At 35.3% G+C, this 125603-nt stretch overlaps 4 protein-coding genes across 6 annotated transcripts; 2 read left to right on the forward strand and 2 right to left on the reverse strand.

The window, feature by feature from the left end:
• Nucleotides 1-2978: 2978 nt before the first annotated feature.
• LOC137405916 (eukaryotic translation initiation factor 4E type 2-like) lies at nt 2979-20306 on the forward strand. Its single transcript, XM_068092382.1, has 7 exons — nt 2979-3106; nt 3486-3573; nt 6101-6229; nt 7474-7578; nt 18363-18515; nt 19404-19540; nt 19984-20306. The coding sequence occupies exons 1-7, from the start codon at nt 3084-3086 to the stop codon at nt 20024-20026; spliced, it is 678 nt and encodes a 225-aa protein (XP_067948483.1). The 5' UTR covers nt 2979-3083; the 3' UTR covers nt 20027-20306.
• Nucleotides 20307-20493: 187 nt separating this feature from the next.
• Nucleotides 20494-33544, reverse strand: LOC137406802 (maternal embryonic leucine zipper kinase-like). The gene is made up of 10 exons (XM_068093414.1): nt 33495-33544; nt 32593-32712; nt 31661-31816; nt 30256-30419; nt 29468-29651; nt 28558-28709; nt 27089-27247; nt 25087-25215; nt 21522-21762; nt 20494-20732 (listed from the first exon to the last, which is right to left on the reverse strand). The coding sequence occupies exons 1-10, from the start codon at nt 33542-33544 to the stop codon at nt 20588-20590; spliced, it is 1500 nt and encodes a 499-aa protein (XP_067949515.1). The 3' UTR covers nt 20494-20587.
• A 356-nt stretch (nt 33545-33900) lies between these two features.
• Nucleotides 33901-40141, reverse strand: LOC137406456 (DNA repair protein XRCC2-like). Its single transcript, XM_068093043.1, has 3 exons — nt 40069-40141; nt 34969-35212; nt 33901-34752 (listed from the first exon to the last, which is right to left on the reverse strand). Exons 2-3 carry the CDS (start codon nt 35197-35199, stop codon nt 34288-34290), a joined length of 696 nt encoding a protein of 231 aa, XP_067949144.1. The 5' UTR covers nt 35200-35212; nt 40069-40141; the 3' UTR covers nt 33901-34287.
• A 202-nt stretch (nt 40142-40343) lies between these two features.
• On the forward strand, nt 40344-70741 carry LOC137405990 (zinc finger protein 708-like). Of its 3 annotated transcripts, none has more exons than XM_068092486.1 (16): nt 40344-40456; nt 43238-43377; nt 47065-47193; nt 48968-49128; nt 50351-50484; nt 53410-53638; nt 55928-56059; nt 56951-57183; nt 61618-61781; nt 62401-62533; nt 63305-63509; nt 65190-65373; nt 65865-66002; nt 67986-68109; nt 69096-69331; nt 70088-70741. In XM_068092486.1, the coding sequence occupies exons 2-16, from the start codon at nt 43250-43252 to the stop codon at nt 70251-70253; spliced, it is 2496 nt and encodes an 831-aa protein (XP_067948587.1). In that variant the 5' UTR covers nt 40344-40456; nt 43238-43249; the 3' UTR covers nt 70254-70741. The 3 variants fall into 3 exon arrangements, with proteins under 3 accessions (XP_067948587.1, XP_067948584.1, XP_067948585.1); XM_068092483.1 differs by having other exon boundaries at nt 40344-40420; XM_068092484.1 differs by lacking the exon at nt 40344-40456 and adding an exon at nt 40635-40708.
• The last annotated feature ends 54862 nt before the right edge of the window (nt 70742-125603 follow it).

Genomic DNA, 125603 nt, shown 5'->3' on the forward strand with positions numbered 1-125603 from the left:
ACTCAAAAGCTTTTTGCCTTTTTTCGTTAAAACTTTGAAAGCATCACCATAGAAATAATCAATAATAGTCTCAGGAAGATAATAGTTGCTTGATTAATGCAGTCTTGCTACTTCGAAGTACATATATAAAAAACGGTTTGAATACACGATGGTAGATAAAATTTGAAAGCAACACTATAGAAATAATTAATAACTGTCTCAGGCTAATACTAGTTCCTTGTTTAACACGGTCTTCCTACTTCGAAGTAGCCTACATATAGAGAACGGTTTAAATTTATGATGGTAGATGAACCTTAAAGCAACACTGTAGAAATAATTACTAACTGTCTCAGACTAATAGTAGTTCCTTGTTTAACACGGTTTTGATACTTCGATGTACATATATGAAAAACGGTTTGCAAGTTTGAGGCCAAGGGTTACGTTTAGCGAGCAAAACTTTTGCATTGCGTTTGTGCTAAAAGCAGCGCGTAAAAGTTTTGCCCTGCCAAAAAATAGTTTTGTACGCTAATATCAACTAGTTCAGCAGTGCAGAAGAAGAGTTGAGGTCAGAAGACATTGTAGAAGGCATTGCACAACTGGAAGATGTTCATTTTGTCGAAAGGAACAATCAGAACGCAGCTATCCGAGCAAATGACGGAAAATTTTTTGTTCTAAAAATGTTAATTTTTGTTTCTGCATGTAATATAAGTATGGTTCTTTTATGTCACTTGTTCATGAATATTTATATTTGTATCATTTGCTAGATTATTATTATATAACTTATAAATTTGCGAATTTATAGCACATTATTTGATAGCATCGTTGCAATAATATGGTCTTAGAATTGATCGACGCTCGTAACCCCTCATCTATGGCACATAAAAAGCTAGTTTTGGCTGTAAATTGTAGCAAACATATCAATGATGCGAATGAGCTTTTATGCAACATTAGTAAATATTAGTATAAAATAAAAAATATGTCTTCAAATTTATAATGAATAAAAAATTGAAAGTTCCAACAAATTGCAAAAAAGACGCAAGCTATAATATCATCCCAGATCAATTGCAAGCAATAGATCTCAACTGGTAAAGATATTTCTCGGTTTCTCAATGTATATTTATTAAGAGATCTTTGACAACTTGGCGGTAAGTTAGCAGATTTATGGCATTCAAAATTTAGTATCACCCCATCAGAAAAAGAGAGCAAAATTTAGGCGACATTCGCTTCGCCCATAAGAGGGCTAAATTTATCTTCCGAAAATTCTGATGAGTCATTTGAAAAATACTCCGCCAGCCTCTATTTGAATGCCGCCTCTAATTGACCGCCACTCAAAAGGATGGGTTGAAAAATAGAGCGCCATGGCGTTCAATTGGAGGTTTTACGATATATCCTTCAACTATTCGTTAGTTCAATTTTGGCCAGACACATGTACACACCATCCTGCATATCTTTAGTTGTTACAGTTGGCACTACAATATTGTTTAATTGTGTCAGTAACAATCAATTCATCCATTGCGCTTATCATTTGTTCTAGGTTCATCATGTTATAGCAGAAATTTAAATATCCTGTTAATAAATTAGTGGGCATTTAGTGTGTAAATGGAAATATAAACAGATCAATGTAGACATCTTATGAAAGATGCAAAAGTTTAACACGACCAATATATAGATATATGTATATAGATATATGTAATTGTATATACATGTATATGTATACGAGCTGTCCTATCCGGCGTTGGATATTTGGAAAATTTTATTAAGCTCACTAATGGGAGCTATTCGTCTCACGTTACGCAATCACCCTGCGTAGTACGCAAAGCTGTTGGGTATTTGCTCTCATATAGCGACATACATCAATCTCTGTGATCTAATGGGTACGGCAGCAGACTGGTGAATGGAAGGGTCTGAGATCAAATCTTTTTCTGTATGGATTCTTTATTCCAAGATTTTAATAGCTATAGCCGGAATGACAGACAGATCCACAGACGACATACTTTGAGAAATATATACATGTATATATATAAATAAATATATGTACGTATATATTTCTCAATGTATACATATAGACAAGATATGTATACATATATATCTTGCCACAATGCTGTTTCCTAATAACAGGTCTGACTGGTTTGCTGTCTTCAAAAATTGTATGTAGAGTTTTGATTAGAGTGAAATAATATATAGTTATAGATATGGCTATCTATAACTATATACATGTATAGTTATAGGGATAGAGTTTCAAATTGAAGCTGTGTTTGATTTACCTCTAGTCTGTGTATCAACAAGAAAAGCTATCAGGAAAATGCATTTTCACAAGACTCACATGCTTTAAATCTGATTTAGAAACAACTGGCTCATGTCTAATGAATTCGCAATATATTACATTGTCTGATCATAGTTCAATGCTAACCTGACTAAGCTGATTGTGCGTAATAAGATTGAAATGAAATAAATAAATTACATCAACAGTACAAATTATATCAAGTTGGAAAATGCAGCAGTAAATCATGTCTGTTAAAATTGTCAATGGACAGAAAAAGTCCTCAGTGCATTAGCAGTAAAACATAATAACTTAATTATATGACATATAAGGTTTAATGGAATGTAGGTGATCATATACAAGTTCATTTACATTGTGTTTTATCGGGTTCTGACTCTTGGGAAAGGTAATGTTAAATGTGATGAGGTGATAGGTGTCCGTATTGTCTTACTCTGCGAGCTATGAGAACATCATCTTAAACTATAACCAGCTATAGAACCTATTTCTTGAGCCAGTTTGTGTTGTAAAAATATTGCTTAATCTAAAATTATAGACTTTATTGGAAGGCACTCATTGTTTGCGAACAATTCTGCTTTACCAACCAAATGACTTCATGAACCCATCTTAAACCCATTTTAGTCCTTAGAAACGCACATTTGTTATGGCGCTATAATTGCTCATATCGGTGGGTGATTTTGGTCCACGTGAAATGTTGGAAAATTCATTTGTATCTTTGTAGAAAGAAGTGACAAAATCGGATAACTTTGCGAATCTCAGTCATATTTTAATACACCCAACTATATTTCATCATAGCACCGTCTACACAGAAAGTATTATATACGCAATGGACAGCAATAAATTTAGTGCGTAAGTGATATTCATATCATATTTTGATTTTAATAATTAGTCATTCGGACATAATGGTACACTTTCGATACCTTAAGTATTATATTTCATCGTTGTCGTTTCATTGCTCTGGTTAACATTTCACAAGTCAATATTAAATATGGTTAGTAATTATGTTGTAACATTATGGCTAACAAAATTTGAACATTACATTTTCATTCAGTGCATGAACTCATCAGGCTGCGTGCTCTACCATGAATGTGTATGAAAACCATTTTATGGATTTCTTGTTGTGATCAAAGAACCTTTTTCTCGACAGCATAGGAAAGAAGATATTTGTATCTTATGACCATCGCTGTAGAAATAGCATTATCCTGTTATTTATATATTTGTTGTTTAGACTAAAAGGAGATGACAGTGATGTTAGTGATGAAGAAGAAACCAAAACAGACAAAGACGTAAACAAGCTTCTTCCACTCCCAACACAAGTGAGATAGAACTTTGTCGCCTGTTCTTTATCCACCGCATTTTTTTAAAGATGAGCTTAAATTTGAAGCTTTTTAAAACTGATGTTCACAACTAACCATCGTTAAGTGTCCTTGTGATTGGGTTGCTTAGCAATGTTATTTTCACTGGGAATGTGTGTATCTCTACTGAATAGAGTGAGATTCTATCCATTATGCACCTCGTTCCAACTCATAATTTGGAAGCTAAAATTGTAGCTCTTTTGGCTAAAAAGGAATGATGCTTTATATATCTCAATGTATTACTCGTCAGGTAATTCTAACTTCTCAGCTATGAATCACTTTGAGTCATAGAATTTCTGTGAATTAACACCAACATGTACATCTCAATCATTTGCAGGAAAACTTTACTGAATGATATCTTTCAAAAAGCATTTAAATAAAACAAATAACTATCACAATCAGTTGTGATAGTTATTTGCTGCGTAGTAAATTATAACATTTAAAACCAGTTATAGCTTGTGTTGGTTCATGACTTCGCTACAATGTTCTAGCAACAAATACGACTATTTATAATTTGAAACTATCGTATAAGGCTCCTTAATTTATTTGTATTCTTCTTAGTTTACTCTGTGGTTCAAAAGGTTAACATGAATACATTTATTAATTATATTGCATCATTTAGATGAATGTTGTATGTATAATAAGGTAAAAAGAAAACATAACAATGAAGTCATATATAAGAAACCAAACCAACGATATAGTGATCAATAAAAATCAATTTTAGTGTAACCACTTTTAAATTAAAAACAGACAAATTGGGTGTAACTTTGGTGATATAAGATGCTGATATTCTATAGGTATAGATGGTAATATAAGATACAGACAGTGCGTAGGTAGAGATGGTGATATATATATATATATATATATTAAGTATATTAAGAACTGAAAACTTTTAAAACTGTTTACTATTTAAAGTTTCATGGTTGTTACTATTCATCAGGTAAAACTAAAATGATCTGAAGCTCATATGACTGTATGCAAAAACACAACGAGTAGCTTAACGATAAAAGCCAGCTATATATAAACCATAACTGTCACGAAAAACTTTTATCGTATTTACTAGGTAAATCAGACACGCTGATTCCGATTTTGTACTCAAAATAAAGATTAGTCCACTAACCTTCAAAGTCATTTAGGTTTTTTTTAAAGCGTTTCAATATCCGTTTCGAAAACAACACAATTGGGATTACAAGCTTCGCCCATAAATATGTGACGAAACCTAGCTTTTTCAGAAACGGAAGTTAGGAATGTTTAGTCCGATTTAGAATAATAGAGATGGGTGTCTTAAAACCCATTATTATCTAAATCCAGCCTGTAAAATAGTTTCAGTTTTTTATGAAAAGGATATAAACTATTTAAAATTGCTCGCAGCTTGTTACATGACATTTAAATGGGCTGGACGCCGAGAAAAATGAGCTCAAAAAGCGCGGTTTTATCACGAGCTAGCGTTGTTATCGCGCTTTTTAAATATGCAATGCTAAATAGCTTATCTACCTTTCAGAAAAGACTGATATTATTTTTAAGGCTGAATTTAGATATTAATGGATTTTAAAACACCCATCTCCATTATTCTAAATCGGTCTAAACATACCTACGTAACTTCTGTTCCTAAAAAGCTAGGTTACGTCATGTATTTATGGGCGGAGCTTGTTATGCCGATCGTGTTGTTTTCAAGACCGATATTAAAACGCTATAAAAAATCCTTCATTACTCTGAAAGTTAGTGGCCTAATCTTTATTTTGATTACAAAATCGGAATCAGCGTGTCTGATTTACCTAGTAAATACGATAAAAGTTGTTCGTGGCAGTTATGGTTAATACAACATATATATATACATGGCAAACTTTTGACTAAAAATGAGCTTTGAACGAATTAAAACTTTTTGTGTTTTCTTATTTTTTGGTTTTATCTAGTTCATGCATTTTATCTTCAATGATTCTGGTCAGGGTCTCTAATTTCACCAGTTTCAGACTTTCTTTTCTTCACATCACCCACTTCTTCCTCATGACTGCTAGATGACTTGGGAAATTTTCAAAGAAGTGGATTTGAATACAGGGGATTATTTTGAATGTAACCATTTTCAAAACTTCTTTAGCAACTGCAATTATGTTGCTGCAACAACCTTCTGCCATATTTGGTGTGGTAACGTACTGATGTAAAGTGCAGTGACTGCTCCTATAGTGTAAACCTACAACGTAAATTTCACATAAAGCAAAGAATTTATTTAAAGGTTTTGCTTCGTACTACGTAAAAATGTCAATACAACGTAAAGGGTCAACTTGGTGCAAGTTCTCAAATTTGAGTTTTCTTTCTGTTTTGAAAGGCCAAATGGGTGCGTTTGGAAAGATATTTGCAAAAGATCGGGAAATTTACATGCATTTTACTGTTCGTCTACTGTAAAATCCCTATAACTTAAACCTTCGCCTATTGGATAACTTACGTTGTAGGAACGTCTACTGTGCATCAACTGTTTATTGGTTCTCTTTAGAAAGTGGAATGTCCGGAAGGAGAGCACCGCTTGCAGTACAACTACTCTCTCTGGTTCTCACGCAAGACACCTGGCAAAACCAATCAAAGTTATGACCAGCACCTTAAACACGTCATCACATTTCCTTCAGTAGGTAGTCTCAGCTTTGTGTAAATCTCAGACAGCGGAACATAGACACAAGCATTCACTTTGTTGATACATACGTATATAGGTCACTGATTAGTCTAGTCTATTGGTTTTTGTGAAGTCTTATGCAAACTAGTATCATGGCGGTCGAGTGTGCTGTGATAAATTGTCAGGTGTAATAACTGTATGAACAATTATTCCTAAATCCAAGTGAGTTCATGATGATGTAAGTCTTGAGTTCAAATCCTATATGGAGCAGTATTTTTAGCTTCAAGTATGTGGAAGTGGTTATATGTTCCTGGTGTTTAGGTTCTCATCTAATTGATATTTATTTAGCAAATTGTTGGATTATAAATAGATATAAACTGTATTTATACCTATCAACACTGCTTGAAGTAAATCAGACCCTGAGATAAACACATGAAATAGTAGAATAGCTCATGTGTATTGAAATAAAAAGTTCTTTTTTCTATAATGTAAATTGGCAAGGTGTTGGTGTCTGTTGTAGTCTAGTGGTTTTTTTGGAAGTAGGAAGGTAATGGATGGTCAGGCAGATTGGAGATACGATCTGAATATTGAAACAGCAAATATATAAAAACACATTTAGCTCATCAGTATTAAAGCATTTAGACGCAGGTAGTAACTGTCTATATCAAGTAGTATAACTCTAAAGCATAACTTGAAAACGTTATAATTTTTTTATCAATTTCCGCTACAAAGGGTTACCAACTTGGAGCAACATTGCCACAACATCAAATAAGAGGCTTTCTCACAATTCTTGTGAGAGAATCCCCTTATTTGATGATTGTGTTAGTACACATGATATGCTCAGATTAACGTTTTGGTGAACTCCTTTGCGACTTCGTGTTAAAACCTCTCAACTTAACAAAAGCGGGGTTCTTTTTGGAGAATTACAAATGCGTTGGTTACCAGTAACCTAGTACTTCTGACAAGATAAAAGCCTTGACACAACAATTTGCTTGTTGATGACCTTGACCTTGCCAAATTTGAAGCATATGCTTTTTTTGCCAGTCGTAGTTTTCTCCCAAGTAGATAGACGGTGAACCTGCGAAATAAAAATCTAGTATGACTGTACTTAACCAGCTGTTAAGTAGCAGGTGGTTCTCAGTTTCCAGGCCACTGCTGTGGTTACTGTTGATATCGTAAAACTCATTGAGTCATTTTGTCCAATTACATGTACATGGGTTACAGCACTAGCCATGCTTTAAGGCTTTGTTACTCTACAGGTGGAAAGGTTTTGGGCCTACTACAGTCACCTCGTGAGGCCTAGCGACCTCTCTGGGCACAGCGATTATCATCTATTTAAAGAGAGTATCAGGCCTATGTGGGAGGTATGTCAGCACATTCGCTGTTAATATTGATGTGTAGTAATAAATGCTTTCTTAAATGATGCATTTCACAAATTTATTGCTCATTAAGCGTCGAGTATAAGCCATCAGCTCTGCGCATTTTATGGATTTGTTGTTGTCTCCACTTGCTAAAATTTCAATTGATGAAATACAGTTGACCTGAAAACGGACAAATAGGGGTGGTGGATGGTCTAGTTTAGTTGATTGTCCAGTTTAACCGATGTGCCTAGATATGTATGTAAAATGCAGGAAGAATCATATTATTAAGGTCTATAGGCTGTACACTATTCTATACTGTACATAAATTATTTAAAATATCTAGCCGGTGGAAAAAGAAATTTCCAAGCTGCAGAAACAAAGATAGACAAATCCTTTAATGGCAAATTATTTGCGAAAATTTCTGTTTGTACAGAGTATTACTACCGTCTTGCTTTCATGAATAATAACTAAGTTATTTCTTCAAACTTGTGTGATGGTTTTTTAACATACCTCTTTTTAAATTATACAGAACTTTCATAATTATGAAAGTCGAAAGTATCCAAATGATATGATTGAAAAAGCGTATTTATTTGTTGCGAGAGATTTACATAAATGGCTCCAATTATAGGCAAATGTTAGTAGTATAGTGAGAGCAGATCTCCACATAATAGGCGGAGCTTAGGGAGCAGGAAGTGACATCACATCAGGATCTGTTTGATTGACAGTTGGGGGCGGAGCTAGGCGGTGTTGAGTCATGGTGTGAGTCATGGCGATCTGTGTGATTCGTGGTGCGAGTAATGGTGTGAGTTGGTTGGTGACGTCGCGGTGGTGGTGTCGGTGGCCGAGTGGTGAGTCGGGCCGCGAGACGATTCGCGGTTGTATTTGGGATTATCGGATTTCGTTGGCGTCCGGTAGAGGTCGCTCTTCCGTGCCGTTTCGGGGATTGACGGAGAGCTCGGTGGCGACGGGTTGACGGACGGTGGCGGATGGATTTCGAGATCGTCGGAGCTTGTATGTATTTTCTTTTTTCCGATCCCGAATGAGAATGATGTGTCTGCGAACGAATATTCATTTTGATTGTAAACTTCATAAATTCTGAAATTATCTATCGCCTCTAAGTCTTCATCAGGATTAAAACTTTTCAGAATTGACGGAGCATGCAATCTGAAGGAATTCAGAGAGAAATTAAAACAAAGATTATAAACTCTGTATATCAAGACAGTAATGAGTTAAGGAAATGATATTATGATTAAATTTTATATAGTTTATTTGATGATATATCATAGGGATTTAAACTTACTATCAATGGATATGTTATTGAATAAAAGTTTTGTATATAAAAATGCTAAAACATAATATAAAAAAGACTATTGAATTTCATTCAATCCCAATTTTCTTCTTCTTCTTTCATTGTCGAATGAGAATGAACTGTCTACAATCAAAACATACATTATTTTTAGTGAGATATAGTAAAAGTAAGACATACAATCAGATTAGATCATTCATTCAAACTAAAAATCAAATATAATGTAATACTTACTGAAGAAGAAGAAGATCCATCCTTTTTCTGAATGGAATCTTCCTGTTGAGATACGGGAGCCTGCAATTGCAATGATTACAGTCAGTATGGTTTACTATATCCTTGCTGAGATAGTAGACTCTACATTCACAATGGACTCCAACTTAAATTGTAAATTTCAATTGCATTAGTCATCGAATCATAGAATGATATGCAAGATGTAATGCAGACAGAATAGGATATGCAATCAGCTAGAGTAGGACATACAGACAATAAGAAAAACAAATATGTTACATCACATAGTCAGACTAGGACACACAGACAGAGGAGGATATTCAGTTAAAATAATCTGTTTTAATCTGAGTAGGGATATAACATACACTTTGCTAAGATATTGGAGTTTGCAATTGCAATGAATACAATCAGCCTAGAACACATAGTTACTACTCAGAAGAGAAGATTCATTGTATCATTCCTACATAACATCTAGATTGAATTTGTAGTACTTACTGTAAACCGTAATCTTTCGTTGAGATCTTGATAGAACTTTTCACGTAAGAGAAATCGACAAGCTTTTCGCTTCCGAACGCTTATTTCCATTCCATGAGAGCAGTAACCCCATCGCTTCACACATTTATCTACACAATGTAATCGTTCTTGAAATTTCCTTTTTCTGTTGTCTCTGGTACTCATTGTGAAATTATGAACTGAATTGAAAAGGCATATTCGCTCGAAGGTTTTATAACAAGTAGAAGTGTTGTCGCGGTTCAATAATTTTGTGATCTAATGATATATATAAACAGTTTTCGCGAAATTCACTTTCGCGAAATTCAATTTCGCGAAAGTTGACTATATAATATATATGTGTAATTTCGCGAAATCCAATTTCGCGAAATCCATTTTCGCGAAATTCACTTTCGCGAAATTCAATTTCGCGAAAGTTGACTATATAATATATATGTGTAATTTCGCGAAATCCATATTCGCGAAATTCACTTTCGCGAAAGTCGACTATATAATATATATAATGTGTAATTTCGCGAAATTCAATTTCGCGAAAATCTGTTTACTATTTTCGCTTCATTAATTCCTTTGGACACACCCACCATTCTTCAATTCACTATATAAGCGTTGCATAATCTGATGGAATATTCTGCCTCATTAACCATCTCTTGATACCTACTTATATTTGAGAATTTGGGTCGATCGAGTGTTGATACCATAAGGCTTGTATGCTTCAGCTAGAATTCTGTTAGCCGGCTACTCGCGATTAAGTTCGTTGAGTGTCGCTGTTTTCAGGGGCTGTTGTGTGGACAAGCGCCTTGGCATTCGACTTGATTGTTTTCCTAGGTTTACCTATGGAATTCTCCTGTTTGGTTTGGCTTAACCATTCCATAACAGTTTCTCGACCAGTAATTAGATGAAGATGATGAACTAGTAAAGGGGCATACATGGATTAATATGTGGATTATTTTGAGGATAGCTCCAACTCAGTGTGAGTATATCAATATATAAAACTTATATCAAAAAGTAAATAATATTCGGTTGTATTTGTTACCAACTTTATTTCGATATAAAGTATATATGTATATTCAATTGTAAAATATAGAAAAAAATTTTTATGTCAGATCTTCTAGTAATTTAACAATTTGGGAAGTTCCTTGAATATGTACATTGTCAACACCTTCATTTTCTTCGTTATTAAGACTTTTACTAATTTTTTTTTTTTCATTCCAATCATATCTATCTAGTATAGTTTTTCGAACTACATGATCTCGTGTATCTGTTTCAGAAATTTTTAGCATAACTGTTAGAAAATCTTCTATTGAACATCCTCTGCTCCAAAATATTGCAAAGAGAAGACAGTAATCTCCACATGTTGTTGAAAGAATTGTTTCCAATGAAACAACCTTGTTGCCAATGACGTGCAACTAAATTTTTGGTTCAACAATTCCATTTCTAATTATTTTTTCAAAAACGGTAAAACCAGACCGTTATCGTCATGACAATAAGAAACACACCGAGTTTGTTCAACGCAAAGAAAAGCGTCAGGAATTTTGTGAGAGTAAGAGTTGCTAAACAATTTTACACCTATCTTGTGGAGAATTTTGTTCTGAATAAGATACATTTAAAAGTAAAACGATATATGTTTTCATTTTTTGAGATATTGCTTAAATACTAACGGTATATCGGATTTTTTAGAAAATCCGTTTGAATTAACTTGGGCAGAATAATCGTTTGGTCAACAATTAACGTGGTAGCGAAAGAGTTAATATACAAGTGAGCAGTGATTATAAATGTATATATAATAATAAAATGTGAGTAAGATAAAAGCTACTGAAGATACAATAAACAAAGCTAGGATTGTGCTAGTCCATGTTGATATACAAGGGAGCAGTGATTATAAATATATATATATATATAATAAATCGTGAGTAAGATAAAAGCTACTGAAGATACAATAATCAAAGCAAGATTGTACTAGTCTATGTTGATGTACAAGTGGGCAATGATTATAAATGTATATATAATAATAAAATGAGAGTAAGATAAAAGCTACTGAAGATACAATAAACAAAGCTAGGACTGTGCTAGTCCATGTTAATATACAAGTGAGCAGTGATTATAAATATATATATAATAATAAAATGAGAGTAAGTAATGTGAGTATATATAATAATACATTTTATTATTATATATATTTATAATCACTGCTCACTTGTATATTAACATGGACTAGCACAGTCCTAGCTTTGTTTATTGTATCTTCAGTAGCTTTTATCTTACTCACATTTTATTATTATATATACATTTATAATCATTGCTCACTTGTACACCAACATAGACTAGTACAATCCTAGTTTTTGTTTATTGTATCTTCAGTAGCTTTTATCTTACTCACATTTTATTATTATATATATTTATAATCACTGCTCCCTTGTATATCATCATGGACTAGTACAATCCTAGCTTTGATTGTATCTTCAGTAGCTTTTATCTTACTCACATTTTATTATTATATATACATTTATAATCATTGCTCACTTGTATATCAGCATGGCCTAGCACAATCCTAGTTTTGCTTATTGTATCTTTAGTAGATTTTATCTTACTCACATTTTATTATTATATATACATTTATAATCACTGCTCACTTGTATATTAACATGGCCTAGCACAATCCTAACTTTGTTTATTGTATCTTCAGTAGCTTTTATCTTACTCACATTTTATTATATATACATTTATAATCATTGCTCACTTGTACATCAACAGGGTCTAGCACAATCCTAGCTTTGTTTATTGTATCTTCAGTATCTTTTATCTTACTCACGTTTTATTATTATATATTCATTTATATTCGCTGCTCACTTGTATATTAACATAGACTAGCACAATCCTAGCTCTGTTTATTGTATCTTCAGTAACTTTTATCTTACTCACATTTTATTATTATATATACATTTATAATCACTGCTCACTTGTATATTAACACGGACTAGCACAATCCTAGCTTTGTTTATTCTATCTTGAGTAGCTTTTATCTTACTCACATTTTATTATTATATATACATTTATAATCACTGCTCACTTGTATATTAACACGGACTAGCACAATCCTAGCTTTGTTTATTCTATCTTGAGTAGCTTTTATCTTACTCACATTTTATTATTATATATACATTTATAATCACTGCTCACTTGTACATTAACATGGACTAGCACAACCCTAGCTTTTATCTTACTCACATTTTATTATTATATATACATTTATAATCATTGCTCACTTGTATATCAACATGGCCTAGCACAATCCTAGTTTTGCTTGTTGTATCTTTAGTAGTTTTTATCTTACTCACATTTTAATATTATATATACATTTATAATCACTGCTCACTTGTATATCAACATGGACTAGCACAATCCTAGCTTTGTTTATTGTATCTTCAGTAGCTTTTATCTCACTCACATTTTATTATTATATATTCATTTATATTCGCTGCTCACTTGTATATTAACATAGACTAGCTCAATCCTAGCTCTGTTTATTGTATCTTCAGTAACTTTTATCTTACTCACATTTTATTATTATATATACATTTATAATCATTGCTCACTTGTACATCAACATGGTCTAGCACAATCCTAGCTTTGTTTATTGTATCTTCAGTAGCTTTTATCTTACTCACGTTTTATTATTATATATTCATTTATATTCGCTGCTCACTTGTATATTAACATAGACTAGCTCAATCCTAGCTCTGTTTATTGTATCTTCAGTAACTTTTATCTTACTCACATTTTATTATTATATATACATTTATAATCATTGCTCACTTGTATATCAGCATGGCCTAGCACAATCCTAGTTTTGCTTATTGTATCTTTAGTAGATTTTATCTTACTCACATTTTATTATTATATATACATTTATAATCACTGCTCACTTGTATATTAACATGGCCTAGCACAATCCTAACTTTGTTTATTGTATCTTCAGTAGCTTTTATCTTACTCACATTTTATTATATATACATTTATAATCATTGCTCACTTGTACATCAACAGGGTCTAGCACAATCCTAGCTTTGTTTATTGTATCTTCAGTATCTTTTATCTTACTCACGTTTTATTATTATATATTCATTTATATTCGCTGCTCACTTGTATATTAACATAGACTAGCACAATCCTAGCTCTGTTTATTGTATCTTCAGTAACTTTTATCTTACTCACATTTTATTATTATATATACATTTATAATCACTGCTCACTTGTATATTAACACGGACTAGCACAATCCTAGCTTTGTTTATTCTATCTTGAGTAGCTTTTATCTTACTCACATTTTATTATTATATATACATTTATAATCACTGCTCACTTGTACATTAACATGGACTAGCACAACCCTAGCTTTTATCTTACTCACATTTTATTATTATATATACATTTATAATCATTGCTCACTTGTATATCAACATGGCCTAGCACAATCCTAGTTTTGCTTGTTGTATCTTTAGTAGTTTTTATCTTACTCACATTTTAATATTATATATACATTTATAATCACTGCTCACTTGTATATCAACATGGACTAGCACAATCCTAGCTTTGTTTATTGTATCTTCAGTAGCTTTTATCTCACTCACATTTTATTATATATACATTTATAATCATTGCTCACTTGTATATTAACACGGACTAGCACAATCCTAGCTTTGTTTATTCTATCTTGAGTAGCTTTTATCTTACTCACATTTTATTATTATATATACATTTATAATCACTGTTCACTTGTACATTAACATGGACTAGCACAACCCTAGCTTTTATCTTACTCACATTTTATTAATATATATACATTTATAATCATTGCTCACTTGTATATCAACATGGCCTAGCACAATCCTAGTTTTGCAATTATTATAAAGTGCTGTAAGAGATCATCAAGAGTGTTAATAAAGTACTGAGAATAAGTATATGTACAATTATTATAAAGTGCTGTAAGAGATCATCAGGTGTGGTAAAAAAGTACAGAGAATAAGTATGTGTACAATTATTATAAAGTGTAGTAAAAGACCATCAAGAGTGTTAATAAAATACAGAGAATAAGTATGTGTACAATTATTATAAAGTGTAGTAAGAGATCATCAAGAGTGTTAATAAAGTACAGAGAATAAGTATGTGTACAATTATTCTAAAGTGCTGTAAAAGATCATCAGGAGTGTTAATAAAGTACTGAGAATAAGTATGTGTACAATTATTATAAAGTGCTGTAAGAGAACATCAGGAGTATTAATAAAGTACAGAGAATAAGTATATGTACAATTATTATAAAGTGCTGTAAGAGATCATCAAGAGTGTTAATAAAGTACAGAGAATAAGTATATGTACAATTATTATAAAGTGCTGTCAGAGATCATCAGGATTGTTAATAAAGTACAGAGAATAAGTATATGTACAATTATTATAAAGTGTAGTAAGAGATCATCAGGAGTGTTATTAAAGTACAGATAATAAGTATATGTACAATTATTATAAAGTTCTGTAAGAGTTCATCAAGAGTGTTAATAAAGTACAGAGAATAAGTATATGTACAATTATTATAAAGTGCTGTAAGAGATCATCAAGAGTGTTAATAAAGTACTGAGAATAAGTATATGTACAATTATTATAAAGTGCTGTAAGAGATCATCAGGTGTGGTAAAAAAGTACAGATAATAAGTATGTGTACAATTATTATAAAGTGTAGTAAAAGACTATCAAGAGTGTTAATAAAATACAGAGAATAAGTATGTGTACAATTATTATAAAGTGTAGTAAGAGATCATCAAGAGTGTTAATAAAGTACAGAGAATAAGTATGTGTACAATTATTCTAAAGTGCTGTAAAAGATCATCAGGAGTGTTAATAAAGTACTGAGAATAAGTATGTGTACAATTATTATAAAGTGTTGTAAGAGAACATCAGGAGTATTAATAAAGTACAGAGAATAAGTATATGTACAATTATTATAAAGTGCTGTAAGAGATCATCAAGAGTGTTAATAAAGTACAGAGAATAAGTATATGTACAATTATTATAAAGTGCTGTCAGAGATCATCAGGATTGTTAATAAAGTACAGAGAATAAGTATATGTACAATTATTATAAAGTGTAGTAAGAGATCATCAGGAGTGTTATTAAAGTACAGATAATAAGTATATGTACAATTATTATAAAGTTCTGTAAGAGTTCATCAAGAGTGTTAATAAAGTACAGATATTAAGTATATGTACAATTATTATAAAGTGTATTAAGAGATCATCAAGAGTGTTAATAAAGTACAGAGAATAAGTATATGTACAATTATTATAAAGTGCTGTAAGAGATCATCAGGAGTGTTAATAAAGTACAGAGAATAAGTATATGTACAATTATTATAAAGTACTGTAAGAGATCATCAAGAGTGTTAATAAAGTACTGAGAATAAGTATATGTACAATTATTATAAAGTGCTGTAAGAGATCATCAGGAGTGTTAATAAAGTACTGAGAATAAGTATATGTACAATTATTATAAAGTGTAGTAAGAGATCATCAGGAGTGTTATTAAAGTACAGATAATAAGTATATGTACATCTAATCTGATTGTATGTCTTACTTTTACTATATCTTACTTTTACTATATCTCACTAAAAATAATGTATGTTTTGATTGTAGACAGTTCATTCTCATTCGACAATGAAAGAAGAAGAAGAAAATTGGGATTGAATGAAATTCAATAGTCTTTTTTATATTATGTTTTAGCATTTTTATATACAAAACTTTTATTCAATAACATATCCATTGATAGTAAGTTTAAATCCTTATGATATATCATCAAATAAACTATATAAAATTTAATCATAATATCATTTCCTTAACTCATTACTGTCTTGATATACAGAGTTTATAATCTTTGTTTAATTTCTCTCTGAATTCCTTCAGATTGCATGCTCCGTCAATTCTGAAAAGTTTTAATCCTGATGAAGACTTAGAGTTCATGTAAATCTCACTTCGATCCAATATCATGAGAGCTGGTGTCAACCATTGAAATGATGAGGGAATGTTATACTTTTGAGGTTCGATGATCGAACATAATACCACACGCTCTCCCTTACGTTCAACGAAGAATTGCAACGCAATCTCACAATTGTCATTTTCTTCAGACTTATTTGCTTGTATTACTTCTAACGAAGCTGGAATATCCAAAACTTTTAGATCAATCCATTTCCATGGTTCTTGCATTTCCTCGGTTTTAAAAACTGTTGCAATAGGTGACGTAATTTTCTCATCTCCTTTCATATAATTTTCCTTGGATTCGAATAACCGCTTTACTACCGAACTTTTTCTTGATGATCTTCGTAATGACGTAGTTCTGTTCAATCTAGACTTGGTTGGTCTTCTATACTCTCTTTGTTTCATATTCAATTGGGAAGTTCTTTCAGAAATAATGTCGATATTCATACTATTGGAAGTTGACTCCTCAGAAGCTCCAGTAACAATCAACACTAACTAATAATACTTCATCAATTTATACATTATCTTTAAAAAAGTAGTGGAACCATAACAGCGATGGATAATTTCAGAATTTATGAAGTTTACAATCAAAATGAATATTCGTTCGCAGACACATCATTCTCATTCGGGATCGGAAAAAAGAAAATACATACAAGCTCCGACGATCTCGAAATCCATCCGCCACCGTCCGTCAACCCGTCGCCACCGAGCTCTCCGTCAATCCCCGAAACGGCACGGAAGAGCGACCTCTACCGGACGCCAACGAAATCCGATAATCCCAAATACAACCGCGAATCGTCTCGCGGCCCGACTCACCACTCGGCCACCGACACCACCACCGCGACGTCACCAACCAACTCACACCATTACTCGCACCACGAATCACACAGATCGCCATGACTCACACCATGACTCAACACCGCCTAGCTCCGCCCCCAACTGTCAATCAAACAGATCCTGATGTGATGTCACTTCCTGCTCCCTAAGCTCCGCCTATTATGTGTAGATCTGCTCTCACTATACTACTAATGTTTCTTACATTTAACAATTTTCTGAACTTTTACTGAAAATCATTAAAAACTGATTACCGATTGCTTGAATGTAGCTGCACTTTGATTGCAATTGGTATGTCTAAACTTTTCCATCTTATCTGATATCCAGTCTAACAGGGTCCTTTTTAACAAGGGTCGACTGTATACACTTATAGAAAAACAAAATTTTGGAACGGTATGTGTTAAACCAAATAATTTCACTGCATAGAAAACATTCAGCGAGTGCCTTTCTTATACATTTATAATTACACAAATTGTGAGTTCTCCTTGGATCATTTCGTTATATATTAATTGGGTTCCTTCCTTGTTCCATGATTTAAAATTTCCACCAAAAGAGTTTTAGTACCTTGAAAATTTCGTATGCAGAGTCTTTCTTAAGCTGAGGTTTCACTGTATTAGACATTTTGAAAAGATTACTTGTACATCAAACAAATCTGGCTGGCAATTGATTGTTAGCAGGGCAAACGCTGTTATGGATAGCAGTTTTATTGTTCGCCTGTTCAATTGAAGTGACTTTAAAACGGTAAATTTGCTTATAATAAATAATTTGTACACACTTGCCTCTCTGGTTTGTGCCAGAGAGGCAAGTGTGTACAAAACCAGTCAAGTTTGTACAACATATACATGTCTTTTTTCTATTCGTTCGCGTAATTCTGTGCCGTAACTCTGCAGGATGATGCAAATAAGGAAGGAGGAAAATGGATTGTACGATTAAAAAAAGGGCTTGCGTCACGATGTTGGGAAAACCTGATAGTTGCAATGCTAGGTGAGCAGTTTATGGTCGGTGATGAGATCTGTGGAGCCGTAATCTCTCTCCGGTACCAGGTAAGTTATCTCCCCATGCGCCATCTCTTTTCTTTACTCATAGAACTGTATAAAATAGTATGATTGGAATTATTGTTGCAATTAGCATTGCAAGAATCTGATAATTGCATTGTCAGATTATAGCATTGTTCAGAGTCTGTAGCACTGGATCTTAGCCGTTATCATACGTAAATGAGAAACAAGCGCGCAAGCTATAACCGTGTAGATGCCATGATCACTCTCGATGCCACCACTTGTAAGCTTGTTACTTTATGGTGACAACACAATAAAATATCTATAGCTGCAGCTAACCCCAACAAAGCCTCTTAAAATGTCAGCTGCTCGCATGAAATGGCCGTTATTACAGAGTATGCTTACGGATGAGCCTATCTGGTGTAAGCTAGTGAGCGTGCTGTGTGAGAACGAAGTTCGTCTATAGCGGTCTTACAATGAGCCGCCATCTGAGTTGCTTCAGGCGTTGGCCTACCATTAGTGTAGTAGCTCTATGTGAAAAATGGATAAATGGTTTGCATCACCGCTCTTTAGTTTATAAGGAAGTTTTCTCGATGATTACGTCTCATCATTCCTAAAGACTAATTTGTTGCTAGTTGAAACAGATAGAACAAATACCTGGACTATGTTATTACAATAAAACACAAGCTAAAGGCCCACAATGTCTAATATCAATTATCAGAATAGTTCTATGATTCTTCTTATGATAGTTCTATGCACTTCATAAGACTATAAGACTTCATAAGACTACTTCATTCGACTATGTGGCTTAGACAGGGCTCTGTTAGTTAGCATAACTTCGAGGTATCTTGTGAGAACGCTACACGTGAATGATCTATGTATAAAATATTAGTTGTAGAAGCTTTTCAGCTGGTGCTACTTTGTTATATACTTTAGGAAGATATCTTATCACTGTGGAATCGCACAGCATGTGACAACGTCGTAACATCACGTATCAGAGATACACTTAAAAGGGTGCTAAACTTACCTTTAAATACTGTTATGGAGTACAAGACACATAATGACAGCCTAAGGTTGGTATTCGCATCTACTTATGGTTGTCCCCCACGCCTGTGGTCCTCACTATAGCACTTTGTTTTCCATTCTCCCTTTTTCACAACTTTTCACTGCCCCAATGCTTCATATAACATACATGATGCCAGACGTAAAATTAGCGGACATTGGTATCCAATCTTACACTTTAAGGTAAAAAGTTGCCCAATTTGGCAATAGTTTATAGAATTTTTAAAATATCAACTTAGTTGGTTCGGTGTAAAAAACTTAACACTCATCGATCCCATCGCATTCTTTAAATCAAATAACGTACAATTCTTATTACTGGCTTCGTCTCCCATTAGGTGTTTTTCTGAAATTTTGAGATTTAATTTTCCATTTATATTATTTTTTATATATATTATGTATTATTTAATAGAAGTTATCAAATGCTGAGAGAATATTCTTGGTTTGTTTATTGTAGAGATAAATCCAGCTATCGCAACACAGATGTATTTATCCGGTAACATCTTCTCCTGGATGATGAAATACTGAGCTGCATCGTTAGCTTTTATATGTTTTATATGTAACTTGTAGACACATGATCGTGGTGCGCTCGCTTTAGATTTATAAGCTGGTAGCACTGAATGAGATTGTATTTTTCACCCAACTTTCGGTGTCCTAGTCCTTCTGCTAAATTTAAATGCCGAAACAATGATACATCTCTCTTGTATTTGATGAATGAATGCTTATCGAAAATCAATGAGTTCATGTAGTTATTGGGAACAAGATCTCCAAAAAATGTAATATGTGGATGTTTTACATTTTCATTAGCTCAAGTTTACGGTTGCGCAATGCAGACATTTGGGTGTCAGACATTGGCATGCAGAGAAGCATATAAATATTTCTTACAAACTCTGCTAGGTCCTGCACCACCAGTGATGGTGCTCAAATTTAAGGTCGATGTTGTGATATGTATAGACTTACATATATATGTGCTTATGGACAAAGTTCAAAATTACATCATAGTTACAAAGATACAGTCGAAAATGGTTTATTGCTAACACAGGATGGTGAGCAAGGCCTGGCTATAGTTCCATGCATCCTCTGCTTTCCAGCTCTTCTCTACATAGCTTAGCCTTGTACGTGTGTCTTAGCAAGTAAGATCCTGTTATTGGGGCATTAAACACCTGGTTGTACCACTCCGAGTACTCCACCCTTACTGTAGAAAATCTAAAATTCATTAACAAGATTAGGCAACTTCTCATGATAACACAGGTGACCAACAAAAACTACAGTTTGAAAGACTAACTTTTTTCATGGAGCTTATACTACGCTTGCCTCCCAAGAGGAAGCGCAGTGTAAACGGTTCTTTCATGCCACCCTTTGAAGGCATGAAAAAACCGCTTGACTTGACATCTCATAGTGACAGTTGAACTACTGACCTGTTGTTTAGTAGTACAGAGTGCCAACCACTAACAGCACCTCTGCTTCTCTGTTAGATTATACAATATTTTATAATAATAGACTATAATATTATATATAATCAGATGTAACGGTTATTTTATGGTAAAGTATAAGATAATAAATTATATATTAAATCCTACCCGCCACACCAATGCTAAATGATATGCGCGAAACACATTGCTGATGATCTATATACTCACTGTATATTATACCAGACAAGGCCAACTTCACCCACTAAATCTTAACAATAATAGAATTAGAGGGGTCCTGATGAATGCAGTAAAAATATTTTTATTTCATGGAGACCATGTTTTTTTACACTTTGTAGTAGCTGAGAGCTACAGACACTACCAGATTACTAAAATGTTCTTTAATTTGACCCTTTCAATTTTGGCAGACACCCATTTTATGTGACATGTTGAGCAGGTAATTGTACCTATTCTTATCATAAACTGGCAGGATTTCATGATATTTCTGCTGTGCAAACTTGCAAACTGAAAGGATTCCAAAGGTTAGCAAATCTCTTATATTCTGCTTGGAAGGTGTCTCCCTTACCTGTACTGTGGTAAAAACTCCAGCATTCCTGCCGTGAGTTCTAGCACACTGCTTGACAGCAATTGCCTCAAGTGGTTTTGGTAGAAAAATGCGTCTTTGTAAGAAGAGGCGCGGCTGTGGCTGGCATCTGTGAGCTCTCCAGTGAGCATGGAATAGAGACAGGCTCCAAGAGACCAAATATCAGCCCTTTTGTGAAGAATTATTTCGCCATGAGGATTAAGAGTTTCTGGAGCCTGAAATCCTGCAATAAATGTATCATAACTTTATGGTTAGATGGCTGCATCCTGCCAGATAGAATTATCAAACCGGTTCAAGCCAGGTAGTGCACATGATGTGCACGGTTGGTCATTTAGGCAGACTAGTTGTCTCGATCAATTGTGGGATTTAGCTCCCCTTGGACATACATCCTACCATGTACAAGTTTAAGGCATATTTTCCTCAGATTTATATTATACATGCAGGGTGTCAGGGTGACCTAGTGGTAGCATCTTTGACAAATATAGCATAGTATTATGTAGTATGTTATAATATTACCAAAAAAGTAGTATGCAAAAAATATTACTATTTTTGTTACCTATGTGCTATACCTACATGTAGGTAAAAGAAAATGCCTAAAATGTTTCGCTACTTACAACCAACTTGACAAGATCTGCTGTGACAACAATATGGTAACCTAGTAGCGCTTGCTAGATGTTTTGCAGATTTTGTTTTGCTGTTAATTTTCCTAAGAATAAAAGAGTTTTTCGATGATTAGTAGAAAGGCAGGACGTTGCACCTGATTGCATCTGACTTCAGTCAGAGCCAAATCAGGGTGGTTAAAGACCACTCATATGTTGATTTTTCTGTTGAGTTATGAAAGCATATCTTAGCATGCAGTGGCAGAAAGCTAAGCTATGGCTTGTACACCAGCTTGCCGAGGCTCATACCTCAACATACGAGCTTGATGCGCACTGGAACTGAGTTTGTATGTCAATTTACTCGTGTCTTAAGGCACTATTTCCTATATAAAATAACTAAATACAAATTACGTAATTCATTACCAAACTATGAAAAACCACACAAACAGGATATTACGGCAGAAAAACATGTTTTTGATTATTGTAACTCCGTACATACACTAACAAAGTGGCAAATACCTATTTAGTCATTAAAATCTGCAATAAAATGTAACATTATTTTGTACACTGCTGTAAGTTTATATCTTTGAGACAAATGTAACGGCGGTCTGACAAAGACTTGACAGCAACGCGTTCGGTACACTGAACTTTTGTGACACTACATAACCGAAACTTTGAATTTAAGTTAAATTAAATTACTAAACACGCATTTAAAACTAAGTTCTAATCTTTTAGTGAACTTACTTAAATTTGATCGTCTTAATTTTTATTAGCTGTTTCCGGTTTGGCGCTTCACCATTTTTGCCATTCACCATAACTTTTAGCCAGCCTTTTAAAAACTTTTTTCAAACTGATTCGAGGAGAAAGACCCAGCGATGCTGTTATTGGAAGCGACCTCTCACATACTGACTCATATGCCCGTATTTCAGAGATTTCTTGTATCTCAAGGAAGAAACATATTCAAAACACTGCTCGTATCTCGATTTTCCATATATTGGGACACTTGTATGTCGAGGTTTGACTGTATATATGTAAATTTCAATGTTTGTCTGTTGTTTGTTGTTATGTCTATCCATGTGTCCAGTTATAACGATTAAAATTTTTGAACGAATAATTGTTTCACACTGGATTTGAACTCGCGACATTTAAATCTCAAGTCCACAAACAAGCGCGCGCAACCACTACATTAAGCCGTTCTTATCATACTCAACACTCTTACCATATCTATCCCTATCGCAATTGCACACATTAAATATGCATGTTTTATCATTAGTTAATATTACATTTTTAAGTTTTTACTTTTTAGAAATAGAAAAAATTAAAATGTTAAAAATTTCTTTTTTTAACTTGTAATTTTCAAATGTGCCATTTCAATTTCACATTTCATGACGCCATCACTTTCAGGTGATTTCTAAGGCATTCGCTAAAACAGTAAAACCTAAAAACTTTTCACATTTGGTCAGACAAAGTACCCTCGCATGCTTCACTGCTACATGTTTGTACCAGTATCAAGATATATCCGTATCATCCATCAACACTTTGAATACAACGAGTTTCTGCCGCAACAGTAATCTTTTATACACACACTCCTATGTATTCGTCGTTACTAGTAATTCAACATGTTCATGATTTATATTTCGTTTTCTCAGTTTGTATTAATTGTATCAGCATCAAATCATTTTTCATTGTAACAGACTTTATGTAGCCATTACTTGCTAACTATTTCACACCTAAACACCTTTACAGCTGTTTTATTTTTTCTCTCAATTTATTTGAACTGCACATGTACAAAACACTTTTCTCATATGATATAACGTTTAAAAGTTCGAGTGGTAAATGTTGTTAAATAGAAATAAAGTTTCTGTGTAGACTTTTTTTACTCGGGCATTCAGCTAGAACATGTATACGAGCAGCCATTGTTCATGAACTTCAACGTCCATCCTATTTACTCGAGCAAAAATATTTTACTGCCAAAGGTGCCATTGTTTTTGAGCCAATTTTATTTCGTAACGAGAATTAAATGTCTTTTACTGAGACTGCCCTAAAACATGTTGTTGATTAGACGACTTCATGTCGTGGATTGAAGAGACCATGTGAGCATTAACTAGTGAATATTATTTGTGCACAATGTGCTAGCTTCTTAAAAGTGCTGTTGTTTGTACCTAACAACCATAAATTATAAATCCCACTTTGTTTGCATGTGTGTGTCTGTGTATGTCTGTTTGTATGTCTGCCTGCATAAACACTATGCATTTCCACATTATTTGCTTAATTTCATCCAAACTTCACATGCATATGCTCCATGCCTTCTACAAGGACGCTAAATTGTTCGATTTCAAAACCCTATTTAGTCTTTGAAGACCAGACTCTTAATTAAGGATGTGGTTGCGTCAAAAAGGTCGATTTAATGAAATTAAGACCAATAAAAGGCTAAAACATCAGCTACAATTTGATGTCATTTGGTCTGTGTAGACTAACCCTGTCCAGAGATATATGGGTTTGAATGAGGCAATCTTTTAAAAAGCTCAGATTCCAGCGGGTGCTTCATTTGTGACGTAACGAGTGATGCATCTGAAAAAAGTCCACGAGTGATAAATATAAGGTCGCTTCATTAGCCAATCATCAGCACAAAATTCTTATATAGGTCGTAATAAATGTTATCACTCGTAAAACGCGTTGTCTGTGATCTCAAATTTAGGGATTTTACTCTATTATTAGATCGCATGGATATCAATATTTACTATATTAATTAACACCGTTACTTTAATGAATTACTCGATCGACACGTTTTATTGACGAACAACAGAATTGTAAAAATTACTGTAAAGTTACTCCGAAGGTGACACCCACCTGCAGGCTATCTGACTAAAAGTAAAAGAAATGCCATGCATTACCAGGTTTGCCGCTAGTCAGCTGTCAAAATCGAGGATGAGAATAAAACAGCTTACCAGGCACACCGATAGAAGGATCATATCTGCTCTCATGGAACGGACAGGTCTGACTCAAGTCTATCAGCTTCACCTCATTTGACTCACTTAACAGGAAGTGCTGAAGAGCTATATTTCTCACAGCGTAACCTGAAAGATAATTTAACGCATCGCAGATGTGCATATTGTCATTATGGTTTTTGCTCTTGTCCCCCTTGGGTCTATCATGTTCAAGGCTGCCAAGTATTTGAAGGCGCCCGGCTTTTTAGTACCTCTGTTAAGGCAGTAGCTCATAAACTGTGTTCGATCAATACGGTACTCAGGGATTAGATGAGGCTTTTTCAAAAGTTCGAGGGAAGGTAGCATGTTTCATTTTAATTATTTACCGGTATACTATAAATATTTTCAAGTACAAAAAGGTTCGACAAGTGTGCATAGACAATTGCAGGGTTCAAGGCATTCGATAAGGTTAGGAGCTCCTGTTCTAATGCGATTGAACATTCTGAGCTATACATATTACGTGTATTTGTGTTATGTAACTGTAACAGTTTATCAGTCTCTGAATTTCAATGTCAATTTTTGTTAAATAGTTTAAAAGGATATCTTATTGTTTGGTAACAATGATATGTTATCTAAGCTCGTTGCTAGTTTGAGTAAAGTGAACATCTCTGATGGCTTTTACAGTTTTATTATATTTTTTATGAGAGAAGCGACTCTAGGGACAATAGATACCCATGTCAGATAGTTCATGCTGTTATTATGGCTCATCTTAAAGTATCAGTTTGAAATCCTTAAAACAAAACTAGAGACTTACATGTACGTAGCTAGAAAATTGATGGAAAAGTAAAATTACAAGTATTGTATTTGAGGATTTGAAAGGAGCCGCACTGCAACATGTTCATACTGTGCTGCTGCAGGGCTGTAAAGATCTGGTCATCTCTCAGTCCTCACAATAAATGCCAACTAGTGGAGTGTTACACGCCAGGGAACTTTAATGGTTATTGATTGTTTTAACAGTTCAGTTTAACAGTTGTTTTAACTTTCTATAGCAAGTTGCCATAATTCAATGTTTTAGCCTGGAGATCTTAAGCAGCGATAGTTTCTCTCCTCGCTAACTGAGCCACTAACTGGCCGAGTGTGCGAGAATCCGTCTACGAGAACAGCATCGCTCGGTCTTTCTTGTCAAATCAGTTCAAAATATTTAATAAAGGCCGGCAAAAATTGAAGGTGAACACGAGCCAAAAGAGCCAAGCCGGAAAAAAAATAAAAATATGAAGTCAGAATTAATGTTAGTGTAACGAAAGATTAAAACTTATTTTTAAATAGTATTTAAAAATATGTGTGGACTAAAATACACATATTATGTATTTTAGTCCACACATACACACATAGTTCAACTTAGCCCTAATTAAGTTGAATTATGTGTGTATAGTTCAACCTAAATACTACACTTAAATAACATAACTTAGCGAGTAATTTTCAAATTAAATTTAAATTTAAAGTTTTATGTTATTTAAGTGTCCTATTCAAGTTATGGCTCATGTGGTGGTGGTAGATAGACAATGGTGGTTAATACCTAGGTTAGCCACTACTGTTTATCTCCAAGGTAAGAACTTCTTACAATACATAATAATGGTAGAGTTTATTATTGGCCGTAACCACTATATAAGTATTTGTTACTTTATTAGTGTAGGTGATGAATGAAAACAAGTAAAAACGCATTTTCCATTGTGATATCCTGTTTTATGTGTTCTTCTCAGAGGGTGGGATGAGAACAGATTAATTTGTATTTTTATAGGATAATTGATTTGAGATGTTAGAGAATTGACATATGAGCTTGGTCCGAAACGCATCAAGGTTGTATGTTAAAGTACGACTGTAATATGCAGCAGACCGAAACAAACTAAAAGCTCGATCACATTGATCAGAAAAATTTCTCAATTTTTCAAATAGTTGCAAAACATTGACTACAAGCTGTATCAACTGAATTATGCAAAATGGAAGTATTTACTGTTTGTCTTACCTTGTGTGTGAATGTACTTCACCGCCGCAAACATTTGATGGAAGAACCGTGAAGCTACTGCTTCTGTCATCAACATTGTTTTGTCAAGAATCCCAGACAGGCGGCCATTTGGGCAGAACTCGAGCAGGATAGCATTCTTAGAGGATTTAGTCTCAAACTCTTGAAACAAGCAAAACTAGAGACTTACATTTCTATGAACTTGCAATAAATCTAACAGCAAAAAGTAGAACAATTGTATTTGAGAGCCTTAAAAATATCTAGTATGATCTCTCTAGGAAACCACCCCGCAATCTGCTGCTTCTGCCCTGCTGTGTGACTCATCGCTGTATGTTACCAAGTTTTAATATGTAACCATTCTTATGTCTGGCCAACAGTATTTATTTTTAAGGGATAAACAAATCCATGTTATTATCAATTTTATCTGGGTACCATGCCACAACTTATAAGCGATGTCAATAAAAATCAGTAGAATTAAATAAACTTGAATCAAACGCGCAACATGTCAAGTGCAAAACACACCATCATGAAAGCAAGAACATTCCTATATCTTCATAAATGCATACAGTCGCATTATATATAACATTTTCAAACCTAACCAAAAACTAAAACTGTTCGATTTTCATTTGGCTTTCTAATGGCTAAGTTGAGAATCGAGCTTCAAATCAGCAATTAAGATAGACCTAGTAGCTTGACAATCGAGTAGCTTGACAGACTTTAGTTCTGTGACAAGTCAATCTATGGTGCGTGTGTTTTATTTCATCACATAGTAGAAATATAACATTAAGTCAAAATAAAGATATAGTAATAATATTGATTAGGTTGAACAAAAAATGAAGCTTAGTTCCTATTGTTAAGGCGTGATGAGGCCCACGTGCGCAGTAGCACTGCAGCTAGTCGAGGCGCTGGGCCTACAGGAATTGGCAAACCTAAATGGCAGGTCTAGGTTTAACAAATGGCTTTCCATCTTAACTCTAAAACTGGTAAAAGCAGAAGTTTTGCGTAAGTCTATTGGAGACAGTTCCATTGTGATGGTACTCCGTATGCAATTGTTTTTCGACCTGAAGCAGTATAAAATAATGGTAAAGAGAGATTGGTTTCTAAAAATCTGGTGTTATAGTGTGAATCCTTCGTGGTTTAGTCATCACTTGAATAAAATTTTGAATGAGCTATCAAGAGAATTTTATACTGATAAAGTTTGTCAACGGATAACACAGAGAGTATGGTAAGTCATAGATTGATGGTAGTATGATTCATAACTAGCTCCAGTCTATCTACATACTCAAGGTTACTAGACTGTCGAGTAGTTTATAGCGGGCAGCTGCTTGAAGGCAGCAAATTTTCACACAATTTCATGCAAGAACATCTGACTATAACTAAAAAAACAACTCGCTCCTTTAGAAGTTTAACGCTATTTCAATGTGACATCATCTGCTGGCAACCAGGTAGGCAGCAAGCGGCGAGATACTCACGTCCTAAGATGCTGATGATATTCGGGTGGTTCATCTGTGTGAGGTATTTGATTTCATCTGAGTTATGCTTAGCCTCAAAGCATGGACTGATTGTTCGCAGTTCTCTCTTACAGCAATGGTTTCCGATATTGGTAAGTTTCACAGCAACATATCTGCAACAGGAACATCTTATCAAGAAACACTAGAAATTTATTAGTTTATTTGAAAAACTCACACATTCACCTTTTTCACCATTGCTATGCACAAAAATCAGTCAAAAAAGTGACTACTGGGATTAGACTAAAGAATTGTTATGTCAAAAGGCCATTGATTGGCTAACATAAAATCAACTAGGCCAATCAGTGAAAAGGATACATAAGATCAACTTTAGAGTACTTGATATGTTGAGACAAATATTGCTCGATTTGCATCACGTGTAAAAAAATGGAGACAACCTATCATGTTTTTTTACGTTATCAAGCCGTTTGCACATGCGCTCGTTCACGAAAAAGCCGCCATATTTTGTAAAAAACGATCGTTATTCTTTTATTTAATAGTACTTTTTGGTGTTGTTTTGATACTATGATAAAAAATTGCAAACAAAAACATCGTTTTCAAAAATTCATTGCAAAGGCTTCGTGTTTTTAACAATAAAATTGTCTATAAAGATGGCCGACAACGATAAAATGACGTCACGACGCAGATTTATAGTTGAGATTCAACTGAATATTAACGGCCCAAGTATGTACTAAGCTACACGCTACCTCAGCTTTTTAAAAAGCGGTTTGTTAAGCACTCAGGTAATCAGAAGTCAAGGTTTACAAGTATATTTATGACCCGTGTAAATAGGTGCTTGCTACATGAATTTTCCAAAAACATGTTTGTTAACCGCTCAGGAAACTGGTTATAAAATTCATTCTTGAATACATACTGATGTGACGCCTCTCTGTAGCCCACAAATATGTTGGAATAAAGGCCCTTGTAGAGATGCTCAATGCAACGGATACCTTGGACGGCCAGGTCCTTAGTTGATACATCTAAACAATTTCTTCCAGTAGATACTATGGTCTTGTTAGCCTGTGGTATAGACGGATATCTGTGGGCCAGAGGATCACCTGTAGTAAAATGTACTACCATTAACAAACCAGGCGATGATTCTAAAGAGGTTGATATTGTTCATGCTGTTTATAGAGAAAGTAGCTCACAATAAAGTGCTACACTGAAATGACAAATAACTCTGACATATGGTGTAGGACAACTCCTGTGTGTTTTGCCAAGCAGCCTTTCATATCCATCCTTAACCATTAAGTTGAGGCTAGCGCAGCACTGGTCGTAGGTTCTACAGAAAACCTAAGTTAGGTTTCAAGAAGGTGAGTGAGCACTGCAGCACGCAGACGGTTATTAAGTATACCCCTTCGCTTCGACAAAACTGTAATTCACTCACCAAAAGCAATGTAAACAATGAATATACTACTAGCTGGCAGCAAACACAATTACTCCACAATTACAACTAGCTCCATGAGTTTATTCGTACATGGCAACATCTTTGTATTATGCTCTAAGATGTAATTGTACCCTTTGTCAATCATTGCAAAATATTGATGAATTTTACCAGAGAAAATCGAGCAACCATATATTGCTGGATTGTTTATTTAATATTGAAAACTCATTAAAAATGAGTTTTCAATATTTTTAAATTCGTTGACTTCACCTACATACCTAAGGGGCATTTTACTCTGCAGACTATAGCCTTAGCATCCTCATTAAATGGGTCTCTGATTATAGCTGTGCATTCATGATTCTTACGAACATTCAAAGGCTTTATTCGGCCGCATAAGGGGGCTTCACAACCCAGAAGTACAAATCCAGTTGCGCTATCTCCACTGCAACATAAACGTCAGCATAACCTCACAATATCAATATACAATATTTTAAGGCCTTGACACGATAAGTTATCAAATCATATCAAGTAGAGACAACTTCTCACCGTTAATGCCCAAGGTGATACAACTGGTTTAGTGTAACAAAATAGTATAGCGTGGGTTTATTTTGAGAGTTGTCTGCACTATCTTGTCTTTGCTAACCTTGGATCCTTCCAGCAAAGGTAAGACACTAATACTACCTATGATCTCTACACTAAATGACTAACAATATTTCTTCCAAGTGAGTAAAGATGCTTGGAATGAAATTAACTCTAAAAATTCTCTGAATAATCCAATCCCTAAAACCGTTGCCATTCTTAAACTTTTGGCAAAATATTCTGGTGTGTTATATGTAATATACCTTTGCATGCAACATACCAACAATAGTCTTCGATACTATATTAGGAGTCATATCTTCTGTCCAAAATCAAGGTTGGACTCCGGGTAGAAAGATTGCAATATGTGGGATTCGAACCCACAATATCAAGCTGGGCTGCACGATGCAGTCAAATGCATATGAATGAATCAATATGAACTTTATTTATGATCAGTGCTAGAAGCCATTGAGGTCATAAAAATTATGATAAAATGATAAAGGTGATTGCTGTCAGCGAAAGAACAAAATAGTGATTTGCTCATCAGAGCTGGGTGCAGCGAGTATCAATTTTATCACTCAATTTTTATCAGTGATGCTTGGAGGACTAGCAAGTAGGAATATGCCAGCTTAAACAATGTTAAACGATATGACAGCTTAAACGATGTTAAACGATATGACAGCTTATTCGATGTTAAACGAAATGACAGCCTAAACGATGGTAAACGATATGACAGCTTAAACGATGTTAAACGATATGACAGCTTAATCGATGTTAAACGATATGACAGCTTAAATGATGTTAAACGATATGATAGCTTAAACGATGTTAAACGATATGACAGCTTAAACGATGTTAAACGATATGACAGCTTAATCGATATGACAGCTTAAATGATGTTAAACGATATGACAGCTTAATCGATGTTCATCGAAATGACAGCTTAAACGATATACTTATTATCTGTGCTTCATTGGCACAGCTACCGATCTCCAACAGCACACTGGACTGCCAGGGCACTAGTATATAATAATAACTACTAATAACTTCCCTTATTAGTCCTGAGAAGAGCTTCTGCAGTACTGAAGTACTGAGGTACAAACCCACCGGTCAGAGGATGAATGAGCCTGCATGTTTGAGTCTGTCACCCCATTTCCTCCAGCTGATTTACCAATTTTTGTTGCAGGAATATTTGTGTCACTCGTTGAGCGGGAACTTCGATTTGGCATAGCGATTCGCCTTTTACGCTCTGAGCTGCTGTCGCTGCAAGCATAACAACGCTTTGATTAAGGCTGATAGGAAATACAGAGTTTGTTAGTTAGTGAAAAGGTACAACTGGATTTATTGGCCCGTTTTTGGAGAGTGCCTTTAGCTGTTGACTGAGAAAGAAACGTTTGAAGTTTGGTTTCCATCGTTGACAATTACCATCATTACCAGCATGACCCAGCAATAGCAGTTGACTACTTGAAATGTTCCTAAACTGCAAAAATACAACAAACAAAATCTCTATCTAAACATGTTCTTCATCAAGAGCTGCATTCAGACTCTTTTAGCATCATATCAATTTATGAGCTTGTTAAACAAATGACCTTAAGAAACAAATGACCTTGAGAAACAAATAACCTTGAGAAACAAATAACCTTGAGAAACAAATGACATTGACAAACAAGTGACCTTGAGAAACAAATGACCTTGAGAAACTAATTCTTTTCACAATGTCGTCTATAAGACGACCTTGTGAAACAAATGACCTTGAGAGACAAATTACCTTGAAAAATGAATGACTGCCACAAAAGATGACCTTGATGAGCTGCCTAAACAACTCCAAATTAAACACAATTTGATTTATAAAATGCCTACGAAGTAATTGATATCAGTGTTACCATTATCAATGTAGAATAATTTCATATACAAGTAAAAATCAGATGATAGTTTTTTAGTATCTTTTGAGCCAATCAAATGTCGATCTCTTATCCTACAAACTAAGAAAAAACTTGTGTGAAAACTGAGGGCTGTAGAGACTAGCAATCTGGACTTACAGGCTTTGGGAGAGAGAATTTCCACTGGTAGACTTGACAGCGTTGGCTGGCGTCTCGGCAGGAACAGGTGATACAGATGAGTTATTGTAAGGCATTCCCAACTTTCTATCCCGTGCTACTCTACCAACAGGAATAAACAATGGTTATAATTATCAAAGCGCACACAGCCAGTGTCTAGCTTACTACCTGCAGAGAGAAAAGTACTTTCTGGAGGCCTTTTTTATGATCTCATCATGTTGTGTTGCTGTTTTCAACACTCTAATTGAAGAATACGTTGCTAAAAGTTCTAAATTGAATTTTTTAAAACATGAATTATAAATAAAATGTAAAGCACATTTTAAACATGATCAAGTTAATTTTTGAAATAGTTTTTCCTGAAAAATGTGTGTCATTTATGGCCATGTTTAATGGAGCTTGCATTTTATAATTCAATCTTTCATAAGGTGTGATTTATGCAACTTTGTCAACAACTAATGGCGTTCATACATATGTATGTATTGTTATAGGCAATGCTTTTGCGATCAATTGATTTGAATCTAGCAATTTACAGAAAAAGCTTTAAACCTCAGGCACTTGAAAAGTTTAAGTATGCCATATTTACAAACAACATGTATAATGCAAACTAGTATAAAGATGATATTGAGCATCTACTTAGAAACTCGACAATCAAATGAAATAGTGACCAAGCCTTTTGGCAACAACTATGGAGAAGTTATCTGCTTTAATTCATCTAATTAATAATCTCTTTGGGATAGAGTTCACCTACTATGGTTCAGCTATAAAACTTACTACATGAGAGACTTACAAAAGACCAGATGATGTCCAATACTCTCAGCCTCGACAAACCAACTAAGAAATCCATAAAAATAAAGAATTTAAAGTATTTTTTTAATAAAAATTACCTGGATTCCTGTCCACTCAAATGAGATGTAAGGCAATCATCTGTGTCCATAGAGTCATAAAGAAGACAGAGCATAAGCCAGCCGGCTTAAAATGATAGAGTATCAGCTTCAGTCAGCGTATTCACAGAATATGAACTATTTTATATAAAAAAGGAAATGAAAACAAGGAAACCAAAAACCGATGATGTCATGTGCCAAACAGTGGTTTCTGTAAATGTATTTTCAAGCGCAGAGTTACTCCTTTTAAGGCACTGTGATAGCAGTAATGACCAATCACCTAAAAGTTAGCACTGCAAAATCCACCATTCAATCATTTAACACAGGAAATGCCAAGCAAGACTACGTATATCCACCAATGGCATGCATTGTCAAATACATTCAAAAGAATTTTATTTTGTTTCACCGCTTGAATATATTGATCAATCTACTCATAAATATTCCTTCATAAAAATATCAGATAGTACTGGGTTTATTATATCCAGAAATGAAATGTGAAAAAATGCTTAAGCAATTAAAATGCTTCCAAATAGATTTGAGTAGCTTCTGCAATGATCGCTTCTATAAGATGAAACACGCATCCTTTAAACGCAATAGATAAGATGAAAACTGACTCAAGCATTTCGTGTATCACTATAGCATATTATTAATCGTATACTAGATGAAGGCTATGCGCAGGAATTATAAATTTTTTACACAGCCATCCAAAGTGATTGCAGTCATTCTAGGTTGTATGCATATTCATTTAGTTTTTATCTTTTCAATCGTGAATTATTAAATAATAGTTCAAGCTGTTCTACAAAATATATTTCTTTTCACTCAGAGTTTTTAGGCCTTGTTTCACACAGAGGGTAAACTGATCCGAACAGTCAGAAGTCCTTCCTACGCTCCAGACAATATCTGGAGCATGGGGAAACTTAATAAAAGGCATATCCAGGAGTAGACAACAGACAAAGATGACTGTAACATTGGTCGCTGCCGGAAGTCGGTAAAGGGTCATGTAGAGATGATCTATTTCTGCTCGGTCTAGAGTGTACAATGATGGACAATCGCAAACTATGAGAGATACTTTCTCTTGCAGGATTATTTCCGGTAGACTAGATAAAACACAGATTAACTCCAAAGATGTTGAACTTCGAATGACCTTGAGATTCGATGGAGATTTGGAGATGACATTATCACACTTGGAATTAGGTATCTTGAGGTTTTTCAGCCTCCTTTCAAGAGCTTCCAATAAGCTCAATGAGTTGAGATGATAATCCTACAATGAGAGTATTTAAAGCAAGTCATACGTTGACTTTTGGATAATACTAAAAGATCTTTAGAGATATGTAATTAATGCTGCATAGGGAGATCTAGACAGATTGTTATTTCTTCTACTCAAACGTTGCCATGGTGTTGTATAGTTGTAAGCGCAGCGACCTAGCCAGTCTGTACGATATTAATTGAATACAGCTTAACAATCCGTGACACTTACCAAGTCGAGATAAAGAGCACCTTGGTCTAGTCCCCCATACAACTTTGGGAGTATAATGTGAGACAGTATTCGGGTAATCACGGAAGATTTGCTCTGAGAGCATGGAGTTGAGACAAGAATGAAATCTGTGCTTGAGAATTTACCAAATTCTTCCATATTATATTCATATGATGGTTGTAATCGCAGTAGAAATTCCAGCCCAGACTCTTCTGTGATGTCTGTGACAGCCATTACAGCAATTGGGCTGAAAAAAAATTGGAAGTCCACATCGGGCTACGAAACATTTATTTTATGGATGGTTTTGGAAGCAATGTGAAAATTTTCTCTTGAACTATTGGTAAAATTATGATTTCATTTCAACAAAGATGTACAAACTTGGTCAGGCTTGTATCTAGAACTAAATAAACAGATAAAATGAGTGACCCAAAAACAACTTGGTAACCCCCAACACAATGAAACTTGGAAATTTTACTACGTAAAATTTTTGTCAATTTATTTATGCAACTTGAACAATACCAATTTGTAATAAGTTTTTGGTTAGTTGTATACCAGCTCAGTTTAAAATCTTACAAATAATGAAGTTATCATGAAAAAATTCCTGTCATGTAAATGCCTCTGGCTTGTTCTGTAGGTGTACTATGATTTAAAACTATGCTTTGGGGTGGCACACTATAGCTCAAAACACTTCACTTGCAATATATTCTATCAAAAGCATTAAACACCTCAGTAGGCAATTCTTAGTACAAAATCAGGGACTGCAATGCAATCGAAAGATAACTCGTTAAGTGCCTGAACACAGATAGTTGAATAAAGACATTAATAGCATGGGTTTTAAACTTTCAATATTATTCTTGCTTCAATATTATGGGAATAAGGATAAGATCTACGAAAAAAATAATCCACAATAAAATTAAATAATCTGTTTTGTTCTAATGAAGTGTAATGTCCATAATCCTAATTCCCTAGCCTACACCCAGTAAGAATAACATCTGATGTGCTTAGCCTAGACAACAAGCGTTTACCCCCAAATCTTCATGCAACTTTTAGACAGATTTTTACTGATGCCTGTCAAAATGCACAGATAAGATTCCAACAGTTCCAGTTGCATAAGCTGTTGTATTAGTTATGTTCATGTCTTAACATTTTTCATTATCTTTTCATGCCGAAAGATTGTCTTTTCAAACTATAGATTGTAATATTTCACCTGCGTCATATACATGTATCTTTGAATAATTTTTAATGAGTGCAGTATCTTGATTGAATGAAGGCTCCTGACTACACGCGAGATAATCTGGTAGCGTTATAAAGTAACTCCCAACCTCACAAACATTAAACAATATATTAAACATTAGCTTGCCTTTAACTGTACAATGAAATATTGATTCCAACGCGCAGACTTCAATTCTTACATCACACACAATTGCTTCATGTTTTTTCTTGTGATTTATCATTAAAAATACACTTTGTGCAATAAGTTTTAAAAATGGTTTCACTTCCTTTAGATTTTGTGACCATAACCGAATGTTCACCAGCTTCAACTAGCATTTAAATAATTAATATATTCTATAACGGTGGCTGCAAAAAACAAGTTCTACTGTAAAACACAACTATAAACCATAAATTGCTACTTTTTGATAAAGTTTCAGTGCAAAAAAATAGAGAAATCACAAATAAGTGACACAGTCTCCCATTAGCCTTACTTGGTTTAGCAAATAGCTAGTTTATAGGAAGTAGAGTGATGCCAAAAAATTTTATTTCATATACAATGGCCAAAATATGAAAGGGTCTTGTCCAGTATCAGTTCAAAATTTTATGCAAAAACTCCGAGGTAAAAATGACAGTGAAACTTTCCAACTGAGGAAAGTTTGAAAGTTTCCAAGTCGGAAACTTCCAACCGTACCGAATTGAAAGTTGGAAGCTGATATCCAGTACACATTAAACATTTAGAATAAAATGGCTTTTTATTCTAAATATCTAGTGGATCTCGATATGCTATTTATGTACAGTAGAAGCCCAGAGAGAGTATTCATGCCGGTCAGTTTTAACAAAAGGTAGGTAGTTGTGGCCAAAACGAGAGGAGAATGAAGGAGGGTTTACTTTTTGTCAATATGCAAATCTCAGCACAACAATATCTTTTTAACTAAGGGTCCCAAACCATGCAGCCATACTCAAGACCAGGTCTAACCAGAGAAGTATAAGCAATCTCTCTTGTGTTTTGGTTTGCCGCTCTGGGAACCCTAATAAACATACCAACTGATTTCTATTCTCTGAATTTAATTTTACAAAGATGTTTAATAAATTTCGGATCATTTTGACCCTTTACAAGGACCTTCTATAAGGATTAGAACTCACACATTGAATACATTGATCACGGAACTTGAACAAATTATTAGTATCAGTCAACCGAGGTGACTTGCCAGCAGAGAGACGGTAGTACTTTTGAGAAGTAAAATTCATCTGCCAAACTTTGGCCCTAGATTTAAGAAAGTATAAATCTTGTTGCAGTATGGTGGCTTTATCTTGTGTAGCATATATATACTAGAGAATCAGCAATAGTCTATGCTAATAATCAATGATATCCGGTAAGTCATTCATAAAAATTGAAAACAACAACGTACTAAGAACTGTCCTTTGCGGAACTCTTGAGGTGACAGACACAACATCCGAAGACATGCCACCAATCTCAACTACCTCTACCATAAAGGATGCTATCTAATGGCCTTTGAAAAATATAGTAAGTACTATTAATTCTGTTACCATATTTCCTTCAAAGTTCTTTGTCATTTCATCCATTGTGCAAATGACCCGTGTTTTACAAGATCTTTTAGCATTAAAATTATTTTGAGCATATGTATGTTATATTTATCAAGATGTGTGCTTATGTGAAAATACAAAATGTGCTCTAACAACTTACAAGAAACGCTAGTCAAAGACACAGGTCTATAGCTAACGGAATAATGCTTAGAACTCTTTTTACATATTAGTACAACCTCTCATTAGCATGTTTTGATGCTAATGAAAATTTTTCAACTTCTGAAAAATTTTGGCAATGGTCAAGCAAGGTCTGAAAATGTTTTGAGAGTGATCCTATTAATGTTGTCTGAACCTCCTGCCTTACTTATTTTCATGCCGTTCACAAGTTTCTGTATTCCAATTTCTGTAAACGCTACAAAGTTGGTGTCTGAAAAATGTGGTGTTGCCATTTCACTCAGAGTATCACCTGTATCTAGGATTGAAATTGGTAGATTTGAAATTTATTAAGCATGTTAGCTTTTTCAATAGATATTTTCACAACCATGTCTCCCTGTTTCAACTCGGGAACAATACTTCCACCATTGAAACATTTTTCTCGCAAGTATTTGAAAAATGGGTTTTGTTACCCTCTACAATGGCATAAACAACTTGTTGGAAAGATATTGTGATTTTCTTCTTTGCATTTTTTTCTTCTGGTTTTCAGACCAGTCTGGCTCATTTTAATCTATATGTTGCAGTGCTTTTTCAACAGCTTTTTGGTCTATCTATCCATCCATGCTGGTGACAAGGCCTGCTTTGTCACCCTAAAAGGCACGCAGTCAGAAACTAGATCACTGGTTGGCGACTGAAAAAAGATTAAAGAAGTTCAACATCCTCACTTTCAGTCATTCCTTTGCCAATATTTTCGTTTAGTGCAGACACTATAGTATAAGCTTTTGTAAGGTTAGCTTTTTTTACAAGCGCATTGCTGTTAATTTTCTTGCGGCCTCATTTACATATAGGTCTGTCTCTATATCTAGGATGAAGTGATCACTTAACAGTGGTATATGAATATAGATAGAGTTTATGCAATGCATATTAGTATGTATCATGTCAATGTTTAATGCGAGAACATATTCTTTGTAAATGGAAGCCATGGATTCATTGAGTTTTTAAGTTTTTGTTGTGAGTGGTTATGGAAGAAACTATGTTATGCATAAATAATCAAAATTCACACACAATACCAGTGTTGAATTTTCTTCATGATCTTATTCTATTTTGACTAAGTTTAATTTGTGCACTTTTGCTTAGCTTGTGTGAACTAATATTACTACAATGGTGGGTTTTTAGGCTACTATAAGTAATACTGATATTTACCAGTAAAATATATACACCTTTATTTTATAAGTCCAACAATTAAAATGCACAACTAAGAAATTTCTAAAACAATAAGATTTATGACGAAAGGTTAAAATTGCCAAAAAATTTACAACCTTACTCATACGATCATCTACATAATTTGCTCAGTCTGGTATAGCTGTGAGTCTAGACAGTCAAATGAGAGTCATGACAGTTCATAGATAAAAAGGCTCCGCTGATGATGGAGAAAGAGGCTGCACAAGTAGGAAAAAGGCTTTGCAGACGCAAGAGAGTTTTACAGGTAGAGAAAAAGAGCCTCACAGAGCTCTCTTTCTTGAGCCACGCTCAAGAAAGAGAGCTCTGCAGTCGCAAGGGATCTAGAGGTCTCAGCAGACGCTCGGAAAAGTGACTGAATCATTGGAGCTGTTATCATGTATAGATGTTTAGCATGTGGGAAGGCTAATCGGTGAGGACTAGGTTCAGTGTTAAAGTTCAATGCTTTATGTCAAATGTGTGGAGATATCTGTTTGCGTAAATCTCCAGCTAATGTACGTGATCTAAACATGTAGGAGATGCTCGTGACTAACTCCTAGTATTCAGGTTGTGCCTGACAGAGGATGGTCTATATGTATACGTGTAATCATTTGATTCACTTCTAATGTCTCTTTAGTGGTTCTCTGGCAAGGCAATCAACTTATTTTCTGTGATGGATTTATTCCACCCTAGAGTTTCTAATTTGTTTGTTGTTTTTCCAATTACTTGATCTTTTGAACCTTCGAGTGTCATATGCGTCTGTTAGTGCTATTGATGGTGCATCTGGTAGTCTGGCTTCACTTCCTGTTTGTATCTTGTTTTGGTGACATGCCCATACAACATATTTACGTTGTATTAGTCTTTGTAAAAGAAGTAGATCAGTGCCCTATTAAATAAACTAGTATTAACGGTATATCATTACAAAACATTTCTTATTTATAATTTCTGAGTAGCGAGAAAGAGTCTTTAGGCTACCTTATCTAGAACGTTTGTCAAACATTAGATTCACATCGAGAATGCAGTACGAAAATGACGAGCGATGTTTAACAGATCGCGCTAGTGTAATGCTTAGTCTGTGTATTTTTCATTAAGCTCTATGGTCTACGCAGCGGTATTAAAAACATGAAATAAATGCTTGCTCAGAGGCTACTAGCTTATCGACACACCGGAGATGTAGTGCGGCAACAACGATGTTTAGTAGATTCACTATTACTGATGCATATCTTCAGAGCATCCATTTTGCTAAAATTCGAATTTATTGCGTAAATTTTACGAGATTTCATCGCAAAATCTCACATTAGAACCAAACCATCAAAGGCCATAAAGAGTAAGAAAGCAACGTTTATTTTTAATATTTGTTGAGGTAACTTTTTCTAGCGCAAAGCCTTATATCTATGTCATTTTTGCTTCAGTTTTCGAAGGCAGTTCGTAATTCTTTTCGAATGATCGAACATAGGAAATATATATGGGATATAAATTCATTACCAAATCTGAACCTGAGCGACTGGCTCGTTTCACTTTGCTGTTTGTATCGCAAACGTGTTGCTAAAAGGCCAATAAATGTATTTAAAATCTAACATACAATGCTCTTTAATTGCAACACAAGCAGGACGAGGTAGGTTGGTCGAACGCTCAAGAGAATAATTCACTAACAGTGATAAGGTCGAAACCCATACATTGAAAACTTCATTCCTTTAATAAAGAAAATAATACTGCCATTGGGTTTGCATTTTTATAAAGTATAAAGTGTAAAATGCAAACCAGGTAATTTCTATATATGCTTTGTAGTGGGGGTTGCCGATGCCTTTTAGACAATATCTTTGATTTAGCGTTGACAAACATATATATAAAGCTAAAATGTTAATTTTATTTAATCGTTATTAAGTGGTCATGCCTCGTTCACCTTTCAATTAATCATTTTATCATCAAATACACATAATGTTCTCAAAGGGCGTCCTGGAAGCTAGAAAATTTCTCAAATATCTATTATTAGAGTGACTTAAAATTCTTACATGTTCAATTGCTATGTTAGTGGTCCATCTTAGTTGCAGTACAATGAGCACATCTTTATTACCTCTAATTTGGAATATTATCAAATAGCGCAATTCCATCTTGCAAGCTCAGTGAAATGACATGAATTCGTGAGTTCCTTTAGAGTATCATAGCTACATAAAGCAGCATTCAGTTTGCCGCAGTTAAGAGTTATCTAGGCTACTGCATTTTCAAATTAGGATTACCTGCGTATTCTTATAACACAAATTATAAATTATGCTGGCTATTTATCGTCAAAAATAACCTTTCGAAAAATCTGCAACCACTATTACTTCGCATTAAAAACTATCAAAAAAAACCTTCAGTGTTTGGCTAACCAAATATCAAACAGCAATATGTATGCATATATACATGTATAGAACTTGACCGTGTTAGGTATGACTAAAACTTGCTATTACTTCCTCAAGGATGTAGCTGCCATGACAAATTTTATTCATACCAAACATGTCTGGTTTTAACATACTCGACTCCTAAAGTTTAAAGTTCTCTTAACCCAATTACTTTGAAACGATACATATATTATAACATAAAATATAAAGAGTACTTAACTGTTAGTCAGTCGTTACAATTTAGTTTCAAAAGGATAGATCTGCTCTCATATAATATTTGAAATATGATTCATGAAGTTTTAGGGTGTAGATAAATTTCTGCAATTACCGGTAGTACATTAATTTTACACGAATAGATATTTTATTGTTTTAGTAAAAATATTGTGGTTGTTAACAATTGTATATATCTTGTATATACAAGTTTCAACAATTGTATATGGGTGTGTCCATAAATAATAATTTGACATTTAGAGTTAGTTGATGCCAACTACACATGCACATTTGCTCCCATTATAAAATTCTTTGAATTAATTGATGCAGTATTTTTTTCGCTTTCAGATAATATAAAGTTTACTGCTTTCAAAATAGTAGTTCTTGAAGTGCAACATGCTTAAGTGATGGGACATCATAAAATGTCCCATCATTTACGCAAGTTGCACTTCATAGCTCAACCTACAAACAGTTCCCCTGATCCGCGATCACATTAACAATTTTTTGTCAACTGTGAAAGCACTTAGAATAGGACAATTTCTTTTAAACTTTAAAGTAAATATCATTTTGAAGCTCCAAACTGGTAGACCACAGTGGGAAAAACATAAATCAAATAGAGCAAGTAGTTTATTTTTTACACGCTTTCAAAGAAATCCTGTTTTAGAGATAAATGAAAAAATAGAATGGTTGCAGTACACCGAGTCTGATAGAGTGTGTATATTTGTAAAGCTGTTGTTGCTAATAAGAAGTCTAGACTTCTCAGCAACAACAGCTTTACACTAAAACATTTAGGCTTTCTAGCTTGGTCCATTTTTTATCCTTCATAACCAAGAGTTTTAATCCGTGTTGTTACAAACTAATGTTTTTCCAGCAGGCAATTTTCATCTCTACGTTATGAGCGGCTTCAGTATTTTAGCTATATCTCAATATTAGTTTATTACATGTATTTCGAGCAATAATAGACTAATTGATTTGAAACTGTAGAATTATACTGAAAACTTACAAACAAAACGACCAAAATTACATAATTTTTGTTAACCAAAAGTATGGAAAAACAAATCAAAATTGCAGTTCACTCCGGTGTAACATCAGGTGGGAAATCAAGTGGGAAGCCTGGTACTGGATTATCTCAAGTCCAGACTTGAAAGTGTTAACCAAGAAGAAAAGGTTTCTTCTTAAAATTATGCAATAGCGATAAATTCTTGTTACGCGACATTCGTTTTATAAACTCGCTTTATTGTATATATTTAACTGTTTCTTTATTTTAAGTATTTCATATTTGGTAGTTTCACCCAGTTTGCATCAGCAGTCACCTGGAAGTCTTGTCACATTTGTTTCACGCTTCGTGGCACTGTATTTTGGTTGAACTTGGAATATTTTTCAATCTATCAATTCGCGTTACGCTTTCTTTGCAGTTGACAACTTTCAGGAATGTCAACATTTTGACTGCATACATCCAAAAACATGCTTACCAGCTTTACATCAATATATTTTTAAACATTGACCACTTTCAGTTGAATGCTTCACTTGTTTTCTTGTTGTAACTGCTCTAGTCGAGCTGGAGAATGGATGAACCAGAAGAGATACACGTCGCAATTGAAGTTCCGTCTTCTCTTGAGGACAGGTCGGCCAGTTTAACAACTTCGCAGGAGGTTGCAACTGCCCAAGATAATGATGAACAAGTTGCAGCGACGTAAGAAACTAGCTTTCTACTTTTTTGGCACAGTGACATATTCTAACTATCAAATTATACACAGGGTTTTATTGAAGGAAAGTGATGCTCACAATTTATGTGAGCTGCCTAGATTATTTCCATGGTTTCATATCTTTGCCCTCGGGAATTGAGTTGGAAAACAGCACTCTTTCAGAGTGGTTCCGAAGAAGAGCACTCAGGATTGGTGCCAATTGTATGTGGCAAAATGTTTCGTACTAAGGTAGCCAGAAAGCACACTAGCTTACTCACGCTTTTGTAGGTCTTCATTGGTTCTGTCTGGGTATTTTTATACAGAGTCAAACCTTGAACCAACAAGTTAATCAGTTACTTAATTTTATAATATACATTCATCCTTCGACTTACTCGTGCCGCAACATACGAAAAATTTGAGATACGAGCCAGCTTTTAAGCAAGTTCTAGCACTAACATACGAGCCACTTTTGAGATATGAGCACGCGAGTCAGTGGCTATGTATGTTATAGGTGTCTTATGAGAACAGCATCACTCTGTATTTTTTAACTGCTCAGGTTATACTTTTGCAACATGTTTTTTGTGCGCGTTTTTCAGTGCAGAATTTTGTGTATTAAAAGTACTGTACGTAGACCGAAAGCTAACCCGTTTAATACAGGATAATGCAAAGCAAAAGCGAATGAAAATATTTGATTTTGAAAAAATTATTCAAAATTCAAAAAATTATTGAAAAATATGATAAAGCTGAACGCGTGATTGAACTGGCTTGCTAATATAACAAATACATCCACAATATGCACAATTATCAAACAAAAGGATAATATTAAGGGCATTAAGCCTGCAAAAGGACTAACCATAGTTTCCAAATGGCGTATTGATTCACGATGAGATGGAGAAACTGCTCTTGCTTTGGATAAAAGCCAAACAATTGACTGGCTACAACGTAATTGAAACGATGCTATGTGAAAAGTCTGGTTCTATCTATTAACCCTTTCGTGGGCAGTGCGACGTTTTTGTCGCTTTGCGATACGGCTGCTAATGGGCAGTGCGACGTTTTTGTCGTTTCGGTAACGTATTTTATTATTGCCGTTTCTGGTTAGCTAAATGCCGTTTTTTGTTTACTTTTTTTACCAATAGCAAGCTACGATATAGTAGTTTCAGTTAGCCTCAAAAATTGACTTCAAGGTTGAAAAAAACGATCGTTTTTAGCAGTGATGAATAAATAAACTTTCGAAAAAAATTAGAAAATTGTTCTAAATAATTTATCAACTTTTATTTTTCTTGCTTCGGTTTTAGCTTTTATTTACCGAATTTTTTGAGAGTTTGACTTTAGTTTACCGTCATGGCGACTTCTAAAAGAACCTCCCGAGATTATTCTCATAAAGCAAGTACTAGTACCAAAATTACTAAGAGATTCCGAGATGACAGTGACTTTTTAGATTTAGTAGCAAGAGATGACAGTGAATCAGGTTTGAATTGTGATTGTAATGACTTTACATCTAGAAGTGACAGTGATGAAAGGGCTGGTAGCAGTAATGATGAGGATGTGAGTAGGAGTGATGCCAGTGCCTGGAAGAATATAACCAACATAAACAGAGATAAATCTCCTACAATTCAGCAGTTTATAGCAATGACAGGCCCAGTATTTACTCCAGTAGATGCTCAACCAGTAGAGTATTTTGAAAAGTTTTTTGAGCCTGTCAATCCAGGAAGTACATTTTTGTGGGAGCTCTTTGTTACACGAATAAGTACATGGTGCAAAGACTGTGATGTGGGCCTTTGTAAAAGAGAATGCTTTCGAAAATATCATTCGTAAATAGACAATTATTATGAAAAGCATATATTTTATGTTATACACTTTTATTTGTTTATAATATATATATATATATGCCTATGGACATATACATGTATACATATGCACCTTTAAACATAGAGATATGCACATAATAACACACAGAAAAGTGTATGAACCTTTTGGAAAAAATTGATTTTTTGGAAAATTAATTCGCCCATGGGAGTCTGATTTAGTTTTAAAAATTCGCCCACGAAAGGGTTAAGACTATGAAAATAAACATTCGGACAAGTTGGCTAGTGGTCATGCATTAGCCCTTTGTGATGACACGTGTGTTCGTCCTTTTCGTAACACGTTGAAAGGGTGACACAGGCAAACGTCCTTAGATGGTTTCTCTTAAAATGACTGGCTGATCGTGAGAGTAAAACGAAGGAAAAATTTGCTAAGTTGCGACAAGAAATTTTAATTATGTTAAGTTTAAAATAAAAGTTTGCTTTCAAGTCTGTGCATCAGAATCCAAATTTATTAAAGTCAAATGTTGTAATGAAAGATAACGTTTTTCTCCCTCCTTGGCATTTGCTAGCATTAGCTGCTATTGTATGTATTTAATTATGCATTTTAATTAATCACATTTCCTTGCATTATTTTTTATTCATTGCTTTTTGAAAGCATATGGTAAGTTATGACAATTACCAGCATGTTGTTTCTGCTACAATATCTTGTTTTACGTGTTTTTGTTTGTGTTTTTCAGAGTATGGAAACCAATCAATGTATTTTTAATTGTTTATATATAAATAAATTGCTCCAACATACCAGTAAATTGACATACAGGCTCAGTCCCACAACGCATTAACCTCGTAACTCGAGGTATGACTGTACGTCAAAACTGAAATAATCATACAAGAATATGACTCAGTTCGTTTAATTCATTCCAAAGTCAAAAAAACACTATGAATACCTCAAATAAACTAGAACTATGTGAAAAAAAAATATGTAAAAGTTGGATTAATGAAGTAATAATCGGTAAGAGGCGTCGTTTTGGTTTCAATTTGAAGACATGTGAATAGAAAGAAATGTGTAGAGTGATTGATAAAAATGTGCAGTGGAATATACTTAAATTCATTCTAGATATAATTGAATTAGGTGAATTTATTTTTTATGGTTGTACGTCGCTATCATTTTTACTAGCTTTTGTTACAAAATTAAAGTAGCTTGAAAAGTTGGGAATTCCCTCATATGTCAAGTCAAATATTTGCTCACATTTTATGCACATGCTCAATTTTATGTTACACTAGCGGAATGTCCGGCATTGCAAGGGTGTTAAAAATCAGCCTATAAACAGTGATAGCAATGCCACACTCATAAACTCAGCTTATAAACAATGCCACTTGCCATTAACCTGGCACATTAACAATTAATTGGCTCCGTAACGGAGAGCTGTAGCACATTTTCACCCACAAAGCTACATGTATCGCCCAATGAATCCGTCAATCTCGTGTAACTAAAATGGTAAGCCATTTGCCTGGCGAACGAGAGGTTCTGAGATAAAATCTTTTGCGATACGGATTCTTCTATCTAAGATTTTTATAGCTATAACTGGACAAACCGAACTGGACAAGTTCACACTGTAGACAAACTGAGATTTATATATACATATATATATATATATATATATGTATATATAAATATATATATATATATATGTATATATAAATCTCAGTTATGTAGATGTTGAAAGATTAGTGTTCAAAGGTGAGTCATAAATCGAGCTTTGACCCTCCTAGTTGGATCACTACCCTTTTCCAGCACAGCGCACTTTGTCTTCTACATAGTTTCATATTCCACTGGGTAATTGACCAGCCGCTTTAGGAACTATGTTAACTAAGGTTGGCATTGTGTTACAGTTCGGAGGAGAGTGTGCTGCAGTTGAATTTGACTGGCGAGTCTTTGCAGAAGTTTGCTCGCATATTACATGATAAAGGCCTTCAGACGGCTGAAGATGCTATCCAGTATTTTTATACCTTACACAGTGGGTAAGTCACGCTCTTTATACAGAGGGTAAATCACGCTCTTTATACAGAGGGTAAGTCACGGTCTTTATACAGAAGGTAAGTCATGCTCTTTACACAGAGGGTAAGTCATGCTTTTTATACAGAGGGTGCCATGCTTTTTGAACACAAGGTAGGTGATGCTCTTTAGACAAAGGGTAAGTCATGCTTTTTATACAGAGGGTAAGTCACGCTTTTTATACAGAGGGTAAGTCACGCTCTCTATAAAAAAAGTCATGCTCTTTATACAGCGAGTAAGTCATTCTTTTTATACAGAGGGTAAGTGATGTTCTTTATACAGAGGGTAACTCATGTTCTTTACTCCATAGATAAAGCCAGGCTCGCACTAAACATTATTTGAATGCAATACTGACAGGAAATAAATGGTAATTGTGTGAACATCTGAGAATGTATGACTCTTATAAAATAATGCAAAAAAGGAATTTTAGACTGAGAATGCAAACAGTTTAAAAGTACAGTTCTATATAAAAAGGAGTGTATCTGACAAATTAAGAGTACAGTTTTATCTGACAAAAAAAGTTTATGTAAATGTCATAAGCACTGACAAAAAGGTGTCTGTGTTGTTTAAATCTTATCACCTAAATTTATTAAATCGTCTGCTCTGTCAATCAGGCTATGCCAACGAAGTGCACGAATTGAGTTAGATTCTGGCTGCCAACAACAATTTGAGTTAAGTTCTGGCTGTCAACTATGATTTGAGTTACGTTCTGGCCGTCAACAATGATTTCAGTTAGGTTCTGGCTGTCAACAATGAGTTGAGTTCTGAGCTGTCAACAATGATTTGAGTTGAGTTCTGGGCTGTCAACAATGATTTGAGTTAGGTTCTGGGCTGTCAACAATGACTTGACTTGAGTTCTGGCTGTCAACAATGATTTGAGTTAAGTTCGGGGCTGTCAACAATGATTTGACTTGAGTTCTGGCTGTCAACAATGATTTTAGTTAGGTTCTGGCTGTCAGCAATAATTATTAATTTAAAAATAGGTCATTTTGATTATCTTCACTCTTGAAATTTAAACTAAATCTGTTATAGTCAGAGTTTTGATCAGTGTTAAGCCTAAGTGTTAAGCCTATGACAAGTCATAAAAACCCCTTCTCTCTTCCCAGTATGCATGCCTGTAGGCCTTTATGTTTCCCAATGGCCTTAACAGAAATATATATGTAATTTTATCAAGTGTCCAACTAGTGTATATTCAGTGCAGACCAATCTTAATCCTTGCTTTCAGTGTTAAGCTGTAGGCACAAATAAAAAAAAAAACATTCAGTTTGATTTTGCAGATCTCTAGATCACCTTTACTGCAAAACTACAACTGAAATAAAACTCATGTAGCATCTACTCTTTTGCTGCTGCAGAAATTTTACTTATTTGGATTTCAAACACAAACTGTGCCAGTAAAATGTAAAACTACGGCAATCAAGAAGTTTTAGGTAGGTGGTGTGATACGCAAACAAGTGTGCAGTTTTAAATATGCATTGTACATGACCTTTGACCTTTTACTGTAGCTTTCAACCTGGAAATTTTCTTATGTCTACTTTGGCGAAGGCTGTATTTATATTTCTAATAAGCTCTAGAATGATGTTACTCAGGTTATGCTTTGCTTGCTAGTATAGGGAAGCTCACCAGTTTACAGCCTCAGAACTTCCTTGCTCATGTTTAGTTACTGCTGATTTGAGCTGATGCACTCATATTCTGCACATCATAACAAACCGCAAGTTCTGTAAATGTACTATTATGCTACAGTTCGGGAGATTCTGTTGGTTCTACCTGCCAAGCGAGGCCACGAGGTAGGCCAAAAGGCTCCCGCAATAAAGAGTTGTTGGAACGGGAGAAGTCGTCTGCTGAGCAGCCCGAAGAAAACCAGGAAAAGGAAACTGATGATGAGGACCCTGATAAGGAGCCAGGTAACGTGTTGCTTGAGTGGGACTGTTGCACTTTACATTCTTAGGGTGTTACTGTCCCTTCTTGTGTGCATCCTGATGAGTAAATTGGCTATTGGTTTTATGTCGGAAAGAAAACAATAGTGTAAATTAACTGGTATAATGCTGTTCCCACAACTGAAGTTAATAGTATAACATTTCAATGGTTGTTATTACCGTACTTTTCGGACTGTTAGCCGCTACTTTTTTGATGTTTTGAGCCATACGGCTTATATAAGGGTGCGGCTATTCTGTGGTTTTTTCTTTCACCGCTAGGGCGCATTAACCGGAATTTCCGGTTAGTGCGCTTCTAGCGGTGAAAGAAAAAATGAAACAATGCCTAACGGTATTGTTCTGTTAGGCACTGGGTTAAAAAGCGCTGGTTAATACGGAACAGTGCTTAACGGTACTCTGTTGTTTTAACCAGCAAAGTTGCTGACGTGTTAAAAAGCACCGTCATGAGTTCTGCAGACTATACAAAAGGTGCAGCCTGTGTATTGTTTTATATTTGTTTTTTTTAAATGAAGCAGATGCGGCTTATATAGGGGTGCGGTTAATAGTCCAAAAAGTACAGTAGATTTGAAGTTTGGTGTATAATTTGAGTTGGCTAGAAAATTTCCGATTAACTAGTTATCTAGCTTTACTCAAATAAAGCCATTGTCGCCCATTTTGATAGCTTTTTCTTTCACTAAATTAGGATGATTGCTGGTTTGCATTAAAAATCTTAACATTTAACATTTTGTTGAGTTTTATGTCATTGTGAAGACTCTTTCTAACATACTAGTGAGAGATGAAAGCTGCTTGCCTCATTTCCAGGTTTGCATTTTGTAATTTCTTGTAATATGCAACATCGAGAAAATGAACTCAAGTTCAGCAGTGTTTTTTATGAAAACTATTCATCAAGAAATTGAGATGTATCTAAAAAGTTTAGTCCTGGTTTATGCCGAAATCAGCCAATGTAGATCTTTTGTGTATATCGGACAATCACTATCATATGACAGGCATGTTGAGACAATCACTATCATATGACAAGCATGTTGGGATAATCACTCTCATATGACAGACATGTTGGGATAATCAGTATCATATGGCAGAAATGTTGGGATAATCACTCTCATATGACAGACATGTCGGGTTCCTAATTCTTATTTTTTGACTTAATAATCAATTCCTAGTATCTGGTACAATAAATATTACTGCATTACAGGTACAGTTCTAGTGGATGGAGTGAGAAAAAGCACACGACGTCGGAAGAATCCCTATGTAAAGTCAGAATATGTTCCCTCGACAAAGCTAGAGAAGCTAGCAACAAGTGATGTAGATGAGGATATGGATGAATGGGTAAGATGCCATAGAGTTATTTAATAGATATATTTATCTGTGCAATGTTGCAGCGATACGAGCAAGTTGGATTGGTTCTGTCCGGTAATATATAACTGTCCAGAATTCTGTGTCCCTTAATGTTGTATCATTACCAGCTCCTGAATAGGGAACAGTTTTTATGTTGGTAATGTATCACTAACTTAATAAGTGTTAGCATTGCAAATCGTTGCTGCTATTGTCTACTTCCCTGATTCGTCATTTGTCAGTTTCTTCCGCGTATAGCATAGGAAGTGCTAAGATATGTTGTAACTGAAATCACTGAAACTTGACAGTTCATTTATACCTAATGATATTGCCGACTCATTTTTTTTTTTGCTTTCACAAATTTTTAGTTGAAATATTCAACCTGATCGGTTTGCAGATAGTGGTGAGCTTCAGCTTTTCTGATGGCATTTATACTGTTCAGTAGGTGGACTATTCTTGTTATGTCTAAGTTATCTATTGGCATCATTAATGAGCTTCGTTGAAATTATTTGCCAAAGATTTTCGATTAAATTAGGAACACTTATTCATGGATGTTGTGTATAAAACTGTATAACTAAATTAAGTTAATTTATTACTTATGAATATATAACGATGCCATAAAAATGCTTTGGAAGTGAGCCACACCGGTAATAACAAGGCAGTTCTTTTGGCTGGAGTAATGCATTAAGTACCTTGTGGATGTTCACTTACAGCAGTCAGTTTTATGAAACATGAGGTTTCTTCGCAATAAATTTCCAATATGATCGGCCTATGTAGGGACAGCATGTGACTTCAGCAATTGTGAAGACATGACAATTGCATCTCACTTTCAATTACCGTAAAACCTCTATGTCAACGCCATGGCGTTCTATTTTACAACCTTCTGATAGTGGTAGTCAAATAAAGGTGGTGGTCAAATAGAGGTGGCGGTCAAATAGAGGTGGCGGTCAAATAGAGGTGGCGATCAAATAGAGGTGGCGGTCAAATAGAGGCTGGCATTATATTTTTCAAGTAGGTCATCAGCATTTTGGGAAAATAAATTTAACCCTTTTACGGGCGAAGCAAATGTCACCTATATTTTGCATTTTTCTTTGGGTGGAACGACATTAACCCTTTTAGATACACAAAATTTGCTAACTTATCTCCAACTTGTTGCAGTTCTCTAAATGAATATGCATTGGGAAGCTGAGAAATATCTCTACCAGTTGATATCTATTGCTTGCAATTAACCTGCGATGATATTACAACCTGTGCCCTGCTTTAAAACTGGTTGGAGCTTTCCATTTTTATTTCATTCCAAAGTTGAAGGAATATTTTCATTTTATAACTGTTTTTAACAATGTTGCATAAAAGCTCATTGCACACATTGATATGTTGCTACAGTGTGCAGCCAAAACTTGCTTTTTATGTGCGATAGAAAAGCAATTATGAGTGTCGGTCGGTTCATTGTAAGCTGAGTTTATATAACAGTAATGATGTTCTCAAATAATATGCTATAAATCTGCATGTTTATAAATTATATAATAATAGTCATCAAATGCTAGAAATATATATTCATGAACCAGTGGCATACAAACACCATACTTATAGTACATGCAGAAATAAAATTAACATTTTTTTACACAAATATTTGCGTCGTTTGCTTGGCCAGTTGCTTTCTTGTTGTGGCTTTCGTTTGGAACGATCTCATTTTCTTCTGGGTCTTTAATACCCTCCGCAATGTTTTCTGACCTCACCTATTTTTCTGCACTGCTGAACTAATTAATATTAGCATCCAAACAATTCTTTTGGCAGAACTAACTATTTAGCATTTCGTACAAATATGGATAAATTTTAGCCTAAAACTAGTCGTTCTATTTCATCGTAAATGTAAACCGTTTTTCACGTATGTCGAAGTATCAAGACCGCGTTAAACAAGGAACTACTTTTAGTCTGATACAGTTATTAATTATTTCTATGGTGTTGTTTTCAAAGTTTTAATGAGAAAATCACTTGAGAGAAGCTTTGTAGTTTGAAAACGGACTTCAATGCAAACAAAAACAACGAAAGAATTAATTGTTATTGATGTAACCGAATCATTTTCAGTACGATTTTGTTGACACTTCTTCTGAGCACTTGCTATTATGGGTTCGTAAAGATCAAAGATAGTCAAAGTGGTAGTCAAATAGAGGTGGCGTTCGATTAAAGATTTTACAGTAAGCTCCGGGCTGATAACTTAGGTTTTTAAGGGCAGACCACTAAACTTGGAGCTTCATAAGTCTGCTTGTAGAGTTACATGACAAGTGATACTATTGTCATTCAATTTACTAGTTTCAAGTAAAATTGGGATTTGCCTACCTTTGTCTGCCATTTGTGATACCACCCAAGTTAGGCTATAGTTTCTGTGTCCTGCAGTGTATACACGAAAATGGAGAAACCTAACTATTTCATATAAGATTGATTACCTTTCGTAATCTGATTTGAAAAATCTTTGTTGCCTTTTAGAATGCTTGAATATGGAGATAACATAAATTAAAATGATAACAACAACAGCGAAGTGATGCTTAATTTTGTTTTATTAACACAACTGCAGTTATACTAGAAATTTGTTGCCAAGAGAGATCTGTGATAGATGAGTTCCAATGACTCCATAATATGGAAAAAACAAGAGCATTTGTTATTCTATGATTAAATTAATAATATAGTAACACACTATCAGCATGCAATGGTTTCCACGAAACCCAACATTAGTTGCTGTTTTTCTACATAGGCTATAAGTTGTTATTACTAGTAGCAGTTTGGTATCATCATTGCTTACCAACCATTTTTGTTGTCAACGGACAAATAATCGAGAAAAGACGGTTATTGATAGCTAGAGAGTAGATCTCTGCCTCCTTTTAAGGCAAATGTGTTCAACTCAGTGATCGTCTATTATTATAGAGCTTAGATGTGGGGGAGGATGGCTACATAGAGGAAGGGGCGGAGTCAGGAGAGGATGAGAGCCTAGTAGACATAGTGAGTGAGGAGGCGGGAGAAGGAGGGGCAGAGCTAGCTCAGGGTGCTACCCCTACGCCCGCTATTAGAATTATTCAAGGAAAGAAAAAGATTAGACTAACTCGGTCTGCAGTAACCGCCATTCGCAAGAAACTCTCTGTCAATGGTCGTCGAGGTGAGGCCTGCTTCTTTGACTCTGCAATAGCAGTTCGTTGATGATGTCGATGAATTATCTTTCTGACACTGAGAGTCGGGGCCAGCTGAATGTCTTGTCACGTACAACTTATCGTATTTACTAGGTAAATCGTACACATTGATTCCGAATTTGTACTCAAAATAAAGATTGGTCCACTAACTTTCAGAGAAATGAAGGCTTTTTTACAGAGTTTTAAAATCGATCTCGAAAACAACACAATTGACGCAACAATACATATTCAAAAAGAAGCTCAAAAAACACGATAACAATGCTAGCTTGTGATAAAATCGCTTTTTTTGAGCTCATTTTTTTCGGCCTAGTAAACATCCTGTAACAAGCTACGAGCAATTTTAAATAGCTGATCTACCTTTCATAGAAGACTGCGATTATTTTGAAGGCTGAATTTAGATAATAATGGGTTTTAAGACACTCATCTCTATCATTCTAAATCGGACTAAACATCCCTAACTTCCGCTCCTAAAAAACTAGGTTTCATCACATATTTATGGGTGGAGCTTGTTATGCCGACAGTGTTGTTTTCGAGACGGATATTGAAACGCTTTGAAAAAGCCTTTATGACTTTGAAGGTCAGTGAACCAATATGTATTTTGATTACAAAATCGGAATCAGTGTGTCTGGTTAACCTAGAAAATACCATAAAAGTTGTACGTGACAGTTATGGTTTAACATTTACTATAATAAAAGCTGTGTTCGTTTGTCTGTCCAGAGTCAGGCTAAAAGCGTTCGGAGAAAAAACTGTCTCACACGGGAATTGAACTCGGATACTTTGATTTACTGACTGACGAACTAACCACTACATCACTCTGCTGCCTTGCCATATCAAGAATTAGTTATGCTCATAGTGATTACTTCATTACGTCCTCTCACGGTGCACATGACCGCCGAGCCTACTAGTATTAATAATTTCTAACATGGGTTTTAGTTTAGACTTTCAAGTTTTTTCATTGGTATTTAATCTGCTAGTAGTCTAGTAATAGTCTATTATAGATATAGTCTGCTACATTTTATTTCATGTTAATAAGGTGATAGGCAAGGGAGATGGCTGCAGTTACTGTATTAGCAGGTTTGGAGAAAATCTTAACTTTGCTATTATTTCAGGTGTTTATCATTCGCATGTCATATGTTATTAAAATTTCTAAACAAAGAAATCCAAATACAGTGCACCCTCAGGATACGATTTTGATGCGTTCCCGGGTTGGTATCGTATAGTGAAAAAATCTTATGTATGGTTATAGAAGCCATATTAGTGATATAATGGAAACATCTCCTGGTAAAAATCGTCAAAATTTTGTTTAACATATTAAAAACTCATAACAAAATAATATGTTCACCTTAGTAATTATAGCTACCTACAGTAACTTTATTGTATTTAGTGAATTTATTGGTTATGATCTACATTAAAATATAATATTACAATATGCTATGAGCTGCGGTACTACACTTAAAAGTTCTTACCTTCAAGACAGACGTACGTATAATAAAAACTTTGAATTCACTTCAAATAAGTTTAGCTTACTAAACGCACACACTTAAAGCTAAGTTTTAGTATGTATTCTTAACTATTTTACTGAATTTAAACTTTTTATCGCTAAAATTTTATCACTTATCAGTTTCTGTCTTTGCTTTCTCATTGCTTTCAAAACATTTTTCAACCCAGTTCGGCCATAAAACCCAAACAATGCTGTTTTCGTAATTGAGTGGATTTTGTTAGCAAATTAATGGAAGTTGTCTGACCACTAGACCTTCTTTATAAAGGGATCGTAACTTCAACGTTGCTACTGGTTTTGAAGGAAAGGAGAATTGCTGAACTGAGAAAGATCAGTCATCGTGTCTCTTTTAGGCGTTGTGAAATTATTGTTGGCAAACAGCATTTCAGTGTCTTTGTTGTTTTCAAATTTGAACTCGGCCGTAAATTTTGTTAAATTCATGTGGTGAAATAAGATTCATATGGTGAGGTCATTGGTCACCATCTTGGCAAGGAGCTGCAGGCAAAACCTTTTTAAAATGCGTTGTACAAGTGAAGGTCAGCATTTTAGAAACAGCATGGCGAGTGACCATTTTTATGCGATCATCAGCGATGCAGCTTTATGTGAACATAAGCCGACGACCCTGGCACCGCAATTATTTTGCTGCGTGAGATTACCGCAGAGTCTTGCAGCCTATATGGGACACAGACTTTGGCCTATCTACCCATAATTCCGTGTTAGAGGAACAGTCAGATACTAAAATGTGGGAGTTTCTTTGCAGTGGGGAGGCCGAGGAGACGGGCCAAGGAGGCAGTGCTCTTTCCAGAAGAAGAGGAAACTCTTAACTGTAGCAAATGTGCTGAACATTTTGACTCGGCCTCTGCTCTTCGCTCACACAAGATGTCTGCTCACAGTAAGATAACTGCTCGCTAATGACGGCTGTTGTGACTTAGACTCACTGGGGGAGTGTAGTTGAATAGCCTGCCATTGAAATCTATTTAAAAAAATTGTTATTTATGAAAGAGAGATGAAATAGTGAGTAGAGTAGTCAATCCGATGGTCAGGTCTTTAGAAAAATAATTTGATGCTGCAGCATTGTATGACAGGAAGTGTATCTAGCCATAAAGCTAGAGATACTTTTGGTTGTCGAATGTAAGTCCTTTAATCATAACCTGTTTTGGAATAGGTTGAAAGCAACTGACTTTGTAGATCCCTTCTCGCTATGGCAGTTTGGACAAGGAAAGGCCAGTCTCGAAGGTGTTAAAAGTAGTATCACTTTTAAATGGTTAATATTCTTACAAAACACGCATTGCAAAAATCATTGAGGACGTCCTCACATGTTGGCGAGACAAAGTTAATACAACCAGTCCCCGCATTTACTCTAAGTGCTTGTTAATCATTAACAATACATACAAGTTCTATGGGTTTCATATAGAGTGATGAGCAGGCTTGACAGCGACCTACTTAACTGCTGCCAATGGTCCTTTCAGATTTATTGATAGCAGACTTAACTGCTGCCAAGAATCCTTTCAGATTTATTGATAGCTGATTGGTAGTAACTAATCCATAGGATTTTTGGAATCTCCTACTCTGTTGGTTCAATACAAAGCCTAATGCCAACAAGTTAGTCGTTCTGTTCAAAATTCACTAAACGCTATCAAAAGTATAAGCAATCATGATTATTACAGAATTTATGTTAAGAGCATTTTAAATTGTATTTCTTGTAAAAATATTTTGTTTTGACATTTCCAATCCAAGTACGATTGCAGTTTGTCCTTCACTTATTCCTACTGCATTTCATCAGGTCGACCCAACCATCCGTACTTCTGCGAACACTGCGACTACACAGCCATGTTTGACTGCGACATGAAGCGACACCAGCTCGTGCATGCCTCCTCCAAACAGTTCAAGTGTGACATATGCGACTTCTCAACAAACTGGGAGAGAAACCTCAACCTTCACATTGAGAATGTACACAGCAACAAGCAGCCATGGATGTGTGACAGGTGTGATCTCAAAATATACAACCACAGTAAGGTGAGTTAGCTTATAGGCCAACCCTTTCCTCTAGCTCTCAATCACAGTAAGGTGAGTTAGTCTATAGGCCGGCCTTTTCCTCCACATGTAGTTCTCAACCACAGTAAGGTGTTAGTCTATAGGCCCGGCCTTTTCCTCCAGTTCTCTGCTGACTTAAACTATCAATTTATTGTTCGCACAATGCTTAGTGGTAGTAGTTGTGATGTTTCACCCACAATTCTCTAAGCGGTCACATATTTGCCTCACAAACTTACTCCATCAGAACCCGTGGTCATCAGCAGGCTGATAACCACGGGTTCTGATCATACCGTACTACATTGTTGATTGAATGAACACTCACCATGTTTCCATGACGTGCATGAATCGCATGTGGATTTGGAGTTGTGCGCATGAATCGCATGTGGATTTGGAGTTGTGCGTGTGAATCGCATGTGGATTAGGAGTTGTGCGCGTGAATCGCATGTGGATTTGGAGTTGTGCGCGTGAATCGCATGTGGATTTTGGAGTTGTGCGTGTGAATCGCATGTGGGTTTGGAGTTGTGTGCAGGTTGTGTTACCGTACGAATCATGTGTTTTTATGGACAATCACATGATGCGGATTGATCATCAACAACGTGATGATGTAACACGCTTTTGAAGGAAGTTGTCACTTTTATCAGAGATTAGCGGAATGGCCGGGTTTGCTCGGGTATCAAAAACCAGCTTATAATGTAGTTGCCTGCCACTTGCCATTAGCCTGGAACGTTGCCAATGGCTAATTTAAGTAAGCTAATTATCCAAGGTTCTTACTAATACAGTAATACTTCAACTTACGAGTGCTCCAACGTGCGAGAAACTTGAGATACGAGCCAGCTTTCAAGCAAGTTTTAGCACTAACATACGAGCCATGTTTGAGATACGAGCACTTGAGTCAGTTGCCAAGTATGCCGGAGGTGTTTTATGAGAACAGCATCACTCTGTATTTTTCAACTGCTCAGGTTATACTGTTGTACCGTGTTTTTTGTGCACGATTTTCTGTGCAGAATTATGTGAATTAAACGTACTGCGCGTAGACCGAAAGTTTGCCAGTAAAATGAAAGATAATACAAAGAAAAAGCAAATGATAACAATTGATATTAAACGGAAAAATATTGAAAAATATGCGAAATGTGTATGCGTGATTGAGCTAGCTCGGCAATATGACAGAACTACATTCATAATTATCAAACAGAAGGATTATATTCAGTGCATTTAGTTCGCAAAAGGACTACCCATAGTTTCTAAACGGTGCAGCGATCTTCACGACCGCTGATGGCATTGGACAAACAATTGGCCGGTGACAGCGTAACTGAAACGATGATATGTGAAAAGGCCGGCGCTATCTATCCAAACTGTTTAATAGACATTCGGACAAGCTGACTAGTGATCATCGCATTTGTGACGACACCCGTGTTCGTCCTAATCGCAACATGTTGCAAGGGCGACAAAGGCAAACGTCCTTAGATAGGTTTATCTTAAAATGGCCGGCTAGTCGTGAAAGCGAAAAAAAGGAAAAATTTCTCGCTAACCAGCGACAAACTTCAAACTATGAACGCCGAAGAAATTTTAATTACGTTTAGTTGAAAATGAAAGTTTGCTTTTAGGTTTGCTTCTAAGTTTGTCTTTTAACACTTTGATAAAATCCAAATTTATCAAAGTCAACTGTTGTAACGAAGGATAACTTATATCTCCCTCCCTGGCAAATGCCAGTGTTAACTGCTATTGTATGTACATGTATTTAATTTTACATTTTAATTAATCACATTTTTTTGCATTATTTTTTATTTGTTGCTTTTTGAAAGCATGTAGTACGTAAGAACAATAACCAACATGTTCTTTCTGTTACAATATCTTGTTTTGAGTGTTTTATTTGCTTTTTTTAGATTATGGAAACCAATCAATATATATTTAATTGTTCTATATATAAATAAATTGCACCAACATGCGAGTAAATTGACATACGAGCTCAGTCTCGGAACGCATTAAGCTCGTAAGTTGAAGTATGACTGTACATAGAATGACGTTGCGCTGTAACGGAGAGCGCTGTAACGGAGAGCGCTGTAACGGAGAGCGCTGTAACGGAGAGCGCTGTAACGGAGAGCGCTGTAACGGAGAGCGCTGTAACGGAGAGCGCTGTAACGGAGAGCGCTGTAACGGAGAGCGCTGTAACGGAGAGCGCTGTAACGGAGAGCGCTGTAACGGAGAGCGCTGTAACGGAGAGCGCTGTAAAGGAGAGCGCTGTAACGGAGAGCGCTGTAACGGAGAGCGCTGTAACGGAGAGCGCTGTAAAGGAGAGCGCTGTAACGGAGAGCGCTGTAACGGAGAGCGCTGTAACGGAGAGCGCTGTAACGGAGAGCGCTGTAACGGAGAGCGCTGTAATGGAGAGCGGTAGCATACTTTCACCCACATAGCGACATATATTGCCCAAAAAATCCATTAATCACGCGTAGCCAAATTGGTAAGGCATTTGCCTGGCGAACCAGAGGTTACGAGATCATATCTTCTGTGATATGGATTCTACATTCCAGTATTTTAATAGCTATAGCTGGACAAACTGAACTACAGACTTTGAGATTTCTATATAATTATTGTTTAGCATTTAGTATCAACTAGCAATCTCGGGTTGTCTCGTTTTCTTCATACAGCTTCAGACTAAAAAGCATGTTCGTAATTGTTAGTGATAACTTGGCACTTCCTGGTTGGCTTTTATATGTAATACTAGTTCAGCATTGGCTGAATGTCCCGTAACTTTGTCATGTTATCACTTGAAAATCTATAGTTATGAGTTCTATGGTGCTCTTCTACTAGAACGATAAACAATTGGAGTAGACTTCCTCAGGTAATTTACTGATGTCATTCAAGTCTTAAACGCTCATCATGTTAGTAGACTTTGTACTAAATTTTTGAGTTAGAATTTGAGATAAGCGAGACAATTCTAGCCTGATGTATTCTGAGTTGATGATGAATCGGTTTGCCACTAGATGTTACTGATAGGCCTAATGACTCTTCAACTCTCAAAAGCTCTCATTCTCAGGTGGTGAGAGAGATTGCTATACTGGTCTTAGAACTTAGCAGTATATCTGATATAAAATTTAGGGTCAGGTAGTTCTATTAATTGTTTATTATACACACTTAAATAGTTGGACTGTACAATTTAACTTCATGCTTATATGTTATTAAACTATGTAACTATAACAACGTAAATTATTATAAAATTGCACGATCATAAGATTTACACTCACTACAGCATTGGAGCATTTCCATCGAATTGGTCATATATATATATATATATATATATATATATATATATATATATATATATATATATATATATATATATATATTAGCTCGAACACATGGTTAATTCGAACGGTTTCTTTGGTCCGTTCCCACGTAATGATAAATTGCTATAGATAACTCGAACTCAACACTGTTAACTCGAACTGTTTTTTCCCAACGGCTACCGAAACGGTTGTTATCGCTTTAGAAAATCACTTTATTCCAAGCCATAGAGGTGAACCTCAACTTTTCGTAATTCGTAAGCGTCGTTATTACCACCATCGGCAAAATATTTTTGTCAATGACTTTTCTAAAGGTTTGGTGAAATTTGATTTATACCAAACATCCGCTTAGCAATCGCCCTTCGGAAGTGAGGTAATCTTTGCATAAACTTAAAAAAAAATCGGCAAAATTGATCCTGGGTAAAACGTTCAAAAGAAAAAGATGTCTTTTCTTTTGAGCATTTCAACAACAATCAAGTTTTGCCACTGTCAATCTAAAAAACGTCCTGGCAATAATATCACCTCAAACAACGAACCAATCTCAAGTGATAGAAAAATGTCTATACTTTTTGATAAAAATGTTTTAAACTTTACATTAGAAGCATTTAATTTGAAACAAGCCATTTTTGCTTTTGATTTATATTATAGTTTGTATATGTACATGTATCTACTAATAAATAAGTAAATACATGGACTTGTGACAGTGCTCTGATAACTTGGACGCTCTGATAATTCGAACACTTTCGCTCGGTCCCGTGAAGTTCGAGTTATCCATGTTTGACTGTATATTGTAAATTGAGTAGAAGTTAAGTTGTTCTGTTAAATATAGTGTGTGCATGAAGGAGAGAATTAGTTGAATATCTGTTAAAACTATTAAAACAAAATGGAAAGACAACTCCTTAATTTGTAAACTAAGATTGAGAGGCTCATCTAGAAAAACAGTAATTTGTTCACATTAGAATCTAACTAACTTTTTCAAGTTTTCATATTCTGATTATTTGATCTGAACACTCAAACACTGTCATTGTCCTTCATTACCTAAATAAAAATTATTCCATTCTTGCTGTCTTCGTATTAGATTCCACTTTTGCTGTCTACGTATTAGATTCACTCTAGTCTTTGTCTATTCTATCAGGTTAAGCAGCACCAGCTCTCTCACAATCCTAACGCTTTCAAGTGCGGTCAGTGTGACTTTCTGTTTGAGACCCTGGCCAAGCGGCAATGGCACGTGAAGAACATGCATGTTGGAGAGAGTGAGAAGCTTAAGTGTACTGCTTGCTCCTACACCGCAACGACGGCGTGAGTATTCATCTTATCTTTTCCTCTGGTTTCTGCTACCCTACTAGCCTAGGAGACTAGTCATTAGTTTACTTCTAGATGTAAACTGTTAGAAAAAGCTCGGTCGGTTTATCCGTGTGCTAACATTTGCTGTGACAAAACTATCACTTTACTGAGTAGTATGATAAAGTTGTGCTCGCGTGACAACTTGTCTGAAGTCGCTGTCAAAATCGCCAAAGTTTATAAGGATCTGCCACAAAGGTCAGAAATGAATTCGAAAAATAAACATTTTGTATTTGGTGTCCTGTGTGATTCCATTTTGTGCCTTCGCAATCACGACTGGCTCGATTGTTTGTAAAAAAATGGTTCATTATTGCATTTGATATGTTGTTTATTCAAATGTAAGCATCGGTTGTCTGGACAAACCAAATGGAGCAGAAGTTTTTAGTACGGAGCAGATGGAGCAGAAGCTATTTAGTTGAAAGGTTTATGCTTTGATTAATTCACCTTTTTCATCCAACATCAGCATTTAGACTCTGATTCTTCGGTTTAGTTGCCATGTAGCGACCTCTATACAGTACTTGCTGAAAACGGCTAGGGTGGTAGAAGGTGGAGATCTTGCATTGTATGGGCCTTACAGGGTTAACATGAAGCTGCATCTAAAGAACAAGCATAACATAGAGAATCGACTGAGAGAGAAGCAGTTGCGAAGGAAGAAGCAGATGATGTGTCAAATCTGTAACAAGAGGCTCATAAACGAAGAGCAGAAAGAGGTGGGGTTTGAGGACTTCTTGTCATCGCTTTCTTGTTAGTGTTGGCCGTTGCCAGTCATTAAAGATGGGATCACAGGAACCTCTAGTCTATTTTATCAGAAAATATAGATATATTTCTATCATTTGAGATTTTAGGTTTTGTTTTGTTGGGATCTGACTGCCAGGATGTTTAAATATTGAAATTGACAAAACTTGATCACAGTTAAAATGCTCAGAAGAAAAAGACATGCCCAGACTTGCCCCAAGCTGTTGTCAATAGTCGCACTTCCTGTTTATATGGCTTCTTCTTTAGCCAGTCATCAGCATCGGTTACTCGCTTGTTTACCCAGAATTTAGAGCCAAGCAGTTGGACAAATTTTAACCAACCGATCTGAAATCATTTGAGACATTTATAGCAGATATCTAAGGCTATATTTGAATTCTTATTGCAACTGTCATGAGCAAATACAAAATTAAATATACGTCTATATAGAGATATGTAACGCTACAAACTTAAATGCAACACCCGGTGTCAATAATGAGAGGGACAAACAGGAAGCGCACTTGTTGATGTAATTTTCGAAGAAGTCTAGGCACGCCTTTTTTTCTGAGCATTTTAATTGAGATGAAGTTTTGTCGATTTTAATCTTGTAACATCCTTGCACTCAGATCACCATTCTGGGTGATCTGACAAATAAAATCTCACATGATAGAAAAATATCTATACTTTTTGATAAACTCTACTAGAATTTGATGTGATCACATCTCTAATGTTATGAAGTTTGCTTACAGGTACATATGCAAATACACGAGCCTGGGAACCGTGACTCTCTCAAACCTTATTATTGTACAGTATGTGATGCGCGATGCGCAGATATAAATCAAATGGTGCGACACCGAGCCATTCACACGGAAAACAAGCCATTTGAGTGCAAGCATTGCGACTACAAGACACGCTGGAAGAAGGATCTGAAAACACATGAAATGATCCATTCAGGTTTGCTCTTCAACTCATATTTATGATAGAAAAAGAGAGGAAAACTCTGTATATTGATGATTATACCCATTATTTGTATTGCATGGTATAGATTATCAATTTGAGTTAACGTTTCAAGCTCAGTATGGTAAAGCCGGTACCAACCCTATCACTCTGATGACTGTAATATAAAAGATATGAAACCTATTTTTCCTAGTTTTGTAGTAGCATATATCTCAACCGCTAGTCACACATTTATTATGAATGTAAAGCCAGTCATGTACTTTTCCCAAGAAGGTAGTTGGTTTAGTAAAATATGTTTTTAGTTACAATGTCATTCGTTAAGCTTGCATAAAACTTATTTGGTCGTAAGATATATGTTACTGACATAAAATGTTAATAAAAGGAAACATCATCTACTCATTTAGCCTCAAATAAGAACTCACTTATATTTTCCCTTCGCACAGAGTTGATAAAGTGGCTCATGTTAGCAGCTTTAGCAGAGCATCATGGGTGAGAGAATTAATAGATCTATCCAAATTTTCACCAAAATAAAACTCACAGATCAGGGTAGTCCTTTCGCTTTCAAGTTGCTTCATTTTAGCTACTAATTTGCAGCGTAGTATCAAGGTCACCATATTTTATCAGCTGAGGCAGAAGAACGTCTACACAATGACCTTAAAAATGTTTTTGCAGCACAAACCTTGGAAATGGTTCAACATTCAGTCTCTGATATTTCTAATAGTAATGTTGGCTCTCTTTGTTCCAGGCACTCTGCTTATGACACTGAGACTATTTTTCATTTGGTGCAAACGTTCAGCAATTCTCACAATTCCGACAATAATATCACTGCCACTAGTTATAACTCTTCTTGGTAAATGTTTTTTCTAGATTTCAATGAAATACCTACCGCAAGTAAAATAATTTAATCAGGTGAGCAGTACAAATGGTTCATAACAACCTGACACTAAATCTTGCTCTAGTTCAGAGATTACAGCATAAACAATGACGAGCCTAGTACTACTTTCAGATAACTATTTTATTCATGAATAGAAATGTTTGGTTATTACGCTGATACCTTACTCGCAAGTTTGTTTTTAAAATATTTTGTTAACCAGTCTGAGCTGCTCTTTTATCTAATTGAAAACCGATAGTTTTTGTTGTTCTACAAACTAAAAGAATTAAGTCAGGATTTTGTACCTTGACTGCAATATATTTTGCGCCAAATCTCATGCTAATTTTTTTTAATTAATTGAAGCTTTCGGACAAAGGCTCTATCTTTTATGGCAAAATGTTGAGTAGACTTTATTCCAGGTTTTTTGGTAAAAAATTAATTTCGCTAGATTTAGCAAAACAATTATGTTGTGGAAGAGTTGAGTAACTTTGTAGCATAATTTGTACAGTCACGCTTGGCAGAGAGCATTTAATTTTTTTACTATTATTATGCATTGCCAGAAGCCACGTGGTCTAGATCCACAGAAAAAAATTGGTCTTTCATTTCTCAAAAAGCTTCGCATCTGAAAGAACAACAATCAAAGGCAATAGGCGATAAATGTTTATTTCCAAATATTTTTAAATGCCGAAGTATGTATATTTAGACAGTACCATGAGGACGGCGTACAACTCTGAATAAATATGCCGTATAGAAAGAAAGTTTTAATTATTGGAGCCTCCTGTATAAACACCCAGTCTTTGCTGTAGGAGAGAAGAATGTGCACTGTCAACACTGTGACTACACCTGCTATACGAAACAGAGGCTGAGAGCGCACATGATAAAGCACGATGAGAGCCGGCATCACCTCTGCCCGCTCTGCAATATGGCATTCAAGTCTAAACAGGCCTTGCGCATGCACACAATGTACCATACTGGAGAGGCAGCGTTCTCGTGAGTGCCCACACCTTCGCTTGCTTAGGTCACTTGTTTTTTGATCTCTACTCATTGGGTTTATGATTTTTTCAAAGCCACAGATAGTACATGCTTTATGATTGTTCAGTTATGACGTGATTTACCAGTATAGCAAGTTTTTACTGGATTAAAAGTATGTAGATTTTTGATGGGCTTGTGGCCAAACATCATTTTTATTCCCATAACATTTAAACCTACATCCACCGTCGTATGTTTCAGTTGATGAACTTTCTGTTGCTACAACATACAACTCACTATCATAACTACTCCGAAATGCTATTAGACTAACTTTAAAACATTTTTGTTCAACTCATTCGGTAATTCCTAATTTCTCTCCTTTTATTTTTTTTGTATCTAATGAAAAACATTGTTTTGTGGATGATTATTAATGCCAATAGAAAGTTATACATACATCTACTTGTAGTGTTTTTATTGGGTCGATCTGTTCACAAGACTGTTTTCTGCTGTAGCTGTGATATCTGCGACTTCCGTACAGTGACAGAGATGCGACTGCGCAAGCACAAACTGCGTCATACAGATGAGAGGAACTACTCGTGCAACCTCTGTGGGAAGCGCTTTAAACAGCCTCATCATGTAACTCAGCACAGGTGAGCGAGACAGCCATATCTCTTTTAGTGTTTCATTATTCAGAGATGCATCCCAAAGGTTTGACGAGAGGTGGAGGTCACATGGAAAGTGAATGAAACTTTGCGCTCCTCCAGCGCTTTCATTGTAAATTTGGTGAACTGCTTTTTTACCTTTTTATAAATTCTTAGTTTGCCTATTTATACACACAAAGGCAAGGCTTGAAGTCAATTTCATCGCTCATGGTATGAGTCTCTCCACATTTCATTACTCAAATTTTTGTAACTTTTGGTGTTGGCGAGTGTTACATCTCAACAGTAATAAAATTCTAGAAGTACATTTACCATATTTGTCCTAAGAAACATCGGGATTGGCGCGTGCTCTTCTCTTTCACAGAAACTGCTGACAAATTTGCAGTTTTCTCTCATAGCTCCAACAGTCTTGCAGTATTGTCTTTGTTTGTATTGTTGTCTGTGAACACATTTGTTTCACAGTGAGGTCAACTGATTGTGTGTCACTGAGAGTGTTGCAAGTTTTGAAAGCAAGAACTTGTCCCATCTCCTGATTTATGCTAAAATCAATTCAAGATTTGCCTCCCTTAACCTGTATTTTATTCGACTATGAGTACAAGTAATGACTAAGTTATATAGCATATTTAGCAAGGTATAACAAATTTGCACAAAAGTTCAATTTCAGACCAAGAAAGTTAAAAAATATTTCGTTAAGATTTAATACTCAAGCGTTGTATTAAAAAATAATAAAACGGTGTTCAGTTATAAGCTCTAATGACTTGTAACACTCTTAATTCCTTATTATTAGCATTGACCAACCCCATGGTATCCACAAACTTACAAACCAATCAAAATCGATCTTTATTCCAAATTAGTGAGAAAGCAGGTCAATCGTCAGCCACATATTTGTTATTTTATTAGTTGTATAGTTTATATATTGTCAATTTCCTTTTGGAAATGTAATATTTTCACATAAGTTTTATGTACAACAGGTTTTTAAGTTAATCATGATCCCACACCTGACTTACATGAAGACTCACCTTGATCAACTCTAGCTACTTAAATATTTTAACCTACCATATATGAAGTTTTTATGGAAAGTGTAAGAACTCTCTGTGCACGTACTCTAATCATAAAGTATGTAATGTCCTCTTAAGGGTATGTAACAGCGCTAGCCATATTTACTGTTGAAATTTATAATAAACTCAAAGGGATAATTATTTAAAAACTCTGACAACTTATAGAACAGATTGGAATGGCTCACCTAAACATCATCGAGGATAAGGCGTTCAACAATTTAATGAAAATAATTTAATGGATTGGTCATTAACATGGACCTCTGAAGTTGTGACATGCTTATGTGATGCCGTAACAGGTACTCAAAACAGCTCAGCTACTGATTTCTGTGGTAGTAAGGGATATAAAGTGACAGCTCTGTTTTGCTATGGTTCATTTTAGATCTACATATACAATTATCATTGTATCAGGTACTTCAATCCATGTTTACAGACAGCTAAACTTTCACAACACAACTGCAGGTTGTACAAAACATTGTACAGAAAGCATGAATACACAAGGCTGCTGTTTGGAACAACCAGCCTAGCACTAGTTTACCATGTCAACAATTGGAACAAACTTAGTATGGACAAAAGCTGGGAATTTTAACTTTTCCAACAGCGTGCAAATGTCAAATGGTTAAAAATAAATGCATTCAAATGCATTCATAAAATGCTTTCAAATAAAGCTGTCAGTTGTATTGTTGCTCTTGCATAAATTGTGGTGTGCTCCAAAGATGACTTTCACAAATGCAACACAAGTACAAAAGAACATGCACACTTCTATTGCTTCTAACACTGATATGTCAAAAGCAAGTGTTTTTAAGAAAATTTCTAAGTCAGCCCTTGGTAGGTTTAGTGTTTTAAGGTTTGCTGTACTTTGCAAGTATGCGGTACTTCGGTTTTAATGGATGTCACAGTTATTCATGTTTGGTTGTAGGGACATAGTGCACCTTGGAAAGCCAAGTTATAGGGAAAGAAAAAGGATTGCCCTTCAACAGAGTGCAGCTGAGGCGCTGGGCAGTCTCAACACCACAGAGATCAATTTTGGAGGACAGACTTACGTGAGTGGCTCAGGCTAGCCTAGATATTATTACCAAGTATCCATACAGGGGTAGTGTTGCGACGCCTGGGGTGGTGTGCCAGGCCCCAGCGCTACGCTCGGGCGACAAGCCAATCGTGTTTTCATAGGGCACTGAAGTGGGATGATGGTTGTGCGCTGCCTTTGTCAAGGTTGTATTGAATATAATTATAATGTATTTGTATGATATAAAAATTATTATTATCTTTTTAATATAGTATTAACATTTTTTTACCTTTTTATTGGCGTCTTTTAGCAGCTTGTAATAGTTAGATTTCATGAGCGTAAGCGATGTCTTACAGCGTCTTGGAGTTTTAATAAAATTAGTGTTGGTTTGCCAATTTCGACATCTTTAAATACAAATGTGAAATTTTTTTGCCATTCACCATCTAAGATTTTCTAAATGTCGTGCTTAATTGGGTAGTCATGGAATGTTTCGATTTCGGGGTTGGTTTATGCAGCCTTCTTTTCTGTCATTTTCAAGTAAAAACAGATAGATTAAAGTATTTTAACAACAAAAATTTTGGCATATGGAGCAACAGGAAAGCAAGACCTGTGCACAATTACTACACTGTTGATCACTGAGGCGGTTTTCATGACACAAAGATGTCGCATCGCCCGAGGGTTTCGCTTCCAAACTGTGACACTGAACCATGACAAAATGAAAATGACATGGCTGTTTACATGAAGGAATTGCTGCACCATCTTAGGGTGTGTCGCTACGCTGTCGCTGTATGGAAACTTATTATAAGTTTGTATGGTTGCCATGTGATTGCCATTCTATCAGTGTAACCTGTCTGGTGATGTCACAATATATTCTTATACACTTTTCATTCGTGAGTCCCATATCATATCTAGATTGCAAGCAGATACATGTAACACCAAAAGTTAGTTCAAGTAAACACACTCATCCATCAGATCGGCAATTGATAAATTGAGTTGTTCAGCAATTTCGATGTACTCCTACAGACGGTGCTAAATGATGATGGCTCGACGACCTTAGTCGACCTGCAGGCAGCTGTTACACCAGCTAATCGTTCCGATGATACGCAGTATGTAATGGTAGAGACACCTGCAGGCTACCAGTATGTCGCTGTCGTCATGCCTGAGGAGGGCCAGTCTACTGAGTTACAGGGGGCAGCGGAACTACAGAGTTCTGAATTACAGGCTCCAGCACTGCAGAATACTGACTTGCAGACCTCTGGGTAACTTGTATAGAATCACTGATCCTGTGTACTGTTTAACAAGTGCTATCTAGTTTTTCTGGCTGATGGTTAGCTTTCTGGCTGATGGTAATTAGCTTTCTGGCTGATGGTAATCTTTCTGGCTGGTGGTAATCTTTCTGGCTGATGGTAATCTTTCTGGCTGGTGGTAATCTTTCTGGCTGATGGTAATCTTTCTGGCTGGTGGTAATCTTTCTGGCTGATGGTAATCTTTCTGGCTGGTGGTAATCTTTCTGGCTGATGGTAATCTTTCTGGCTGGTGGTAATCTTTCTGGCTGGTGGTATTCTTTCTGGCTGATGGTATTCTTTCTGGCTGGTGGTAATCTTTCTGGCTGATGGTAGTCTTTCTGGCTGATGGTAATCTTTCTGGCTGATGGTAATCTTTCTGGCTGGTGGTAATCTTTCTGGCTGGTGGTAATCTTTCTGGCTGGTGGTATTCTTTCTGGCTGATGGTAATCTTTTTGGCTGATGGTAATCTTTCTGGCTGGTGGTAATCTTTCTGGCTGATGGTATTCTTTCTGGCAAGGGGATTTTCATGAAGTGATTGTCAGTGATTTTGTTAATCTTTCTAAAGACTGGTAGTTATGTGAGTTTTTTATGGCAAACAGGGGTTTTGCAAATAGCTGTTTTCTTTACCTTTATGAAACACTCAGTTTTCTAAAGTAATTTTGAGAGAATAGTAAAAGTCACACCGCTTTTATTTCACATTCAGTGAGTGACATAGCCTGTGTTCTGTAGGCTTGCGGAAGATGAAACACCAACTACTGTTAATGACACAACTAATCTAGATGAATCGCAAATCCTGCTTTCACAGGCTACAGGAGTTTACTACACATCAGGTATCAGTGTCGGGGGAGACAACAACCAGTCTGTGGAAGCCCTGGTCTCTCTTCAGTCACAGTAACTGCTGTGATTAGTTGTAGACTCGGTGTAGTTAGGGAGGTGACATGTGGTAGACTCTGCGAACGCATCACATATATTCCCTGACTCTAAACTACATGTATTATTTATGAATTCTATCTTCACACTATTATTTATATATCTATCACCGCCAGCCATATAATTTCTTCAGAGTCGTGTCTTGAAATGAATATCAACTTTCCATGTCTATTTTATAATTGAGACAACTAAATTGAAGATTTTTTACTCACTTGAATACAAAACTGTCAACTGAAAATTCTGTTACTGTAGAATACAACACGAGTATGCTGAACGTTCTGTTACTGTAGAATACAACACGAGTATACTGAACATTCTGGTACTGGAGAATACAACACGAGTATGCCACAAATCTGAATGTTTGAAACAGTTCATCATTTGCATGTATCGAGGAATTTGTTCTGGCAGCTTCGTGTACTTTTCCTAGCTAAAAATAATAAAGTTTGTTAAATCTTCTAAGAAATCCTTATTGGTATATAAATCAAATTTGCTGTAATTAAATTAAACTAAATAGATTAAATTTGATATGCAGCAGACATGTTCAAATGACCTCAAACCAGTACCCCTAACTTCTGTAAGTGTATAAAAGACTTCCTTATCAATTGTAAGCTCATTGAACATAATGGTAGGAGGTGTCCGTCATCAGCCAGGTTTCCCTCGGTTGTCCCATCAATTAAGATTGTTGGTAAACGTGTAAAATCCTTCAGAATTTTCATCGTCGTTCAACCCGGCCAGCCATTTCACCTGACTTTAGAAGTTGCATATACAACTTAAGACAAGACAGATGAGCATAGCTACAACCCTGGAGGGGTAAGTCCTCGGTTTCATCCTGGGCCCCCCTAATCTCTTTCATCGGCGTCTAATGTTTTAGTTTTACTACCTTGTTAGTCTTTGTGATTTTTGATTCGCAGCTTGCCTTCAAGAGTTTTTCAGAATTTGTAGACAATAGGATGTCTGCCATGGCCTCGGTCTTGCATAGTCAATGGTAAGTCCCTAATATATTTTGTTACTGATTCGTTTACACATAATCTGTTATAATTGAGATAACAATTTTATAAATTTGTACTGTGGGTTGTTTCATGCTGGTGCTGATCAAGTTCAAAGCTGAAGTTGTCAACTCTCTCTAAAGCCACATCAGCTTGAGAATTACTTCTAGAAATGTATATAGTGTAACATGATTGGAGCTGTCGATGTATTTGAGGGCTGGCTAAGACTGAGTATAGAGACTTAGGCTATGTGACATCAATGATATCAGCGCTGTCTTACCAAGGCAGCCAAGTTAGACAAAGGGAATAAAACATTCGTGAGTCATTCCTGTATTTTTCACAACTATATATATATTACATTACACTGAAAGGCTGCTATCACTTTCACCCTTGAAACATTTATGAATCATGAACCAATTACGATAACCAATCACGATGCAAGTATAGAAGAAAATCATTTAGCAAAATTACTTGGTATTCAATTTGGTGAAAATTTATGCTTTTCCGATCATCTTGACTGCGAAATATCCAAGACTAGACCAGCTGTTCACGCCTTGATCAATCTCTGGAAAGTTGGCATAAAACCAAGAAGGCTAATATAATAATTGTTTTACCAGAGCAGAGTGTTATCAATTTCGTCATATGCAGCCCCCCATGCAGGGTCTATGCTTATCAGAGAGAGAGGGGGGAGAGAGAGGGAGAGAGAGAGATAGTGAAGCTAGAAAGACTGTGTTAAAGTGATGATGCTTCAGGAGGATGCCTCTAGCCCTTGGGGGGTCGAAGGTCTTTCAGTATATCGGAATCTCCGCTGTCTAAAATACTCTAACAGACTATCCTGTATACCCAACCATCTACTTCATAGCTACACCCACAAACAGAAAACCACTAAAAACAGCAGGAAAACATCTTGCCTCTCTTATATCTAAAACATTCTTATATCATAAGAGTTTCTTTTTAAATGCTACTGAATTCCCATGTTACTATTTCTTTTGTCGATGCTGCCTGATTTGCCTTTGTCTGCATTAGACAGTGAAATAAAGTTAAGATCAAATCAAATATATTGTGGTAAAAGATGAAACAAAGGTAGGTCGACATGAACCTTATTATCACTTTAATTATTTATATTATTATTTATTTATTAGTATTTGGCCTTTGCAACTCCTAGGGAACCTGTGTTACTATGGAATGGCATTATAAAGCTTTGATTATCAGGTTATTCATAACCATTCACAGCTCAATGCCCATTCTCCACCTTCATCCGCTTGGCAATAATGTCTATATAACTCTCCCAAATGTTTCGGTGTTGCTTGGAAAGTTTGGGTGCTGACATTATTTCTGATGAGCTGTTTGCATAACGTTGGATTTCAACAATGAGGTTCATCACTGTCTTTATATTATTATCATTGTAAAAGTTGGTCATGATTGCTCGTGTGTCAGTATGAGGGTCCTAATTTTCATTCTCATCGTCTGCTGTTCTTCTGCCGATGCCAAACGTAAGTTGTGATAAGAAGTTGCATATTCTCTCTTTTCACAGATTTATCTGGTTGAATTATCAATCTCATAGATAATGTGTCTAGCACTATAGCTATTCCATTCATCGTCTATATTAATGAATACTATATGTAATTTGTGTTAGTCTGTGTAAATGTTATGCATTTCTATGTTTCACCCGATTTCATCCAAACTTCACATGCATAGATACGTAGATATACCAAAATATTTGGTTTCAAAACTCTATCTGGCTCTTGGCAACCAGCCTTGTAAATATCAACCTGATCGGAAGCTCAAAATGCGTTACTGCTTGCATGAAGGACAATTTCCCTCGTTGAACGCATTTATAGATGGTTGTTGTAAAAACAGTGTAACAGCTTGTGTTGTGAAAGCATCCATAAAAGCGTTCATGAATGAAGTCGGGCACAATCATTGTTGAACTGCCTAAGAGTGTAGTAGTCCAAAAATGATTGCGGACTGCTTCACTTTTTATTATTAATACAGTGCGCCCTCAGGTTACGATGCCCCTGTTATACAATTTTTTCACTTTATGATGTGAAACACGTTGTTTTTGTCATACGAGAACGGCAAAAACATCAAGTAGTAATTTGTGTTGAAAGTTTATACACGTGCTGCAAGCTATCTGCTTGACAAGGAAAGAAATCTCATACAACGCTGGGCTTACTGCCAAAATTAAATATCAACTTTGGCAACCCTGCGTACCATAACTTGTTTAACTCAGCAAGAAGAAAAAAAACTTTTGGTGATCACAGCTTTCAAATTCTTATCAACGCTAAACGTTGCTTTTACATGTTTAAACTCTTTCTTAATTATGCAGTTAATGAAGGTTACAAAAAGCTATAAATTGAGTTAGAAAGCTTCAAAGATTTTCATGTCACCGCATAGTGGAGACCCATTAAAGCTAGGCGTGGCTAAAAGGGTTTTCATATAATGTTATGTTCTAATTTAAATAATGATGGCATTGTTGAGAGGCATATCACATTAATATTGGCCTAAGTTGTTCCACAGCCTTGCATAGTCGGCAGCCATAAGACAAGTTTTTTTAATATATCGCATTTCCTTCTTGCTGAGTTTATAAACAGCAAGTTCAATGCTACTTAAAGGTTGACTTGCAACAGAATTCACATTACAGTTATTTGGTATCATAAGATTCACCATGTCTTACTCTGTTGTGTTGTAGGTGCAAAATATATGGGAATGTAATTACAAGCTCTTAAAAGCTAAAAAACAAACAGAAAATCGCAGCCACACGAGACCGCCGTAGTTTAGATTCGCTTTCCAAATCGGCTCAAATGGGACGTAGTTGTTACAGGATGGTTTCTGTTTACACTTTTATGCAATCTCATTCGTCGAAATATCTTCACAAATATACTTCACGCGTTCAATAAAACCATGTCTATTGTTTTTACGCGTCTGTTTTATCGTCATCGTAATGCTGTCACTTTTAGCATTGATATCTTATAACTTACCGTAAAAAATCGTTTAACTTTTTAACTTTAGCTCGAAGGAGTACATATCATTGTCTGATAATCATGACGAGCCTGTTGGTTACCTGTGATAATCGAAAATAGTTGCAAAAATTATTTTCGAAGTATTGGGTCACATGATCAGATTACGACTTGACGATTAGTCCAAGCCGAAAGAAAACTGTAAAGTAGCGAGCATCTATATTTAATACGGGGTCTTCGGTAAAACCCGAAGTGTTTGTCATAAACTAGTGCTACAATAAGTTTTATATTGAGCTTTTTATTGGCCTTTCAATTCACGTGAGAACATCACGTGACAAGACGATAACCAAACTAATGAATACGTCAGATAAATAAAGAGATTCCAATCTATGGGGGCTTTTCGTTTTTGAGCTTTTAAGAGCTTGCAATCACTTTTCCACGTGTTTGGCACCTACAACACAACGGAGTAAGACATAGTGAATCTTTTGATACCAAATAACTGTAATGTGAATTTTATTGCAAGTCAACCTTTAATTGACTATTAATTGGATTCCTTGGCTTTTTTGTTGTGTTTTATTACTTCACACTAGCAAGGTTTAATTTTCTCTGCCACATGTATAACATAAATTACTTTGACATTGTTGTTCTGATTTCATCTCTTACCGGAACCATGTCAATAGCCACCATAAAACTGTTTTACTTGGAGTAGTATAAGACACGATGTTGCAGGTCCAACATGTTCACTGATGGAGTTGGCCAGTTCTACGTATCCTTGTTGGATGCAATCACTTACACTGCTTATGAGAGAGGTGGAGAGAACTCGTAAGTACAAATATTTTTGTCAACATACTAGTAACAGCCGGGTCATAACAGAGTGGTTTTCTGCTTTGAAACTGGGAACATTATGGTATCACTTTCCGTTTTTTATGTTTTGTCACACCAAATGTAAAATAATTTGTTTTGGAGATGATTGTGAACTGCCTCATTAAAGTATATATAACGTTGATGGTAAGAAGTAGAATTTACCCCTGACTTCCGTAGCCCGAGTTATTTAATGGAAGCATAAACAATACTACATCCACTCGTAACTACAGCGACCTTGTATTGCTTCCATTGCTAAGCTTTTATGGTAGCTAGTTTTATCTAGTTGGTTAATCAGGCTAATCAGATGAGAGTCTAGACGACATCCTACCTATAGTTATAATTATATAACATATAAATCAATTGATCATGTAAAATTTGAACTTTCAAATGTTGAATGTAACTAACATTACCATTAAGGGCTCGTGTGTATCAACTTGCTACTACTGATTTTATGTTGTGTAGGTGAATGTGACTGAAAGGTCTTTTATGCTCCTAAAAAGTCTATCTTTTTTGTTGAGCACTATTTTAAATACTACAACGCTGGCACCTTATGCCCTGACCCGCTTCTGATTTGCAGTTTTGGCATGCTTCTTAGTCTTGTTACTCAGATAAGCATATCTATATAAATCTAAAAGCTTGTATTATAATGTAAAGTAAAGCTATTATAATCTAGCAATGAAGAATCCGTATCGCAGAAGATTTGATCCCGGAACTTCCCGTTCACCAGGCGATAAGCTAACCCATTAGGCTAGGCCGTAATGGAGTCATTGGGCAATATGAGTCATTATCTGGGTTGAAATTCGCATAGCGACTCTGTGTTACGCGTAATATCACTAAAAGCTTGCTCTCACGGTTCTTATTAGCAATACATAAACTAGCTTGCTCAAATTAGCCAATGGCAGCTACATTACCAGCCAATGTTTATACGCTGTGTTTTAATACGGCATTCAGCAAGTATCTATATAAATTTTGGTGTTTGTTTGCGTTCATCTGTCCAGTTATAGTGACAAAGTTTTCGTAATGAAAAGTCACCTCCATATTGGTTTTGAACTTGTGACATTTAAATTGTAAGTACTCACAAGTGTCTGTAACTAGAAGGATAACCCGTTCTTATTACACCCAGTGCTCTTACCATATACTGTATATCCTTTTCGCGATTGCACACGCTAAATGTGCACTTTTTATTGTTAATTAATACAGTGCGCCCTCAGGTTACGATGCTCTTGTTATACAGTTTTTTTGTCTTATTATGTGGAACACGATGTTTTTGTCATCATACGAAGACAAAAAATTTTTTGACTTTTTTCGGCTATATGATATCAACAAAAAAATTTATTAACATTAAAATTTGGCAGTTGGTGCTCTGATTACGTCAAACTAATGAAGATGCTGATATGCTATTCGCCGAAATCTCTCTCACAATGCCTGAAATAGATACGATGCTCGCTCGCTATCTCAGTTCAGCATTATTCGTTATAAGTTATAGTGAAAACGAAACTGGAAACAGATAAGTGATAAAATTTTAGTCGATGGCAAAGTTGAGTTTAGTAAAATACATACTAAAACTTAGCTTCAAGTAAGCTAAATTCATTAAAGTTAAATTCAACATTTATGTTATACGTCTTGCTTGAAGGTAAGAACTCCCTACGGTATGTACTGCTGCCACTGCGTGTAGTACATTGTAATGTTACATTTTATTGCAGGTCATAATTAGGTTACTGTTGGTGACTACAGTTATTAAGGTTAATATACTGTTATGGTACTAATTTTTAATATGTACAGTACGCATATAACATTTTTATGATTTTCACCAGGGGGCATTTGCATATATATGATTTCACATCTACATTAACACCTTTACAGTTTTATTTTTCCTCGTAATTTATTTCACCAAAACACTTCTTTCATGATATAAAATTTAAAAGTTACAGTTTTTGATAAAGTTTGGAAGCCTTTACAGTTGTTCTATTTTTTTTCTTAATTCATTTGAACTGCACAAAACGCTTTTTTCATGATATGGAATTTGAAAGTTAAAATGGGAACTGTTGTTATACGTCAAATAAAAATTAATCTTTCGTACACAGACTTTTTATTATTTGGGCAATGCCGGGCATCCAGCTGGTATAAGTGTATATATATACATGTATATATATATATATATAATATATATATACACTAGGCGAAAATATTGTATAGACGTATAGCGGGGTATAGAAACCCACAGCAATTATCTAATGCAATCGCCTCCTGATAAAAATCATCAATCTCACCATCATTAAAAATGGTAACAAAACAATATGCTAACCTTAGTAACTATGGTTACCTACAATGACTTTGTTGCTGGTGCAACAGTGGTTGTGGCTGTATATTTCTTTTGAATGAATGTTTATTTATTATGTATGGTTGTGGATTTTAGTTTGTACACTCATGCTTGAAGCGCTGTATTTATTCATGAAATTGCTACTATTAAATTCGAGTTAAAATGTTTTTTTTTTAAACTTAATGCAAACATATTTATATCATAAAACTATATCGTTGAAATTATTATCGTATTATTTTATCATAATTATATCAAAGGCTAAATCGGAATTTCGATTGTTAGACTATCGAGTAATTCTTACCATTGACAGCCAAATGCACTGTGTTTCCCATAGTGCACCAGTTCAGAGGTTTGGTTGAATGACTTTAACGCAAGGATTTCCCTCTCCCAGCATTTAGTATTTTTCTCTTAGTGTTCTGCCGAAGGTGAAGTTAGCTAAAACTGTCGCTATTAGTACAATGAACCCTCGCTATACGACATTAACTCGTTCCAGCTTTGGCATCCGTAAGGCAGAAATGTGGTATAGAGAGGTATAGAAATTCATAGTAGTTATCTAATGCAGACATCCCTGGTAAAAACATCAAAATTTTATATATGTACTTGTACATATTAAAAATTAGTAAAAAAACAATATGTTAATTTTAGTAACTATAGTTACTTACAGTAACTTTAGCATAATTGGTGTATTTAGTGGTTATGATCTGCAATAAAATGTAATGTTACACTGTACTATGTGCAGTACATACCATAGGGAGTTCTTACCTTCAAGACTGATGTATAACATAAACGTTAAATATAATTTTAATTTAGCTTTCTAAACGCACAGTTGAAGTTAAGTTTTAGTATGTATTTTACCCAACTAAACTGTAATTTTGTCATCGTCTAAGATTTTATCACCTATCTTTTTCCGGTTTTGTTTTCACTATAACCTATAACGAATAACCCTGAACTGAGAGAGAGAGAGCATCGTATCTCTTTCAGGTGTTGTGGGAGGGATTTCGGCGTATAGCATATCAGCATCTTGGTTATTCTGACGTATTCAGCACACTGACTGCCAAATTTGAATTTCGAGAAAAACTTTTATGTTGTCATGGGGGGCAAAAAATGTCGTGTTCCACATCGTAAGGCGAAAAAACCGTATAACAGGGTAATTGTAACTCGGTGGTGCACTATAATTCCATTGGGTTTATCACGCAGTCTCAATAATAAATATGCTGAAATCTCTGTAGTTGTCGTCTCAACAAAACTCTCATGTGTATGAACATTAGTAGCTCCGTGTTTGCGTAGCTAGTCTGTTGACTCTATCATGTCATTTCAATAATAAATATGCTGAGCTCGCTGTAGTTGTTTTCTCAATAAAACTCTCTCATGCGAGTAAACATTCATAGCTCTGCGTTTGTCAAACTAGCCTCTTACCGTTGAAGGTGAAATTCTAGGTTTTTTTGCTTGTATTTAAAAAATTCATCTCGGCTAAAGACAGATAGTTAACAGGTAACAATTTAAAACTACTTGCCCTTTGTTTCATGTCTTGCTTAAGCTTGTTCCTGTTGTCAAAGGCCACAAGTTTTATAGCAGAGCTGCATGATCATGCCAATCAGTTTCATTCTTCCATCAGTCGATGTAGTTTGCTGATTTGTTGTACACTAGTTAGAAAATTATCTTCTCTAGCAATATGACTACTATAATTGTTGCTTTACTGATACAACAAACAGTTGCTCGGTTATAAGACCCGGTGGAGTTATTGTCTCTTACACTCATCTTTGACTAATGTACGTATATTAGCAATATTCTTTGGTAGAAATTTATTAATTTAAACACGTCAAAATGTTTTTAGAACATAGTATCTTAATAGTTTTGTAAATATGCTCAGTGAAAATTCTACGAGAACCTACGAGAATTCTACGATTCTCGTAGAACCCATGTCTACCTTGTTCCACACACATGTATAATGTTACAGTGCCCGAAGGCTGCCTTAACATGGAGTTGTTGGAGCAAATACTAACCGGTGTAAGCAATAAAGGTCCAACAATTGATCTTACCGAAATGGAATTGAGAATGATGATCATCAAAGAATTGGGAGCGCTCTATGCCGAATTCCGTATGTAGCCTGGGCTCTAATAGGTCGGGTTTTTGCCTTTTAACTCGGCTCTTATCGTTCAAAGCATTTTACTTGATAAACTCGTTAACTCTTGCCTTGATCTCAAGTCATTGTTCTATTACTAATCTTTAGAATTGTTGACAGCTATCGGCTGGTGAAGGTATGAATATTGAATAGACTATGTAATAAGCGTTTAACTTGCTCTATATTGCATACTCAAACCTGTATGAGATCATGTTTTTAGATCATCTGCATAATCATTGGCATAATCATAGGCGTAATCATAGACATAATCTTAGGCATAATCATAGACATAATCATAGACATAATCATAGACGTAATCATAGACGTAATCATAGACATAATAATAGACATAATAATATACATAATCATGGGCGTAATCATGGGCGTAATCATAGACGTGATCATAGATGTGATCATAGACATGATGATAGACATGATCATAGACATAATCGACATAATCATAGACATAATCATGGACATAATCATAGACATAATCCTAGGTATACTCATAGGTGTAATCATAGACGTAATCATAGACATAATAATAGACATAATCATAGACATAATCATCGACATAATCATGGGCGTAATCATAGACGTAATCATAGACGTAATCATAGACGTGATCATAGACGTGATCATAGACATGATCATAGACATAATCGACATAATCATAGACGTAATCATGGACATAATCATAGACGTAATCATAGACATAATCATAGACGTAATCGTAGACGTAATCGTAAACATAATAATAGACATAATCATCTTGCATGATAAAGGGTAATGAGGTACCTGCACAAGCTCATAGTTTAGGCCATGTACCAATATTTACTATAATAAGAGCCGTGTCTGTCTGAAGCCATGGTTGGAGGTTGAAAAAAAAGATTGCTTCGTACGCGTTTCGAACTCGTATACATAATAGTCAAATTCACCAGATGAAGCACTTATGATTTGGGGGGATTTCGATGTTTTTTTATAAATTTGATTGTTGGATTGCTATGGGCACTGAGTTGTCATTTGCATCGTTGTGACATGTATACACCTGTCGGTGTCATATTCTTAAGCACCGAGAATATACATGTAGAATATCCTAAATAATTTCTATAAGGGGTTCACTATGACCTGGTAGGTTTGCCTCTGAGTGAGATTGCTTGGACAAGACTGGCGTACGAAGCGATAGAAAGAATAACCACACGTCTCTACGAGCTGCTCAACAGACAAGACCTTTCCGTAGAGGATATGGAGGCGGAGCTAAATACGATGAGAGAGGAGCTAGCAGAGCAGAACGCTCATCTTCGCAGACCTGAAGGGTACAAGATATTTGAAGAGCTCAGGATGAGGTATATGCAGAATCTTTCACTGCCCAATACGATGGCTGCCTACAACCTAACCACGGTGAGAAGCTAGGTCTAAGCTTTGACTTCAAATTGCATAGAGCGATATCAGCTGCCAAAATGTGAATGAAAGTCTCCTCCCTCCGCTCTAGTATCATCTGCTTGCAGGCAGCTGTAGTATGCTCACTGCCAGTAATCGTTTAGTACAGGGATGGCCAAATGATTTTGGCCATGATCCGTTACAGACAAATCTGATGAATGAAAGATCCACAACAAGCTGAAAATGTGTATTTTTCTTTTTTATTGTACATAAACATGCAATTAGTTATGTACATCTTAAACAAGGCGTCAAATACTAATTTAGAAAACTTCATTTATATACATAATTTGACTAAAAATCAGTGAATAAATGTGCTGCAATAAATATGTCTGATATCAGTAAGAAAAATGAGGAGTGGGCTCTGAGTTCACAATACTATCAAAACACAGTTTCCTACTAGTTACAGCGACTCTTAAAGTTTACAAAAATGAATATTTGTGAGTCCTGTTCTATGTTTACTTTTTGCAAAATTAATTGCTGAAAGCAATGAATTTACAAAAATTCTGAGAAAAGTTTAGAAGAATCTTTTTAAATCAAATTTTAAAAAATACTTAAAAAAACTTTTTCCGTGTGCTAACTTAAAAAGATCCACAAAAAACTACAAAGATCCGAATCCGGATCTAGATCCGCCATTTGGCTGGTTTAGTAGATGCTCATAAAGAAGCCTAAACTCCTCATCAAACTTGTAATATGTGTAACATTGTAAGATGTGGCTGAAAAGAAACCAACCAAATTACTTTTAGCACTAAGCATGAATTGTCTTTCCTTTTCATCAATAAATAAGTTAGTTTTTGAGCTGCTTCCAGTCGGTTTTTATGTAAAAGTTGTTTTAGAGTTTTACGGTTTGTTTTGAATTCCTTGCTTCTCTATTTCATGCATTATGACAACTTCAAATAATGTAGGAAAAAACATGAGTCTTAAGTTATCAGCTAAGTCATCAAGTTTAACATAAGGTCAACTTAATTATTTCATTCTGTTATTAAATATATTTACCTTTAATCAATAAAGTATAACAACGGTAAGCACCCCGCTATTACCTTAAAAGGTTCCCATGTACTTAAAATGTCTCTAGGGATATCTAAGCTAGTCATTGCCATATAAGCTCAAGCTTTGACTACAGAGACGGTGATTTGAATATTACCTGAAACAATCAAAGGTTATAAAGTGCGTCTAGAACCCAGAACATTATTGTTATTCTATCTATTTGCTGGCTGATGGTTGCGCAATTCCATTTGCTGCCTTTTGAATTATTAGTTTGAGATGACATAAAGTAAATATTATATTATTAATAATATAGCAATAATAACAGTAATAGTATGTTATTAAATCAAATGCTAACCTTTGTTGCGGTTGGCTGAACCAGGTTAAGTATGATCACACTTAATCATTTACAATCTTTTGGGCTTCTGTTGCTTTGGCTGCCTCCAACAAATAAAATTCCCAGCATTGGAAGCTTCCCTTCATTTACCATTTGGCCAGCCTTTTTGTGTAAGCAGGTGAAACTGATTCTTTAGCCATTGTTTTACCTATTGATTCCGGAACCAGCAAGTCATACAGACCGGCCAACTATTAGGTTTTCACAACCTACTGATTATTGAACCAGCAAGTCATACAGACCTGCCAACTGTTATGGCAGATCTGACAATTACCGGGTCTTACTAGGAATGATATACCGGTATCATATTTACAGATGCTTGCAATAAACTCATCTGAGATCATGATGAAAGTGTATGCTGAGATGGACATGATTCTCGAGCTGGAACCTTTTGAGCTGACAGAGTTGTACCTCGAACTGCGGCCATACCTTGACAAGCTGCAAGGGAAAATGCGAATGGAACAAGAATATGGCGTTGCTGGTCTTCAGGCTAGTGAGAAGTAAGATACATGTACTCCTTTCTTACGATGTCAGACCATTCCATAAGTCAATTATCAGTAAGTCTGCTGGTGCTGGGAATTTTGTTTATTGTCAATCAGATACTGCTGGTGGGTGTTTAAGAGCTGGACTCTCAGGAACCTGATGGAGTTTTGAAATCAAATATTTTTGTTGACCTTGCAAAAGGCATGAAGCATTTCCATGTGAATTTTTAACAAAATATGAAAATGCGTAGCGTTGACGCAGACTAACAGACAGACAGAGGGATTTATTAATATAGATAACTATATTTTTTATGACTTTATTTTTTTAACAAGTGTAAAGATAAATGACTCACCCTTTTTATTAACCTCATAAGCTAAAAGTAATAGATTTGGCTTTAAAAATTGATAAGAAAACTCTGTTCAATATACTGACTTTCCTTATTAAAGATTTTTTGAAGCCTTGTTTTAAGTATTATTATTATGTTTGGTACAAAGCTTTTTAAAAGATCAATTCCATCAAATATCAAAGAAATGTGTAATTATGGCCCTCCCTCAACTGTTCCTTCATATTATTGCAGCTTTATCTAGCCATAGCAGGTGTTTTTCTCCTTTGGCAGTATGAAAAGTTCATGTGATTGTTTTTTTTTTGTCTGGACACCTAGAATTATCATTTGATTGTTTTTAGTAAAATGGCAAGCATCAGCAGTTGGCTCTTTTTGACCGAGTGACAAGTATTAGCAGTTGCTCTTTCTATTGACAAAAAGACGAGCGTCATTACGCATGCTTTTCTCCTGCCAGTACAGTGCAACTGTTTTTCTGTTTTTAGTATGATCGACTACATTCAACAACGTTCAGCGCTCATCTCTCGAACGACCAACTACTTTGGTGATATGAATGATATCAGATATTTCTGCAGCTACAATCGTGAGTACATTGATCTAGACCGGAACCTGTCAGAGGAAAGGATGATGAACATGTGCAGGCAACTCTTAGAATTGGTGCCTATGCTCAAGGTCAACCGATGGCATTACTGGCATTTGGTACACGCAGTCCGATATGGTTAGTAGCTTTTGAAGATTTCTGTTCTTGTCACAGTTCTTTGTGCCAATTCATATTCATTGGTATAACCATAGATATATAAACCTTATATATCTATGGTTTATATATCTATGGTTTATATATCTATGGGTATAACCAATAACATGAGTCATCTAAATAGAATTTAACTTTTTCGGTTTCCTTTTAGTCAGAACCATATCAACTGGAAAGCTGGGAAGATGACTAAAAATACATGTAGAGCCTCACAAAATGTCAGATTGACAGCTACGTTTCCTGTTGATTTGTTCCACTCTAATATTTAAAAATTAGATCGAGTTTTAATGTTTTTAAAATATTTAGCCTGATCAGCGTCTGGAAAGGCCTATTTTTTCTATTTAATTCGAGTTGCGCGAAGCATTGCTACAAGCTAATTTGACTAGCAAGTTACTTGTCTATCATTGAACCCGCGATGTCTCAGAAAGCAAGATGATTGGTCAAATCAACTTTCTTCTGTTGTATCACTAAGATGGCTGTTTAAATTGTTTTAAGATGTCACACCCAAGCAAATGTAACAATATGTAGTTGATGTTTTTATTAATTAACTGAGTCTAAAAAAGCTTCACCTTAAGCACATTTTGGGCAAAGCTCTTCAATTGTTTTCTTTTGTGTCTCATGTTTCAAGTAGCTGTCACTAGTATTATTGCACTAGATGAATGCCTTGCATTGGGTAATAAAAAAGTTTTTGCGTAGAAAATTTATTTTCAGTTGCCAAAGTTTTTCACCCAAAGAATTAGAGTAACTTAAGCTAGTTTAAATCTTTACTTTAAGAAGAGCCATGTTATTATAGTAAAGGTTATGTTAGCTAGAAATCACAATCTTGTCTAGCTAACGTTTGGAAAAGAATTGTGATTGTGTCATGATCTCTCATATAATCATGATCTTCAAGCATGCTAGCTTAAGCGTGCTAATTTAACCAATTGGCATTCAAGATTGGCAGGTTTTATAACTATGATGTGCACAATTATTTTATTGTATGGCTCGTTAGATGCGTAGTGTAATGGATAGGACACCTGTCAGAAGAAGTAGATGTTGCAGTTTCCAATCTATTGCAGAGTAAATGTTTTGTTCCCATAACTTTACGAATGAACAGTACGAGTGAATAACAGACGACAAACGAACACTGCAATTTATATAGATTGGTCTTGCAATTTCCTGCAACTATTTAATGTTTTTTACCCGATCGTACGGCCAGATCAAGTGCACGAATGAGAATGTTTTGGATGTATCATATATCTTAGATAAAAAGCCAAATTGTTATGATTTTTCAGACCGAGATGTCTATGGCATACGAAGAGGTAATAAGATACACACAGCTTATCGAAAGAACTACTTGGATGTTATCAAAGAGCTCAGATACTATGTAATGCTGCTCCAAAAATTCATAGAATCAGCAGGGAGAATGGAAAAGTTTACAATTTTGCCGAGAACAACAACTCCTAGACCTGTGAAACCTCAAGTCAAAGCATTGATGATTCCACAAGAGCTGCGTGAATCAATGCACGATGAACTGGAGATGCTATACGCGGAGTATGTAGTTGGTAGGTGTAGCTCCTTTGGATGTTTACTTTTCTATTGTTTCCATCCTACACCGACCTGTGTTTGGACCTCAACTATTTGTTGATTCAGATTTAGAGCTTCTGTTATGATGATTTTTTTTTACTTTATTGGCAATAATTTAATTTCAAATAGAAATGTTTTTCAAATTAGCCCATACAATAATAGCAAAACACAAAAGAAAAAAGGGCAACAGTTAGTCATTAAAATCAAATGAATAGTTTGACATTTAGTGTTTCAATGATGATCTTTCGAAGGTGGTGCAATTCATTAGTTCAATAAGAATTAATTAATATAATCAATAATTAATTCATTGGTTCAATAAGAATTAATTAATATAATCAATAATTAATTCATTAGTTCAATAAGAACGAGGATGTCTAGAGAGCTGGCTGGGCTGGTGTGATGTGACGGATGCATTGGTAGATATGGCTGGTGTCATATGTCATGTCGTTGGAGTAGAACTTATCTCTTGATATCGGTTGTTACGCAGAGCCAGATAAGGACTTTGTACTCAAGGACGAGTGGCCATGGCAGGCATTTGAGGCAACAATGGACATTTTGCTCTCAGCCATGATGGTTATCAAGGACAGCGGATCAACTATGATGGATGTGAACAAGCTAGGAGTTCATCTAGAAATCTTGTCCACCAAAGTTAACATGCCTAGGCTTTTCGAAATTATCATGAATGCTCAAGCGTTTGATGGTGAGATTACACCTAAGTTATAGAGCACAGGCTAGATGTAGGGAATTACAAGCTTGCGAGTTCACGTACTTCAAGCACGGGACTCTCTTTATATTGTATCGCTGTTTATGCTTTTGAGAAGTTTTTGCATACACAAGAGGTTTTGCTTATGATTATTCAGTCTTAGTGTTAATCTAAACTTCTATAATGACAAACTCATCACAAATTCCCACAGGTAGAGGTCATCACACTGTTTTTTTCGGAATTAATCATTTTTTTTTAATTCTGAAAAAAACCGAAATTCTGTTAAAGTTCTGGTTGTAAAAAAGTTGTGTAAATTTTTTGGAAAAGTGGAAAAATGCACATTTTTGCCGAGAACACAACTCCCAGATCTGTGAAACCTCAAGTCAAAACATTGATGATTCCACAAGAGCTGCATGAATTGATGCACGATGAACTGGAGACGCTATACGCGGAGTATGTAGTTGGTAGGTTTTAGTTCTGTGAAAAAAAAAGTTTTGTAAATTTTTTTAAGCATTTAAAAAATTTTGTAAAGTTTTTTTACAACTAGAACTTACATTGACATGGCATAAGATGGTGTAAGTAGGCTTAATGGCAGCGTGTTTAAGCAGCTTTCATCAATCCACTCAGATTTGGGATTTAACAAATGAAAGAAACTGTTTTTTAACATTATTGGCGTCTACGTGAATATTAAATAATAATGTACACTCCATTATGGATAGCACTCTACTTTTAAAGTGTGTCTATAAATATTTGAGTTTTGGTAGGCTATGAAGTATAGGAAAAACAAAATTACCAATATATCAGCAATTAACTTATTATATCTTTTAAAAAATTAGTAATGCTTCAAATTGCTTCTTAGTAAATGCAGTAAAACTTAATTCAAGGAGACCTCATCAGAGTTTTCATTGGTCACTCAGGGATGAAAGTTTGACCACCCGAGCCTTGTTTGTACTAACGCTTCATCAACTTCCCGTAACCGCAGCGATCGGTGTGTACATAGCTTCATTGGCTAAATCAGGAGAAATAAACACTTTCAGCGATTAATTTTGACAAATATTATATTATCAATTTTATTGAATCTTAGTATCTTCTCAGCCAGTTGTCAAACTTGGTTGAAACGTCAAAGCTAGTTATTCAATCCTGATTTAGACAGTCTCCAACTCGCCAATTTTGGCTCATAATGATCAATCTGATATGGCTGAAAATCTGATATGAATTTTATTTAAATATTTAAACACATAAAATATGTGTTTAGTTATTTAAATACAGGTAAGCCATTTAATGAGCGTTTTAATCGCGCTATCAAGTTTTATCAATTTAATCTTGAAACATCCTGGTAGTCAGATCACCTCAAACATGAAAAACAATCGCTAATGATAGGAAATACCGATACTTTCTGATAAAATTTACTCGAACTTTTGTGCAAGCTCATTTGTAAACATGGTTAGTAACTTCCTTAACGGTTCACTTCATTTTAAGCATGAAAAAAACTTTAGTGACTTAACACTCTGTTAGGCTCCGCTATAAATCATTTTACCAAGCTACGATCTGATTCTGGTCTGTAATAATTGCTTTGACAGCCTCTACAGGTGTCAATACCACCTGGGCATATTTTTACAGATTGGTCAGATTTTAGAGCATCAGCAGCTACATGTAGGTCTCTGGTGGCTAGCTTATATCAGCGGGGTGCTTCATCCATGTGTACTTTTAAAACCCTTTCAGGGCAAGTCAATTATCTTGCTGTCTTAAAGTTTGAAGTTTTTTGTGTGCATCTTTTCAAGGTCCAGAAGAGATTATGAAAAAAATGGCCCCATCAGATGTCAGAGAAGAAGGTTTGCAGTTACTCATAAGGGAAACTAGACAAGCTTCTGAGGAGGACGATGTAACCAACCTTGGATATGATTCTTACCCGGTGAGTGAAGCACCTCAAAGTAATTCTACTAACATGTATAATTTTAAAGTTACATAAAATGACAGAACTTGAGTGAGGGTAGAGGGGTTAAAAGCCATCCGCTATGTACATGTAGTTATGATCAGATCACTTTGACAAACAGAGGTTCATATATTCAATATTCCCAATCCGTATGTTGACAAAAATTTACATTCCCCTAGAATTGTTATTAGTTGACGCATACTTGGAATCATTGGCAATTAGCCAGTAGATTAATTACATACAAAGTCTATAAATAGATTTGGTTGGCTCAGAGTTGCTTCAAAATAAACATACACAAATTTTTGTAGATTTTATCTAAAAGTATCAATATTTTTCTATCATTTGTTTTTGTTATTGGAGGTGGTCTGATTTCCAAGATGTTTTTAGATTAATATCGATAAAACTTGATGGCGAATAAAACACGCAGAAGAAATAAAGATGCAAAATGACATCACAAGTTGTTATCATTGTAATAGTTAATATCAGCTATTCTATTCAAGTTGAAGTGTTACGCGTCTCTATTCAAATCATCATTCTAATCATTGCTTGATCTGAGCATTTTAATTACAATCAATTTGTATCAAATTTAATCTTAAAACATCTTAGCAATCAGATCACCTCGAACATAAAAAGCAATCGCAAATGTTAGAAAAATACCGATACTTTTTGAAAAAATCTACAAATATTTAGTGTAAGTTGATCTTCACTAAGTAGTTGAGGTGCACTTTAAATCACTAATAGTATCATAAGTTAATTACAAAGTTTTAAGGATGATAAGTTGGTTAGACTAAGAACCTCTAAAGACTGTCAGTAGGTGAGTCGCAGTTGGAGTCACTGACACTTACCGGCAGGTTAGTTGCAGAGTTTTAAAGTGTGTACCTAGGATCTTAGCTAAGAACTGTCTCTCTGGTAGATGAAACCAGAGGTCGTCATGGAACTTGTCGAAATGACGCTCAAGGAATTGGCAGTTGTGGATGAGATTCTCGGTTTGCCCGCTGTAAACTGGACAGAGGCTCTTTCTATGTTGGATTTTCATACAATGGAGAAGTGGAGAAAACGTCACAACTTTGTAATACGCCAAGGAATCGGTGATAACATTACGGAAGGTCAGTTTTCTGTCTCAGTTTGCATTATGCTATCTGACATGTCTTAACAAGTGTAAATACATGTACATTTACGCTGAAGCTCAACAAGGATTGAGGCAATCAATTGCTGAAAAACGCCGAGATTGAGATAACCTGATACCTGGTAACCTGATAACCTTGACTTTTTGAGTTCTTATGTCAATGTTTTTGTATCTCAATGCAATATTTCCTACATAAAATAAATACCAATTAATCCCTTACCATACTATGAAAAAACTACTTTAAAACAAGATATTACGAAAAAAGATGTGTTGTAATTCAGTACCGACGCTCAGAAAGCAAAACATTTTCTTATTTAGTTGTCTAGTGGTCATGATCTGCAATAAAATACAACATTACTAGGTGCAGTACTGTATGGAGTTCTTACCTTCGAGACAGACAGTAGCGGCTAACAACAGTGTGAGACAGACTTGACGGCTACACATTCGATACACTAGATTTTTTAAATCTATGTAACGTAACATAAACTTTGAATTGAACTATTGATAAACACACACTTAAAAGTAAGGTTTAAAGGTTGACTTGCAACAATATTCAGATTACAATTATTTGGTACCAAAAGATTCACCATGTCTTACTACACTGTGTTTTAGGTACAAAGTATGTGGAAATGTGATTACAAGCTCTTGAAAGCTCAAAAACGAACAGTTCACTGCGGCCATCACGAAAAGGCCGTAAATCAAAATTCCTTTCCAAAACGGCTCAAATGGGACATAATTGTACACGATAGCTTCGGTTTACACTTTCACGCAACCTAATTCGTCGAAATATTTTCACAAATATATTTCACGCATTCAATAAAACCGTGTCTATTGTCCTCATGCGTCTATTTCATCATCTTTATAATGCTGTCACTTTGAGCACTGATATCTCAAAACCTACCGTAAAAATTCGTTCACTTTTTTAACCTTAGCTCGGAGGAGTGCATATCATCCTCCGATAAACATGACAAGTCTGTTGATCACCTGTGATAGTCAAAAAATGCTGCAGAAATTATTTGTGCTGTTTGGCAGGAAGTATGGGTCACAGATTACCACTAGACGATTAGACCAGGCCGAAACAAAACTGTAAAGTAGCGAGCATCTCTATTTGATACGGGCTTTTCGGTAGAACCCGAAGTATTTGTCATAAACTAGTGCTACGAGAAGTTTTATATCGAGCCTTTTATTGGCCTTTCAATTCACGGGATAACACCACCTGTCGAAACAATAACCAAGTAGGCTTGAGTGCGTCAGCAAAGTAAAAAGATTCTAGCCTGTAGCGCTTTCGTAATGGCTGGGATTAATTGTTCATTTTTTAGCTTTTAAGAGCTTGTAATAACATTTCTACATATTTTGCACCTACAACACATCAGAGTAAGACATGGTGAATCTTTTGATACCAAACAACTGTAATGTGAATTTTGTTGCAAGTCAACCTTTAATATTTTACTAATATTAGCTTCAATTTTGTCGTTACCTTAATTTTTCATTGTCTGTTTCTGGCTTGAGGCTTGCCTCGCCTTCACTATAACTTTTAGCTGACCTTATTAAAACATTTTTCAACTGTTCTGACAAGAAAGGACAATCAAGGCTGTTCTCAATGGCAGCATCTCGCATACTTGGCCATTTCATGGCCATCAAGAACCGGCTCATATGCTTGTATCTCAAAGGTCCCTCGTAGTTCAAGGCAGTAACTTGCTCGAAATGTTGCTCGTATCTTGATTTTCTTGTATGATGGGGGCACTCGCATGACAAGGTATGACTACCAAGCAATCAAGTATCAAGCGATTGTCATATTTTTGGATTATTAAATAACCACATGAAAGGCAAGCACTCTACCGATGCTCCGTCATCGAAGCTATGCGTGAATTGTTTAGAACCCAGCCACCAGAATTTTATTTTGTTGAAAACCGTGTAAAAAAGTGAAACAAGTGCTCAAAAAAGGGTACTTAGTTGAAAAGTGAAAAAAATGTAAATCTCTATGCTATTGCATTAAAATGTAATAACAACATTCCCACTACTTATCATTTATTCTGCGGAACGCCGATGCCAATATGCTTTGTTCTCATGATACATTACCATTTCAGCAGGATGAAGTTACAGAAAGCAAGTTTGCACCAGATGTTGCTCCTCCATGATTTAACAAACCCCTTAGGTAGATCAGTATCAAGTGTGTCGTTCTCTTATTATTATTCCTATTATTGGTAGGTATTTCTGATGTAATGAATGAATCTACTTGGATGGACAACAATATGGATTCAGAGGCAATGTAAGTTGGCAGAATTTAAACGGGTGTACTTGATACACATCGGTTTAGACTTGCTGACACAGAAACAACTGTAAGCTTTGTGACGCACTTTAGGTTCCGAGGCTATCAATAATCACAGAACAAGTATCTCATGCTAGTTATGGCCTGGTTTTAATTAGTTGATTATAGTTTATTAATTGAAATAATTATCTTCGCTTGTTATATTTTAATATAGTAAATGTCTGTTGTAAGGGGTTTTACTGTTTTATGCTGTGCTAGCTAAATACTCGGTGTTGCACGGGTAATAAAATAATTACCCAATAAATTTAGTAACTTTAACTAGTAATTTAAGCTAGTCTAATTATTTACTGTAATAAGAGTCGGTCTTATAATCGTTATGATTTTCAATCATGCTAGTAGTAACCATTAGTATTTTTTGAAGTGTGCGTACGTTAACTGGTACACTAGTTATGTGCAAAATTATTCCATAGTAAGGCAAGGACAGTGTAGCGTAGTGAATAGCAGGCCTGTTTGTAGAATGGGTGTTTCCGGATTCAATTTCTGTGTGAAGCAGGTTTTTCGTTTTTAGATTTGAATTGCTATAGCTGGACATACAACAGACAGTCACACTTTTGTATATAGACTACATACCACAATATAGTATGCTATTACTGCGTTTGTTACCTTACTCCGGGAGATAATAGAGCTTGTTGCATGTTTGTTAACTTAAGCATGATAAAACTTACTTTTGATTGTGGTGAAATGGGCTACACAGTACAGATGCCTCGATTGACTTGATCCCCCGACGGCTTTGAGGCTGTAGAGTAACGCTTACTTTTATAGATCCATCAAGAACCCATTAATCGTTGCAGGAACCCTTGTGAGTTGTTTTGAGGCTGGTTCACACAATATATGTATGTCGTTGTTAATCCCACAATGCATTGGTGATCGTCTGTGATAACAATGTTCATGCTATCATGAACTCATTCACGTTTACATCAGTGAATAGTCCGCGACATGGAATTCTCATTGTACGATGGAGTCGGAAGACGATGAAACACTAGTCCCGCAGCAACTGTCATGAAAGAAAATGTGGATCAACCAATCCATGACAGCGAATCACCAAAGTGGTGCACATTGCACAGGTTGTCATTGATGCTCAGCGAACTATCGAGAATGTTGGACAGCTGCAAACTTTTCCAATTATCCGCATTGGTCTTGTCGATTTCTTTGGTTCACGGGGCACATAATCAACGAACAATCGCCGAAAAGACAACTCCAACGTACAGCGATATAGTGTGAACCAGTCTTTACAGTTCTCTACAGATGACTACAGACTATCGATAATACTTGCTATAATCAATAGTCTGTTGTAACTATGACTTACCATAACCTTACATGTAATATTACTAGCCTCCGATTACAGTTGTGATTATAATAATGAGATCGCATAAAATAAACATGTTATTTGTTATTAATTAATAGTTTGTTGAGTATTTACTAGGTGATTATGGTGATGTTCTACATGTGAATATTATTTGTTTATTTATTAAATTATTAATTTAATATTATTATTAATTTATTTATTAAATATGAACCAACATTTGCCTTTTTAGCCTGGCTTTGGCATAACATAATGGTATCTGTGCATTATGACAAATATCCAATAAAAACTCAATGTATGTTTTTTGACAACATTAGTCAAATTTAGCACGGCTTCTGAATGTATGTGTACATGTAACTATAAGAAAGTAAATTGGTGGGCTCTGGAGTATTAGTACCATCTTAATATTTAGTTTGTCAGCTCTTAATGTTAATCATAGGATAGGATAAAATGGGTGCCCAATAAATATTTTATATTTTCTTAGAATACTTTTGGTGACAGATAGAGTGTCTACACAACGTGTAGAGTATGAATAGTATGAGGTAATATAGTAAGAGAGTTTAAATGACAAAGAACACAAAAAAGTTGCTAGGTCATCCCATTACTACGGTCACTACTGTAAATTATTCACTAATGAGTACAAAATTTGGATAGCAATATTCATCGGTCTTAAGTCAACACAATGTTTACTAAAAGCATGACTTTTAAGTTCAGGTAGAAGTAGCGCTACATGGTGGTTTCTACATTTGTTACATGCTACCAACCGCATCTGGTGAACTTTGGTGGGAAATTTTTGAGATATGATGTAATCTCTGCAGAATAACAAGCATTTCAATGTTGTTTATGGCTACATTGACCAGAGCTCAAGATTCTTTAATTAGAACAATCAAATATAATATCAAGAATTATAATATATTTAAATATAATTTATGTAAATATATTATATAAATATAATATATATAATTATGATATAAATATATATAGTAGTATACATAAATATAATATAAATAAGTATAATATATATAAATACAAATAAAAATGAATTTAATATAAATAAGTATGATATGTATAAGTATAATATATATAATATACATAAAAATAATCGCTGTCAGAACAGAAAGTGTTATAGGTTATTATTGAATGCAGACCCTATGACTATAATACTAGTACGTATATATCTACAGGCTCGTAGAGTATATAATCGAACGAGCAGAAGCGATCGTGCCGGCGATCTGGAACTGGAATATGGATAAAGACTTTCCTATATTTGAATACTGTAATAATGTTTCTAACCTTCGGCTGAGTGTGTACTTTAACTTCCAACCTTCTGAAACCTGCCTGCTGCTCTATCAGAATATAGAGACCATATCATTATTCTCTCGTTCCACTCATCAGCTTCTCTACGCTGCTTACAAATATGGTAAAATATCATTATTTTGAACATCATTAAACAGATACCAGCTACTTTATTATTACCAGTGTTTTAAAATACATGTAAAGGATTAAGAGTCAATTTTTTCAAACTTTATGGCATAACTAGCAGAATGTCCGGCGTTGCGCAGGTATTAAAAATCAGCTTATAAACAGTGACAGGTAATGTAGTTGCCTGCCAAGTGCCATTAGTCTGGCACATTGCCAACGGCTAATTTGAGTAAGCTAGTATTGCTAAACTTACTAGTAAGAGCCGTGAGAGCAAGTATAAAATGGCGTTGCATCATAGCGCAGATCGGTATGTAGATTTCATCCACATAGTGACATATATCACCCAATGAAGCCATCAATTTTGCGTAGCTTAATGGTTTAGCATACCGATGGAAGGTTCCGAGATCAAATCCAGCACGGAGCAGTTATTTCTTTCCTAAATTTTAATAGCTATGGCTGGACACACCGAGCGACGAACTTTGAGATGTATATACATAACTTCTTTTTGGGATTGGCCTCTCTTACCTTGGTCTGCCTTTTGTACAATGTGTACAAGTATTACTTGGCTTATTGCACAAGTTCTTTCCACTGGGCTTATTAGCATTTACCTGTGCAATACTTCTTACAACCATATGCATGTATAGCAATTACGAATTAACGCTGTTTTTATATTAATGTTGCAAAAAAGCTATATACTCAGGTACAGGGGTGATGCCACTGAGCAGATCTTTACCTAATACCCCAATTGACCCCATTAAACCCTGTGTTCCCTTGTTTGTTACTCATGTGATAATTGGGTGAACATTGTACTCACTTGTAGATCTTTCTTGATTTCAACTAGAGGTTGTAATTGTCCACCCTTAGCTGTAAGCCTGCTCATTAATGTAATATATAGGTAAATAGTACAGTCTGACAACAAACAAAGCTATCTCATTTTAAACTCTATTAAATAAAAGTAAACATGTAAAAATGTGTTTGAACTTTCACAAAACACACTTGATTCATTATAGCTGCCTTCACGCCCTTCCACAACCTTCGCAGGTTTTGCTTTATAATGTACTTTAAGTAAAAGTTTCTAAAGGGTTACGGGAGGGAGAGATAATCTTAACATTTGCTTAATACTACATTACGGGCTGACAACTCTATGTTAATAGAAGTACCATGTGCTTTTAGTCTTTGTCCTGTGTTTTAATTGGTTACATCTATTATTGTTTTTAATGTTATTCCCAAGACTTTAATTGGTTACATCTATTGTTGTTGTTAATGTTATTCCAAAGACTTTACCTGGTTAAATCTATTATTGTTGTTATTGTTATTCCCAAGAATTTATTTGGTTACATCTATTATTGTTGTTATTTTTATTCCAAAGACTTTAACTGGTTTCATCTATTATTGTATACAAATGTTCAGTAAAATCTTTAAAAGCATTGAAGGTTATATGACTCTCCTCGTTACTAATCTTTGTAAGTTATGATAAGCGTTCGCCTTTTGTAAAGACAGACAACTCTGTATTATGCTCCAAAATATAGCCTGTTTTAGCGGCAATAGTTTCTGCACTTGAACTAGACCATCAGCTGCACATTATTTGTGTAGCAAGACAACTCCATATTAATACACCAGAATAAAGGTTTGTTTCAGATATTTGCTTATAAGACTTTAAACTATATACATAATCATGTACACGTGTAATGTCCGCATAGCAAGACAACTCCATATTAAACAACACAAAACTGCTTGTTTCAGACACATTCTTATATGACGTTGAACCATATAACCGGGTGCACTTGAATTACTTGGCCATGACTCGCCGCTTTGTCCAAGACTTCAGAGCCTGGCTGAATGGCTTGCTAGAGCTACTCTGGGATGACAAGAAATCACAGTGTTTAGCCGACCTCAAAGTAGAACTATTTATGGATGAAAAAAAACATATATCGATGACATTGGACACTATTATGGAAACATTATGTACGTGAACTTTCTATGGAGATAACTTGATTGCCTGTCTATATACATATGGTTGATATGCAGTCATAAGTTCTGCCAGTATGATTGTAGTGTTTTGATTTCTAAAAATAAGAGTTTTCGGTAGTTATCTGCTAAACATATATTTTGATCTGTTTTTAGATACCGAGACCCCTGATAGCTATTTTTTTGTGGCTGGATACGTTTTTCATTTCAACTGCGTGGCAATACAAACAAAGATTTTCACAAGCTTTTTGTTTGTTTGGCAGAACAATTTAGAACTAGGCTAAATATTCTTTTGTTGAGACTTTTCCAATAGTATACAACACATAAATTGGAATAGTTCTGTAGCTCTCACTTTCTAACTTTTTAACTGGTGCTGCAGCTAAATGTGCAAGTGGTCCAAGGATGTGTAGGACTATAGATCAGCGTCGCTATGAATATTGCTGACAGAGCGGACAATAGCAGCCGTTGATTATGTTTGTCTTATTATTTGTGTTATTATTATATATTATTAGCCATTAATTGTGTTGTTGGCAGCATAACCTGTTTTCATGGAGCTGGTTGGGAGTTGTGTCAGTCCACCTCATTGACATGCTCTGTATTGTCTGCGGTCCAATTGGGATGATAACTAGTTTAATATTTAATTATTTTCTATTGGCAAAGCATGATATTAAACTCTGCTAAAAATTTTAGTTGGTGCAAAGTCTCATGTGATGCAATTCTATTGGTCGGAAACGACCCTTATGATGCTGCTAAACATAATTGAGGGGTTACAAAGAATCTCAACAGAAGACAAGCTGAGGGTGGTGAAGATTATGCCCACGGTGCGTAATATGAATAGAGCCTTAAGGGACATCTCGACAAGTGTCATGCCTCTCACTTTCGCTGACATCTTTGATCGAATAACAAAAATGCGTCCTGCTGGAAAAAGGAAGGAAATGGGTAAATGACTGGCTCATTGTTGTCAACTGCTCAGAGCTCTTGTATAGTAAAGCCTGGTTCCCATATCGAGTGCGAGACTCCAGCGGTAATTTTGCGCAGCAAAATGCTTTCGACGCTAGGCTCGGCGGCTTATCTTCCCATAAAGCTGCATCGTTAATAACGACATGCTGTTTCGAAAATGCTAACCTTCATCTGTACAGTGCATTTCGGGAAGGCTTTGCCTGCGGCTCTTCGCAAAACTTGAGCACCGCTAAACTCTTGCGTTGCTACCAGCAACTACCGGCGTTACCCGGCGTGCAGGTTCCCATTTCACCGCTAATAGCCTGCGGTGCTGTCGCCGGTGCTTTGCAACGTATATGGGAACCAAACTTTACAGTAGATGCTACTATAACTTACAATCCACAGCGTAAATAATCTACAGAAAGTTTTTGATTCGTATTACATAAGAAATTCCATATAACGTAAAGCATCAAGTCAGTGCAAATTCTCAAATTTGATTTGGACAACGAGAGTCACATAAGTGTAGTTAGTCTTGGAAAAATCGTTCTGTTTTGCTACAGAGAAAATTTTTGGGAGAGAAAATGATGTATAAGGGTATCTCTATTATATATACTAGTAGCATCGCAGTCTAACCTAGATTGTCAGGTCTAACCTAGTCTACTGTGCTGTGTGAGATCATCATGTGTGCTGATATTGCAAAGAGAATAAGTAGCTGCACAAGTATTCAGAAATACTTAAAGGCGGTCATTTGGTGCAGGTGTTAGTGTCTCATTGAAAGTAATCTATTATTCTAACCTCTAACCTTTGCTTCGAAGCAACAGATGGACAGACAGACAGACATCGCTCTTTGTAGTAAATACATATTTTTGTTTTATTTTGTTTTAGACATACCTTTTTTTCAAGCATAGACCTTGCTGTCTAAAACAAAATTGAAAAATTGATTTAAATTGACATTAAGGTGTGCAATCCTCTTGAAATTACCATAATCGGAAACCTTAACCCAAGTAAAAGTGATATGAAAGAAGATAAAAGTTTTCGATTCAAACCAATCATATCACAGCTAACGTACAGTCAGTAAATTAAACAGTTGAGTTAGTTTTGCTTTATTTGAAAAGCCAAAGGGGTGAGTTTGGGATGATTTAGGGACAGATTAGGCAATTTATATGTTATTATAATTATTATTATTATAATTTATGTGTTTTACTGTTTGTATAACATAAAATTCCTGTAATGTAAGCATTCTCTGAATGGATTATTTACATTTTAGGAGCATCTACTGGAATGGTCTTTTCAGGTTTGCACTACATAAAGAGTATTTGATTGAGTGCTTATGTGGTGTGGTATTTGGACTCTCATCATGTAGTCCTGACGATTCTACAAAAACTATGTTAACTTAGCCTTGATTAGACTAGAGAAAGGTACTCGATAACCAAGCCAGGTAGTCGTCGCTGTCTATTAATATGTGAACAACAAAATGTGCATCATAAAAAATTTTGGGCTAAGATTTTTGTCAATGGTTTGTCGACTACAATAACAAAAATTTTCTCATTGTACTCATCGGCTGATCGTTGTCTAGTCAGTCACTTATTACAAATATGTCGATCGTGTTTTAAACTCGATAATGTCGATTTAATGTCGATAAACTCGTTAGAGAATTCATCGACATGCGTAGGAATAAATTAATGCCTATTGCATACCTGAATTCAATGATCAGTATTTTTCAGTAGCTCATCACACGCATTCCTCGGGGTTACACAGAGAAAAATCCAAAACACACGTGTCAACACCTATAGACATTTCAACTGATGTGATACCTATATTATGTCTGATAATAGACTTCAATTTAACATTTATAGATGCTGTTACAATGGTTTTATAGGGTATTGTGAGAGATCATCAGTGTTGACAACTAAGCAAAGACAATAACTATATGTGTTTGCACAATAGTTCGAAAGCATCTGAAGTCGATCAGTTGGTGTAGGTAGTAGAGTGCAGGGTGACAGGCTTTGCAGGTGGCAAAGCCAAATGTCGCAAGGTCAAATCTTGTACGATGCAACCGTTTTTCCCACTTTTCACCTGTACCTTCAGACAGACAGTTATAACAAGTACAGTGGACCCCCGCCATATGGCATTAATTTGTTCCAGTGTTGGCATCACAACGCAAAAATGTTCAGAGAGGTATAGAAGCCCATAGTAATTATCTAATGTAAACTCAACCAGGTGACAAAAACAAAATTTTATACACATGCTGTGCATATTAAAAATTAGTAACAAAATCGTATATTGCCCTTAGTAACTATAGATACCTACGGTAACTTTAGTGTCTTTAGTGGTTGTGATCAGCAATAACATTTTTATTGCACAAAAATCATTTTCTTACTTCTTCCTTTAATATCGTTACTAATCTCAGCACCCATGGCGAACGAATTTAAGCTGTATATGTAGTTAGAACTAAGCAGTTACATATCGGACCTCAAAAAAGCATCACCGACTGTCACATCACCTTGCAAATTTTAACACACGCTAAACCTTACTGCAAAAACGTCAGAAATCACGAGTTATGTACTTTGGAAAAAGATTTATCAATTACAGACTTGATAAGGTGACTCTAAACAAAACGGAGTGAACTCATATCTACTTTTAAACATTCTAAGAAACATATTTTACGAAATAGTTTTAGGCCTACATAACAAAATTTATCCATTTAGCTTTTAATACCTGAGATTCTAGTTCAGTTTACCGGCTTTTGCAAAATTTCATGCCTAGTCTTCACTAAGCATTTTATCTGATGAATGTTACACACTTTTTGTGTAATATGAAACTTTTAGTAATTTTTATAGTTGGTCAAATTTTAATAAGTTTTTACTATATTTATATGTAGTTATATAGTCATGTACGTATAATTAATTAAATTCATAGTAACTGTTATATTAAACGCTAAAATGCGCAATAAATTTTCACTTTTCTTTCCGTTTGATTAATCTTTGTTTAACTCTCGCAATATCAAGCATTTTTGAAACGCGAAAGCACCGAACTGAGAGAGCACGAGCATCGTATCTCTTTCAGGTGTTGTTAAAGAAGTTTTCGGGAAATTACATATTGGCATCTTCGTGATTCCAATATATTCAGCACACCGACCACTAAATTTGAATCTTGAAAAACCTTTTTGTTGATGTCATATGACAAAAAAAGCCTTAACGAGGGAACGAAAACATCGTGTTCAACACCGTAAGGTAGAAAAAACTATAAGATATAATATTAATGTAACCCGGCATCTACTGTATAACAGTTATAAACAATGTAACTGTTTTGAGCGCTGCTATTACTATTTCTGACAATAAAAATTTATAAACATTAAACAAACCTAAGAATCATTATATTGTTTTTGGTAATAAAATTCAAGATAACATTTATAGAGATTGTACTTGGCCTAAGTTGTGTTGTATTATTTTTTACAACAAATTTCAAAATATTGTTTTTTATTACTATAACTGGCCTACAGTTTTACTTAGTGAAAGTATCAAACAAAAATAGAAATTTTAAAACCTTTCTACTATAAAATCACTCTATTCTTTTCTACCATGAAATCACTCTATTTTGCAGACAGTTGTCTGGCAACTCCAGAAAGAGGTCCTTGTGAAGCGATGATGGAAAAATGGGGTTATATGCCTAAGGCTGGTAAATGTGAAATGTTCATTTATGGAGGCTGCGAAGGTAACATGAATAACTATGAGACAGAAGACGAATGTAATGCTGCCTGTGATCACGTGGCACGAGACTATAGGAAAGGCGTGAATATGTTCAAGGAAGTCGATCTATTGAGTGAATACATCCATGAGCTCGGTGAAATTGATTCACTTTGGCTTCTACCGCAGAACAATTGGTCACATGCAGTAATTTGGGATCTTTATCATATGTTTAATCAATCTAATATGGCAAAGGTTGATGCCCATCAATCAATGCATGATTACGACTATATGGAAATGGTCCATGATTGGGATAAGATGCACGACGTGGTTAAGCGTCAGGCAAATATGTCTGGAATAAGTGAGTCCAGTTTACCTGAAAATAACATGGACAATATGACATCAACTGAACATGACAACATGTCTATGCATGGTATGAATTATACTGAACATGGCAATATGCACATGGGCAACATGAACTCAACTTGGCATGACAATATGCATATGGACAATATGACATCAACGGAACATGATCACACGCCTATGCATGGTATGAATTCTACTGAACGTGACAACATGGACATGGGCAACATGAACTCAACTTGGCATGACAATATGCATATGGACAATATGACATCAACGGAACATGATCACACGCCTATGCATGGTATGAATTCTACTGAACGTGACAACATGGACATGGGCAACATGAACTCAACTTGGCATGACAATATGCATATGGACAATATGACATCAACGAAACATGATCACCCGCCTATGCATGGTATGAATTCTACTGAACGTGACAACATGGACATGGGTGGTATGAATTCCACTGGAAATAACACACACATGAGCAGTTTGAGTTCAACTGAAGATGGAAACATGCACATTGGTGGAACAACGCCGCCTGAACTCAAGAGTTTGCCTCACTCGAAATATCCCATGACTGAAATTCCTGTTATGGCTTCTACCATGAACACTAGTGAGTGCATTTTCAGTTGTTTTATCAAAGCATATAATTGCCAAACAAATATTGTAGCATAATAAAGGTTCCAACTAAATAGAGCAAAAGTTAGAAATGGTTGTGGAATAATCACCAGACTTCTCCGTAGACTTCAAGCATTGCTGCTGAAATATTTGGAATATTTTCTTGTTTTTTGTTGACAGTATTAGTTTATTAGTTAAGAATATGTTGTTTATTTTACCAGATCTGACTGATGCCGTTGAAATGCCTGGATTAGCAAGGTATGTATGCTTTAATCTATCTAATTCTTTTGTGTCTTTGTTGCAAGCTAGTAGCCGTTCAAGAGTTTTGATAGGTACATCGGTAGAATCACTTGAATATACCCAATAAATTCTTTAAAAAGAAAAAACTATATAAAATCATAATTAATTTTTTTAGTTGTTGTCACCAACTTCATTCAATCTACTCGTCTGGTGCTTGCTGACAGTAAATAATTTTTTATAAAATGCTTCATACTTATTTAAATTGTAGAATTTAGACAATTTTCTTTTGCTATGCTGATAATTCTGATGCCTTTTTGTTCGATTAACCTCACTTTTCTTGACTTTAAATCTGAATGGTTAGTAATGTGGAAAGTTTTGATTATTATCCAATTAACCATGAAAACAGGAAGTAGTAGTACCAACAAATCGCCATTGTATCACCGCTAGATTTCTCCGTAGTCCTGAACCTCATCATGTCTCATAGTATAACAAAGTCTACCTTTTTAACCAGCGGAGAAATGAGAGCATTGAAAATGGTGTAAGAAGTGCAGCGTAGATTCTTAAGAAATATTAGACAGGATTTATTGTTATTGATTGGTAGCAATTTGTTATCAATACACCAGCTATGTATCACTACAGGCTTGCCAAGTTCTTAGTCACACGAAGTATGGCCATACTGTATGTAATCAGCTCAAATCACACAAACCACACTAGCCAGAATATACTAGAAAATTACTGCGAGCAAGAATCAAAGATCTTTGTACTCGACAACAGCTCGACTGTCGAAGATGGCTACAGGAGGTGTATGGCGCTGATAGCGGAAAAAGATAGACTTTTAGCCAATCAGGCTCTGGTTCAAATGGTTCAAATCGTTGCTTCAACTGGTTAGTAGCGATTATTTTGCAAGCATATATATTGTGTTCACTGTCTGATAGTAACATCAAACTTAATGTGACAGTGACAACATTGCCAGTAAAAATGACCTTAATAGTAAATATGGCCTTGATAGTAAAGATGACCTTGATAGTAAATATGACATTGATAGTAAAGATGACCTTGATAGTAAAAAAGACCTTGATAGTAAAGCTGGCATTGAAGTAATTATAGCCTCAATAATAAAGCATGCCTGGAGTAGTTCGCATAGATCTTTGGCATGAGCAACCCAGAAAACTGTCAGAACATAATTAGTTCAATAAAGAGCGAGGAAAAACAGCAGACACAAGAGACATAAGATTAAGTATTACCAGAAAAGTGGTGAGCCAGCGATTGACCCTGAGTTAGAGCAATAGGAAACCGATGTGTTTGGAAATGCCAGAAGGAATGGCCCTTGCTTAAAAGTTACCGACTACCCCTGCTTAGAGAAATCTGAAGCTAGAACAGCCCAGAAAGCTCCAGATTCATCAAAATGCATTTGTACATAAATCAAGTAGCATGGAACTGGACTATTAAGTACCATTTTCTCAGAGGTTTTTGGCCAGTAGGAAGCTATATTATAGTTAGGCGCTAGAAATTCATCATATTGGCGTATCTGTAGTGGCTGCTCTAGAACTACCAGGATCTCTCTGCAAAGCCACTTCATTTTCAAAGCATACTGGCTGACGCAAGTGCTTTAGCAAATGATGGTGTGGTTGAGCTACACCATGCCATACAAGGTCAAACCTATGCCCTCTAACCTTTGATGACTGATTTCTAAAAGCCCATTCTGTCTTTGGTTGAATTTCTTTACGACCCGTGAATGCCTGATCGACTTTAAAAAGAACTAGCTCTAAACACTAGAAGAAACGAAAGAGATCTACTCCAGGTCACTGTCAAGTGAACAAGAACACGAGGTATCTTCATATGCCGACTTCCTCGTATATGTAAGAATTAATCAAGCATAGGGTTATCACTCTGGTTCTTCAATAGTAGCAACTCGAATCCAAAAGATATGATTGCCTGACTCCTGCAATAACCAAACTAAGGATGCCTCTGCCTGCAATAAAATTTTGCACCGGAAGACTGTTTAAACTGCTAAAACCTCCTGTAGAGCTTTATCAATCTAAAAGTGTTCCTTAACTGTATACAATGGATAAAATAGTCAAAATTAAGGGTGATAGGGAATGAAACTGCTTTAATTTGGTTTCTCGAAGTTTGTTTATCTGACAAATTGTTGCAGAGTGATCAGGCTCTGTACCTACTTGATATGATAATATAGTTCGTAATTGATATATTTTCAAATTAACTTTTTTTCAAGTTTATCAGTTTCTTGATAGGTTTCTTAGGTTTTTCACGTTAAATCTTAATCCAAGCAAACACTCATGTTGCAAACTTGCAGAGAGTTGTTTATAAGCCTCTTGTTGTTTTTTATTTGTTTTAAAATGGCAGCAACAATTTTTGCTTGTAGTCACCTCGAAACGACCTTTGCATGAGAGCACCCAGGAAGAAGAAAAACTGAAAATGTTGTTCAAGGAATCAGCTGACCGAATTCGTAATGTGACAAGACATCTTTACATGATACTCAGTATGGAAGCTAAAGAGATGTGTAAACACAGTCAGATGACGACACTTGAGAGAATGTGGCCTGGTAATCTGATACAGCAGTTCAGTCAGCAGCAGAAAAAGAAACTAAAAAAATTGTTTTCTCGATTTGCTCAATTTTTTGCTTCCTCTCATATAATATTTGGACCCATTTTAATTAAAGTAGTGCATTTTAGAATTTATACCTTCAGTGAGTCAGCTCAAACTATTTCCTGGTGAACTGGGTGTTTTAATTTATCTTGTGAAGGTCATCATTTGAACAAGCCGAAAAGAATACTTATTTTATCATTTACTAAATTTATTTAAAGTAGTCAGCAACAGTTAAACTAAAACTTTCCTATACTATAGCTTGACTGTATCAATATAGCAATGCCGTAAAATAACTTGTCGAGGATTGAAAGATGATTTTGTTATACTTCAAAGCAATAAATTTTTAGCTCAATATTTATGGATAACAGGCCTTAAGGTTTGTCATTTGACAACAGGCCTTAAGGTTTGTCATTTGACAACAGGCCTTAAGGTTTGTCATTTGACAACAGGCCTTAAGGTTTGTCATTTGACAACAGGCCTTAAGGTTTGTCATTTGACAACAGGCCTTAAGGTTTGTCATTTGATAACAGGCCTTAAGGTTTGTCATTTGATAACAGGCCTTAAGGTTTGTCATTTGATAACAGGCCTTAAGGTTTGTCATTTGATAACAGGCCTTAAGGTTTGTCATTTGATAACAGGCCTTAAGGTTTGTCATTTGATAACAGGCCTTAAGGTTTGTCATTTGATAACAGGCCTTAAGGTTTGTCATTTGATAACAGGCCTTAAGGTTTGTCATTTGATAACAGGCCTTAAGGTTTGTCATTTGATAACAGGCCTTAAGGTTTGTCATCTGACAACAGGCCTTAAGGTTTGTCATTTGATAACAGGCCTTAAGGTTTGTCATTTGATAACAGGCCTTAAGGTTTGTCATTTGATAACAGGCCTTAAGGTTTGTCATTTGATAACAGGCCTTAAGGTTTGTCATTTGACAACAGGCCTTAAGGTTTGTCATTGCTATTAGATGTTAAAGGCTATTTTTGTTGGCTGGCTAGGTTTCTTATTCTCACCGCTTGGCACTACAAAGAAAAGGTTTCACAAAGTTATTTCTGTTTTAGAGCTAAATCGACTTTCTTTAAAGTCTCATAAAGATATACAACGCATATCTATAAATAGTTCTATTACGCTCACTTTTAAACAATGCTACAGCAAATTTTGGCAGTAATCTAGAGATATGTAGAACTATGCAGAACATCAGTTAAAGTTGATGTCCCATATTTTTATATACCCATGGTAGGTAGGAACTTTTGATGTCTATAGTTTATTCTATGTCATTAGATGATTTTATCTTTTCTTAGTTCTTTCTTATTGTATTGACTGCTCGTTTAAAGATATTAAATCCTTTGCCGTTAATTGCAATCCAGGATTTTGCAGTTTTTCTTTAAAATATCAGCCTGTTAAGTTCAATGTTTGCATAAAATCTTGTGTGAACTCGTAGTCTATATTTCAATTTGGAAATCATGGAAGCAAACAAAAAGATTTGTTTTAGCAGCCAGATATTGTTTGCAGATGCTGCCGATCATGATGTTTACTCCATGAGCTCTTTTTTATCTCGTGTTGCAAAACAGTCCTTAAACTGACTCAACGTGAAACATCACCATGTAAATGTTTTTGTTTTCTCCGTTTATTTTCTTGGTGGTTTTTGTGGGCTCTAACAACAATTTGTACATGTCAGCAAACATTTAATTTTGCATGTGGTCCTTATGGATGTTGTGATGTGGGTCATTGAGAGGTTTAGCATCTATTCATCTCAAGTAGTATAGCCTCATCTACTTGACAGATAACTTTTTTGACATTTAGGTGTATAGTTTTAGTAACATCTCTAAAAATACTTTTTAATTAACAGCTAAGGAATATAACTAACCTCCTTTATTATCTGAAAAAAATATATAATTGCTTAAAAAAACGATTTGAAAAAACAAGTCCTGGTCAATGATATTGTGGAAAATCAATATGTAAGAATGCGGTTTTTTAATTACTTGCGACAATCTGTTAAGATAAATCATTCAACTCTGTGTCCATTCTGTTTGCTTGCCATCAGGTGAGGGCTCTCAATTTTGGTATAAGATTAGGTAAATGCATAAAGTTAACAGTGTTGGTAGCTGAGTGAAAGTTATACAACCTCAATGAGTGTCTGTTAGGTTTCTTTTGCTAATTAGCTTAAATCATGATGTCAGATGCCCTAAAACGTCAATGCAAACCTTCTGCAAAGTGACTATAGTTTTCAGTCTCATGTCAGACGATTCATTATTTTCAGATGTGTACAAGATGTTGATCAAGTCAAGGGTCGATGTTGACTTGACATTATATCGTAATGCTCACTTGTGGCTGATACAGCTCAAAGAGCTCCTTCGTTTGTCAGAAGAGTCTAGAAATTCTTCCGGACACACATACAGTCAATGGCTTACCAAAATGCATAGCTACACCCTTCCTATAGTTACACCAGAAAGTTCCTCTGTTTCAATGAAAACTAATTTGGTTCAAACTACAACGAGTGCAAAGACCGGCACAGAGATGCAAACCGAAAGAATGCAAACAGAAAGCGGGAGTACTAAATTGCTAACATCGTCGGTCATCGTAAAAATGAGCTCAATAAGCTCAAACCAGTTACCAGTGAAAATGACTACACACACTCCTATGACTACAATGGGAATGGCATCTTTGCAGCAAATGACTGAAATTCATACATCTACAACAGTTCAAAAATTGCATACAACAAATGAACAGCCAGGTCCTATAACTACACACACTCCTATGACTACAATGCAAATGACAACTCTGCAGCAAATGACTTCAACAAATGCACCTACTACAGTGCATGAAATGCATACAACAAATGAACAGCCAGGTCTAATGACTACACATACTCCCATGACTGCAATGCAAATGACAACTCCGCAGCAAATGACTTCAACAAATGCACCTACTACAGTGCATGAAATGCATACAACAAATGAAAAGCCAGGTCCAATGACTACACATACTCCTATGACTGCAACGCAAATGACAACTCCGCAGAAAATGACTTCAACAAATGTACCTACTACAATGCATGAAATGCATACAACAAATGAACAGCCAGGTCCAATGACTACGCACACTCCTATGACTACAATGAAAATGACAACTCCACAGCAAATGACTTCAACAAATGCACCTACTACAGTGCATGAAATGCATACAACAAATGAACAGCCAGGTCCAATGACTACACACACTCCTATGACTACAATGAAAATGACAACTCCACAGCAAATGACTTCAACAAATGCACCTACTACAGTGCATGAAATGCATACAGCAAATGAACAGCCAGGTCCGATGACTACACATACTCCTATGACTGCAACGCAAATGACAACTTCGCAGCAAATGACTTCAACAAATGCTACTACTATAATGCATGAAATGCATACTACAGATGAACAGCCAGGTTCGATTACTACGCACACTCCTATGACTACAATGCAAATGACGACTCCGCAGCAAATAATTACAACAAATTCAATTACTACGTTGCAGCAAGTGGATTTGTCAAATGACCAACCAAATTCAATGACTACACTGGCTCCTATGACTACAATGCAAATGACTACTCTGCAGCAAATGATTTCAACAAATGCAACTACTACAATGCAAGAAATGGATATGACAGATGAACAGTCTAGTCTAATGACTACACACACTGTTAATGCTACATTGCAAATGACAACTCCGCAGCATATAAATACAACAAATTTAACTACTACGATGCTGCAAATGAATTTGTCAAATGACCAACCAAACTCAATGACTACACTGGTTCCTATGACTACAATGCAAATGACTGCTCCGCAGCAAATGACTTCAACAAATACAACTACTACAATGCCAGAAATGGAAACGACAGATGAACAGCTAGATCTGATTACTACACTAGCTCCTATGAATACAACGCAAATGACTACTCCGCAGCAAATGATTCCAACAAATGCAACTACTACAATGCCAGAAATGGAAACGACAGATGAACAGCTAGATCTGATTACTACACTAGCTCCTATGAATACAACGCAAATGACTACTCCGCAGCAAATGATTCCAACAAATGCAACTACTACAATGCCAGAAATGGATACGACAAATGAACAGCTAGATCTGATTACTACACTAGCTCCTATGAATACAACGCAAATGACTACTCCGCAGCAAATGATTCCAACAAATGCAACTACTACAATGCCAGAAATGGATACGACAGATGAACAGCTAGATCTGATTACTACACTGATGCAAATGAATGGCTCAAGTAATGGTACTACCAACTTTATGAATGTCACAGATAAACCATTACAGAATGTTACAATGTCAACAGCATCTATGAATATGACCAGTCCAGTCACTGTGATTGCAAATGAGACACTCGCTAATCAATCTTCGCCAAGTATGTATATCATCCTAAATTGCTAGATTTAGTTCTTGTCTCTGATTCTTAATGAAATAAAAAGCTTAGGACCTTTGGTTTGTAGTGTTTACTTAAAGAATATTATTATAGATAGATATGTAATCATGGGTTTACTAAATTGTATTTGCAGAAACACTGAGTAGGCAACATCTGCAATGTAAATTTCTTTGTTTTCTGCAGTAAAACAGCAAATTATTTGATTTGTTCATACAAGGCAAAGCATCAGCAAAAAATATTTTGTGCATCTGCTGGGGTTATAAAACACAAAGAAAATTTTTTTAGCATTAGCAAAGGTTTTCTCATTGTATGATATTGCCATCATGTATTAGTAATTTATACCAAGGTTTTTACAAGAAGAAAGTCGACTAAGCACTTTTGCTAGGATGAAACTAAAGTCTCCACTAAAATCTAAGTTAAAGGGTTGTCTATTACAAAGTGTCAAAAATATGTATAATTGAGTTGGAATTAAGTGAGCTTGTATCAGTTGAAATACTATCAATTTGATGTTTTCTGAACTGTGATGTGCGCGTTTATTTAGCAAAAATTCTTCTCCTGTGTCTCAGTATTCACCTCTCAGTAGCACAAACTTCATCAGACCTTTGGAACCAGAGCTATGCCTGAAAGCCATTAGAAGCATCCATTGTCTTCACTTGTGTTTTAGCTAAGAGAAAGAAGAGGTCAGCATCTCTGCAAAGAAGATTTTCACATGTTATGCACTACATTCTGGACCACACAACTGCATTCAGGAGGTCGGCCAGAAAGCGTCGCCAGGTACTTGACAAATTTAAAATCGTATATGTAATATAGTTTGAACTTACTGATTAAAGAGTTATAAGTCAAAGTACTTGGAGTTACATGTGTCTAATGTGGACCAGAAGCTGGCTGTATTTGTAGTCTTGTGCAAGTTTGAAACTACAATAAATGAGCAGCTATTTTGAGAGGTTTGTCAAGTCTTCCATAAAAATAAACTAGTCAGTTCATCCAAACTTATTTCCCCTTTTTCTGATGGCAATAGATATGCGGTGGGTTTTTGCTAAATGAATTTTAGCTTAATTAGATTTCAAATAAAATAAATTCTTTGATCAAGTCTTACCAAAAGATATCGTTAGAACTTGAGCATTATCGTATGTCAGCGTTTCGTACAAACAGAAGTGACCTGTTACTAGTAGTTATCTATTAGTAGCAGTGCCATTATTAATGGTAACGTAATGGTAATTAATGGTAACATCCTTCGAGCTGTTGTAAAATAAAACAAATTTTTATGGTGAGTTTTGAGATATCAGTGCTCAAAATGACAGCATTACAATGATGATGAAAAAGACACGTAAGAACAACAAATATAGTTTTATTGAATGCGAGAAGTGTATTTGTAAAAATATTTCAACGATGGAGGTTGCATGAAAGTGTAAACAGAAGCCATATTGTTTAGCTACGTCCCATTTGAGCCGGTTTGGAAAGGGATTTCAATCTATGGCGTTTTTGTGATTTCTGCGCTTAACTGATCGTTGTTGAACTTTTAAGAGCTTGTAATCACGCTTCCACATATTTTGCACCTACAGCACAGCAGAATAAGACATGGTGAACCTTTTGATACCAAATAACCGTAATGTAAATTTTGTTGCAAGTCCACCTTTAACTTTTAACCTTAATACTTACAGCGTAACTTCTGATATTTATTTAGAATCAGTCTTGTTGCAGTGACATGAAGTGGTGTGAGTTGAGAGGTCATTTTAATTTGGTGCTTGAGTTTCAGTCAAATTTTTGGATGGATTAGTTAGTGTATAAATAATATACATTATGTAGTACATTGCTCTAGCACATATGCTAAGCGCTATCAACTCACGTATATGATAGTAATATAAAAACGTTCACGCTGTGCTCACTCCTTTGTATTAGTATTTAGTGGTAGTCTATAGTATTTAGATAGTATTTAGTATTAGTGATAGTCTATAGTATTTAAATAGATAGTATTTAGTACTAGTGATAGTCTATAGTATTTAAATAGATAGTATTTAGTACTAGTGACAGTCTATAGTATTTAGTACTAGTGACAGTCTATAGTATTTAGATAGATAGTATTTAGTATTAGTGATAGTCCTTAGTATTTAGATAGATAGTATTTAGTATTTAGTGATAGTCTATAGTATTTAGATAGATAGTATTTAGTACTAGTGATTGTCAGTTCTTAAACCTGCTCCCTTTCATAAACCAGTTCTAATATTGATAGACCACTTTCATTACCACTGTATAGCAAAAACTTTGCTTTGTCGATTTTCAATTAAATTCTTCGAGCTATTTACCAAGAAAGATTTATTGTAAATTTGCTAACGAGCTAGGCGAACAATGAAACACGCAGTTATAAAGCCGCTGATTAGGTAGAAGTTAAAAGATTTTTGTCTTCTTCTATAGCGAACACACTGATAAATCTCATTCAGCACTGTTTATGTTATGATTGTGATTTCATTTGCTCTTGATCAGTTTTATTTCTGTTGTCAAACACGTCACAATGAAACAATAGAGCTGACTTCTCATGGCTCTATATTTTTGTTTATAGACGGAAGGTTCTCCTGACTATGCTTATGTCAACAAGGATGATTATGGTCGCTACGGTTATTATGACAACAATGATGAATATGGTCGCTATGGTTATTATGACTACAATGATGATTATGGTGGCTATGGTTATTATGACAACAACGACGATTATGGTGGCTATGGTTATTATGACAACAATGATGAATATGGTCGCTATGGCTATGGCGACTACGGTTCCTATGATTCAGACAACGAATACAGTGAAGATGAGGAAATGATGAGTTACATGATGGGATTGATAGATTGTAAGTAAAAGGCCTTATTTGATATATTCAATACACTTTACCTGCTGTCACTGTCATCAGCCTTAGCCGTCTAGCGCTGTCCACATATTACAGCTATTATTGAGTAGATTTCATTCTTTCTGTTTTTAATATTTGTCCACAGATCATCGATTAATAATTTTCTTATCTCTGTCTCTCTTTTGGTAAGTAATTCTTTCACCAAGTTCAGCATCAGCTGCTTAATCTTTTGTATTTCCAAATGATTAAAAATTAATAAATTTTAAATGAACAGATTTAGTTTCGGTAAATCAGCATGAAGGATTGCTGAAAAAACCCAGAGCAGCTTGCCTGTTTGCATACATATTAGTACAGCTCCTAAAAATGGTTTGCGGTTGTGTCGTGTTTGTTATCACACTTTAGTTGTGAGCAGGTAGCTGATCAGTCGTGACTTTAAGTGATATTTTAAAAGTATTTTTATTTCTAAACAAGATTTATTATAAAATAAGCAAAAAGTTGATATATACTTTTCTAGTTTGAGTATTTGCTGACTCGACCTTGTTCAATTTTACTTTAGAATTTGACTGGAATAGCTTCCACTTTTTTGGTGTTTCTTACCACTCAGATATGATGTGAAGCTGTGGTTTCAATTAAATTGGAATATGTTTTTTGCTCCGCCATCATGCTCTACGACGTGAAAAGTTTAAACCAATTTCCATAATATTCTTAAAGTTGTGATAAGGTCCAGCGACTGCGCTCATGAATAAATAAAGAATATTGGGTATAAAAACATTTTTGGCATCTATATAAAGTTATTTCTGAGTAAAATCACTCTGTGAGTTCATCTCAAGGCTTATATTATTAGAAAATTTAATCTATTATCTATTGTTATATATCTTTGTTTAACTAAGGTTATAATCAAATTTGTTTCAGGCAATTAAATTTCATTGATTAACTTATGCGTGTTTATTGTTTCAACAGCTGCTATGAACCTAAACACTTTTGGCAGTTTTTTGTGTATGTAGAGATATTAGTGTTGAAACATACTTACATTCTAGTTGAGGTGTTGTAGGTGCTCGTTCAAATGCCAGCTCTAGTATCATCTATGCCTAATCAGATATCAACTGTAGTGCCATAGACGTATATTCAGATATCAACTTCAGTATCTTAGAATTATATCCAGGTATCAGCTCTAGTATCATAGATGTATATCCAGATATTAGCTCTAGTATCATAGATGTATATCCAGGTATCAGCTCTAGTATCATAGATGTATATCCAGATATCAGCTCTAGTATCATAGATGTATATCCAGGTATCAGCTCTAGTATCATAGATGTATATCGAGGTTTCAGCTTTAGTATCATACATTAGATGCAAGCATCTTATGAATTTAAGAGTTGCTTTTGTTTTTATCCCTTTTTGAATATTCCGTCTACTAATAAATAACAGCATATCGATATGATTCAAAAGGATTCCTTATATAGTTGGTCTTCTAAAACGTTTAGAAAATTATCTCCTCTGGTTGTTGTAGTTGGCAAGTGCGGTGGTCTTAATGAATGGCTCACTCCATGGTTTATTGATACGGTAAGTCTTGCTTATTCATATACAGTAAATCTTTCTTATTCCCATACAGTAAGTCTTCTTTATTCCCATACAGTAAGTCTTCCTTATTCACATACAGTAAGTCTTCTTTATTCCCATACAGTAAGTCTTCCTTATTCACATACAGTAAGTCTTCCGTATTCACATACAGTAAATCTTCCTTATTCCCATACAGTAAGTCTTCTTTATTCCCATACAGTAAGTCTTCCTTATTCACATACAGTAAGTCTTCCGTATTTACATACGGTAAGTCTTCTTTATTCACATACAGTAAGTCTTCCTTATTCTCATACAGTAAGTCTTCCTTATTCACATACAGTAAATCTTCCTTATTCCCATACCATAAGTCTTCTTTATTCCCATACAGTAAGTCTTCCTTATTCACATACAGTAAGTCTTCCTTATTCACATACAGTAAGTCTTCCCTATTCACATACAGTAAGTCTTCTTTATTCCCATACAGTAAGTCTTCCTTATTCACATACAGTAAGTCTTCCGTATTCACATACAGTAAGTCTTCTTTATTCACATACAGTAAGTCTTCCTTATTCTCATACAGTAAGTCTTCCTTATTCACGTACAGTAAGTCTTCCCTATTCACATACAGTAAGTCTTCTTTATTCCCATACAGTAAGTCTTCCTTATTCACATACAGTAAGTCTTCCGTATTCACATACAGTAAGTCTTCCTTATTCACATACAGTAAGTCTTCCTTATTCTCATACAGTAAGTCTTCCGTATTCACATACAGTAAGTCTTCTTTATTCACATACAGTAAGTCTTCCTTATTCTCATACAGTAAGTCTTCCTTATTCACGTACAGTAAGTCTTCCTTATTCACATACAGTAAGTCTTCCTTATTCACATACAGTAAGTCTTCCGTATTCACATACAGTAAGTCTTCTTTATTCACATACAGTAAGTCTTCCTTATTCTCATACAGTAAGTCTTCCTTATTCACGTACAGTAAGTCTTCCTTATTCACATACAGTAAGTCTTCCTTATTCACATACAGTAAGTCTTCCCTATTCACATACAGTAAGTCTTCTTTATTCACATACAGTAAGTCTTCCCTATTCACATACTCTTCCGTGTTGCACTTTGATAAAGCTCAGGATACCAGCTATAAAAAATCAGTTACTTGAGCCTTTGTATTACCAGATAATTAGAAATTTATAAATTTTAAATGCGCAGCGTTTGTTTCTGTACATCAGCACCAATGGTCGCTGACAAAGCAGTGAACGACTTGCCTGTTTGCTTATATATTGGTAAAGCTCCTTAATGTGGTTTGTGGCTGTGCCATTTTTGTTATCACATGTTCGTTGTGAACAGATAGCTGGCTAGTTTTGAGTCTGTGTGATATTTTAAAGATATTTGTACTTCCAAACAGGATTTATCATCCAACAGTAAAAAAGTTAACATATTCAAAATACTGCTGATAGTACTCAAATAGAAATAGAGAAATAACAGGCGTAGTCATATCGTTCATCCCGATTGGTGCATATGGTTTGCTGTCGATTAGAAAAGTTGCATACTTGATACCAGATATTGATTATACAATAAATTATAGAGTTATATGCTGTATTCTACGTGCTTTTAGTTTATCAAATCAACTATGTACCATTTCTGAACATCCCTAAGGAAAGTTAAATCTGGAGACTTATTATCCCTACTGCTGACATCCATGGTGGTTAATTGTCATTAATTTAATAGTAGTAGAAGCAACATGAAAATTAATACCTTTCATGCATTTGGCTGTATAGACAGAAAATAATACTGATAGTTATAAATAAACACCTGCCACGCGAGCGCGCATCAAAATTGTTTTTCCCCGCTGCACTCGAGTCACCGAAGCAAATAAGATTGTAAACATTCACTTTGTTCCCATTCGTGACATTTAAATATTTAAATCTGTACTAATAAATCCAACTTTGTCATTGTTTGCGTCTGTTTGTCCGTGTGAACGCCATATGTCTCCACATGTTTGGCCATTTTTATTCAATTCCTACACACATGTGCTCCGTGCCATACGCTAGGTCACTGAAAATATTTGTTTTCAAGCTCTATCTGGCTTCTGAAAACCAGTCTTTTAAACACCCACCAGTTTGCTGGCTATTTGATTGAAAATCAAACAAATTTTGGGCATCTCTGGGTTCACTGCTAGCATTTCATAAATTTACTAGTTGTTGTATCTGATCATTAATTCACTTAGAATATCACTCAATGTCAGTTTATCAGTCTGCCATTTTTAATTACTTTACATTAGCTCTGCGGCATGAGTTTTTATGTGGAGTAATCATTTCAGAATCTCATCGATGGCAGTAACAACTTTATTTCAGCCTATTTCTAATATAGTTTCTGGACTTTTTGTGTTTGTAACAGATAGGCGCTTATGAGCCCATGCTGGTCTACTACAAAAATGCGTTTATTCTGCGCTGGATTCTCACCCCTTCGCCAATTCATTTACTGCGAGACCTGATCACTAACTACCTCGGAGATCATTGGCTTCAACCTGGATATTATGTGTTTGACCATGTGGAAAAGGCTATGGCAACCTATTGCAGGTAATTGCAAGTAGTTGTAATTGTTTTAGCATCTTAGAGAGATTTTCAATTGATTAATGCATACTTACTGTAATTAGCTTAGAGTATACGCAAATATGATTTTTTTCAATATCGAATTATATAAGAAAGATTTATATATAAATTTTTCCAATATCGAGTTATATAAGAAAGATTTATATATATATTTATAAATACATTATATATATATTATATATTATTTATATATATTATATATATAAATATATATTTTATACAGAAATCTTTTTTTGCTTGTTTACACTTTATATATAGAATGATGCATGCAAGTTCTGAAATAGAATGCGATTCTATTATTTAGTACACAACCGGAGTGCATGAAATATACCTCTTAAAATAGCATTTGAAACTATAAGTATTCTGTCGTATGATTCCTCTATTGTAGTAGTATGATTTCCTCTATTGGTCAAGCATAAGGTTTATTTATGTTGTGTGGTTTGTTCCCATTCATAGAGTATACCGCAATATTAAAACCATAGACTCATAGTATTCTAAATCAAATGCACAGATTAAAAGATATGTACAGTGGACCTCCGGGTTACAGCTTCCTGCCTTATGGTTTTTTCGCCTCATGATGAACACAAAATGTTTCTATCCCCTCATTACAACATTTTTCCAACCAGGTGACATAAAAAGGTCTCTCTAAAATTCAAATTTGAACAGCAATCGCCCGGTTTTTCTTGTCATATTAGTTTGAAAAAAGTTTTAATAAAGTTGGCTATGAGTTATAGTGAAAGCAAAGAGTGACAAGCTGGAAACCGATTAGTAATAAAAAATTAAGACGATCACAAAAATAAAGTGTAGTTTAGTAAATTATTAAAACTAAGATTTTATTGTGTCTAATGAGCTAAATTAATTTAAGGTAAATTTGAAGTTTATGTTACGTAACCTCACAAAAGTTTAGTGTACCAAATCTTTTTCACACCGCAGTTAGCCACTACGTCCTGTCTCAAGGGTAAAAACTCCATACGGTACTGCACATAGTAATGTTATATACGATTGCAGATCATAACCACTGAATAGGTTACTATAGTTACTAAGGTTAACATACTATTTCATTACTAATTTTTAACATGTACAATATGTATTTGAAACTTTGATGTTTCCACCAGGTGGGTTTGCATTAAATAATTACTATATTTTCCTATGCTCCTCTGTACGTCATTTTTCCCATACGATCTGCCCACTAGAATGAATCAGTTTCGTATGACAGGGATTCACTGTACTACTTTAATACGATAGGTCTATCGATACGAATGTAGAGCAATAAAACGAGATGGTTAATACAGATGCACTGCTGGTTATGCTTTCTAGGCTATGGCATGTAGTGAATTGTTATGTCAAGGTCATTCCAAACCAGCCGGTTTTAATTAAGTTTACACACTAATTTCTTGTTAGCCCTTCCCTTTTTTGCACATTACGAAGATTTTTTGATCATGCAGAATCACAGAACCACTGTCACCTGATGGTCAGTGCTTGGAAGATGCTATGAGCGGCCAAGGTGGGTGTCCCAGGAGGTGGCCCATAGTGAGTAACTACTTTGGCAACCAAACTAATCGCTACTGCACAAATGGCTTTCCAAAGGCTGATGTTTTAGCTGGTAGGTTGCTACTTAATATGACACAACCATTGAAGTTACACAAGTTAATTTTTACTGATGTGTGTATCAGATGCAATAGCCGATTCGGTGTTATCCAAGTCCCTTATTGGTAAATAATCTAAATTTAGTAGCTCGGTGATCAATATCATATAAATTACTTTTGTGGGTCGCGGGCTATATTACAACATATTTCACTTGCTAATTTCTGATAATTCTATTAACCTATTTCATAGGTTGGTTTTTTGTGAACCAAGGCTAGGCTGTGAACCAGATTTTATGATGTTACCAGATGTTGCTAAACGCATACAATTTTGTTGGAGTTTGTTGCTCATTTGGTTGGTTTTTATTTTTTACTAGTACTTTTTCTATTCAAGTGCCTCATCAATAACAAATTGTTTTATTTGTTGCTTTTAAATGTTTGTTTCAGTTATGTGACATGCATAGGTTCCGGAACAAAAATCAGATCCACAATTTTATATGAATTTGAGAAGTTGTATTAAGTCATCGATATGGTACAGAATTTGCTCATGAGCATTCATTTAGCAATCCACCACCTTATAGACTCGTAATAAAACTGTGTATTCTAAACATTATTCAGTAGCTCAAAATGTAGTTGTGCAGTTACATTGACTTTCAAAGGCCTACTACTGAATAGTACATTGACTTTCAGAGATTTGCTACTGAATAGCACATTGAATTTCAGAGGTCTGCTACTGAATAGTACACTGACTCTCATAGGTCTACCACTGAATAGTACGGTGACTTTCAAAGGTCTGCTACTGAATAGCACAATGGCTTCCAGAGGTTTGTTACTGAATAGTACATTGACTTTCATAGGTCTGCCACTGAATAGCACACTGAATTTCAAAGGTCTGCTACTGAATAGCACACTAACTTCCAAAATATTGTGACATTGTCCATGAAAAAGGAGTATTGTGGTCACAATAGTGTACCATCATTGGCAGTTTGCATAATTTTGACTCTCTTGGCTTTAAAAAAAGTCATTTTGCAGTTTCTGCAAAATTCGGTTGTTTTAGATTAAAGCTTGTTATAATACATCCACTTAAATAAAAGCAATGCTTCTGTATGAGTTGAATAATTTGACAAAACCTGTCATCTAGAATACACAAATTCTTATTTGCTTACTGTCTACTATATTGCCATATTTTACCATAGATTTGGAAAAGCATTTTCCCTTTATCACTAATATAATGGGATGCTTGGTTACGGATGGTAAACTAGACTTCATAGTTGAGAAGGAAAACGATTTCTGGACGACAAGGCTTGGAGAAATACTCGTGACGACCTACTATGAGTGTCACCTTGGGACCGAGTTTGAAAACATGTTTGAACATCTAGAAATGTTTTTCACGTCAAAGGATCTAGGAACCATAGATATCGAAAAAGTGTTCACATTTATGAAAGGCCTTTCCAGGTAAGTACATAGTCTATTCTATTTACTACCGTGTACTAGTCTATCATATTTACTACTGTGTACTAGTCTATCATATTTACTACTGTATATTAGTCTATCATATTTACTACTGTATACTAGTCTATCATATTTACTAGTGTGTACTAGTCTATCATATTTACTACTGTGTACTAGTATATAATATTTACTACTGTGTACTAGTCTATCATATTTACTACTGAGTACTAGTCTATCACATTTACTACTGTGTACTAGTATATAATATTTACTACTGTGTACTAGTCTATCATATTTACTACTGTGTACTGGTATATCATATTTACTACTGTGTACTAGTCTATCATATTGACTGTGTACTAGTCAGAAGCAACAGTACTAGTATATAGTATTGTGGATTCAGGGATCACCTGTTCTAGTGATTCTATATGTGAACCTACTAATTGTAATGATGTATTATTTAATATGTTAGTTCATACTGTCATTCTCCTCAATCTATGGTTTGCTGACTTCAGGTTGCTTAACAAACCTCTGAGATGCGCTGCCAAGCACTTCTACCCATACTGCGCTGCCAAGGGAGTCGATGTCGAAGAGTTCCTCAAACGGATGGTGCCTCAGATGAAGATGATGTCTAGTGGTATGATCGATGTTGACATCGACCGGATACAATTCACCATTCCACGAGTAACTTTCATCTATCTGCCTTATTTTGGGTTTTAGAGGATAAAATTTGTTCAAACGAGGATACAATATATGCGTATATTATATATATATATATATAGTATATATGTAGGATATATACTAGCTGAATACATGGTACCAAAAACAAAGTTTTTGCAAAGAAAGTTTATTTTTAATCATCATACACCATTTTAGCTTTTGAATGATGGTGTTTTTATTTCTGTATGTGTCTGGTCAGTGCGTAATTCAAATATTTAAAAGCTTGAGGTAGAGCTAAAACAGATTGTTGAAAAACATTTTTTACTTATGCTACACATTTACTCAAGATTTAAAATAGCTTATAAAGAGTGGCAGGTAATGTAGTTGCTATTGGACAAGTTTCTTTACCCAATGAGTTTGAGTAACTTAAGCTAGTTCAATCTTTACTATATTAAGAATCGTGTCCATGCGTTTGAAACCAGCGTTAAAAAAAAATTTCACCTCCTAGGATTTGAGCTCATACATTTAACAGATGCTCGGTTGTGAAGCGATGGGCACTACCATTGAGCCACTCAGCCAACTTGCCATGACTTGGAATAACTATGCTTATAATCATTACGCTTTATGATGGCTCGGGCAATCATGATTTTCAAGTTCGTTAATAGTAATCGATAATATTTTCGCCAGTGTGCCTCATTGAAGATTGGTAAGTGTAATAAGTATGTTAACAATTATTCCATAGTACTGCAAATAAGCCAAGCGGTGTTGTGGATAGCATGCCTGTTTGCAGAATCTGCGATTTCGAGTTTAATGCCTTTGTGAAGCGGATTTTTTGTTCCTAAAATGTGATCGCTATAACTGGACATACTGCAAAGAAACATTTGGGTCTATATAGATTTAGGTTATTATTACTGGTATGTGTAAATGTACATACATTGTATATACCCGTATATGTTTTTTATATGTTTCGTATCTTTAAATCTGTGTTTGTTTTTTGTTAAACCCTATGTCCAGCTAAAGCAATTAAAATCCAGCTTTTAAAGATCTTCACAGTACCGGATTTGATCTCGGTACCTACAGATCTAGAGGTGACAAACTTATCCATTAACCTACACAGAATAAATTAGAAATATTGGGCAAATATTCATTACATTAGTTAAAATACTCACACCTAAAGTGCTTGCTTGGGATTAATAACTAGCACTGTTGGGTATTGTCTTAGTTAAAATTTTAGTAAAGATCTAGCTTTCTAGGTAAGTTACTCAAATCCATTAGGTAATTATTCTATTACCCATGCAATGCCGGGCATTTGGCTACTATCATATATATGTATTCCATTTTGTTAACGAATGCTATGACCACTCACTAGTTGGTTCTCTTTTTCACATAGAACTTTGGAAGTGACAAGAGGAGAAGTGTTTCTATTTTTGGAGACCCTCATGTATACAGCCTCACTTCAAATGCTGACAGTGGATATCAGACCTGCAATGAGCTTGAAACCTTTTCCGTAAGTGGCGACAATCCTCTCCTAGCGTCAGAAAACTTTTTGCTGCTGGCAAATGATTACTACAGGATTACTGGCAGAATGGGGCGGTTTGGACCGGATGTAACTGGCACGTTCGTCGCTCAGGTAAGATCAATTTTAAGCTGCGCAGGCTGAGGTAGGGAACTATCATAATACAGTATTGTAGAATACCAATCACGAGCAAACAATTCCGCTTAAGATTCACATTGCTTTGTTGGTTAAGGTCAGGGTTGTTATAGTGCGCAGAGCCGTGACAACATTGTTAATGTAACAGATGTTAGGCAAAAGTAACTATGGTTCCAAGAGCCTTGAGATCAAAAATTTGTGGCCACGGGTTGAGCTAATGTCAAAGTTGTGAATCCTCACGTGTACGGCTTACCCATGACCTTGTTTCATACCCACTAAGCTATCTGACAATGGCTGCAGGTGGCTGTAGAGTTTCTCCTAAGAGGGTTGGACCCACGACCAGAAAACATGAACAAGATTATATTCAACAGCACCTTTGATAACATGAGTCCAATGTTCTATGAGATTAGCAAAACTGGATCGATACAAGCTCTCACCGGACAATCTACGGCAAGTCATATCAGTTTGTAACATCTGCTTGTATGTTGAGGCATGTGTGCCGGTCAGCGCAATGCTTTTAAACCTATTTGATTCTTTCAAAGCTACATATGGTTTTTTTTATAAATATTTCAATGCTTTCAACTCGTGGTGAGCAAGTTTAAAATCCTGCAAAAAAAATCTTTAGCTATTTTTAAATGACTTCAAATCTCCATATTTTATTTTTACAACATTGCAAAGCTATTGAGAGTCTTTTCATTAAAGTTCATTGATAATTCATTTTGATTGAAAATAATAATAATGTTGATGTTGTCTTGTTTTGTAAATTGCATTCAACATCCTCTCTGCACCCTGTGACCAGTCATATGATAAAAACCCATCTCTGCCTGTTTTATGACAGACGACCTGCCGGGCGAAATAAATTCCGCTGTGTGCCCTTTCCAATTCACTCCGTTAACTTGTATATTTGTTTTGTCCATATTTCATCATATAGAGTCATGTGTTTTCTGTCAGGATTTTTTCCTTAGCTGCTGGTTCTAACAAGACCCTAACCCGTGCAGCAGCAGAGTTCAAGGTCCACTAGAGTGTCAGGTATACCAAGCCAATATTAGTAGCTTCCTTTTAAAGTCAATGTACTACTAGCCCCGTCACCAGTAGTATTAGAAGAGAAGAATTAGGGAAGTTGAACATGGGAAAGAAGGAGATAGGCAGAACACAGTTTTCTGTTCTGGTGAAAAATGCAAGGATATTATAAAAGGTTCTGGCTGTGCTCCCTGGCATTGCTAGAGGAATAAAAAAATCTTTGGAAAATTTCTTTATTTGTATTCAACATATAACAATATTTGCCATTGCTAGCTTGATGCCCAGCATTGCCTGGGTGTTACAACTCAGCTTATAAATAATGAAAGGTAATTGTTACTTGCTATTACCTGCCACTTGCTATTAGCATGGCACCTTGCCAATGAATAATTTGAGTAAGCTTACTAATAAGAGCTACCTATTTGCTCTCACGTTTGAGCATGCATAAAATTACGCTGCCGCTATCCATGTAGTTGCGCCATCATGTTATGTCGTAACAAAGAGTGGTAAAGTATTTGCTCCCATATAACGACATATATCGCTTAGTGAAACTATCCGGCTTGTGTGGCTTAGTAATTTGTCGGACTGGCAAACGGGAGGATCTGAGATCAAAATTTCTGCTATAAGGATTCTTTATTCCAGAATTTTAATAGCTGTAGCTGGACACCCATACATATACATGACCGACTTTGAGAAATATATATATATATATACAGTTTAGAAATATGAGGAAAGTGAACCTTAGCGAATACCAGTATACAACCAGACAAAGAGCTGAGATAAATCAATAATAACAATAATAATAATAATAATAATACACTACAGAGGAAAGAGCTGTCTGCTGCCAGCAATCCTTCCATCACAAGATATGAGCAGCAGGAAATTCTTGCCTCATCTGAAATACAACAACAAAAAAATATGTTAAACTAGTCAGCATGTATAATCAGGGTGTATCCTCAACCCTGATTTATTTTTCCAAAATATTTTCAAGCAAGTTTGCTGTAAAATGATGTATGGTTTCTTTACGTAATCTGTGTACTTGACTGAACAATTAAATGGTTATACAGATTGTAAAGGGGAGATCATAAAAATGTTAGTAGTATTTGCAATGTTTTATAGGTTAGGGGGTTAATATGGTGGTCTGAAACGTGAACTTAAACAAAATTTCTGTAAATTTTATCAGAAAGTGCCGATATTTTTTCTATCATTTGCAATTGTTTTAATGTTTGAAATGATCAGATTGCCAGGATGTTTCAAGATTTAATTTAACAGAACTTGATTGCAATTAGAATGCATCGATCGATCGAAAACGTGATTATGAAGTCAATAATTGCGAAGAGACTGGACAGAATAAAGACACGTAATGATGAAACTTGAACGCACTAGCTGGTATCAACTATAGCAACAATAACAACTACTGACATCCTTTCAGATGTGTTTTTCTTCTGAGCGTTTTAACCACAACCAAGTTTTATCAATTTTAATCTGGAAACATCCTGGTAATCAGATCACCTCAAACATCAAAAACAATCGCGAATGATAGGAAATACCAATACTTTCTGATAAAATCTACAGAAAAATTGTGTAAGGTCATCTTTGACAGATTATGAGTTGGCCGTGGTACGCTTTGCGAATTAATTATGAAGGTACTTTACAGGTTACTAAATATGATACCAGAAACACCATCAAAATAAGTTCATCAGCGAAGCGAGACTCCAAGCCGATAATAAAGATTAGTGATCAACAAACAGGCTCTGTGATTGGTATAACTAATCCATATGGGTGAGTACTCCTTCTTATGAGTATAGCCCCAGCTCTGCTGCTGCAAGACACAACGTGCACTGCATGCTTAAGATATAATATAGTGATGTATTAAACAACTTTGCATTTAAAAAACATATGATAAGAACTTCATCAAATCTTACCACAATTGTCAACATAAGACTTCAATGATCAGCCAAATTCTCAATTTTAAAAATTAACTAGTGGTGCTACCCGGCGTTGCCCGGGTAATAAAACAGTCTGGAAAGAAAATTGATTTGTATTTAACATATAACAACATTTACCATTCTAACTTTCAAACTACTTATCATGATAGAAGTGTTTTGTGTAGTTGAAATAAATTAAGAGAAAAATGAAAACAACTGTTAAGGTTTTGACACTTTGTCAAACAACTGTAACTTTCAAGCTATTAGCCTGGCATAATGCCAAAGGAAAATTGCAGTAAGCTGCTAGGCTTCTAATAACGGTACGTACTCCATAACATTGCGTGAGCATTGTTGTCCAGCTGCAGTTATTCTAATAATAGCTATAGTCGAAATGCAGACAGACATACGAAACACGGACATACTTTGAGAAATATATATATAGATAGTTAATCTGTAAGATCAAATTATTTTACAGAAAACGATTTTTCTCTCACACTTATAATGATTCATTTTTAATTTTTTTTGCAGATCCGTACTGAATGTTGTTGTGAGATCTGCAGAAAATCTGCTAAAAATCTCGTCTGGTATGTTAGTTGACGGATGTCTAGATTCTGATGATCGGATGAACTCAATCGAAGAAAGGATGGTTCTAGTCTCAAGCAGAAGCAAAAGGCAGACGGATGCATGTGCTCAGGCATGTTCAGCAGTGAATGACTCTCTCACAGAGGCTTGTTTATATGACTGCTGGCAGGCCGAAGGTACAGAGCTTCAGGCGGAGGTAAAAAGGCGTTATTTATTATTCTATGCACTATTATATATATATACAGTATATTATTATCAACTCAGAATATTTACTTAAAGGTTGACTTGCAACAAAATTCACATTACAGTTATTTGTTATCAGCAGATTCCCCATGTCTTACTCCGCTGTGTTGTAGGTGCAAGATATGTGGAAAGGTGATTACAAGCTCATAAAAGCTCAAAAACGAACAGTTGATCACAGCCATCATAAAACCGTTGTATATCGGAATCAGTGTATTTCTCTGACGCAGTCATTACATTTGGTTATTGTTTTGTCACGTGATGTTCTCACGTGGATTGAAAAGCCAATA

The sequence above is a fragment of the Watersipora subatra genome, chromosome 10, assembly GCF_963576615.1.
Source record: "Watersipora subatra chromosome 10, tzWatSuba1.1, whole genome shotgun sequence".
NCBI lineage: Eukaryota > Metazoa > Bryozoa > Gymnolaemata > Cheilostomatida > Watersiporidae > Watersipora > Watersipora subatra.

Coding starts and splice junctions, on each gene's coding strand:
- LOC137405916 (XM_068092382.1), top strand. CDS start 3,084: ATGGACAGCAATAAATTTAGTGC. Junction 6,230..7,473: donor ACGTCATCACATTTCCTTCA/GTAGGTAGTCTC, acceptor GTTACTCTACAG/GTGGAAAGGTTTTGGGCCTA. Junction 7,579..18,362: donor GTATCAGGCCTATGTGGGAG/GTATGTCAGCAC, acceptor GTAACTCTGCAG/GATGATGCAAATAAGGAAGG.
- LOC137405990 (XM_068092486.1), top strand. CDS start 43,250: ATGGATGAACCAGAAGAGATACACGTCGCAATTGAAGTTCCGTCTTCT. Junction 49,129..50,350: donor GGACCCTGATAAGGAGCCAG/GTAACGTGTTGC, acceptor ACTGCATTACAG/GTACAGTTCTAGTGGATGGA. Junction 56,060..56,950: donor ACACAAGATGTCTGCTCACA/GTAAGATAACTG, acceptor GCATTTCATCAG/GTCGACCCAACCATCCGTAC.
- LOC137406802 (XM_068093414.1), bottom strand. CDS start 33,544: ATGGACACAGATGATTGCCTTACATCTCATTTGAGTGGACAGGAATCC. Junction 28,710..29,467: donor TACAGAGAGGCGTCACATCA/GTATGTATTCAA, acceptor TTCCTGTTGCAG/ATATGTTGCTGTGAAACTTA. Junction 25,216..27,088: donor GAAGTACATTCACACACAAG/GTAAGACAAACA, acceptor ATTATCTTTCAG/GTTACGCTGTGAGAAATATA.
- LOC137406456 (XM_068093043.1), bottom strand. CDS start 35,199: ATGGCTGTCACAGACATCACAGAAGAGTCTGGGCTGGAATTTCTACTG. Junction 34,753..34,968: donor GTGCTCTTTATCTCGACTTG/GTAAGTGTCACG, acceptor CTCTCATTGTAG/GATTATCATCTCAACTCATT.